Genomic DNA, 144,179 nt, shown 5'->3' on the forward strand with positions numbered 1-144,179 from the left:
ATTTTTCTTCTGTCTGCTGGGATGCTTTTAGGGCCAGTGTGCTTACTTTGACTGTGAGATAACCACACCATACATTTCTACAGGCATGAGTGATCATGTTGAAGCACTTGTATATTTATCTGCCCTCCCCCATGGCTCTTATATAAAAGAGAGGTTACATTTTGGGAGTTTATATAGGCTAGCTAACTTTTATGTAAACAAAAATCTTAATGGAAGAGGGCATCTGTGTAGAAATGAGGAGTGCCAGATGAATGAATGGGGGTTATTCACCCTCTGGATGTTGAGATCATGCTGTGCTAAATTTGACTTCTTATTTAAAGCAGTGACTTCTTATTTAAAGCAGAACTTCAAAGCAGTGACACTGAAGAACAGGAGGGCTTTAGCTATTGTGAAGAAGGCAAACTTCCCCTGTCTGGCTGCAAACAGATGGGATGATGTGGGACCACTACATGGGAAGTGCAGCAAGGAGCACAGCATTCCTCAGCCAAGGAGCACACCACTTTCCTGAGGCATACAATACCAGACACAGTCAGTCCCATGCCAGATTAACTCAGATTTGGCTGAGATTAATTTGCAGTACTCTTGTTATTTTTTCTTCTGTTTTGGAACATAATGAGATCTCTTGATGCTTGTGCTCCAAGACCCTGAACTCTCAACACCTTGTGCCCTTCTCAACGCAAGCAGCAGCACAGTCCTGCTCTTCTTCCTTTCCTCCCAAAAATGCACCACTTTCATCTGATCACAGGGTCCAGATAGGTCCCTGTTTGTGGAACAGGGCAACATCAGTAAATGATAATGTTTCCACACCTCTTACAGTGGTGGAGCTGTGGTTGTTTGACCCCTGCATAGAGCAGCACCATCCCTGACCCAGGCGGGTACCTGACCTGCAATACAGCTGCAAGTCTTTTTGGGGATGGGAGGCTGCATTTTGTTTGGTAAGAGCTCCTGGAGAGGACTGTACAAAATGTTCAGATCAAAACTTCCAGCAATGAAAAGCCACCCAGGTTTGGTTGTCATTAGTGGCCTGATGAAGTTTGCCAGGAGTATCTGCATGCCGCTAGGCTGCTGAACAGCTACATTTCAAGAGAAACTGCTCTGATTTATAGCTTGGTGTCAGTAGCACATTGCAGTCCAACAGCTGTGGACTGGCAGGGAAATGGATAAGACAACTTGGTATTGGTATGTCTTACATGTGAAATCTTCAAGTCAACAGGAAAGCATTTTAATGATCTGTCCTCTCAGTAATCTCAGATGTGAAAACCTGTGACTGTCTGGGCACTTACAGGTGACACCTGTGTAGACAAAACAATAAATTTTTGGCTAATCTATTTTACTGTGTACCACACCTCATACAGACACAACACTATGATACTTATGCACTGTGTTGAGCAGGATTGCTGTGTCTTTTGGTAACAATATGCACTATTGCCCCGGGCCCATAGTACAGAAGAGTATTTGATTTAGCTTGTGTGAGATAAATCCTGTCAATGGGAGGGACAGTGCCGATTTGGAAACATACCCTGACTCAGCAAGACTTGCACAAATATTTTTCTTGGACAGTTACCATGCAGTCAAGTAGCTGCTACTACTACATATTTGCCCTTTTATGCCAATCCATACAATGGATTATCTGTTAGCAAGAAATTTTTAAAAATAACCTGAGATAAAATGTTAAATTAAATTCCTATACATGAAATAAAAGTATCTCTGTCTACAATAAAAAATATGCACAGTTCATTCTTTTGGAACTCTGAGATCCTCTTTGCCTTCACTGGCAATTCTAACTTTACTCAGAGATTAGTGGGGCTGATCATTATTCACTGCTTCTGCCAACACTGAAATGAAGGGGCTTCCAATGAACTTCAAAACATGGATGCAAAAAGTCATACACAGGGCACACTTATATGCCCATGAGCCTACAGATGCCAAAGTATGAATACATTTAAAGAAAAAGAAAACAAAACAGATTACAAAAAATCATATGGGAGAAGCCTGTTAATTTGCATTGCATTTGATGTTTTCAGTGCTTTACAATGCTGTTTTCTAGAGCATTTTGGAGCAACAAAGAGCAAAAAACCTACTTTATTGATGTCAGTATGATCTGAAGTGGTGCTTTTCTTAAACTATGTGCTGGCAACAGCTGGAGTCATGATACCAAATATCTGTCCTTCTGATACCTGGTTTACTGCTCCTATTCTAAGATTCCTTTGCAGAAGGGCCTGGCTTGTATCTGGGCTCAGATCACAGGTGTCTCCTACCTGAAGGATAATTTGTTGGTCTGGCCTTGGCATTCGCATGTAACTGGTCAAAAAAATGTAAACTTTTTAATTTCTTGTACTGTGTTTTAGTTTCTCTTGGATAATGCTTATAACACCTTCTGAACCAAAACCTGAGCATCCTTCAATGGGCAATTGCCCTGTGTGCACCCGCTGGGCTAAATGAATCAGAACAAACTCCTAGTGAAACCCAAAGTATTGCTACCCACTGTCTGTGTCAATGACTTTTGGTCATGTTTCTAGCTGACAAAGATGCAACAGTATTAAACATTGAAGGGAAATAACTGAAAGGCATAACGAAAAATAGACTACATGATACAGAGTAAAAAGCTGAGCTCATCTGCAGAGGAAGCTTCTAGGGACAGACGCCCCTGCAGCTGCGCACGGTACCTACACTTCAGCTGGAAAACCCAACCCTGTGATCCCACTGTGGCAGATGGGATTGCACACAGACATTTTCCAAAATCAAACACCTGTGTTTGGAGCCCTTGTCTCTGAGCAAGCCATAGGGAAATATGTGCTGACAGGTGGATGCACACTCCACTGGATTCTGAAGTCTGTCTGTGTCCCTAAGGCAAATTTGCACTGAACTGATTTGGTCACACACATCACAGGATCATGTGATAGTCGTCCTGCAGATTTGGCAATGCCATAACTTGTAAAACACTAGCACAGTACCAGCAGCAGTACTTCTTAGCAAGTGCTTTTTCCATCTAGTCACTAGCAGCCCTCAGTCCTCAGCTTTAAATGATTGCAGCCAAATGAAGTTCTTTCACTTCCAAACCCTGAAACCATTGACCTAAGCAGCTGGCTGCCTTGTGTCTCCTGGGGCAGTCTTTTTCCAAAGAAACCCGTGATTCATCTGCAGATGGCTCCCTGAATCAGCAGGCAGCTCCACCCACAGCCAAAAAACTGACAACCCCAGTGTTTGCTGCCACAGCAAGGATGTGAACTCAAGTCTGGCATGGATCTCTCTACATTTTCAGAAACTTCTTGCTGTTGGTTTCAGTCTCAATGCTTGGCTGGGTGGTAGGGAGGAGAAAGACTTGTGGGACACATTGTTCACTGTGGTGGGAATTTGTGTTGCAAAGACACTGTGATACTGCAGGACAACATCCACAAGGCAACAGAGGATGGGTGTGACTACTTTTGGGATGGCTTTTCTGTCCTTCTGAGGAACACAATTTGTCCTAGCCAAGCAGCAGCAAGTGTGTTGATGCTGTTACCAAGTAACAGACATGGTGGGATACAGTAGGGATCATTTCATGATCTGCTCCATTTCCTGGGGAAGGAAAAGTGGGGCAGAAGTATGGGACTCATCTTTCATTCTCCCCTACATTGTTAGTGCACCTTGCTGGCCCTTGAAGTTGAACTTCCCATGATTTTGGCAGTATCAGGAGAAATTGGCTTGCTCAGAACATGCTTGAAAATGCCAGCCTCGCTGTTGACAGCAAAGTTTTTGTAATATCAACAGTTATGCAAGATGAAGATTTATAACACCTATGCTGCTGAAAATACAAACATAACACAGTTTTTTTGAGCTGATGCAAATTCATGCTAGAATTATATAAGAATGACCTGTACTTGACCTCCTCTGGCAGTTTCCCACATGCAATTAGAAATCTTACTGGTGACAAATTTATGATTGGATCCAAACAGTTTAGCAAATCCCAGATATAGAAATTTCTGGTAAGCTGAGACTCCAAATAGCTTGATGCTGCCTTAGGCACATCTTCCAGATATACAATTTTGGTGGCAGACAGACAAGGAAAATTTCCACTCTCCCTCTTTCCTCTTTCCCCTTGCTTCAGAGGTACTTTCATAAAGAAGAACCTTCTGATAGCCCCTGTCTGTCTGACTTAATAGGTTACAGCAAGCTCTGTGGAAGTGCCCTTCTTATGAGGTTTGTCTTTTTTAAAAATTAAATGCATGTTTCAATAAGGCCAAAATGTGGGAGTTTGCCACCTACAGCAGTACAACTTCATGCTGTGAGTCTCCCAAGTCAAAATGACAGGAGGGCACTGGAAGTCCCCTGATTCTTAACTCTTGCAACACAGTGTTGATCAATGCTGCAGAGGGAGAGCATGTGGGAAAAACGAAAAGACATAAAACACCTTGCTAGGTTCCTTCGTGGTTATCTAAACCTGCATGGTGGGAAGGGGAATGCTGTAACTTGTGGCTCCAATCAGAAAAACCAACAACCCCAGGGCCTAGTTGAAAGCAAGACCAAGGGTAGCCAGAGGTGTGGTGCCAGCCCCATGGGAGACACAGAGACAAGAGGTGCTGGGGCCATTGAGGTCACAGAATCATCAAGGTTGGAAAAGACCTCTAAGATCATTGAGTCCCCCTTATTTTAGTCTAGGTTTTACCTACATTCCTGAACAAGCAAATGGGTGGCCTTGGAGTCATGGTGAATTGCTCAGCAATGTTCAGTGAAGCATACTTTTGTCTAGAAATCATTTTCCTAATTCGGTCCAAACAAAGGCATCAAATGTACACCAACAGTAGCATAATGGAAATTTTGTGAGACCTACCACATCCAACTCATTATTTGAGGCTCATACAAAATGAGATAGTCAGCCCATTGGTGAGCAAGGAGAGACTCTCTGCTCCTATTGTGAATGGATTGAGACCAAAATAGTAATTAATCCCTATTGTGTATTTTGTATGAGCTTCTGAGAGCTGCTGTGAAGTCAATAGGTGAGAATACTTAAGCAAGCCTGCCTTAAGGGTGTGTGCAGTTTATCCCTTTCTGATCACAGAAGTTCAGTATTTGACAGGGGCTTGCCTTATAAACATCTACTAGGAACCAAAAACTTGCTGCCAAACAGGATAGTTCCCTAAAACAGGCTCAGCCATGTTCTTCACCCTGCTTTGGGTAAAGTACAGACAAAAATATGTTATGTATCATTACAACTGTTACATTTGGCATAATAGGGTCCAATCCAGCTTTCACTGAAGACAGTTGAACAATTCCCATTGACCTCAATTAGGAGACGGCTACAATTCATGGCCAACCGCAGATAAGTTAAACACAAATCTGAACATTCCCAAAGCAATAAGGAGTGCTTCAATGGCTGTTTTTCCCTGGTGTTGACATCCCTGGGGGTTCAAGAAGACAAATGTACCTGAAACTTTCTTTGAGAATTTATTTTTCAAAAAAACCCAGTTCCTCAGAAAGCCCTTTCATGGGCTCCTTTTCCCAGCACAGAACATAACTCCTTCAAGAAAGATACTTTATAAACCAGTTAAACTGAAACTGCTAAAACATTATTTGGGAAACTGAGGCAGAGGGTGAAGATACCCATTCATTTCTTTCATTCTAACATATATCACTTTAATGGCTGTTCCCTGACTTTGACAAAGCAGCAACGAATTTCTGCAGTTGTTCTGGGTCACAAAGCATTAATGGAAAATAGTACTGCTGCAGAGTTGGAAATGGCTTGGATCACACAGGCTTCATCATCACTAACAGTGGTCCTGGCTGGGTACCTTTGTGCTGTCTCTGTTTCAGTGATAGTTATGTAAAGGAAAGAGAAGAGCTGCAGGAATCAACTCTCATAGTGATTGCCCAAAATATTCACAGTCCTGACTAATGGAGACCTTCCTTCTGTCCTCCTTTCTGATCCTGAGAAAACAGGGCAGTAACTCACATGACTCTTCAAGTCAGGCTGCTTTACTCTCCTCCCTCTCAAGAAACCAGCAAATTGAGGACAAGATAAGGATAAGCATTGCACTCAGTAGCATTGGGGTTTGTAGAGGCTGAGACATGAGTAGTGAGTAGTTCTTGGGTGCCTAAAAAGCTATGGGTTGCATCTTCATCAAATGGAAACACAAAAAGTTAGAAACTCGTGGATGGAAACAAACGCTCAAATAAAAATCACCTGCAGTCTTCTATCTAAACCGAATTAAGAAATTTCAAGAAGAAGTAAGTTTCTCCCTCCAAAAAAAAAACCCAAGAAGAGCTGTAACTGCTGAGTTCTCTGGCTTGTGCTGTGGTGTGGAGGAGGGTTACACAAAAGCGAGCTATACAGATGTAAAGAGTAAAGGGCTGAGAAAGTGACAACAGGTTTGTGGAGTCCAGATGCTTTGTAGGAGGTGTGTGTCTATGTTTTAGGGGATGCTGAACTGCCAAGATATGATGCACACTCAAATCACACCCACAGAATATGCTGCCATAATGGAGACAACAGCACAGAATATTTTTTGGGGGAGGAGAAGGAAATCAGAAAATCTTTTGACTTTCTTGAAGGCAGAGAGACCTTCTTGAAGGAAGAGAGACCTGGAGAAATTAGAGGTTTGGGCAACCACCAACCATATGAAGTTCAACAGGGGACAGTGCCACTTTCTGCATCTGTGATGGGGCAACCGTGGATGTTCAGACAGAACAGGGAATGAGAGGCTGGAGAACAGTGTTCCCGAAAGAGACCTGGGGATCCTGGTCAATGGCCAGCTGAACAGGAGCCAGCAGTGCCCTGGCAGCCAGGAGGGCCCCTGGGAGCATCAGGCACAGCATCACAGCCGGGCAAGGGAGGGGATTGTCCTGCTCTGCTCTGCACTGGGGCAGCCTCACCTCGAGTGCTGGGGGCAGTTCTGGTGCCACAACACAAAAAAGACATTGAGCTGTTAGAGAGTGTCCAGAGGAGGGTAACAAGGCTGGTGCAGGGCCTTGGGGTGAAGCCGTGTGAGGAGTGGCTGAGGTCCCTTGGTCTGTTCAGCCTGGAGAAGAGGAGACTGAGGGGAGACCTCACTGCAGCTACAGCTTCCTCATGAAGGGAAGAGGAGGGGCAGACACTGATCTCTGCTCTGTGGTGACAGTGACAGGACCTGAGGGAGTGGCCTGTGAGAGAAGGTTTGGGTTGGATATTAGAAAAAAATTTTTTCCTTAGAGGAAGGTTGGGCACTGGAACAGGCTCCCCAGGGAAGTGGTCACAGTGGTGTTTGGACAATGCACTTGGTACATTGTGTGAATCTTGGGTGCAGGTGCTGGGCCAGGGGTTGGGCTTGATGATCCTTGGGAATCCCTTCCAAATCAGCATTCCGTGAAAAGCAAAAGTCATGAGGAAGAGCTGGCTGAAGGTCATTTAATAGTTCCTTCAGTTCAGTTCTCCTTGCAAGCCCTGTGAGGGACATAAAACTAACTCTTGGCTAGCTGGTATCTCTTCCAGAAGGTGAAAAAAAGGGTTTACAGCTTTTGTTTCTTGCTTTGTTTCTGGATGACAGTTCTCTTTTCCTGCACATTTCGAGTGTCTTTGTGTGTGCTCTCAAACTTGTGGCAAAGTCTGCCAACTCAAGCAGTCTCAGGCCACACACAGCATCTATGGACTCTTAGAAACAACAGCCGTTGCATTTCAGGGCAGGGAATTCACTCATAAATATTTACAAGGCTGTCAGTTACAGAACTCTTAACAAGACAGCTCTGATCAGAAGGAGCTGGAGATGGGCTTCAGCATGCCTGACTAATGTAGTCTGGTAGTTACGCAGCAAAATAATTTTTGAGCACAAGGAAAATAGAGTTTTCCTCCCCCTGCCTCACAAACAAAGTAAGAGCATGCACTGCAGGATGGCTGCAAAATCCAGTACTGCTCAAAACATGGCCCTTGAGGCTGTATTTTTTAATCCATAAGTAAGTATACCTTTTTTTTTTTTTTTTTTTTTTTTTTTTTAGAGAGACTAAATAACTTCTCCCCATAATCTCATATGTTGTTAGAAACCAAGCCTGAATACACCAACTTGATCATGACCTAGAGTCCCAGTTTACACAGTCCTGGCCCCACTCAAACCAGTGCCTACAGGAGAGAGCTAAACATCAAACGTCACCCTAGTGTCCTGACCCACTGTCCCGCTTCCTACTGAGAAGACACAGCCATGTCTAGGGTCTCCTGCAAGAATACATGCTGCTCTCACCCTTCTCAAGGCAGTGAGGTCCAGGGACGTACCAGCAAGATTCTTCTGCCTGTGGAGGGGGGCTTGGTCCTAGCCTTCCTTGGAGCTTCTGCAGCAGGACCACATCTGCAGGCACTAAATCAAACCTCTGAATGTTATGCTGGGATTTGCCAAAACAGAAATTCTCTGTGCAAACTGGGAGCCATCCTTGTCTGAAGGAACCAATTGGCACTCTTGAAAGACAGGCCCTTGGAAAATGCAATGTCTTCCTAAAATAGGTTTTTTTTTAAGGGATCAGGGATTTTTTAGTAGTAGTATAGTGTTGATAAATAGAAAGTTCTTGGTGTTTGGGTGTTTTTTAGACTAGTGTATTGCTTTTTTAAACTGACCAGAGTAAAAGAGCCGAAGGCTTAGCACAATGTTTTGAAGAACAGTACACCATCAGGGGATAGAAAGGAAAAGATGAGCCATAGTGGATAGGTGTGAGACTGTAGCAAGTGAGGAAATGAGAGGGTTGACATAGATGATAATTTTTTTCCTGATCCAAATGACATGAGACAGAAACAGAACCCAAATGGTGTGGGAGTATTGGGCAGATTGCCTGCAGCAAGCTCAGCAACAGAGATTGAACTTGGAGCTTCTAGTTTGGTGAGAAGTCCACAGCTTTGTGAGACAAGGAAAACCCTGAAGCCCATGTATAATGCACAGAATGAATGTATATTGCTCCATTTTCGGTTATTTATCTTCTGCTTCTTCCTTCTCTTCTGCTTCTTCTTTTTGGCTCAGTGGCATCGGCTTAGGTCCTGTTCTAAGTGGCACAATTTGGGGCAATGCTCTGAGTGCATCCCTGGAGCACAGTAGGCTATCATGCTGTAGCAATGGTATTCACCAATTAAGAGATCTCACTGACACTCTCCAAACCTCGAGCTGCTTCCTTGTTATTCCTCCCCTTCTCCCTCCTTCTACAGGTGGCTGGAATTGAGAACTGGAGGCACAAAAGGTAAAGGTCATAGGCTGAGATAAGAACAATTTACTGGAAACAGCAATGAGGTAGGAAAATAAACCACAATGGGAACAATACTAATTATAGAGGGTGCAAGAAAGAGGCAAATGATTCACAGGGAAACCTCTCAGCGATACCCAACCATTCCCTGCACCACACTATGCCAACCTGGCAGGGACCCCTTCTCCCGGGAACAGAGCCCCAAACCCTCTTGCCTGGCAATGACATGAAGCAGTAGAGAATAATCTCCAGATCCTATCCATGACTTCTCTTGGCTATTGCAAAAGTCCTGTCCTGGCTGAAAATAGGATAAAAGCTCTATCCACATTGATTTAACTTAGGGATTAGGTCTTAAAGGCAATTTTTTTTGGAGAGAGCCTCCCTCTTATTTTGTGTTATTCCAGCATTCAGCTTCATGTATCTGTGACTCCATTGAAGTCTGGGAACAGGAGTCAAGAAGAATGGCATGAGAGCAGCAGCATCTTGGCATATTTTATCCACTAGGCACTCAGTAAAGTAATCATTTGTCTTAACCCATGGCTCATGTTCAAGGAGTTTTTTGGCGAGGACTTCTGCACATCATTGGATCTTTGTGGAAAGATTCTCAAATTCCACACTTTTTGCTGGTTGGTTGGGCTCTCAACTCTCTTTGTGGTCACATGAAAAGGTGGGAAAAGATGCAATTTTGCTAATTTTTCCATGGCTCTTGCAAGGCACAGAAATTCAAGGTGTTGGACGTCTTTTAAAGTGTACCAGTAAGGAAAGGACCATGCCAGTAGAAGCTGAGTCCTGCTTAATTTTTTCTGCCACCTCCACTCCAGGGAATTTTTCAAACCTCACTACACTTCCTACCTCAAAACTGTTGTGAGAGAACAACACACACATTTTTTTTCACTGTTGACCACATGACACACTCTGATGTCCAGCAAGATGAAACAAGATGATAGACAGGCCAGGTGTTTCCAGAGCCTTTCATGAAACAGGAATGGACAGCCTATTGCATGAAAGGCTCTGGAATACAAAATCTCAGATTTGCCAAAGACGAATAGTGTACATGATGCTGTCCATGCTGTCTACCCCTGAGGCTACTCACAAAAAGCATGGCACTGGCAGCTCTGTTATCCTACCAGCTGCTGCAGGGCCAATTCATAACACAGCTGAAGTAATGGCACGCGGTTTCCTGTCGCCCATGGTATCAAAGCCTCCACCCTGGATGTGAGTCCTGAGAGCATGACAGTCTGCACCTCCACTGAAATCTTCAGTTTCAAAGCTGTGTGCACACTGTGCATACTCTGATCTTGTGGTAAATTATAGAGGCTACTCACGACTGTTCCATGTGTGGTCAGGAGGTTCCATGAAGGTGCTGAATAATGAAACTGACTCCAGCATGGTCTTTTCACATTCTCTTGATTTGCCTTACACTATAAAACACAAATGGTGGGGTGCTGAGACCAAAATTTGAGAAGAGATTTGGAGATAAATTTATAAGTGGAACAAATAATGGAAAATTTTTATGATTAAAAAAATCCCTGAAATATTTTGCAAAAATCAACACCACAGCATGAAAGGATTCACAAGAGTGCTACTCCTTCTTTGGTGAGGAGCAGAAGAAAAAAGTACCTCCAGTTTTGGTGGGACTCAGTCTTCTGAAATAGAGATATAGTCATTGTAGGGTTTTTTTCTGAGTAGAGATCAGGTTTTTATCCAGGGTTTACTTCATTTGCAGGATTCTTGCAGTGGCAGAGAAATATAAAACCATACATGTAAATGATAAAACTAGATGTCTGAGGAAAAGCCACAGTGAATGCAACAGATATTTTCCAAAAATAAGAAGGATCTGGAAGCAAGATAGGCACTTGCTTCAAGACACAGAAATAATTTCTCTAAATGCTTTTCTGACAGGCTGCAAAATGCGCATAACTCAATGAGTTGATTCTGCCTTTATATTATACTTTAAAATATCACCTTTTCCTTATCACTGGCCTCAATTCTACTCCTTTCTTCTACTCAGCAAAACAAATAAATGCATGTTTAATTCCAACCATGTGCTCAGATTCTTTGCTGGAGCAGTACAGACCTTTCCTCATAGTAGAACCTGACCTTTGCAGGGGCTGCTGTGGCACCCCAGTACTTTGGAAAACTTACCCCACAGGCTTTTGCAGAGCTAGGAATTTGCTCAATTACCCCATGGGAATCTCTGTGTGTGAGGGGTCAAGCTCTTCTCTATATAGAAAATGGGAACTGAAATGAGGCTCTCTGCCCATTTGGTTCCCGAACACTCCCAGGAAGCTTTTTTGTATTGTTTTTGTGTATCCTTTGCCAGATCTTCTTCTTTTCCCTCAGCAAAGCTGTAGGTCCATGAACCTCTGGGTGATACTACATCCCTGGACTTTGCAAATGCTTCCTTGCCCAGTTATCAGGAGGAGGAATGTAAAACTTTTACAGGAAACAGCAAGTGTCAGGTGTTGCAATATATATTCTATTTGAGGCTGTATTGGTAACAGGTTACTTTTTATTAAAGGACTTAAGAAAGAATGGGTAGAGATATGAGAGAGATATGGGTCCTTAGAGGACAACCTGTTGTCATTCAAGCCTTATGTCTTCATTCTGTGACAGTAATGTGCACTGAATCAGAAGTAACAGAACAACAAAAAAACCCCAGAATAAACTGGTCTTCGGCCAGTGCTTTTCTCCTAATTAATACTACAGAATGCAGAGACATTGTAGGATTCTTTTCAGAAATATGTCTCCAAAAGCCTGTGCTGAATTTCTGAAATGTTTTCATTACAGGTGTGTGTATGTAATTTTTAAAGTCTCCCCCTTTGCTAGCAGGCAAAACTCAGGAGGATACATGTGCCCTGCCTTTTATTCACATGTACCTTGTCAAATTCCTTCCAATTCCTTTTATTCAGTGAAGATGCCACATATATTTCTGGCTGAGGTCCTGCTACAGGTGGGAGAGAAACTCTCCCCCAAAGATGTGATCTTCCTGCATTATTCAGTGCAAAAAAAAAAAAAAAAGCCTTTCCCTGTCTAGGGCGTAAAGCACTGGAGCTCCAGCAGTCAGCATTGTGGGAAGAAAAAGGTATTCCAGTCCTTGTTCAGCAGATCCCATCTGTGGCCAAGTGGTGGCTGTCATGCAAGAGAAGGGTCACAGCCCCTGTGACATTACATGCCTCAAACAATGGGGCAATGTCCTTTGAGCAGAGGAAGTACATCTCCCAGAGGGGAGCACATACTGTGTTTCATGTCACAGAAGATGGAAGCTGTGACAGAGCTTTGGTTGTGGAGGTGCTCTGTTTGCAGCTCTGGATGCCCTCTGTTCCTCAGCTCCCTAGCCAAGGGAGACTTATGAATAAACAATTAAACAATATTGTTGGTGGGAATTTTCCAGGAGTTCCATAAAACACTGTGGTCACTTGAAAACCAAACAAGGCCCCGTCCCTGGCAGGAGGTGTTCAGAACTTTGGAGGACTGAACTTGAGCTGAGCCAAAATAAATCCCAAGGGACAACAATAAGTCAGCAACATCCATTCCAAAGAAGAGTTTCCTTCAGATTATCCACTCCTGTATTGTTAGTGCTTTAGTGTCAGGGTCCTAAAGAAAACATTCTCTGAGATCAGAGGTCAGAAAAGATTCTACAAAAGTAGTAGGCATCTCTTCACCTCTCACAGTGTTCTGGACCACACACTACTGCAAGTTATGGGCATGCCTCCAAAGAGAGGAGAGGAGAGGAAACTTTGGCAATGCTGCTAGCTACAAACTTCAAACCTTTGCTGCAATTACCAAAAAAAAAAAAAAAAAAAAAAAAAAAAAAAAAAAAAAAAAAGGGTAGCAAATACCCCCTCTGCAAGCTGTAGAGAGTGCCCCAAGCCAGTACTGTAGGAAAGCTCTCTGCTCTTCCATTGCAAATTCCCTCATTATGAGGGCAAAGACCGTCTGTCCAAAAACAAGTCTGCAAAGGTACAAGTTTTGTCAGGGAGACTTCTATCTGGCACTGCAGGCTACCACAGAGGTGCCATTGATTCAGGAAAGTGCAAAAAAGTCAGTTGAAAAGCACAGATAGGGCCTTTTAAGGCAGCTTGCGAAACCTGGCCATTCAGTTCTCTTCAGGCTATGGGGGACCTGAGTGATCGGAGATTAATCGGGGTAGGGCAAAAAGCGGGTGAAAAAGTAACACGAAGTAACCTCCCCATCTAGTTTCAAAGGCAAGCATCCCAGTTTATTCTATTTCAGATAACAAATTCTGCAAATGCTGGTTTTAAGTCAGAGTATGGACATATGCTCTGAACCTTTCTGTAGCTGATAGGAATATGCTGGAAAAATTGTAGAGGAGGGACAAGAAAAAATGCCATAAAGGCACTGTTTTAAACTATAAATATCTTCTAATGCAGTGCCACAACTTTTGGATTTTTGAGTCTAGGGTTATTGCTAAGCATTGGTACCAAGGCAATACACTTGTTCGTGGGTTTTCAAACAATATGCGACAAGTATTGTCTTAGTTTCTCAGAGGTTGTGCTCCCCATCAAACCTCTGATATAACCAGAGACGTAGCTCCACACCATATGGCTTTAATGTTGTGTTTCACACTACTGATTTTTGATGTCTCTATGTATTCCTTCAGTTGACCTCATGGTTTGAGTACACTGTTACACAATAATTCATTGCACATGAAGAACTATGTCAAAACAGCCATGCAAGACATCCATATGAAATTACAAAATGCTGAAGAAAGAGGCTGCCAAAGATCCAAATAAAAAGAGGTGATATAACTACTTTGTGACAGAACAGAAAAAAACACTTATGCATGCATTTATTTTCTTATCAGATGATTAAGTGAATCAGAAATTATATTAAGTTAATGTTAAAATTTAATACCATTTGAAAAGATGTAACAAGGTCATGTGCTCAAAGGCAACTTGAATTGCTGGATTTACATAGCATGATTGTGTTAAAATGAAACAAAAGTAAAAATCAAGAAGTATGAAATAAGTCCTTAGGGTTACTGCAGAAAACACTGAAAGGCTGAAACTTTGATCATTCCAGAATGACACAGAAATGAGTGTGCTTGATCTCGGATATGGGTCATTTTCGGTTTTATGCAAGCTAGGAATTTCACAGAGACCTACTGTTTCAGTTTATTTCATTCCATCAATTAAAAAAATATAATAAAAAAGAAACTGACTATTTTTTGGCCTAAATGTAATGAAGATCTGGAGATGTTGAAAATGTGGGTGCAGTGCCAGAAGGGTCCTTATTTCAGCAAAAGGGGCTGGTGAAGACCTGACTTTAAGGCCTTTGGGCCCAAACCTGTTGCCAATTAGAATGAAAGTGTTTAATATTTGTAAAGTGCAAACAGATTACTTCACGGCAGAAGAGCCAAGAAGGCGAAAAATAACAGGATAAGGTCTTGGTGAAAGTGGAAAATGGCTGAAAGTCTGTGTGCACTCATTAAATTAATATCTTCTTTTTTTCTTCTCTGCCTCTTTACTATGGCCAAAATAATTCAATGGTCCAACTAACAAGTAGATTCCTGCTATCTTGCAATGACAAAACCCACAGACATCTTTATCCAGATGGTCTGACTTAAAAGATAAGCCAACCAGGGACAGTTTTTGAAGACTGTGTTGCAAAATAATCAAATTAATATATTAAACACCTTGAGAAAATTCAGAATTGGCAAATTTCACACAGGTACTCACCATATGTTTTCAAAGGCAAAAAAAAAAAAGTACACATCTTCCTTGATTAAATCCAGCAGCTTTATTGCCACCTGTCTGCATTGCACCAAGTCAGCATGGGAATGAGTCACAGCCACTCTTTTACTCCCTTTGCTTTGCACTGTGGTTCTCCTGCACAATGCAAAAATGAAACAAGAGAAGAGTGAAATTCAGAGATAAAAGTCCAGAGAGGCAACATATTGAAAATACATGGAACAAAAAAATTCTGAAAGAGTAAATAGCAGGGTTGTCTTGTTCCACTGGGCACTGGAACATGGTAAATAACTCAGGATTTCTATGATTTTATTGCAAGCAGATAACAGGCAAGGGCTGGATCATTTATCCTGGGCAGTCTGCTTCTTCCTGCTTTTTTAGACTTTTTTTTTTTTTTTTTTTTTTTTTTTTTTTTTTTTGTAAAAAGCTTCCTCCTCTTGCTTTTTGCTGGTGTAATTCAGTTTCTGACAGCAAGAGGAAACATGCTAGCACATGGCATTTAACCAGGGTGCAAGCTAGATCTCCACCCAAAAGATTTAGAAAGTAGCTTGTTGGCAAAATACCAGCTTTCTCAAAACATAAATCACACTAAGCTGCCTCATTTTCCTGCTGATGTCAATGGAGCAGCATCTATGGGGAAAGGAGATAAGGAAGAAGGCACTACTATTGCTGAGTTCTCTAAGCCCTGAAATACTATACTAAGAAAAATTTACCTGACGAATACCAGAAAAACCCAAATGAAACCCAAACAGCAAAATCCAGCATGTTGTCCTGTATCCCCATGATTTCTAGGTGCCGATCCATTAAAAGCTCATGAAGACTATAGGGTGGTATGTGACCAGTTGGGGCTGTGGGAAGTGGCAGGGACAATGTGAAGCCACCATGCCAGAGGCTCATTTTTCAAGGTCTCTGTGTACAGATGGCCCACCTGTGGATCACGAGTGACACACAGTGGAGGGGTCTGTGAGCAGAGAGGGGATGCAGCTTTAAAAAAAGCAGAAAAGTATGCAAAACTAGAGAAAAACCATGTTGTGTAGGATCTTTCCACAGCCATGCATCCACATAGTGCTCCTGGGCTTTCATAAGGGGACTGTAAATAAAGGAGAAGGAAACAGAAAGGGAAGAAAACCCAATGCTTTTCTCAAAAGAAATTTTATCTGAGAAAAAAAGATAAGTATCCGAGTGAAAAAGATAGTAAAACAGGCACTCCTCTCTTTACCCTACAGCTAAACAGAAGGCGAGTTGGAGGAAAAACTTCCCTTTCATGCTCCCCTAAGAGCACCAAGCACACATCTTCTTCCAAGTTTCAGCCCTTGTGACCAACCTTTGCGATTAACCTCTCCCTCTCCAAAGCGTGTCTCTGAAGGTCCTCCCTTGCCAGCTGTGTCCTTAGTACTCCGTTGTGATAATTCAAGATGTTTAGTCCTTAAAACCTCCTCCCAGCTGTACAGAGGAAAAAGTGGAAACTAGTTTACCTCAAACACCTCTTCATGAGGTTTCTACAGAATATTTTCTAATAATCTGAATGGGTGTGCAGAAGATCTGACTTTCTAATTGTGTGATGGGGTTTTTCCTAGCTTTGTGAGCCAAGCTATTAAAACTACCTTGTTGCCATCTTTTATGCTCTTTCCTTCTGTTAAAGCAAACAGATGGTTTTTACTTTACTGCAGAACAGTGAGGACAAGGCAGGGTAAGTTTAACAAGTTAGTCAGACTACAGATACAATTTTCCAGGGTCAGGGCAGGTGGTTTTGTCATCTAGAGGAGTGTATTATCTGCTGTTCCTACGTGCCTGGCAGGCACAGGGCCTCACCCATCCTGGCTCTGACTTCTGCATTGCAACTATCTGAAAACATCTCATACTTACTATCTCTCCATGAATCTGCAGACATTTTTCTTCTTCTGAAAAGAATAAAATGAAATGAAATGAAAAAAAATTCCTCTTTGAGAATAACAGGGGGTGTGAGATCTATTCTGCCTTCTTTAATCAGTGTAAGTTGTACTTGCAGAACATCTTTGAAATCAGCGAGTCATGTCATCAGTTCCAGTGAAGTAGAGGCAGTGACTATTTGTTGCAAAACAGGTACTTTTGTAAAGGAAGAAGGATTAGAAATTAAACATAGTTTTCATGAAGGCTCTTATGAAAATGGCTTAAAAAAGTTTATTAATAGGTGCTTAATAGATTGCCTTAGTGACTGGTAATCAGTTCTTAAGGAGTCCAAAGGGCAGTGAGTTTCCTGTAGCCTTTACTTATTTCAGAGTTACTTGAAATCCTTCATGACGCACATTAAATATGAAACATTTGAAATCTTCATTAACCTATTATAAATCTTTCCCAAGATTTATAATAATAAATAATAATTTCCATCCAAGTTAGAACTGCTCTGCAGTGCATGATGCCCTTCCTGTCTGGTGGGTGGATATTTAGAGTCCTGTAGAATAGATCCATGCTACCATGTTCTTCAGGATAAAACTTTAGGTTTCAGAAACTGAAGAGTGACTTTCATGGCACTGTGCTGATTAATAGGAATTGTGGTTGTAGTTCTGTAGCAGTTTTCCATTAAAAGTAATGGGAGTTATTACCAAACCTGCTAATGATTTCCTACAGTTTTAATTTCAAGGCATGTGACTGTAAGGAGAGATGTGGTATGAGGTAATTTTATTTTTTCTCTTCTTTAGAGTCGCTTTGGGAATAATTTTTCATCTTTGCATATGTTTGTACCACTGCAACGTGATAAAATTCCCATACCAGTTCTTTGCTCAGAAAATTTATTTCTTACTAACAGGACTCTGTGACTAGCCAAAAATTCATCCCAGGACAGTTTCATGGAAAACAGTTGCCAGCTCAAAGAATTTTGATTCATTAACCAGACTGCTGATAGGAACTGGGCTGGGAATAGTCTTGAATGAGTTGTATGAAGTAATCCTCAGACTTTCCCTGTGATTTGAACAGACTCTGTGTGCATGCAGCCACTCATCTTCTGCCTGTGACTACAGGAGTGACCCCATACCTGCAACAGGGACAAGCTGGGACTCCTTGCACAAGTCACAGTTAACTGTTCTTTCAGTCCCACTAAAATCACTACAATTGGTGGTCACAGATCAATGGGTCTAATAAATGGGAAGATATTTATATTGCCATTATGCAGCTATTTTTATTCCTGCTGCAGCATCTTTGAAGGAGTCTACAGCTACAGAAAAGGAACACTAATGCAACACAAAAGGGAGAAATTCTAATACATACAAAAAAAGGGAACAAAGTACTGTGAAAAAAGGGGAAAAAATGGCCAGGAAATGCAAACCTGTCCTGTATCTTTCCAAAATCATGTTAATTACTCCCCAAAGTCCTGACTTTGTTTTCTCCAGCAAGATTATTTCATGTTGTGGAATCCAGAGAGCATCAGAAAATATCTTGCCTAATTCATATCTTCACCGATCCAAAAGACAGTTTTATAATTGAATCAGTCCTTGGAGGAGTAACTGTCTATTTGTTCGAAAGCATTTTAAAGGGCTTAGCAACAGAGTGAGACAAAATCTCACATGTGACACTCCACACCACCAAGTATGCCGTTTATGAGTTTAGCATGCCATTTCTCTGAGAGCACAAACATTCTCTTGCTTTAACATGCAAGGATAGGCAGAAAAGAGCCTCCCAGATACTTCTTTCTGTAGGGTGGGCTCATTTGGGATAAAAAGCAGTATAATTTTGCAATGATCATTGCATGTGTAAAATGCCAAACCTTTTATTTCTTCCTGCTGGAACAAATCCTTAAAACATGTCCTTTGACCCTAACTTAAGGGGTCTAAATTTGCTGCAAAAATCTTGATGGTATCCAAGGGCTCTCTGTAAAGTCAGGACTTTATGGTGCTAGGTGATCCAGAAGCATTCAGGAAATAGAATAATTTTGTCTTATATTTATGAAAACATGCAACAGATGGGGGAAACAAGAGGTCAGGGAGAGAGAGAGGAGAGAGAAAGGTAGCTATATCAGCATGTTTTCATACAGACAAGTGCAGCTAATTTGTTGAGAGCTGTCATTGGAAGACCACCTTCTGGAGCTGTGTTTCTTCCTAGATTGTATAAATGGCTTTTGCTCCTATAGCACTTGGACACAAAGAAGCACTGGGATTGAATATTCCTGAAGAATTATGCTTGGGACAGCCAGAGCTACAGATGAAAGGTTTTTTCATGAGACTAAGAGTTGAGGGCAAACCAGAGAGATGTGTACCTTTAATGAATGTTCTGAAAGACAGAAAAATTGAGTTCATCTTCATGTCCTGCTCTTGCACAGGGTATGACCCAGAAATAGAAGAAATTTTCTAATGGAAAGTAACCTGAAGGAGCTGTGGACAAAGCAAGTAATCAACACGGAGTAGAACTGACTGTCAGAGCATCACTGACTCAGGAAGCACTTGGAAGAAGAGGATCATGATCAAAGAAAAATGAAGAGATGGAGAGGTGAAGAGGGAAGAGTTCTGGTATGTGGCAACAGAGCTGAAGCAATCAACATCCCAGCTGATAGAAAATGAGAAATTCTCCTTTGTTTTTAAGGAAGACAGTTTGCTTCTGCAGTGGTCAAACTAAGTTTTAGCAGTCTGGAGTTATTACAGGCAGTCAGATTTTTCCAGACCACCTCTAGATTTTTATAGGAGAAAGGTCACTTAATAACACCCTTTCTTGCAAGAATCCATCCCACAAGAATTTCCATTAATCCCTTGGCCATCACATTGCTGAAATATGTATTTTCCAGCTGCAGGAAAAGACATGTCAATGTGAGCAGCCCCAAGCACTGGGATAGTTTTTCACAGCACATCTCACATGGCTATAGTCCTTTGCACAGTTTCTTCAGGAGCACATGTTTTGACTCACTTTAAGATAATTTAGAAGACAGACTAGATGATTAATCTGCTTGTTCTGGATGCAGAGCTAAGGTATGCAATGTCAATGGAGTTCCATATTCCCATTTCACCACAGAAAGATGACAGCTACAGATGAAGAGATCCTCCTGTGCCAGCCCACAAAGTTTGATCTGTTTCTCCCAAGGCCCACAGTCATCCTGTGGGCTAGCATCAATACAGATGTTCTGTAAAGTGCTTTGAGACCCTCTGGCATGCAAGGACTTCTTGGTGGAAGATGGTGACATTTTCTACTCATGGCATCAATGTTTCTTTTTTCCTCTCAGGTGCCTGCCTGCCTTTCTCTCTCTCAGGTCTGCTGGTAGCTCAGATTTCAGTTGAGTTCACAAGCATTTTCTGGTGTTTGGGTTGTGTCAGCATATGAGTTAAAAGCTATTTGCATCCTATAGTTGATGAATGATGGGTCAACTCTAAACAAACAAATTCTTTGTACTGGTTTTGCTGTTTTCCTCACCTGTTTGTGGCATTGTAGCACCAATTTCAGAAACAGGGTAGTGCCAAATCTTGTGGAAAAAGACACCTCTGAAATCATGAGGAAGTTGTTTTAAACAACTACATGAAAGAGACATTTTCCTGGGTGAAAACTGTGTGCACTGGATTGGAATATCCAAAGCAGTAGTTCTCAGATTGCTTTGTAGTGACACGGCTGCCTGGATTAGAGAGAAATCCTCCATTTATGCAGGCTGTGCTTTCAGTTTCCATTTCCTCTTTATGGGTCCCATACTTCCTTTTTCCAAAAATTTCTTCCTTCCTGCTGTTAACACTTCTCCATACTGTGAATGTTGTCATGACATCCCTTTGTCATCATTCAGCTAAGTTCTCTCCTTACCACAACAACTACAAGTGCTCATTCACAAAATAATAGGAAATGAAGTCAGCAATCCTGACATGTCTGTGCTAATGTGTATTGGATCATTTCTGGAAAGACCTTCAGCAGCCTGTCCTCATTCAACTGCATTATTTCTGTTTACTCTGTCAGAGTTTGCTGTCTTGTACTTCAGACTTTGCTGAAGGCAAGTCATTACAGAGCAGCTCTGGCCCCCCAGCCCTTCTGCTGCATCTGGAGATGGGAGAGGCACATTCTGGGATTTGCAAGGGCTGGTGATGTACTGGAACCAGCCTTCTAACTCCCAAAAATAATTCTTGGAGGCCAGATATTCTAGGTATTTTCTAAAGATGGCCCATCTTTATGCCTGAAACTGTGGGCATTCTTCTGATGATTAAGGTCATTGTTTTGGCCAATAAAGCATAAGCCAAAAGTATTTTTCAGCCAGTCTACTATACATTCCCTAAGCTTTTCTCTGTCCACACCACCCCATGACCTCTAATTATAATAAACATCACAACACTGTGAGGATTTTCACATGAGCGAGTGAGTTGCCCCTCAGCAGATGTACAAACTTTGGAAATGCCTTCTGAGAACAGCTCACTACATGGCATACTGAGAGGAAGAAGGAACATATATGACAAACACTGCACCTGTATTTCTGCTCATTCTTCCTTTCAGTTTACTATTGGATGCCAAATTATTTGCTGAAAAATGAATGCCTTACAGAAAATCACTGTATACTAGTGCAAAATTTATTGTAGGTGGCTATTTGACTATGTAGCAGATAAAAACAGAGAATATCAAACTAAATGGTAAATAATGTTATTCTCAGGTATTTTTTAGATTTCTAGAAGAACAGTGGTTAGACAAACACTTTTGAAAAACTGAAAAGTAAATACATTTCTATAGTCAGGTTCAAATTACAAGGTTTTAAATGTCTACAATATATAAAAACAACTACAGGAAAAGCAGGTTGTTCCACTTACTCTAAAACCCACCTTTGATAATACTGGCAGTGCCTCTGTCTCTCGCCAAGGGTGCCATTGTGTTACTGGGTCTCCAAACGCATGTTTGCTTCCCCAAATAAGAGAATGTACCAGGTAACAGGCATTATCCCCGCTGGATGTTGATCACTACCTGATTTCAGAGCTCCACTTTTTTTGACAACCACTCCTGACTGAAAATTCTCCAAAATATGTCTGCTATGAACAGCCCACAATTTGTAGCGGCAGTTTTGTAGGAGATTGTGAGGTAGGGTGGAAATGTTTCTCTGAAACACATTTGCACTGTTGGTTTAAGATTCTCATTGGTTGTGAAAAAGTTAGCAATAATTCCATCTAAAATAATGGGGAAAGGTTTTCTTTGGAAATCACAGCCATTGCATTGGTATTATTTCAAATTACAAACTTCATCTTCATCCTTGAAAAAACCCCAAAATATTATGAGGATAATGATTAGGACAGTAGCAATTCTGGGATCTGGGCCAACACTCACCCAACTACTATGAGTGACCCACAGTCATGCTTGCGCCTTCTACAACTTGCTGTCACACTCAGAGTCTTAATACCAGTCCTTGGTATAGGGAAACTTTGTCCTTGTCCTGCATATTGGTATGGACTTTGGCCTTTGTTTTTATTTTCATGAGTTTTCAGAGATTATGTCAAAGACAGGTACAAGTTATACCTACATAAAAAGTGTAGAAGACAGTGCCTAGGTTTTCATCCTGGTCTTAGAAACATACACCTGGATTTGATTTTCTGATTGCAATAGGATCATCCAGCATTTCCAGAGAAATGAGACAAGACCATGACTGTTTGGGAGATAGTAGCAGCACTTCCTATATTTCATCTCACGAGGTTCTGTAAACAGCTTAAAAGATCTATTTTAGTAGGAATTTAAACCTGTGACAATTGATTTTTCCAGGGTATGCCATCTGCAAAACTGTGCAAACAAGTTAATGATCTTATTGCAGAAGTAGTTCCCACCTGTGCATTGAACATTGCAGCAAATTTGATGGAGAATTAATAAAAAGGAATACTATTTTTCTTCCTAAAATGTGCCCGAAGGGCACTTGTTTTACCTAACAGACAAATGTGCTTATAAAGTAGACATGAATGGTTGGTGTTGTGCATTCCAGTTAAACCCCTGGTGTGGTGCCATCTTTCCTGCTTCCTGGGAGATGTTCAAGGGCTGAGTGGCTACTGACATCCTGAGCATCCTCAACATCCCATACAAACACTTGGTGCTGGGCAATATGGGAAACTCTGTGCAGGCTTCAGCTCTTGCAGCCATTGGTGAAATTCCTGCTTCCTTCCACGGCAGGGATATTCCCACACAAAAGTCCCTGAAGTCAGCAAGACTTTCATTGCATCACCTTTAGTGTCCTGGGAGAAGATAGCAGACCTCTAAACTCAATGATCTTGCAAAAAAAATTAAATGAGAAGGCTTTCATGTGCCATGAGACCACGAGAATTTCAGACTTTCAGTTATGCTAGAAGTAAATCCCTTCCAATAGCACCAACCTTTCTGTCTTGGATGCCTCATTCACATTCAGTTATGTTTACACTTGTAGGGGAAAATCCTTTCTGCCTTTTGGTCTGTCTCTACAGAGAGACATAAACACCCTGTCCTTATTTTTAGCTTATTTTGGGCAACTGTACTGCCTTCCTTCTGAACTTAATAGTTACAACAAAATTCAGCAAGAGACTGTCAGGTTGATTGTTTCGGCAAAACATAGCTTTGGCCATGGCCTTAGTTCTGCTGTGGGAAGCAAGGAACATCTTTCCAGCCATTACAAAGGGAAGGAAAGAAATAAGTCCAACTGAACTAAACACAACAGGAAACTGGGGCTGGCAGCTGGATGGCTTGGCCTCCATCCCGCAAAGAGTGTGGTGGAAATCAGTCCTAAGTCTCAAGTGAGCTTATAGCTGGCACACAAGGGGTCAGTTTGACACGGTCATCAGAGCCCTTCTTTTCCCTTTGCAGCTTAGGATTTATGAATGGAAATTCTTGGGTGCCCCTGAAGAATCACCACCCTTGAAAGGACCATAATCCAGGGGAGAAAAGCAGGGAAAATTCAGGTCATGTTTTTTTCATAGAGTGTTGTGGATTCATGCTCCCATCCAGCAGCCATCGCACCCGCTAGTGAGTTTGATGCTGTAGGCTCCAGCCAAGATCCTCCATAATGGATCTCTTGTTAACTACGTCTGCTCTAACAGATGCTGCTCTGTGCTTTAGTCATATTTTGGAGCTGAATGTCTCTGCTCCCTGTTTTTCAAGCAAAGCCCGATCCTTTATTTGTCTCCTTCCAAGCACCACAGGTTCCCCTTCAACACCACTCCACAGGCCTACATGCATGGGCACATTGATTTTCCATAATCCTCCTCAGCAGCTGTAAGGGGTTTGTTTAAATGACAAACCTGCTGACTAACTCAACCCTTCCAGGTTTTCAGGAAACACAGCCATTTCCTGATGGACTCTACTTCAGCATCCTACTTTTCAGCAAGTCCTTTGATGGCTTCCTCATTTCCAGGCCTGCAGAAAATCAAGCTTAGCAGCCCATTCGTTTCCTGTCTGTGGTTCAGCAAAGCTTTGGAAAAGGACTTTTTCACCTTTACATTTAATATTTTTTTTTTGTACAATTTCCCAGTAATTTATAATCTCTGAACATATATTTTGCTTTCTTCCTTCATTATTACTTCTTGGTGTCCAACTGCATTCTTATGTAATTCCCTCTTTCTTGTCCAAACTCTCCTCCAAGAATGAGGTAAAAAGATTACCAATCAGCTCACTCCCAGTTGACAGTGAGTCAGCGGGGTGACAGAGCTGTTTAACAGAGTGACTCGAGTCCTGATGTAGAAATGGCCTCATCTGCTGTTGGAAATGTTTTCCTATGAACACATTCATTTATTGCTCTAGGTTCTGCAAAAACACATTACAAAGAGGTATTTCCTGTACTGTAGAACTCATGGTGGAAAGGGAGCAGAGGGCATAAACCTAATACCCCTCACTGAAATGTAAAAAATACTGAGGGCTAATTGCCTAGTTGTATATAACATGTGGCAGAGCCAGGCATAATTTCTGTGTTCGGATTCTTGGCACAATATTTTATTCATCTGGCTGTATTTCCTCTTTCTTTTGAGTATTCCTTGCATGTGTTGGCTTTGTTGGCTTTGTCCTGGGTCTCTGGATTAGAGGTAGTCCAGAAGGGAAGGCACAGGGTGGCACAGTGTCTGGACTGCTGCATCATATCATGTGGTAGCCTTGTGCTTCGGCACTGAGCCCCAGGAGAGAGGCAAGCACTGGGACTACAGCCACAGCCCTCCTCAGCACAGTGCTCCACTGCTGTCTGTGGGGGCAAATCCAGCCACAAATGGGCTGGACGTGATTAGGGAAGTAGGAGGAGGGGGAGCAGGCAGAAGCCCACCCAGACTGGTGGCAGGATTGCAAAGGCTCAGGAGCTTTATTGATGGACAATTCTTTGATGAATGACTGGATGTGCTTTGTTTTTCACTGTATGCTTGACTTGCAGACAGTGTTAACTAATGAAATTATGAGGTTTCTTACTAAAATCACATGTATGTCACTGCTAGTTCATAGCAAACAACATGGCTTCATTGTAAATTTATACACTGTGTAATTTTTTTTTTCACTCTTAATGGAAAACACACTGTTTTGTTTGGACCATCTCCAGGCGTTTCAGTTATGGAGTTACTCACTGAAGGTGAAGCATGTGGGAGGTTGCTTTAAGCAACATTACTAGTAAAGCCACTTACTCTGAATATTGGCTGCTCTTTTACTTTATTTGGATGAAGAGCAATATTTTCAAAAGTGTCTGAGCTACTTAGGAGTCCATGGCTTACACCAGAAAAATTTCACTGGCACATGTTGGACTGAATGTGATTTTTTCCTTCAATGCTTATACCTTCAGATAGAAATACAAGACACTGGAACAAAGGTGCCTTTTACTAGTGCAGTTTCTTTTAGTTCCTGAACCAGATTAATCTGGACTGGCACAAGAAATAGGAGACTAACACAGATACCTTGACACAAACTGAATTGTATCTCTCCTATCAAACTCAGTAAAATGAATGCAGCCACCTTTGTGCATATTTAAGGCACTTGTGAAGAAAATGGTTTTTGAATTTTTAAGAGCCAAATTACTCTAATAAAACTTGATGCTTCTTCAGATATGCAAATGCTTTTTGAAAATGTTAGCCTTGCAAGTAAAAGAATGGAACGCAGAGATTAAGGAAAAAAGAATGCCATAAAAATGTCCCTTTATACCACTGTTCATTAGAGCATGAGTAGAAAAAGCAAGAACTTGACTTTTGCAGAGATGACTTAGAAGTTTTTTTCTTTCACCACTGTCTGGTGCTCACTAATTAATATTTAACTAATATTAATTAATTAATTACTAGATAATTAATAAGATGTCTACCTTGGCAGTTACTGTGCTGCAAGAAACTTTTAAAATGCTACTCAAATGCTAGACAGAAAAAAAAAATCCCACACTGTGCTTCTATGCGCAGGATACACTCATCCTGCTGGCAGTACCTGCTGTGTGATGGATTCTGCTGCTGCAGTGCAAGCCAGAATTGCCCACTGTTCGTATTTTCAAACCCATATATGTTATTTTGTTGGAGCTTGTCCTGGAGGGGCAGGCCAGATATTGGCCACACAGCCACACAACAGTGGGCCTCAAGAAATAAGAAGCCACAACTGGTGACATCCAGGCAGCTTATGGTGAGGAGCACAGGACTCACAAAGGACTCTGAGACCAATTGGGGGTGGCCATGTGGATCAATGATTGGCCAGAAAGCCTCTAGAATATTCAATGAGAGACTATATGTATATGTGTGTGTTTATAGATAGATAGATAGATAGATAGATAGATAGATAGATAGATAGATAGATATGTGTGTGTGTGTGAGTGTGTGTCAGACCCACTTCAGGTTCTTCTGAAGCAGCCTCTTTATGTTTTGTTTTGCACCCTTGTTTGTGTCCTTTAATTTATTTAATAAATATCTTCAGTTTTGGCACTTCAGTTGTACCCATCCCTTCCCTGTTGCCTGTGCCATGTGACCACACCATTTTCGAGCTCCCAGAACCTGAGAGTTTCCCCGCATGCCCTGCAGACCCCTCAGGGTGTTGTTGCCAGCCATTCCAGCCATGCCAGCCCATCTCCAGCTGTTTCCTGGTAGCCGGGTCAGAGAGATCACTGGTGGTTGGATGCGTGCCGCAACACTATTTGGCCTGTCCTTTTTGGCTGAGTTACAGCCAAAGCACATTTTAAGGACAGTGCAGAGGTTCCCATCCTGAGTTCACTGTGGAGCACTCTGATGCCTCCTTCTTCTCAAGCTTCATCCCAGACAAAATTTATATCCTTTCTCTCTGGGCCAGGTCTTGAATTCTTACAATCCATTTTATGGGTTCATTGTAACCATATAGTCCTTTAATCCAAATTTAGTGGTGTTCTGCTGTATCTCCACAGAGATTCCACCTCTTTGTAAAGTGCTAGAGGCAGACAAGAGGGTAGTCCAGCTTGTCTCCATTTCATATAAGTCCTTCCAAACATTTTTTGCTATGTCCCTCTTGCAACCTGGCCCTGTGGCTCACTTGCGGCTGCCTCTCCTGGCTGGGCTGGTCTGGCACAGCTGCTCACCTGCGCTGACTTCACAGCTCAGAGAGACAAGTGACCCCCCTGCACAGCCTGTTTGGTCCCTGCTGCCCTCTACACCATGCAGCCATGGCAGGAGGGAGAACAAAACCTCCTGACTGCTCCCCCTTCCCTGAGCTCAGAGGGTGCAGGTCATGTACAGAAGCTGACAGAAGTTTTCAAGGCAGCAGTTTTCAAGTAATCTTCCTACAACAGCTAGGTTAGACATGGTTTGTTCGAAAAAGGAAGTTGTCATCCATGGATTGCCATTAAAAAAAGAAAAAAGTAGTTTCTCCCTTTAGTATTGTTCTTTGTGCTTTCCCAGGATTTTGGAACTCTTGCTTATCTTACTTAGATTCAAGGTATGTTCTTGCCTACAAAAACAAAACAAGACAAAACAAACCAAACAAAAAAACAAACAAAAAACCCAAAAAACAACAACAACAACAACAACAACAACAACAACAAAACCCACCAAAACCAATGTTGCCCACTGTTTTCCAGTTTTCTGCACAGAAGTAAAAAAATAGAAATAAAAAAAATATACCCTCCCAGTTTTTCCTGAAAGTTTTCCAATCCTGCAAGTTTTCACAGAGCTTGGCTAAACAAAATCATTGCCTGTGTCATGATTGTGTTTTATGTGTGCCCTTAGAAGAAGTCATTAAACACGTCTGGTGTTCTCAGACCAAAGGAGACATCAAAACACTGAGTGTGCATATGACCAGCTGTCAAGTAAAGAGGTCTGACAGTCAAGGTCCCACAGTTCCCACTCTCCTGTGCACTCTCTCTCTGGTAGATCAGAATGCCTCGTGCTTTTAAGCATGTGGACTGAAAATTAGGTTTTCCACTTAATAGAATATATGCAGGCTTCTTCAGGAGCACAAATAGGAGCGTGCATATGTCTGAACAGCAGGAAAAAGGACAGATGATCTGAAGACTGAACAGCAGCTCACCTCTAAGCATGTTTGTGCAAAGATGTAGGAATGATGTTTCAAAAATAAAAGAAAGGTCAGTCACCTTTTTCAAACCCTTAACCCAGTCCAGCTCAGGAAAGTCTGTTTTCCTAATGAGTCTCTTTAAGAAACACCATACGGGCAGCCAGCTTGCCTGAAGAAAATTGCATTATCTGTAGAGACATATATATGATACTGACATTTTCCCTGACACAAGAATTTCTAAACAAAATAATTGTCACTTGTTAGCATATATTTGTGGCTCAAAATCAGACCTCACTGTGATCAGACAGGAGAGGGGTCTGGAAGGCAGTAGCAGCTGGACTCGCTCAAATCAGGCACATTTTTGAGTAACTCCCTTGAACTAAGGAGTGTTTACATATTTTGAAAAGCAGGATTGCAAAGAGACACTTGAGGACAAGAAGAATGTACAGACTTAAAAATCTGTGGCAGAATAAGCAGGAAGATATCATGAACTCTGGAAAAACAGAGAAATGGAGAAACCCCAACCTATATCAGTGATCCTTGAAGCATCCTTCAATCTTTTGAGTGGTAAAACACTATTTATATAAAAACAGTTTAATTTTCTGCTCAGTGTGGGTGGTAAATGGGAAGGCTTCTCCTTGTTTCAGTTGGCCTTTTGATCTCTTAATAAATTAGACACACCTAAAACAACAAAATTTTTCATCAGAAACAAAAAAAGTAATGCCATGGAAGGGGCATTATTCTTTCCTTTTGAACAAAAGCAACACCCAAGAATTCTTTCCTGAACTTGCTAGAAAGCCTTTGAAAGGGTTATAAACAAAATTCTGCACAGAAGGTAGGGGAGTATCTTCTGCATTGTCTCTTCCTTCTCATAATTTTTCACTTCCTTTTTCTCTATATATTGCATTTATTTATTTCCCATTGAATCATATAATGGCTTTGATTATAAAAGATCTTTAAGACCATTGACTATAACCATTAACCTATCACTGTCAGGCCCGGCAGCAATCCATGTTCCTAAGTGCCACATCTATGCAACTTTTAAAAATCTCCAAGGATAGTGACACCCTTCAGACATCATAAATAAAGATATTAAACCAAACTTGCTCCAGAACTGGGCCCTGGGGAATGCCACTTGTGACAGCCTGTCTACTGACTTTAACTCCATTTCCACTTTGTCCTCCAGGGAATTACAAAAGAATGGTGATGTAAAACACCTGTCTGCCACCTTGAAGCTTGCCACAGAGATGATTTAGGCTTTTTGGAGGAGGCACAGAACAAGGCAACACAAATGAGGAGCTGGAAGGATTCTGAGGGGTGGGCAAGAATGTTCAACAAGAGTTGGGCATGCAAGAACTAGAGGAGGGAGTAGCAGATCTGTAACCATGTGAAGTCCAAGCAGCTAAGGGGAGAAAGGCTTTGATTAACAGGAAAAAGGCTGACTTGCATTTGCTCCTGCTGGGTCCAGCTCATGAGAGGCAGTCCTGCCAACCCAGACACACCTATTCTGAAGGGCACAAAGCAGGAAGGGGGTGTTGGCCCAGGTGATGCAGGGAAGTGCACTGCAGGCTCTGGGCACTGTGATCTCAAATGTGCTGGCGCTCTGCTCTCAGAGCTCCAGCTCTACGCGTCTCCTACTGTGCACTGAGGCTGAGAGCTGCAGCACTGCACGTGTTGTGTATTTAATGTTAACAGATCGCCATATAAACAGTCTGGCTTTCCCAGCAAATGGTGATCCAGGGCTCAAGCAGAAAATCCCAGAGGTATTGCAGTGCATTTTCATGAGACGTGATTTATTTTGCAATTGTATGTTTTGGCTTTCTGCTCATTATGTAATCAAGCTGTATGGGGCTGCTTTACATTGCACATGCCATGCCACGGAAAGCCCAGCACCAAGGCGTTAGCCATGAATCACCAGGATCTGGGGAGATGAAAAAACTTGAACTCTTCTCATTTTTTATTTTTGTACTTAATGCTTAGAGTGATTAGAAACACCAACTTCTTTTTCTGTCGTTTTGCTGAAGCAGACACTTGGCTCCCATCAGTGTGTAAGTGATTGGCTTCTTTAACAAAAGGCAGGAGGCTAATGAACCCTTTACATAAGTCCTCTTTTCTTCAAACTGTGAAATAGGATTTAGCAGAAATAAAGAGTCATAAAGACTTATACTCAAACAGCACTGAAAGTATAATTTTATTTCACTTCTGCCCTCTTCCTATGGCTATGCAGGTCTATGTGTGGACACATCCATTTCCATACATAAGCCAACCAGATTTGGCTTAGTTAACCTTCTGTGGTTAAATCAAAACTGGGGACACATTGTAGAAGAAACATGTCCATGTGCAAAAAAAGGGAAAGGAAGGTGAAGAGCAAAAGGAAAAGGAAGAAAGCAGAGGGAGGAAGGAAGGAATAGGAAGAAGGAAAAGAAGCAGTAAGCTTGTTTTCTCTGTGCAGGAAATGTTTTCTCTATAGCAACAAGATGAGGTCTGAGGTTAAATAGTGCAAATGTGGACTTCAAAGAAAGAAAGGTGGGCATATAAGAATCACAGAGTGGATTAAGTGATTTACTAGAAATAACCTGACCCTTTGCTGCCCCTGTGTTTTAGCCCTATGCTATCTCCCAGAAGAGACAAGCCTGTGCCTGGATACAGTTTTTGATTAATTCCCCTTCACATTCAAAAATACCAGCTCTCCCGAAAAAGGGTATTTCTTTCACACTCCATATTACACATGCCAAATACTTTATTGTACTAGATACAACCTCTAAACATTTACAGTAAGTGCACTTAGTAACAAAATTGTTTGCCAAAGCTCATTGGCTCTCTCAATACTTTTGAATTACAAACACGGCTTTATTTAAACAGGAAAAATTAACAGATTCCTGAGTCTCCCACATACACTTCTGGTTATCAGAATTTTATCACAGGCAACAGGGAACATTTCATGGAGGCTCTTGTTAAAATGCTGGCAGCTATCAGTGTGTTGGATTTCCACGTACCGCAGAAGACAGCAGCATAGTTTAATATCCTTGTGCTCTGTGTTTTTCTTGTGGCTTTTAAAGTTTGTTTTGTGAGGTTTTTGTTGTAATTGTTTTGGTTTGGTTTGGCTGTTTTGTTTGTTTTCTTTAAATATCAACCTCTTTTTTATCTTCTTGATAGATTTAAAAAAGAGGAGCTAGGTCAATAGCTTCTTAGAAAATCCTCTAAGAGAGGAAAATGGAAGGAAAGATAAGGGCACATTTTCTTGAGGAGCTGTGGCTGGGCAGGTGTGGATGTCAGTAAAGCTAACTCTCTATTGGAAGTGGCCTTTCCAATCAAATGGAAAAGCCAAGCAATTTGTCTGAACAAATGAGACTGCAGTTGCAAATCCCCTCCTTACAGACACCAGTGTATAGCACAGGCTGATGCCTCACAGCAAGAACCGGTTTGAAAGGACACGACAGCTACACTTGCAATAACAGGAAAGCCCTTAACAGGACCAGAAAAAGGAAAAGCCTATATTTCCCTCTGCAGCAAGTGGAAAAAATTAGCCAGTTTACTACTGACCTTTGCCAGCTACATCCAGTTTCGAAGTCAGAAGAGACCCAGAACAATGACAGGGACACCAGGAACGGGGTCACGCCTCCGTATGGGGTGGGGACAATGCCCTAGAGAAACGCCTTTGCCCACTCTGCTTTGCATCACCTTGATTCACACAGACTGAAAAACAGACTGGGGTGCTTGCATCAAAGCCTCTCCATTTGGTGGTGTTCTTTTTAATCCCACCTGGTAAAACCAATCTGCATGGTGGACTTTTATTTCTTTCACAGAAAAATCTGCATGTTTTTTGTCTGTGGATACCCACTGCAGACAGGTCTGGCTGCAGCAGTGTCACAGACAGAAGCCCTAGATGGCTTTACAGTAATTAAGTAAGGTATCTGGTAGTTAAGTATGGTATCTGGTAGCATACTTCTGCAGCAACAAAAAAGTCAGAAAAAGCTACAAAACCTGCTTCAGAAGCAGAGCCCACATGGGTTTCCCTTGACACACTGCTCCTGGGACCCAGACTGGCCATGGTTAAACCCCTGCCCACCACACTACTACAGACCAAAAGATAGTCCATGGAATGACCTGAAAAGCTTAATTTCAGTGCAATCCTATACTGGGACAAATTTATGTTGATATTCAGAAGTTAGCAGAGGAAGGAGAACTAAAACACTGGATATAAGACACGTCCATTCCTCTTAGACATCCAAGTTACCCAGGCTTAGTTTGCCCCATGAAGATAGCAGGCCTGCCCTTTCCTTTTCACCAAGTGGCTACTCCGAGCCTTTGTTGCCTGATTGTTTAAATGCTGCTACAGCTGTGACTATTTGGCAAAGGCAGAGTTAAAAAAACCCAATATGGCAACTATTAAAAAAAAATCCATTACTGGTTCACTACGGACAGAGAGGTATGCTTAATTTTAGGAATCAGTGAAAAAGCTTTTCTTTGGTCTGCCCTCTCTTCTATCTGCCCAGCTCTAAGTATCTCAGTCAGAAGCCAGCCTGAAGCTACCAAGGGATCCCAGAAAACTCAAAACAAACAAACAAAAAAAAAGGTGCTGACAAGAAAATCAATGTGTCAAACATACATAGAATATATTTTCAATTTTTATTAAAAAATTATTTTTCTGACCAATGGGTTGCCCAGCTGCTGTATACATCACAGCAAAAGGGAATTAAAATACAAAGGCCATCTTTTTAGTTAGTTTTCAGATTTATACTGCCACTGAAAATACAATGAAAATACATTTCCCTTGATCTGCAAATGATATTCCTTTTAACACACAACTTCCCACCACTACAATTCTGACACAAACACCATTACATTTGAACTTCAAGAGGATTTACTTGGACCAGAAGCAATCAGCAACAAAAGAATTTTAATGACTGTGGGAGGATCGTTGGTATTTTAAGAAGTCTCCTAAAACCTTTTGAAGAATTTGAGATAAGTAAAAATAAGTGGGGCAATCTTTTTCCCTAAGTACTTTGCACCATGTTTTCACATAGCAGAAGTGAGTTCTACAATGGCACAATGAGGCTGGAAAATCTGAATAGAAGAGCAAAACTTAAAAAAATTCTGAGATGACAACAAATGGCTGGGAATCATTCTAAGGAACACAGCAAATGAATCCTATTCCAGGCTCTGGTTTTTATTCTCTTTGCTCACTGGAGCTTTAATTTCATTAGCTTGCAAAGAACTACTCAATTCACAGATCAGATTTCTTAAGGATATAGGAACAACATGTCAACAACACAAAACACTAATTAAATTGCCATACAGCAGCCATATGCTCAGTGAATTCCTCTACCAGAATTGTACAAGCAATGTTCCTTCTGCTGCATTTGATCTGAAACATTGCACTTCACCTTTTAGAAGAAAAGCCACCTGTTGCCAGACAGGATTGCTCCTGGATTAATATACCTGACAACTCAAATTTAACTGCTGCTAAGAGTTCAAAAGGTTCACCTTCTTGAACTGTCGAGTGCCTCCTTGGGTTGAACTATGTACCTGGACAGCAACTACCTTCTGTCACAATCACAGTGATGACAGAAAGCCTCCTTGGGCATCTGTCTTCACAAGAGGCCTTTGGACCCACCCATGTTCAAACAGCCACACCAATCCTGTTCTCAAGTTATTCACCCCTGGCTTCTCAAAACCCACCAGACTTCCAGCAGGTTAAACTAGGGTGAATGATTTGTTGTTGTTTTGTAATATCATCCTCCACCCTATCCAGATGAGATTCAATAAAAGCATGCAAATAGCAGTGAAAAGAACACTTGGAAAGCTAAAAAAACCCAGACCCTAGACTAAAGTGTCTACGATCTTCTACTTTTCTGGGGATGTTAGGGATAAGAAAAATTGTTCTTGCTGGATCCAAGGAAGAAATATACTCCAAGAACTCTTGAGAAAAAGAAATTATTTTTCACTCAGATATCCTTGTCTTTGGAGGCAGTCTTACCCTCTCCTTTCTTCTGCTTACCTTCACTAGTTCAAGTATCAAGCAGGCACTAAGGAAAAAATATGAGTGGATTAGCAAGCAGATGCTTTGAAATAAAAAGGTTCATACAGCCTATTCTTCTGTTTCTCACTACAGTTCTGTGAATAAAACCAAATTAACCTGTACATTCACTTGCTGTCAAAGACAGTCAGAAGAAAGACTGGTTTTGTTCAAAGCAAGGGGATGTATTCAAAACCTTGGTCAACTGGCAAACAATGTAATGTCCACCTTCTACTCCACCTTCCATAGTGTCCACACAAAACTAGCTTGACAGTTCAGGTGGATTTCAGTTTGACTGAAAGCAGTGTCATAACTCCCACTTCATTCAGTGGAGGCAGGATTAGTTTACTTGTTTCTCTTCCCTCTCTCAGGAAGGAACTGCCTATTCCAAGCAATTTTCTGCTTGGAAGGATAAAATCCAAGCATCTCCTCAAAGCAAGAGATGCTGAAAACACTGTATTTTGCTGAGCTGACCCTCCATCCTCCATTTTTTCCCTGCCCAAATGGGAGAATATAATCCCTTAAGTTACATTCCAGTATGGTACAATGAAGGATATATATCTCTGGATTTTTTGTTTTGTTTTGCAGGGTTATTTTTTTTGTGAGTGTGGGGTTTTTTTCTTGATTTTTTTTTGTTTTTCCCCTTTTTTTTGTCTTGTTTGTTTTTTTCTTTTTGTTATAGAGACAAATTATGACAAGAACAGTGCCAGGAATTTACTGTTGATATATTTTACATTGTTAGGAGAACACAGAGTTTCCTGGAAAGACGTCCCAAGTTTTTTATCAGCAAGGTCCCACCTTTGCTCAGTTACCTCTCTTGATGAGTTTTGTTTACTCTCAGTGATTCTTGGTAACTGATATTCACATGAGTGACATTTCTCTTCAAAACAGTCTCATATGAAAAACCCACCTGTTAGCTTAGGTATTTATAAAAGTGTACATGTGTGGCTCTGTAATATGGTCCAGTCATTTGCAATGGATTAAAGTGTCGACTTCACAAAATAAAATTGTGCCTTGGCTCTTAGTAGCCCACTGCTTTTGAAATGAAGGAGGCATCATTTGAATGGTACCCTACAAATACTTCTCAGTGCAAAAATGCAGAAAGTGTTTTGTTTTCAATTACCAGAAAGGTTCCATAAAAACATACCTTTTCTTTTTCGCCATTAGAAATGCTTTTTGCCACGAACAAGAAAAGCATTCCAAGAATATGCCATAAATACAATTTTTGCAATCTACCAACCTGACTGTAGCCCTTTAAGAGCCTTAGGGATGTGTCCTACTTTAAGAACTTATCCATAAAAAACTTGGTACCCTTCACATGTTACAAATTTCATACTGTACTTCAAAGAAGAACCTTATATACATTGTGACTAAAGTACTGTTTATTTCATAATCTAAACAAACACTGGAATACAGTCTATGCTTTTCTACTTTCCGGCAGACTTTACAAAGAGCTTTTTTTTTTTTTTTCATAATTAAAACAATCTGCATACACACAGAACATGCATTCTCTAACACCAGTAATGAAGGTAAGAAGAGTCAGTTTCCCTCATCTTCCTGTTGCCTGTGTTAGAAAAAAAAAACAACTTTTCTTTTTACTGTAGTTATGACAGTGTGGCTAAGGATACAAAGACTAGAGCACAGTTTTACTCCCTGCACAGAAAATGTTCATCACAAGCATGCTGATGGTGATACATATTACATGTCTATTAAATGATAGGCATAGTTTTATCCCCTTTACTCCCTTTTTAAAAATACTAAGTGGCTACATGTAAATGCAGTGAAGCAGGTATAAGCTTAATTAATCAGAGTTGATTCAGACTGGCACCAAGATGCAGCAAAGTCCAACAAAGTCTCAGCAAGGCTTTCTGTGGGTTATTGATGGCCTCTTCTGCAAAGCAACTACTTTCTACTTTTTCAAAGCAGAAATCAAAGGCTCTGCAGCATGGCCAGTCCTGTGGACAGGGCAGTCTGCGCTGGTACGTCAGGCCGCCGGAAAAGATGCACTTGTAGTCCATTAGTGTTTGAGAAAACGTGAGTGGGTTACCTTCCCCGGGGCCACGCGCCTGCCCCGCCCGAGCACCGCCCGCTGCTCTTTGTCGGTGAGGCGGCTGGCGGTGGCTTCACACCACGGAGTGGTCATTGCTGTGGACGCCAGCCAGGATGGTGTGGTTGAGGGAGGAGGCTGACCGGTCCGAGCCTTCGGTGGGGCCGTTGGTGCTCTCGCTGCGCTGGCAGCACAGGATCTGCTTGAACGTCGCACTCATTTCCTTGTCCCGGTAGGAGTAGATGATGGGGTTCATGGCAGAGTTGAACTCTGCCAGGAGAAGGAAGAATTTTTCATAGGCCAGGACATTGCACTGGGGACAGCAAACATCGAGGAGCAGCAAGACTAGTCCTGGGGTCCAGCAGATTATGAAAGCACCTAGAAAGAGAAAGAATGGAAAAAATAAAAAGTCTACAAATATGCACCATTACTTGTCAAAATACCACAAGAACCATCCAGACAGAAGCAGCAATGGTTAATTTTCTCTTTCAGGAGCATTGTTCCCACACTCTCTTTTCACTGACCCGATGAGAGGGATGCCATTCAAAGATCTGTAAATGGTTATGGGCAGCACATCAAAAGAGCAAGGCACACCCCCAAGCCCCAGCCCCAGCCCCCCACCATCTGAAACTCTGCTTGGCAAATATATTTACATTTAAAGTTGATAATGAGGAACATTTTTTCCCTTCAGCTAGAGACCTCTGACTAATCAATCTCTTGATCAGAAGAAACAATACTGCAATTTACTTCTCAAACTAATAATAACAAAGAAAACCTTTCTGTGAATGCTGTGACTGAAGCATCAGTAATAGAAAAAGAGCGGTGCAGGCAGCAATTCTCAAGAAAAAGAAAGCCTGGGTCTTGTTAACCCATTTCAGCCCCATTATGTAATGGAAAGTCCTAAACACACATCCTTCTTGCACTGAAATGTCGTCTTTCAACGGATCTACTTCTTTTCTTAGGGCTCTATTCAATCAAAATTCAGAGGCTCATCAGGCTTCAATAGTGTCAAAGCCACGGAGTCTAACACCGACTAAAATGCTTCCCCCCTTCTTTCTCTGTTTTCCAAAGCTCTGAGGAGAACAAAGCCCAGAACAAAATTCAGAGCTCAATGCAGAAATTAAATCAAATGCTTTGTACTTTATTGGGAGTACTGAATCAAAGGAAGATTGTAACTCTTTGCAGGAGTTACAGGAGGTTAGAGAGGCTTTAAATATAAGCTCTGCTGGGGAAACCCTTACACACCAATCATGTCAGAACAAAGACAGGGCTCCTGAGATTTTCCAGACTGCTTTACTGAGGTGGAAGCCACTGTCTTATCATCACTGAGCAGTATTAGCATGGGCAGCAGCAATAAGGACTTCCCAGCATTACGCTGAGAGCGCTGTTTTCAAACTGGTTCTCCTGTCACTGTGGTATTTATTTGTTTACGTACTGCTCCTGTTTTTAACACAGTGATGGTCTCTTGCAGTACTGGCACTGAAGTCAGTTTCCACACCAGGCAGACTTTGCCATGCCTGCCAAGAAGATACCAGCAATTTCCAGCTTGGGCAGTGACAACTGTAAGCTGTGCAGTTTGGACAGCAAACCCACCTAGATCAAATACAAGGAGATTTTCCAAAGGAGTCTGCAAGCCTGCAATATACGCCAGGTGACAGACAAAGGTTAGCAACCAGGAAACCACACACAGAGGCTTTTTACGCACCAAAAAGCATCTCTAAACTGAATTTGCTTGCAGCTAATGGTGCCACTCAATGCCTATCGCTTTGCCGACCAAGAAAGCTCGCCAATGGAAAGAAGCTGGAGGGTGAATTGCCAGCTGCCAGGCTAAAGCATCAAGATCTTTCACCAAATGACACTGTTAGGGTCTTGGCAGCAATTTGACAGCGTAGGGATGAAACTCTACCACGCTGTGGTGGCATTGAACATATGAACCCACTTCATAGCGTTTGTCTTTTTGTAGCTCTTTTGGATTCCAGCAGTCCTAGAACAGAGTACTTGAAACCCATGCAAAGGACTACAGGCTTTTGTCCCTTCCTTGTACCTGTTGCCATAAGAGTAGAAAACTGTATCTCTTTATTTGCATTATTATCCATGCTAATAGAACGTGCCCCCTACACAGAAAACTCTGCTGAGCTGCTTTTTTGCAGAAACAAAGTCATCAAATTCAACCACTCACTGTTGAAATTGTGCATGTTGTGTTCAGCCTCCTAGCTAGTAAGACAGCAATGGACTTTGTTCTAGCTTAAGCATCTACTTTCTTCACTGTAGGCTGCCTTGGGAGAACAACATCAGAGATGGGAACACTGCAAGTCATGGGATCTACAGTGAAGGACAAAAGACAATGACAGCATCCTCACCAGGCCTGTAGCAGAAAAGTCCATTGTGGAAACAATGGAGCTAGCAGGAAAGCTCTCATAGCATTGTTCAAAGTTGCAATTGAAGGCGTCCAATTTCCCAATTTTTTTTTTAATCTGTTGCTAGGGAACAACAGAACATTCTGTTGGCATAATTTTTGATATGTTAGAAACAGCAACAAAAAGCTCTGTAGTGGGGCAAATTGGAATTTGCTCCTGAGAAAGCCCCATAGTCATACAGAAAAATCCACATGCAGCTCACTGCACTGAACAGTTGTCTCAGATGGAGTTCCTGAGCTTTTTGGGCTCCTCAGTATCTCAGACGGGTTCTGATAACCTGTGTGCTGAGGCTTGATTGGCTGCACTCAAGAAAAAGTGGACTGTGGTTGAGCAACCAACTAATTGCTCTGTAGCTCAAGCTATACTGAAAAATCATAAAAACAAAAGTTGCGTTCCCACCCAGCTCTGGAAGGAAGTCACCATTGTGCAAGTTGTCACCCTTCTGCTCCTAGCAAAACATCCCCCCACGCTATTGGCTCTGGCAGCTTATTGAGTGCTTGTAAATGGTGACAAAAAATGCCTCAGGTTTGCTCACTTTTTATTTAACTGTTGGTAAACTGGAAAATACTGAGAAGCATCACTCATGGCAAGGATGTGTTTGAGTTAGGCACAGAGGAAAATGTAAATGTCAGGCTCTTAATACTTCAGATTTAGGAAACTTCATAGGCTAAACATGGAATTCTTTTTTTGCAAGGAAAACAAGGCTGAATTTTTTTTCCTCTTAGAATATTTGCTGAACTAAGCTGGAAGTGAGATTAAATTCTTCCCCTCCCAGAAGTCTGTTGTGAATTGACTTCACCAATAATGAAGATCTAAAAATACCACATTTAATAAACCAGAGACATCCAAAAGCTTCCTGCTGCCATATACTGGAAAGCCTTAAGCATACACCAAAATATTGATGTTTTTCTGCTCAGAATCAGAACTGAAAGTAGTCTAAAGTACAGTGTTATTAATTTCCAGGTGCATCTTAACATTTTACAAACCTGGTCAAACCTAAATTACAATGACATACAAAGCAGATCTGTTGCATTTAGTGACTTGAACCTTTGTGGATATGCCATACCATAGTCATACCATGGCATAGGAGATCCCAATGTACTTGAAAAAAAGTGCAGACTTTACGTCTTTGGGTGGCTAAAAGAGCACTGTTCCCTGGACAGAGAGCACCTTGGGATATTACCCCTAGCCCTGGCAGCTCTTCAAAGGCGATGGCATTGCAAGAGGCTAAATGAGCTCTTCAGCTGCAGCAGAAGGAACATTTCCATGGAGCAGGGCCAAGGTCTGTCCTGAGGCTCAGGCCACAGAGGGCTGGGTGAAGAAGAAATGCCAATCAGGCTGAAAGTCCATCAGAGGTGAATGGCTAGCCATTAGACAGGAAAACTTGAGGAAACCAGAGAAATAGTACATCTTAAAAGATTGAAGGGTCCCTACAGACTGAGAAGCATGTCTTACAGCAGGAATGAGTTACAAAAAAGCATTTATGACCTAATCTAATTTTCTGCTGAGGTGTGATACCTCTCATCCTAGTAAGAAAACAAACTCTGACTCCTTGTGCATTGTCTGTCTTGCAGAGCTGTGGTAGAAGTCCACGGGAGGCTTTCCAAAGTCTGATATGACTGCATCTCATCTGTCTTGAACCCTCGTCCGTGCATCAGTGCAGATTATGTTTCCATGGTAGCTGGATGTTGGAAACCCTTGGGTAAGTGAGCCAAGGCCTCACAGCAAGCTTTGATTGCAAGAGAAACTAATGTAGGCAGTAGGCATATGAAACCAGCCATGATAAATCACACAAAAATCAGTGAGTGCAAGAACAAAAGAGAAAACAACTCCAAAACCCAGCACCAGAAAAGAAATAAGCTACACAAGAATAAACACTGATGAGCTAGTCACTCATTACTAGGATACCAGACTGGATGGCTGCTCATGAAACTTCTTGTGTTAGCAGGCAAAGTGTTTCCTAAGCAGCACTCTTTCTTCTTTCTTTTTTTTGTCTTTTGCTTTGGAGAGCCTATGTCTGTGTTTATTCTGTGAACATTTGTTTTCCTCTAACTCAAAAGAGCAAAATAAAAGAAGCACTTCTGCTTCTGCCAAGTCATACACTGCTGTCCTTCAGAGGCTCCAGAAGGATGTAGCTCTAGTCAATGCACACCTATTCTGAAACACTCTTCTCTGCCTTAGCCACACTGTGTCCCTTTCATGTGCTCTCTTCTATTCATCTTGTGTGTTAACCCTGATATCTGGCATGGGTTCACACTCACCCTGCAAATTCCTCAGTCTGCGCGGAGAGGGAAAATATTGAAAGGGCCTCTTTTAGGGAGTGAGAGAAGGAAAAAAAAAAATCTCAATGTATTTCCAGTTTTTTAAAGATTACAGGAATGGGATAAGGAACTAGCATATCAAAGACAGAAAAGATCCATTCCAGCTGAACTGCAGGAACATTTATAATCTGCTGCTGTTGCCCTCCTACTCTTGTCCATCTGCTGTCGTCTCCAAATCCCCTCCTGCCCTCAGAGTGGTATTTGTGACAGGCAGCTGCAGCCCCTCTTCCTCTGGGACAACAGCGACTGAGAGAGAGAAAAGGACATTGAACATCACTGCTATCACTGTTATCACAGCTACCAACAGGGAGAAGAGTCCTGCACTTGGTGCAGGCTGAAAGCAATGCTCTGGGAGAATTTAATTAACAAAACCATAGCCAAAAGGGGCTGCAGAAGTGCCTGGCATTTTCCACATTCTGACGTAATCCCACCCTCATCAGGGAAAGCCACTTGCTATGCTTGCTGAGGTGCAAGCTCATCAGCTGCAACACAACTGCATTTCTTCATGTCCTAGCCATCTGTAAACTGTATCAATAGTCCTCCTTATCACACTGAGCATTATCTTGTGCATAGCATGAACAGAGATAAGTACTGCAAGCAAGAGTGCCTATTTACAGCTATGTATTGTTTTCCCCTGACACAAACATGACAGCATGAAATCTAAAATGAATGAATGATTATAGATGCCAAAGATCATGAAGTGCATTTACCATGCTGTAAACACACAGAGTGTAGGAGCGATTCCTCTAATTCTAGTCTGACCTAATTTTTCCCAATTTTGACACAACACTATCACAATATATGCTAATACTTCTTCATGGATGAAAATATTGTTGTTGGTTTTTTGCATTTTCTGCTGGAAATAATTAACATAGGGGTAATGTTTGCTTTGACCCATGGAATTGTCATGTGAAGAAATAAAATGTGACTACCACATTTGGATCAGATGAATAGATTTAAATAATTGTGTGCTAAACTTGACAAATTCTGGAGAACTTTATATATGAAAGGCTTGCCTCTCCATTCACAGACTCAAAAAAATTTGAGGAAGATGACAGTGAAGGAAAGTCCTTGAAAAATACTCCAGGTGGGGGAGAGCTGCCTACAGTGTACAGGTAAGAAGGGCCATGTTGAAAAAGGTGCTATCAAAACAGCTTCATTTATTCAAGGTGTCTTTATTTAAGGAAGCTGTATGAATTCTGCAAGAGTGAGAGATTCATAGCACACTCCTGCAGTTTTTGGTTGATTGTAAAATGCTTCTCTGACATGTCTCTGGGAGATTTTAATACTATGGATGCCTTTGTGTTTCAAGACAAACATTCATCTGGTGAGGCTGTGTGAAAGAAAGAGGAAATATCTCCAGTAAGAAAGAGGGGATAGCAGTGTAAAACAGGAAATGAGAAACAATGCAAATGTAAAAAAACTCTACATTAATATTCATGAAACACTATCTTACATATAATTCTCTAAGATGATTTGAAGCAATAGGATGTGAGCACATAAGAGAGAATACACAACTAGAGAGCTTATGAAAGGAGCTGGGTGATACAAGCCACCAGCTTGTCTTTCATAACACTATATATGCCCCATCCCTAAGGATCCATGTTCTAGTCTCACGGGAGCTGAGCAGCTCTAAATGTGCAAGTTATAGATAAAACCCTATTCTAAACTTTATTAAATATTTTAACTCTGCATGAATTCCATAACTGTCAAGTTTGGGAGATTTTTCAGTCTACTGTACCTACGGTTTGTAAATGGATTTTAGAATAAACTGGTATGCTAGTATTGCATCAGATCCCTGATTTCCTACCTTTTCCACAGCTACATGCACATGCACAATTCAACCTCTTGCTGAATCTTGTTTTGGGAATTTTAGCTAGCAAGTTTAGTCAGACTTCATACAAAATAATGGCTGGATTTCATAGAAATAGAGAAATCATGTCTTGCTCAAAAATGTGTTTCCTCTTCTCAGCAGAAATTCAGAATGTGTCTGCTTCAAACATCTCTCTTCACCTTTGAAGGTGCACAGAATTTTTTGGTGTTTAAGGCAAGGCTATCTTTGTCAACAAACCATCCCTTCTCTGAGGAATCCATCTGCTTCCATCTTTACACATTTGTCTTGTTTAAAACATGTTAATGACTTAACAGCTTAAATGACTTAATGAAAGCAGCCTTGGGGCTCTGCTTATGCTCTGTCTAGGCTGGGAGGAGCAGCAAGCCTTGATCCCAAAGAAGTCCTGTGTATGTTAGCATCACCTCTTTCTGGGCTTTAATATTTAGTATTTCATGTGTGTCGGCTCATCCATTCAATCCTCATCACCTTCTTTTATTTCAGAAAAAATAAAGTAAAAACTCTTTATAGGGGCACACACCATCTTGACTACCAATGATACTTCTGCTGGCACCTAGACTCCTTTGCTACAGGCTGGCCTCTGCTCTACCTGCTCTCTTCCAGTACTCACATCACCACACTGGCCCCATTGAAAAACACACAAAGTTCTTGGTGAAATCTTTAAGTCAAAGCCTTTATTTTAAACCAGACACACTTTGGCACCTATACCTGCTACACAAAGGGTCAACTGAAGAAACAATGGTGTTACACAGGGAGCTGACAACAACCATTAGCCAATAATTTCGTTGTCATCACTAGCTGCATGACCACCATCTCTGAGCAGCATGGAGACACGCAGACATAAAATCCCGTGGTCAGTAGGGCTGCATCCACAGTGATCATACCTTCCCTTATCTCAGGGTGAGCCAACACCTTTCATCTTCTCTTCCTGCTTCCCTTTGCAAATCCAGACCAGAGGTGAAGAGCAGGTTTCCCCTCAGCCAGACTCCCAAGTGGCAGGTGTGGGACTTTGCAAATCCAGACCAGAGGTGGTGAAGAGCAGGTTTCCCCTCAGCCAGACTCCCAAGTGGCAGGTGTGGGAATCTTTGTGAGCTCGTTCTCTGCAGCACCTTGTGCTTACTGTCCCGAGTGCTTACTGGCACGTGCTGGAGGCAGGGTATGCTGACACTCAGACTCCTGGCTTTCCTTCTGGAGATCCTATCTGCTGCATGTCTTCCCACCTGGACACCACCAGGTGGTCCTTCCACAGAGCCTGGAACCAAATGTGGGTGTTTCAAATACCACAGGGTCTCCAAGCACTTTTGTATCCCTGTAGCATCTAAAGCTTTGACAGTATGAAATAGCAAAAAGAAAAGACTGGAGAGGACCAATAACAAAATAAAACTAACTGAAGAGAAAATGAAATTGGGCAGTAGCAAGCCACCAGAAGTGATCTGCTTATTTCATGGGTACTTGTCAAACTCTAGCCCAGGTTAACACTCGATGTAATTCCCCACCTGATACTTGCAGTCTTGCAAATGGGTGTACTGGTTTTTGGCCAGCTTATCCAGCTGCCCTCAAGTATTCCACAGCTGACATCTGTGAAGGAGAACTCCAGTGCTAATGCAAATGGCGGAGACCAGGAGGGTTTCTCAATTGACATCAGCAAATCAAAGGTGTTTGAATAGTCCTCTTTTACAACATACTTGTAATAGTTTTAAAGAGCAACTTGCAAAGAGGAATGTGCAACACACATTCCAAAAATAAAAGCAAAAGCTTAATCCCATTGCAATTTATCTGTATCCATTTGAATCCCTCAAAACAAGAAAAATGGAATTTGCTCGTGATCTAGTAACTGCAGGAGAGAAATGCTGCACTGCCCCTCTTCAAAGGGAGAAACTCAGGCTTTTATCTAAAGAAAGCATTTTAGACAAAAACAGGAAGTCATTAAATGCCAATGGTCAGCATTTTGACTGATTTCTAAATTCATAAAGATATGTGAAGCTCATCTGAATAAAAGCTTGGCTGTTGCCAAAGAAATCTGATTATTTATCTCTGTGTAAAGACAAACAGTAGTCCTTGTGGAGTTTCTCTGTTGCCAAAAAAACCAACACACAGAAGAAATTTCAGTGTCTTTTTCAATTTTCTGGTGTTCTAGACTAGTCTTTATGCTCTAACTTGAAAACAAATACTCCTACAGTCCCAAATCAGTGCTGGTAGCTTGGCTGGAAAATGAACATGTAAGCCCAGCTGATAAGAGGCTCCTGGTACTGGTCTCCCTGGGTCGCAGGACAAATAAAAGCAGGCAAGAGATGTCTTGGGGAAAACTAGAAGCAAGAATTAGAATCCAGAAAAGCTTGGGTTGGAAGGGACCTTAAACATCTAGTTCTAACCCCCACCATGAGAAGGGATGCTACCCATTTCATCAGGTTGCTCAGAGCCCTGTCCATGAACACTTTCAGTGATGGGACAGCCACAGCTTCTCTGGGCAAACGTTCCAGTGCCTCATCACCCTCATAGTAAATAATTTCCTCCTAATTTCTAACCTTTATCTTCTCCTTTTCCACGTAAAGCCATTCCCACTTGTTCTATCACCCCATGCCCTTGTAAAAAGTCCCACTTCAGTGCTCTTGAAGGCCCCTTTCGGTACTGAGAGCTGCTATAAGTTCTTCCCAGAGCCATTTCTTCTTCAGGCTGAACAAGCCCAATGCTCTCAGCCTCTGCTCCAGCCCTCTGATCATCTTGGACCTTCTCTGAACCTGCTCTAATGGGTCCAAAAAACAACCTCTACATCATACCTGGCAACCTGTTTACATCCCCTAGTCCAAACTCAGGATTCTCTTCAGGGGCCCTGACTGCTTATAGGAATGAGTTGGGACTTCAGGTGGGGGACAGACCTCTCCCTGAACAGCAAGACGACCCTGTCTGAAGGGTCTGGGTGAGGCTTTCACATCCCACATGTGAGGCAGCTGGGGGTCACCAGGTCTGCTGAAACATGAAAATGCTTCTGCAGAAGTGAAGGCTCACTGCAAGAGGTCATGTGAGGCAAGGGCAGGACAGCTGGCACCCTACAGGGATTGCAGACTGGACTCTGCCTGCTTCTGCTTGGGTGTTTCACCACTTTTTTAGCAGCTGCAGTTTCCAATCACAGAAAAATAATTCACGGCCATGGTTGAAAAAGCCCTGTTGTGCCCACTTTTTCTACAGAAATCCATAGAGCTTCTGTGGTACTCTGCTACACAGTCAGAATGCTATGCTCAAACAATACAGCTTTTTAGGAGATACCAAACAACTTTGCTATGTGAGATTGTTTAATTGTATTTTCCTTTGTTGTTAAGGACATTAAGTGATACTGGTATTATGTTTGGATAAGCTCCAGTTGCAACACAAGATTCCAAATGAAGCCTGTCTGGATGCAATTTAATATATAAAGGACTGCCTTGATTCTTACATAAGATTAAACTAATAATATTAGAAAAAAAAAATTTGCCTCTGTCGCTTCCCTTAATAGGAATAAGACTTGTTTTATTTAACACACTACTACCAGACTCTGAGTAGGAGAAAGTGTTAGCAAGTGTTACCAGCTCTACCCCAACTGCGAAAAAAACCTGTGTGTGCTTTTAATTTGTATAGCCATACTAACATTTATCTGATTATAGCTATCTGGTTAAGCTGTGATAAACATCCTTTGAGGGAACTGCATTAGGATCAGTCACACAAAGTGATTTTAAGAAACAGAATCCATGCTGACAGCTGTGTCTCGCTGAGAAAACGAAGAGCACAAGCTCCAAGTGAAGTGGGCAACAGGGTAAGTCCTTAAGGATAAGGCAATGCCCCTCTAGGATAAATCTGCTCAGAAAAATCTGCTTGCCTTTGGACAAATTAGAAAAGCCTTTCTAGTCCTCACCTGAATATAACAAAGCAAACTACTGCCTTAAAGCAAAAGCAGCCTTGGACAGACTGCACATGAATGGCACCATTACCTGAGTTGCCTGCACACCTCACCACCCAAACAGTGTTAAGGTAACTCAGACATTATTTAGGCTATCAGACCATCAGGGAGGCACCTACAAATGGCACTGCTAAAAGAGACAGGAGCAGACAGATGTGGTATTGCACATCACAGGAGAAGCACCGAGTAAAGAACCACCCGCCTTTTGATTGTGGTAAGTATATACTTACTGATTATCAAAAGGGTAAATTCTAGGTTTTGGCACTTAATTATACACATACCTATTAAAAATTATCTAGATGAGGCTGGTATCTGGGGCAGAAAATATGGGTTTTGTTCTGCATTTGCACACTGTGGAGATGAGACATTGTTTAAAGGGATGCAGCTACCTTTTGGCTGTCACAGATTTCTCTGGATTCCCCATTAGGATGCTTGCTGTCTTGCTGCCTATAATTTCAGTGTGGTAACAACAGTATTTTCCATTCTACAAAGGAGAAATTCAGTGAACAGGACTGGAAATGCTTCACTGCTGCTGATGGATTCCAGGGGCAGCTATTTGTAATTTTTTTTTTAAAATAATTTATCATATCAGAATCTAGATTGATTTAAAATTTTCAGACAAACACAGAAATGAGCTCTAATAAAACCTAGCCTCTCTTTCAAGTCATATCATCAAGAATCACATTGCCATGCATTATCTGGGGGGAAAAAGGTGTATCTTCAGCTATCTCTTTCTCTCAGCAGAACATACTGTGTAAAACCCTGGGTATGTAACTACTCCCTCATGACTACAAATGAGGGCATCCCAAGTCTCATCCACTTGGAGGATTAGTCACTAAAACTGCTCCTAAGTTAGACAAGTGATGTGTCTTCTCCCTATGACTTCTCCCTATGGCTAAGCTTTCCCAAAATCACTGCATTTATTGGAGAAGGGAGCTTGATTCGACTTACAGAACAGATCCTTATGTTTCCATTCCCTTACAGGAACAGTCTTCTACCTTTGGCAGTCTGCTCTCCTCTTCTAAATTTAACCTCTGCTAACAAAAGTATGGCACATAAAGCACCCAAGAGTAGCGCTTGGACTATGTTAGCACCACATCCTTGGTTGCTTGGCTTATAAGATTGCCATATAAATAGCCTCCGAAACCACAAAAAAGCACACTATCATGTTTTTTTGAAGGTTACTCAGTCTGCGTATTTCCAAGGATGTGACTCCTTTGACCTCTGGCAGAGAGTTTGCTCCAGTGTCCCTGTAAAAGACTGTAGGTTTTGGCTATATATAACAAGGGACAACAATGAAGCCTAAAAAAAAGGTGCTAAGTCTCTTAACTTTCAGTTCCCTTACTCCCACCCTCTCATGAAAGAGAAATTGAATAGCAACAGAAAACTGAAATAACTGCCTGTGCCGAAAATGGGCTGACTCCCAGCCACCTTCATCTCTTTCAGGGGTGTTCATGAGAAGTGCCAGACAAAGGTCGTTTAGAGCCAGTCCCTATCTACCAGCAAGGAAAGCAGAGGTGTTAACACTGGTGCTTTCTCTGCAGCATGCCTTGCTTGCTGCCTGGCTTTGTCCTGGGTTTTCTGCTGCTGGGCATGTGCAGGAGCTCCCACTGAACTCTTGGCCTCTCTAATGAGCCTGTCAAAGACAACAATCATTCTCTTCTGTCACCTGTCTTCAGCGCAAGGGCAATGCCAACTTGTTTCTCACAATGACACAGAGAAGAGATGCTGCTGCCAGGGCAGAGCTCATGGCTGTGCTCACACAGGGGTTGCTCCCCATGGATCTGCCAGTGAACGTGCTGCTTCTACAGGGTAAGCACTTCAAAACATTTCCCTTTTAAGCACTCTCTGTTTGCAATGAACTTCAGTCCTCAAGTGATGAGGGATTTATATGCCATCCAAAGTAAAATCTTTGCCAGCTAATAATTAAGCAATCTAGGATTTTTCAAAACAGAAAAGACAGTTTAAACAACTCTTTAAGATGCAGACCAAGCTGATCTAGTAAAAAAGCAGATCACCATTATGTACAGCAGGGTAGAACTCTACTTTTAAATAACCACTAATAACAGTTCCATCAGATGTGGCAGATAATGACATACAATGCAGATCACACCATGGCTGCCAGAGACAGAAAATACTTGTGAAAGCATTTGCTTCACACTTGGAATGCCTGAGACTTCGTGCAGACAGTGATGAAGCATCCAGAAAGCAAGCCTAATATGTTCTGTCTCATCTGATGGCCCTTATAGCTGTCTAATCCCCTCTGGCTGATCCTGCGCCATCTCCAGGCATGTCTGTGGAGCATGCTGCCCTGACCCCTCCGTGTGAACAGGCTCTAGGTGCAGGGCTGGGATGTCGGCTCCAAGGGAGAGGACAGCATACAAGCAGGGAGTCAGCCATCAAAGACACTCTAACTCCGCTGATTCCCACAAGCAATTGCAAAAACAAACAACTGCAATCGCTACAGCTGCATTGAAAACTAGCCTCTGAAAGGAAAACAAAAGATTCCTCCACACTCTGTGGAAACCCACAAGTTTTGGCAAAGTTATCAGTCCTCAAAAGAAGGTCTTAGTATGCATAAGCTATCTACTGTACTGTGTCCTGCTTTAAACAAGAGAGTTGATGCAGGATTGTGAAATAGAAAACTAAACTAGCACACATCAGTTTTTGTTGTCTGATGGAAGAGGAAGCAAAGGACCAAGACTGCTACCAAACCACAAAGACCATTTCCACTTGCATTACATTCAGCAGCTGCACGTTTGCAGCCCACCTAAGGGGCTGAGGAAGCAGTAAACTGACAGAGTAGCAGAAGGGGTGAAACAGGATCAAAAGGATTTTGAGAGGATCAAAAAAAAGACACCTCCTCAAATCCCCGCTCCCAGCTTTTGTATTGCTCCATGTTAAAAAAAAAAATGCACCACACCAAGTGCTCCCAGCTTTTGTATTGCTCTATGTTAAAAAAAAAAAAAGCACCACACCAAGCAGAAAGGCTGTGCCCAGCAGCACTGCCCACTATTACCAGGACATGCCCAGGAGGTAGAACGTGGGGACATATGTTTTATGCAATGCTAATCAATCAAAACATTTCCACTAAGTACTCCTCATTCAACCCCCCCCCCCCCAAAACAGTACCTGTTGGATCACTCTTAGTTTTAACTCATGTTGATGTTTTAGCTCATCATTGCCCACAGTAGTTCAAGTCAGATTATTTTGGGATAGACATGCTGATATATGAATCCGAAAGACTTCTCCAGGATTGTGGTTTTTTATTTTGTTTTAGCAGATACTTGTAGGCTTGCGCCTAAAGTAAACAGGAAACTGCATGAGATAAAATGAGACCTTCCAGGCAAAAAGGCTGAGGAATTTTTGGGTTTTAAAAAAATAGATAAAGAAGCAATTAGTACATTGTAAGAAAATAGCTTGCAAAATCGTTCTACTCAGCAAATTAATTGCTTCTAAGAAGTACCTCTGCTGTTCTAAATGAAATACAAAGCTTTTTTCTATTTTCAGAAAAGATTAAAACTCTCCTAACTACTCAGCAATGCACTGAAGGGCACCACTCAGAGATGACTTTATTTTCTTTTAAAACATTTTAACAATGGAATATTCAAGCAACACTGAGGTGAACTCCAACACAGAAGCAATGTGTAGGGAAGATGCATAAATAAAAAGCCCTGAGGCAAACTCAGATCAGCTTTTGCTGGACTTCATTTGAAGTTCCTGATGATACTTGCTGGCTTCTCCTAATTTTTCTACAGAGCTCAGAGCTGCGGCCACACCAAAGTCAGGCTAGATAAATGAGGGACAAATGCAAGGCAGAGGGGCCATTTCAGTGCTGTAGGAAAAGCCCACGCTTCCAACTCCTTCTTTGAAACTTTATAGCCTGGAGATTGATCACAGCTGTGCCTTAAATAAAAAGAAGCTAAACCAACCACCACTGCAAACTTTCTGTCTGCTGGGCTGTAACTGTTCTGCAAGCTACAGAGGGAGCAAAGGAGCTGAGATTTCTGCTCCTGTCCCTGGTGTTTTCTAGGAGAGACAAGCAGCAAGGGATGACTCCACTTATTTGCCCATCAAAATAATGAGCATTCAGTTTCCTTAGGCATCCAGTGACACCACAAGCATTTTACCATCATTGGTGCTCTTGCTGTTGTGTGCTATCCAAACCCTGATATTGTAATTGTGCTCAATTATCTATGAGCATAAGAATATGTAGTTATTAAAAGACTGACCTACTGCAGATTTTTTGATTTCATAATATTTCCAGTACATATTTTTCTGAAAACAAGCACTCACTAATTATATTTTGTGTTGTCTGTCCTCTTGTCTTTAATTGCATTTATTAGAGAAGGCTCATTCAAGTTTCACCACCTTGAATTCCTTTAAGAATGCAGCATCAGTGGCTGAGCTACAGGTGCCAGGCAAGTAACATGGTCTGTGCAGGACAGTTTTCACTCCCTGCTACTTTAACCCACTTTTTATGGAGTTCACATGCGAAGCTGGCTGTGTTGGGATGCCACGTGAGTCTCTTGGGTTGGTGAGTTCTGTGCTCCACTGCACAAGATATCATCCTGGTTACAATCCAGCCACCCTTCCCCCTTATTGACATGGCTTTCACGTGAACTTTGCTCTCCTTCCACCTGACCCATGGCTGGAGAAGCTTGCACCAGTACCTGAACCTTGGGGTTTTGTAAAACCCGAGGTGTGTGCACCTGGGGAAGGGAATGAGTGAATATGGGGAGAAGCAGTATTGCTGGACCCCTCTTACCCTCCCCAAACAGGAGAGTTTTGTTCCAGTAAGTTATGAACAGTGTTAGTGTCTCAGATGGTACTGGATCTCGTATTTTCTCTGTGGGCCAGGGGAGCTCCCTACAGATTAAAACTGCAACTGTTAAAATCCACCTTTTTGATGTTGACTGGCTTTGATGTGTTCCATGTTTGTGCAATTATGGCAGCATGTTACTGCAGACACAGCTATATGCTTCATTCATATAAGAAACAGACCAAAAAAAACCAACAGAAAAGGCACCTGTAACTGATCCACAGCCTGGATGTTCTTCACCTCTTATTCTGCACGACAAACTAATTCCCATACCCATAAGAGTTACTTTGTGCAGGAGTTCAGGACTGATGGGAGAGGGCTGAATGCAGAGATCTCCCAAGGTTCAGTTGTAGCTGTAAAACACTGCTGCTAGCTGTGAAGTCTGAGCTTGCATGTTGCTGCAATGCAAGCTTTTCTCAGTGGGAAATTCACATGTTCACAGTAGATGATGCAGTGCACAGGCAAGAGCAAACTCACCAATAAGTAAAGAAATGAGCTGGTTTGCTGATTGCAGTAGACATTGTCAGGAGGCTTTGATCTCACTGATAATCAGTGAGGTGACCATATACAGGGGTCACCATATGAGCACTGTCCATAAGCACAGGGAAAGGGAGAGGCAGAGGTAGCAATGCCTGCAAGAGCATTGCATATCATTGCAACGGATAATCATAAAAGTTTATGGATGAAACAAAAACTCAACCTTTTACAGAGAAATGTTGTGTTGAGATGTGTCAGCCAGGTGGAAAGAGACAAACCCAAGAGTTATTTTACAGCAGAAGAGAGCCATTTGTTACTTGCCAACTCTCCATCTTTATCTATCTTCATCCCTAGCTGTCCTTTCTCAATGTATCCAGGCATGGTCAATGGGCTGTACATATCTCCTCACCCAAAGGAACACCTATTGGGTCAGACTCAGCTATACTAAGTGTTATACTAAGGGGAAATTCAGAAAGCTAGCTTATGTTGTCATCACACTTCTAGCACATATACTCATCTCTAAATTTAGTGCATTTTTTGTCAGCTGTATTATTTGTATTTCAAGTATTCAAGCATGCTTTCACAGAGAGTGTATTGATTATGAGCAATCCAAGAAGAACTGCATCTCTGCTGCTCATGAAATGACACTACTTTGTACCTGGTCATGAGTGCTATTGAATGCCATCAGACCTTTTTGTTCTGGCTGTGGGGGTTCACTGGGCATGACTAGGCTTACAGTGCATTGCACTGTATTGTTCAACCTGTGAGTCTGTAATAGGACTTATTGCTTATTGGACATTGCTGGATTTAGAGTGCTGCATTGACTCTGCATTTCTGTTACTTAATGTGGAATTGTCTATGACCCAGACCCCAAACCCAGCCGCCACCACCCCTTTGACATCTCAGGACCAGCTGGAATATAAGGGCGTTTATTTCCCTGTTAAATTTCTTTACTCTGCATGTGTCAGAAAGATTTGCCTTACTCTTAATGTGACAGCACCACAGAGGTGCCTTTATCAGCTCTTGAATGCTCTGAACTCTAAGCAAGTCCTGGAGCCAGAAGATACTGCCATGAAGAGGGCAGCTGTGGTCACAGCAATAAGGGGTTTCCTGGAAAACCCTCATACCAAGGACACAAACTGCAATATGCTTATGCACCCTTTAATCAAAAAAAGGGTGAAAATATTCTAACACAAGTCCTCCATCTAAATTAAAGAACAATTAATACATAAATTGAGCTACTGAATCTGAAATACTGAAATATTTCCAAATATTTCTCTTACTGATAGCTCTCATGTTGGTTCGTCAAGTTTCCAAACATACTGCTAGCCTAATAACCATTTTCACAAGTCTTAAAAAAGCTGGCAATGTGCTTGGTGTTTCCAAAAACTTTGTGTTTCATTTTTCCGAGGTGTGAGAAATAGAGGTGTTTAGACAACAAAAAAATACATTACCCATCTTACAAGTAGGTTGACTTCTCTCGTTTTTTTGAAAGTGGTCAGTATGTGCCACAGAAGTGGAGGATATTGTTTCAAGATGTGGCAACTAACATCTCTTACTATCACAGATGTCAGCACACACAGAAGCTCTACTATAATATACTGCTGCAAAATGCTGCCTTCAAAATTGCATACATGCAGATATTTAGGCAATTCTATCAGGGTACTAAAGCCTGTGCACTGTACTAACACTACTTCCTATTGAAAAATATCCAATTTAAGTCTTTACAACAGTATCAGAAGCTTTCTGCTTGGGCTGGCATTTTTACTTGTGCTTTCTGCTTTCTTACATACATCTGAGGAAACGCTCAGTGAAACTGCTGCATGTGTAAGACATTTATCTCTTCTGTTTGAAAGTAATTGCAGCAAAAAGAGGCAGAGTGTAAATTTCAAATGAAAAGGATGTCAAGCTTCTCTAATAAAGGCAAGTATGATATTTTCTTGTTATTTTGGGGAAAATCTGCACTCAACAGTGCAATATGCCATGAAGACATCCATAAGAGATGCTTTGCAAGATTCCCTGTACTGTAGGAGTCAAGAGTAGTTCTTGGTAGCCTGTGGATGCAGGACACCACTCTGCAAACTTTGGGGAGAAAGGTGAATTGTTTTAAAGTGAAGTGTATAAGGTACAAAGCTTATGTGGTCAAGGTTTTAATGTATTTCATCACTGTTTTCAAGGTCAAGGCCAGGTTTGAAATCTGGTTCATGTCCCTGCTAAGATTTCAACAGTACTTGTGGAGAAATCTGAATGTTTATACAGACAAATGCTTCAGCCAGCTCTCTCAGCTCATTTTAAATGCAGGAGATTTTGGAATTTGAGGCACTGTTGTAGGCACTGCATTCTAGAAAATTTATGCATCTCTGGGTGTACATCCCTCCCAATGGTAAATACTCAGACAGGTGCAATTTCCTTATAATCAAACCTTAATCGACCATTATTTCTGTGCAATCTACTTTTTGAATTACTGATGATCCCTGGACTTGGGAACTGGAAGTATAAAAAAACTAAAAAAAAAAAAAAAGGTATTTTTTTGATGTTGAGTTTCCCAGGGCTCTGATGAGAGGTTATAGTCCTGGAAAGTCATATATCCTCTTTAACCAGAGGATGTGTCTCAGCCCTGGTTGGTTTCTCTGAGCTCCTGCGGATGCAGAGGAAGCTAGCCAAGGAAAAAACCCCAACCTCTAGACCCCCAGAATCTCAGCAGCAATAGTAAATTGACCTGTGCCTGGCCAGTGGTCAAAGACAGCAGGCTCTTTTGCATCCTGGTGCCCCCCTTTCTTGGATTAGCACAGTCAGGGAAGCTGGGAAGCAAATGGCTCCCTACCTAGCAGGCAAAGTACTCAATACTCCTCCTGCTGAGGTACTTCTCTCCTACAGTCAGAGAGATAAATCAATCAGAGGCCTAAATGGTGAACTGGCAGGGTAAAAATGGAACAGATGGGCCTGCCATTTCACAACCTGGTTCCAATAATTCAGAACAAAACCATTTGTTCTTTCTTCTAAGAGTAAATCTCTGTATACAGGATATTTTTGCCTATGGTAGTGGTTTGCAGGAAGGTGGCTACAATTTCTTTTCTGGAAATAGGCCTGGAATTGCTTTTCTATGCCATGCCACAAGCCAGGACAGTCTGGCAGTCCAATCCAGCTCAGAGACATGTGAGATAGGGCACCAGTACTCCAGGACAGGGTGGTCTCTACTGTGAAGGCCCCAGAACATCCTCTGATAGCTCAGGCTCCCACAAATTACTCTGGCAGTGAAGAGGTGCTGCTCCTGTCTGCCAGCCAAACAGAGGAGAGGCAAAGCAAAGAAATAAAGAGTGGAGAGGTGGGAACAGAGGGAAATGAGAGGCAGGTGGGTGAAGAAAAAAAAATTAAATAAAAGGAAAATCTCATGGGAAACAGCATCAATCAGTACTGTGTTCTCTGGAATGTGCTCAAAAGCCAGTATTTCTGGAGTGCATATGGCTTTATCCACACCTCTCACCCTCCTTGTTGGGGCCAGGCCAGTGTACCTGAATGCCTTCTGCTTTATAACAGGACTACACATAGTGAGTACAGCACTAAGGTATTTGATGGGTGAATTGGCTGAAAGTTCTTCTAAAGAATGCTACATTACTTATTTCAAGCTAAGTACTTTGTTTGCTTACTTAAATTGATCCCTCCTCCCCATAGAGTGAACCAAGCCAAGCTTTTCTGCTGGAAAGACAGAAACCCACACAACACATTTTGTGCAGAACTCTGGCTAAATAGGCAAGGATCAGATGCAGATCACCCTCAATGAAGGCCCATTTTCAGTCCCCATGGTTTACAGGGGCATTACAGTCTATTAACCAATATGTATTCATTTTACCTTTTCTTTGTGTGTGTGTGACAGCAACAGGAAAGAAGTTAAGCTACAACTGATATTACTCTCTGATATTACTCTCTCCTTGCTGAAGGAGGGTAAATACAACATGCAACTGGAAGGTGAGGTGTGCTCACAAGGCTGAGTATCAGACAGCAAGCAGGCTGCCAGCAATGATCCCTGGGCACCCAGCACCCTTATGCCCCCCAACATGGCATCTATCCATTTTCAATTTTAGTCTACAGAAAAAGTAGCAACCATTCTACAAAATCACAATAGTTTTACACAATATTTTTTTTACTCTCTGTATAGTGAGCTTTTGCTTAGAAAACTAATCTATAAATTACTCCTTGTACTTTTCTAGAAAAGTAAAACATGAGCACCTTAAAGCAACTTAAAACAAGGGAAGATGGGAATTATCAATGCCATATGTCAGAACAAGTTCTTTCTAAGGTTATATCAATACCAGAAGATGTGAAACAGTTCCCTTAAAACTGCTTTTAGAAGAACAAGAAAGGTACTGAATCCAGGAGAGCTTGGCAGCTTTTCCTCCTTTTAACAGCTAAATCCCCTCCCTTTTCTTCAGGAGACGACTTCTTTAATGAAGGAAGATATTTCAAAAATCTTAACTGTTCTCACATATCTATGGTTATATTAACAAACTTGTAATCAGATACCAAGTACTTTATTAACACAGAAAGACCCAGGCAGATAGCTCTTACTCAAACACAAAAAAATGCAACAGAATTACTCTCTCACTCCCCTCAAACATGTCTCAACCTTTTTTCTTTATAGTAACCTCATAGGCTTTTAACACCAACATCAAGGAATTAATTACTTCAACCTCTGCAACACACAAGAGGCTACCCCCCTAACAGCAGCATGGCAGATATGTCTGGGGCAGTTTTACAGACCAAGCTCTCACTTTCCCAGTTGAAAAACTTTACATCACCCTACCCACAAACTTCAAAGCACTCATCCCTGTTCCAATTCCTCCCATTTGCTAGTGGGTTTGGAAATCAAGGATTTTCACTTAGAGCAATTCCCTTTGCTGCTGGTACGTCACTAAGTAGCACAGTGGGATGGAGAGCACCCAAGCATGCAAATTAAACACCTCAGATTTACAAATGATGTTATAGCTTCCAAAGTCTCATGACCTTCCGTACGAGCTCTGAGCCCTTGCTGTTCTCTAGACATTGATGGGAGAGGATGTGTGTCCAGCAGTGGACCTGTCATGCTACACAAGCAGCCTACATGGACATAATATCAGCATTCCTCCACATAGATACAGGAAAATGAACTACAGAGACATTTTCTTATGCTGAGAAAAGTGCAAGTGTGACACAAAGTTTTCCCAAACAAGAACTACAGAAAGGATGGGGATCTTCTGCTGCAATTGCTGCTTCCAGCTTTAAAAAAGGGTATCACAGGTGTAAGTGTTTGAGAGAAACTTAAGGTGGACCAGCTGGGGAAAAAAAAATGGAAGGAAAAAACTGTGTAAGAGAGAAACTTAAGGTGGACCAGCTGGGGAAAAAAAAATGGAAGGAAAAAACCCCCTAAAAATATATTTGAATGAAAAAAAGTAAAAGTAGTCCTTCAATGAGCTCAGTGACAGCATCCCTATGAGTATGAAACATGAAAATAGGAAGTTACTCTGCTGCCACCAGAAGAACTCAGAATCATGTCTTCCTTCCACATTCACGTCCTAAATACATTTATTTCAAAAAATGCAGAAACTAAGCCTTTTTGATGATTATTTTTATGCTGAGGCTAGAAGGACAGAACCATGGCTGCTGTCTGAAAGCTATCAATCACTGCTGACCATTTCCCACTGCACTGACTGTTTGCTGTGCCTCAAATGTCTCAGCAAGTTTTGCCACCAGCAGTAACTCTGTGATTTGATGTTAAGAGCCATAGTTTCATTGAAACTATAAAGGCAAAAATAATTTGATATTAAAAATTGGCTTTCTTCTGTTTTCATGGATTATCCCAGAAAAAACAAGCCCAGAATACTTAATCATACTGCTCATGTGCAATGAAGCAATGTAGAAGGAGGACCACTGCTTCTCTTGCACAAAACAGTCTGTTGTTGTCAATGCTTTCTTTCCACTGGTGGAAACAAACAAGAGTTCAGTGCCTCATTGAATGCAGTTTTACAATGAGACCAGTTAACAGCTTGCATTTTTGTTCACTTAATTTCTGAAGCTGAGGTCCAGCTGTAAATTTGACTTAGCACTTGGGTGGTGTTTGCTGAAACACAGAAAAGAAAAATGGTATCACAAAGGTGAAAACAGAAGCCAGTGGGTGGACATGGACCTTACCCCATACCTCCAGACTGCAAATGCTTTCCTTTAGGAATTGCCAAAGTTGTATCAGTTTTAGCTGAGGCGGCAAGTAATATAATCTGGAAAGTCAGTGAAAAAAATAAGCAAAACATTTAGAAGCAAATTCTCCATGCAACTATGTGCTTTCTAGAGGACAAAAATGTTATGTTGTGAGTAGCCATTTTTAAAAAGCACTATTGTGTCTCTTCTAAAGAAAGGATGGGTTCCCATCTTCTCTTCAAAAAATTCAAAATCCAAAATTTTCAGATTTTGAGAGATCAGCAGGACTTGGTCATATGCTGGCATTTCACTGTAAGCCTTCTTGCACATGCTGATTTTCAAAATTTCTTCTTGGTAACAATTTCTCCCCTGGGTATTCAGCAAAGTTTACCAAGGCCTCTATTTTAGAGAAAATGTCGCACAAAACATGCCCATCTGCATTGTTTTGGAGAAGCCCAGGTTGATAATTACTTACTCGTGGATGTAGCACTACTAAATGGAGTCTGATCTCAGAGCAAGATAGGCTGCCAATTAATTTTGATTTGGTGTGGATTTTCAGTAAGTGAATATCACCCCTTAATCAGCATTTTATTTTACCTGGATCCAAGTGAAAATCTTGGATTCTACTTTTCAAGATCAAGATGTGTTTTCCAAATCCTGTTATTAAATTAAAGGAAAATAAAAATAAATTCCCAGGGCCTGTTGAGAAATATACCTACTTTTGCCATTGGAATTAATTTTTAGAAGCTTCTTGGAAAAGGTCAAAACCTATGCAAGCAAGAAGAATTAGCTTTTTCTTTATAATTTTTTAAAAATCAAAACGTGATGTGTAAGAACTACTTAAGGTTTACCCCTTTCTGGTCATTCCTGGGTCTGGAAAAATGAAGAGAACTTTCATCTGCCCTTTAAATTTATTTTTTCCCTGAAAAGGTAATAAATTATACTGAAGTCAGGGGAAAGACTTTTATTAAACAAGGCCTCATTTTCATCATACTTAAAGGAATGTATTTACTAGAGACATTTTTCCCTCTCAAGAATAAAATAAAATAAAACCACATTCCTGTCTTGGGAAATGATGGAAGGTCCTCAAAGTGCGTTTTCAAAGGATTCTGAATGAAAACAAATAATTCTGATTCTTAACTGAAGGGGAAAAGAAGAAGAAAACTTCTAAATGGATTCCCCAGTGCGAAGCATTGAATGCTGTAGGGATACCTGGAATACTTTAGAGAAAAGACAGTTACCTGGGATGTATCAGCATTAACTGTGGATACAATAACATTAACTGAGTGAGTGAAAAAATTAAGCAAAATATTTAGAATGAGACATTCTGCAAATCCAGCCATAGTCTGGGTTCAGAGAGAGTTGCCTACATACAAGGCATCAGTAATTTCTGCTTCATCAAGTGGAGCCTGCATGGGCTTGTTTTGGAAATGAAAGCTACTTATGGAGTTTATCACACAAAAAAACTGACCACACTCTAATTTCCAGATCCTGTGCTTCCTTATTATTTTTCCTTTCAGCATTCTCACCAGCCAACCAGGAACAGGAAGAGATTTGGTTTGGGACTACTAGAAAAAATTCAAGAAGTTCCACCAGAATTCATTTGCCGGACTATAGATGACAATAAAAATGATCAGTGACTGAGACTTTGAGACAGAGCACACATAGTACTGCTTCTACCAGCAGCATGAAATATATCAAGCAATCAAGAAAAATCCTACAAAGGGTGCTAAATTTAAAACACACTACAACCATTGCATGATTACATACATACTGTACATAGATCCTTGGCAAGTTTTCACACCTCCAGTATTTTAACTGGAAAAAGAAAACCTGACTGATTTTCATCAATTCTTTGTGAAAATTTGTCTTCCTGTTAGAAAACAGTGCTAGACCTGTCTAATATAGTAATCAAGCTGTGTTTATCAAGAAAATAGAATACAGATATTTACATTTACACACATAAAAATATTATTACACTTGTTATGAATCACTGACTAAAAGTTAAAGTTCTTGTTATTAAATCAGAATGATTTCACAATTAAACCTTTTAACAAATATATGCAATAACACAAAAACTTTTATTCCCCTTCATCTACTGCTAAGCTGTAAGTACACAGTTACTTAAATCAATACTAAAATGTCATTAAGGTGCACAGGGGAAATAGAAAAATACAACAACAAACCCAAAAGATAATACATAATTCACAATAAGTGGAAATGGCAAGGCCTGCAAACCACTGACTGCCTAAACTGCATGCTTTTTCCCACAAGGAGGCTTTTGAGCAGCAATCAGAACTACTCAAGGCTGAGAGAGGGAGAAGAGGGAGAAGAAGGAGAAGAGGGAAAAGAGGGAGAAGAGGGAGAAGAGGGAGAAGAGGGAGAAGAGGGAGAAGAGGGAGAAGAGGGAGAAGAGGGGGAAATCCAAGTCATCCAAAATCCAGTAGGATAGATAAGGTGTGCTATAAATAATAATTTTAATCAATATTTCACTTTTTCGTGCAAATATTTGATGTGTCCAGCAGTGGACCTGTCATGGTCAAATATTTGATGATACAGCTTGGGTACTGATGCACACTGCATCTCTGAAAGCATTTGTTACAAACATTTGCTCTCCATATTATGAAACAGATTTTATCCTTTAAACTTATGAGCTCTCCATTTAGGCTACAGTCATCAGCAACAATTTCCCAGTTTACTTGACTGTAGGGTTAAATTCACAGTTTATGCACATTTAAAATGCACTGATCTAAAAACACTGGGACTGCACATAACTGCAATCCGTGTGCTAGAACAGAAAGTCATTGATGCTCAGACATGTATTGCCTGCACCAACTACAGAGTTTATTGCCCTGTTTTTCTGTCAGGATTAAATTAATACACAAGTGATATTTCTATGACCTGGGGGTCAGGCAGGGTTGGTGACTCTGAACTGGCCCCCTGTGCAGACCACAGGGTAACACAGTATTTACGGCTTCACACTGCACCACTTCCAGACAAGAAGCTGTGAAAAATGCTGCTCTCATCTGAACTCCAGCATGATGTTACTGCCCAGCATAACTCTCTATGGAAAATGTAATAATTACAAGGAAAAACACCTGATTGGATGCTGCTCTTCTCCCCATAAGGCCAGTGCTACCTGGTGGAAGGACATCTCCAAGCTAAGACAACATTCTCAATTTCAGTCATGTTAGGACTGAATACTCCTGAAAAGCTCATCCCTCCCAACAGCAGCAGGACTCCTCAAGGAGGAGGTAAATAGGTGAAGTTTTCTTCTTACAGTAACTGGGCTCAGAGTTAAACCCTAGCTTCTCCAAAAGATCATCTTATAAGCTGCACTGTGCTAAGAGGGCTGATGCTTCCTTTGGCCCACAGGAATAATGTTCCATGAGTAGGGAAGCTCTGTCAAAGTTTGAGCGATACCATAACCAAGCTTTGTCTAGACATGATCATCTCCATCTCAGTCCAGGATCATAGCCTTGGTAGCTGATGAAATGTATTTCTTACTGTTTAAGCCTTAAGACCAACAAAGATAAACCATTCCAGTTAATTATTTGACGCTGCATGAGGGATATAGAAATAAAGACATGCCTCTGTCAAGACACCACGTGCTGTCAGTCAGGTTGCAGCATTATTTCATAGTCTTTCTATATTCTACTGATAATCAAGTGCTTTTACTTCATGAGAAGAAAAACGGAGTGAAGATGCAGACTGGATGTCGAAACAACCATTCAGAAAAATTAAAGTTACCAATAATGTACTTTATTTGCTTCAACGGTGTAGCTACAGCATATGTGAACACTCATGTGCATTAACAGTTTTTTGCTGTTTTCCAACCCCATTTGGAACCTAGATGTGAAAGAAAAGCTACAAAAGTTCAAAAATAAGTCTCATGCAATTCATAACTGCTGCAGAGAGGGCAGGAAAAAAGCCGCTGCTGAACAATTCTACCCTTCCAGATGTTTATACTGAACTTCCAGATGTTTTTCTTACATTTATTTCTTCATTATAATAAGTAAAGGACTGTCTTCAAATACTGTGAGAGTCCTTTAAATCAAAATTTATACAAACTCAGAGTTTATACAAAAAGAACCTTTTTATCTGTGCCCACATTAGTGTCCCAATATTACAGAGTAAACCACATTCCTTGCAAACAAAATGGATGATTCTACAGGCAGGAAAGTCCTAAGTGTCTTTTTACTTTCCAGGAACATAAAGGGTAAACAATTTTGAATTCATTGTTTGGTCTCCCTACATCCTGAGGGCTAGCTGTGGTTCTTGGCTCAACAGGCATGCCTAATTTTGGCCAAACAACATTGAGAACTCACCCAACATAGAAGGCTAATCATCAGGATTAGTCAAATACAAATAAGAAGGGTTGTTGATATCGTGCTTATTTGAAATTCAGTTATAAATCCTCAGTATCACAATCTCACAGTCTAAATTCTAAATAGAGAGTAATGCCCAAAGATGCATGTGGAGGTATATGGCAGAGTTATCCACACTGTAAAAACAAGAGGTGACAAACTAGGATAAATATTTAATCAGCATTTAGGCAGGAGAAATACAGGCTAACTTTTCAACAGAAACATTCTAAGAGAGTACTTCTCTAGAAATGCAGGTATACACCTGAAAATACCTGAAAGACCCTAGCCTTTCATGACTGATTCCAGGCCAAGGAAATCCAGGCCAGAGCTAGTTTATCCAGGCCTCTGAAATCCTTAATTTGTTGCTTTCACTACTTCTTAAAACAATAGTTAGATATTGTCATCCATTTTTGGGCCAAACCTATGACTGGCCCAGACAAATGCTTTCAGAGTCTAACTATGATCCCCAGCAGAAAAACAGTTTAGCTTTGTTTTTAAATGTAACATGAGAAAAAGTGGAGAACAGAAGAGGGGATGCAGTTTCAGCTGATGCATCTGCTCAGTTTCTGCCTGTTCCTTGATTGCTCATTTAAAGGGAACACATGGTGGTGTTCACTGAGCAAAGTGTCACTGAGCTGCAAGCCAAACCAGACATGTTTTTATGACTATGTGCAGTACACAGATCAGTTCTTCCTTAGTTCCAATGCAAAGGAAAGGCATGGTTTAGAGAGAGAGCTTTATGTTCCTTGTTACTTTTGAAAGATTTCAAAAGCAGCCTTGTTAAAAGAAAAAAGAGCTCAGCTATGAAATCACTTCCTTCTGTTTAAACTATTTTACTCAAAGAAAAAAACAAGAGGGCATGAAAAAAAAAAATCTGTTCTCTGCTTTTGACTTGTTCCTAGGATTCAGCATCCCACCCGCTCTGTGGGATGACGCAGTGTGCCAGATCCCGACCGCTCCAGTCAGTGCGTCAAGCAGCCATAGCCCTCCCCACACAATCACCCTCTTGTCAGAGACAGCTGGCACCCTCCCTGCACATGCTGACAGCATCACCGCCTGGAGGACTGCACCCCTTTGGGGCAGCTCTTCTCCTCTTGGAGCAAGGCAGCAAGGCATGGGGAGGGCAGGCCGTGTTAGGCAGCTAACAAACAAGAAGCTCTTGTGTTATTCCCTCCCCCTCCTGCCCCCAAACACAGCGAGAATACAGACAGGGGAAAAGATGCTCTTCTGCCTGCAGCAAGAGCAACATGGCTTTGCCTGGGAGTACAGCCAGCAGGACAACTCCAGGACACCCGTTTATGGAAGTTTAAAAGTCAAATGAACAGTTCACTGCTGCCCAATTCACAATGGGGTTACTTACGGCTGAGCAGCATTTTAACAAAGATTCTAAAATGAGGAATGGTTTGCCTCCCTCTGCCAATGCTCACAGGTTTACCCAGAGCCCCAGTTCTGTTTTCCTTTCAATCCCAGGCACCCTCCCTCTCCTCTAAAATGAATTGTCTTCTCCTGTGTAAAGCAGGCTGACACAAACCAACTCCCTTCCCCACTCAACTGTGGGGAAGAAGGGAGAGTCATCTTCAGAATAAACTACTCTCCTTCACAGCTTCACTTCCTGCAAAAAGTCGGTTTCTGCCTCAAACCAATGTATTGAGCAATGTATTATTACCCTGATCTGCACCATTAAGAAAGGCAGGGGTTCTTCTCCTCCATGTTTTTGAGGTTCACTGATGCAGAAAAAGCCAGATAACTTGAGATAAATGATCAGCAAATTGCTCCATGCAGACTGACACACTCACCTTTTCTGCCCTTCCCTAAGCTCCAGTAGATAAACTTGAAGCACTACCTTTTCAAGAAGGCACACAGGAAGTGTGACCCTTGAAATTAAATCTTCTGCTTAAGAAAACTTTAAGCCAGACTTACAATTAGACTGCAAACAGTGATAGTGCACCACCACACCTGCCTGATCAACATGCTGACCACACTCTTTGCTTGAGAGATACCTGCTGATATCCAAGATATCAGTTGCCCAGAAGTGCTTTGAAGTGATGCTTAGCTTTTCTTCTTTAGAACCACAAAACAATCCTCCCCTGAAGTGCAAGTTCAGCAATATGGGATGAAACTCCCCAGATGATGGCAACTAATGAAAATTTCTCATGGTGTACATAGCAGTCTGGTAACATCTTGATGTACAAATATTTAACTCCCTCAAAGTCTCTGCACTTACCCCAAAGCCTAATTCTTGACTTCAGTCTATTCTTTATTTATTTATATCTTAAATTAAAAGAATTTACACAACAAACCCACAGCTGTTTCCCAACCATTTTTATCTTGCAACTGTGCATCCCAGGTGGTAAGGAGGTGAAAGCACTGCTGCTTCTTTACACTACAGGCCTACGAGTGACCTCTGCGAGCTTTCCTCTAGAAACCAAATTGCTTAGAAAAAAAACCAAACTGAACCAAAACCCAAACCCTTTGCAAAATAATACCAAGACGGGAGCTGCAAAAATGATAAAGAGTGTCACAACCTATGAGCGCTTTTGTTTCCTTTGAACAGATTTAATAAAATAATAAGTTATTGTTTTCTGTAAATGGTATTTTATGCAGATTAGAAGAGATACTTAAGTACAATGTGTGCAAAACACCGAATGAAGTGCAGCAGTAACAAGAAATAAAATCCTTTCTGAATTTTGAAGAAAGCTTCAACATGTGCCACTTGCAGTCCTGAAAAATCTCACCTTTATGGGGAATCAGACGTATTACTGAACTACATCTGCAGCTAAACTGAATTCATCCTCAGTTTAGCTAATGCTCCTTAACCCCTGGAGTTGTTTCACTCTTTCTAGAATAATACCTGAAAAAAATATGCTTACTGGGGAGAAAAAGGGGTCACTTTACATTCTTTGTACACCACGACTGTTGTGGCCACAGTGAGTGGCCTGTATATCTTCCCTATGACCTCTTCTCACAGGAGACTGATCCTTCTTGCTGCATACACATACCTCTAGAACCATACATGCTTGGGATTACCTGACATTTGCTATTTATTCAGTGACTGTTGATTGCTACAACTCCACATTGCATTGGTAGAAGTGCCTACTATTTTTCATACACTTTTTTTAGTAGCTGTTTTTGGGGTCTTTTGCCTTTTTTTTTTTGTAAAGTTTGAGCCAGTCTTTCACCTCATTGGAAATACTGTATGAACAATAATGTCTTCAGGAAGGAAAACAGAGAACCATTTCCTAAAAGAGGACTGCAAAACCCAAATTTTCTTGGAATTCTTAACCTCATCTTGCCTTCTGCCATGATAATCATGGAGATGGGAAAGGACAGATTTTTGAAGCACCAGGAGGTCAGGAGAGGTTTCACCAATCACTAGAGTATCCATTGGAAATCTCATACAAGTTCTTTCCCTGAAGAGAAGAGCAGGACATGGAGGAATGTATCTTATCAATGGTTTAACAGGTTAGTTAACTGCACAATTCATATTCTGGTCAAAAAGCAAATCACTAGGTCAGAGTACAACACGTAAATTCTTAAACTAAAAAGTGAGTTGACACAGTAACTCACACCAAATCTCTGCTACCATTCTGGTATGTTTGTGATTAAAGCTCAAGTCACAGCATAAACCTATGGGAACCATAATGTCAAGGAGAGAAATGGGGCTAAGTTTTGGGCTTTGTGGACTGCATAACAATTGCATTTATGAACTGTTAGGGCAACTATCTGATGCAACAGGGTAGTGGGGTAGTGGGAGACCCGTGTACTGTACTGGAAGACCTAATAGGTGAGAACACATATTGGGACAAAGAGACAACCTGTACCATGCTTGCTGCCTTCAGCTCACTATCATCTGCAGGAACAAAGAACAGAAAAACAGCAAAGAAGATCAACAGAGAACGGTACTCAGCCTTTAGGCTGTGCTTCTGCATAAGGAAACTGGGAACCCCAGACAAAACCCAAGTAAAACTATTCACAAAATTACAATAACCTCCTGAATCCAAAATGTGCTGTGGTATTTCCTTCATGCCAAGCACTGAAGCCTACGCACCTCCTGAGCAGTGTGCTGAAGCACACCAGTATCTCACATGCTACTTTCCTGTATTAGCAAATGCACCAAACACTATAGGACTGGGTACATGCAGTTCTGCTTAACACACAATCTTTTTGTGAATAGCCTGACTGTAGCTCCTGACTGTTCTCCATATAATGGAATTTCACATGAATACACACAACACCTTTCAGGTGACAAAAAGGAGACAACAGGTACTTCAGTGGAACACTGAGCCTTCTCTGTACTATTTTAAGTTTGAATCCATTTGACATCTTCAAAGGCAAAAGGACAAACATTATATAACAGGTTTCTACAAAAGATTTTAAACACGTGTTGCTGCAAAAAACCACCACATTACATCTGGATTTTCACTGTTTCATGTTACAGGGCTAAGAGACCAAGTCACATCAACTTCCATAAATAAGCTTGACAGTCCCTGTGTTGCTGCAAAAAAATGCCACATTACATCTGGATTTTCACTGGTTTCATGTTACAGGGCTAAGAGACCAAGTCACATCAACTTCCATAAATAAGCTTGACAGTCCCAGTGGTCTACTCAGAGCACCCAGTGGTGAACTCTGGGTGCTCTTATTGTCTGCATCTCCTCCAGTGTCTTCCACATTCTGCTGACCCCCAGGAGCTGACCACGCATTACTGAAATCACCTGATAAGAAACAGAGCAGGAAGAACAGGGTGGGCAAAGTAAGCACTTACCAAGCACAATGACCACAGTCTTCAGGAGGCTCATCATGGTGTCCCGATTCCTGCGGGGTCCAGAACTGTGCCTGGACATTCTCATAGTCCTTTGGCGAACGTACCCAAAGATGTGAGCATACAGGACCACCATGACCACAAAAGTGACCAGGTTGAAAATAGCCCAGAAGACCAGGTAGGAGTCACTATACAGCGGTGCCATGTTGGAGCAGTGGGTGATATCACAAATACAGTTCCATCCGACACTCGGTATGGCACCCATGACGATGGCCATAGTCCAGATAACAACAATGACAACGACCACTCGGCGGTTGCTCATCCGAGTGTGCAGCTGCATTCGAAAAACCGTAATGTGCCGCTCAATAGCAATGGCCAACAAATTGGCTACAGAGGCTGTCAGACTGGTATCAATGAGACCCTGACGGAGAAGCCAGGTGCTTACAGTCAGTCTTCTAGTGTTGGGTCCTGTGTTGAACATTAAGTAAAAGTAGGCCAGCCCTGCAAAAAAGTCCGCAGCAGCTAAGTTGGCCATTAAGTAATAAATAGGAAAGTGGAATCGGCGATTCACATAAATAGCCACCATAACCAAGAGGTTGGCCAGCATTATGAAGATGCAGACGGTAATCCCCAGTCCCATTACAAGCTTGCTGACAGTGTTCCATTCAGTGGCTAGATATTTTCCACTTCGGTTATAAAAGAAGGCAATGGTTTCATTGTAGTAGCACTGTGGTTCACTCATGGCTGTAGACTGAAAGAAGAGAGAAAAAAAAAGATTGAGAAAAAGAACCCAGAATGACATCAGAACTGAAAACATATGATTGCCTTCATGGCTAAGACATACACAAAGAGCGGGAAGGGGGACAGGAAAGGAACACACTTCAGAACAAATTTATTGTTTCAGACCAAGTGGCATTCCACAACTCACAAACAATTGCTCTGGGGAATCTAGTAACGGCAACCAGATTAGAAACCACCAGAAATGGCTCCATCTGCTCTGGGAGCCAGCATGATTTCTGATGTTGTTGTAAATTGCATAGAAAACAAGCTTTTGGCCAAACAGATCTGCTGAGAGATTCAGTTAAAGGCATGCAATTCATAATTAAGAAAAATTAACTCTGCTAGACACGTTATTTATGTTATCAGTGCACAGAACTGTTGTTTGACTGTAGCGGAAGAATAGTTCATCAAAGAGGAGGAAAAGTGTGTTACATTTCCAAGTAGGTTTTAACTCATTCCATTTTCCGTCATGGGTATTCCTTCTTGTCGTGTCTTAAAATGTGGGAAGACCACCCTAAATAAAGATTGTCAGTATGTTCTGAGACCGTGAAGTACAAGGGATAACGTATGTCCATAAAAAGTTCATGCCTTTATGAACAATAAAGAAAGCATGACATAGCATTTCTATGAGCACCAGCCACATTTCTAGAAATGGTTTGAAATACACAATGCTTTTAAATATAACTCATCAGAACTGACTTATTCCAGTTTGAAATAGGAGTGAGCCAAGAAATAAGCCAAATATTGCTTTTCTTAACTAGTGTTAAAAGCATCCAACCTTATTTCCTGCATTAACTATTGTTGTGGCTATGCCAGAGAACACATGATTAATTTTTTTTTGCAGAGTACTCCGCTGAGAACAGCTAGGGGGGTAACAAACCAGCCCATATTCTACTAAACTGTGGAAGTTTTGGATACAACTGTTGGCTTATAAGAAAATGCCTAATGAGTTTCCTTTTTAAGTTCCATGCAATTACTTAAGGTGCAATTCCCAAAAGGCAAACCTTAAGAAAATAAACCCCTCTGAATAACATCCTGGTTCTTTGTTTAGCATGGGTAAACAACAAAGATGTAAAAATCATAATTTAAAAAAAAAAAATCAAACCAATAAACACATGTCAAAAAGTCTCTTTCTATATAAGATCTGCCTTTGCCTCTCTGTTTTTATTGCTCTGGAACTCTATCAACTAAACATGAATTTTTACAAAAACAGGACCAGTTTTAGCAATGCAGGTAAGAAGCCCAATCAAGAAATAGATCAAAAACACTAAAAGGTGGTAATTTCTTCCCATTAAAACATACAAAGTTAACCATAGATTTTGGACAGCTCCAGTTGCTCTGCAGGAAGTGCTACAGCTAACCTAACCTTCTTGTGGAAAACAAAAACATACAGAATTGGGAAACAGAATTCATAACTTGACTCAAGTGAAAATAGTACCTGATAAAGATCTCCTTAGAATTACTCAAAACTGTTTCTGTTTCTTTTCATTTCTACATTTGTCAATGCAATTAAGCCAATTCCAATAAAGCAGTATACAAAACTTTCCACCTATACCCCAAATGGACTACATGGCATTTAAATTTATGTTAAAGAAAAACATCTTTTAAGAAAGATTTTACCTCCAGCCTAAACATTGACCAGAAACATTTGCAGTCCCAGGATAATAAAAAAGCTAGAATAAATAGTATTTCTCAGCCCAGTGAGTATAATACTTTTATTGCTCCTCTAGGATACATCAACCCTTGGGTTTGAAGCCTTTTAGCCTTAATTATTTAAGAAATTTTGGAAGTTCTCATGTAGGATCAGTTGCATATAAAAAAAAATTATTATCAAGGATGTTTAACAAAAGGAGACCTAGCTTCAAGACATCTGGCTTTAATTCTTTGGTTAAAGACCTTGTAGTAATAACAGGTCAAGTATAAGAACCCTTGAGGGAGAGAGGAAGTCATATGCATGAATTAGTGGCCCTAATAAAAGCTTGCCAACATCTGCATTAATTATGTAATGCACAGGATTTTTAGTCTCTGTAGGAATATCTGGATGCAGGACCTAGTGCATACTTGTGATCTTGAATAAATTCTCTTTGCCTGTGTATTTCTCACTGTTTTTTTCTTTCAGATGTCTGCTGCCCACATGTAATGAATGATTCCTGCTCCACTGTTGCTTCTATGGAAAGAGGCCTGCTACACCTGAAAAAACATATATTTTTAATTGAGAAATTTAAAATGTGGCTGGTATTATGCTTTTACTTTCTTTTTCCTTCTTTTTTCCTTTGTAGTTTTGTTTTGCATGTAGGCTTAAAATGTGAATTATTCCATGACTGTGCAATGCTCTCCCCAAACTTTTAATTTGAAATCTGAAACAAAACATGACAAAAAATATGACTTAATCATGAAATGCCAAGGCAAGGTGGAATGTACATACACACATACGGCTATGTAAAATGCTACAGAGCCTGACTTGTTCAATTTAAAACTATGACAGCACTTGAGCGATCTCAGAGAAGTTAGCATGAGGCCTTCTTGTTCTGAAGGCAGAAAACCAAAATATTATGTTCATGTAAGGAATTTTGGAGAAGTTTTGTTTCTAAGGCATTCTAATCTAAAACCTGGGACCTCCTGTAAAAGTAATCTTTTCATGCCCTGTGTGCCCCACGCCCCCTCCCAAGGGAAAGAAGAGAAGAAGATGAGACAGTTTGCTGGCAAAAATTCCAACAGGGGACTTCCAGATGATCAGCTTTCTCAGATGCCACTTAAAGGAAGGTTTTGACCTCCCGGGTCACAAACATAAAAATCCCAAGGCATCACTTTTAGCTGTGATGCTGACTGGAAAGGCTCAAGTAGGAGAGAAATGCACTCTATCTCTCAGTACTCAAAGTGTTAACATACCACAAAAGCATATGCAAGCAAGCAGACCCCATCCCCTCTCCTGCCCCTGCAGGAAAAGGGGCAGGGACGTTTATATTTTAATTTCCTGAAGTTTCACTCAGTGTGTTTCACTGCCTGTGTAAGCCAGATGTGTGGTGCCCAGAGATTTACCTCATCCATTCAGTGTATCTCAACAGAAGTTTAAAACAAACTGAGCTGCAAATTGCCCATGTTAACTAAACCTCTAGGACAAATCTGTGTGGAAGAAGTAAACATTGAGCTGTAAACCAACAAGACAGATAAAGAAAAATGGAGTAAAAGCAGATTAAAAGCAAAGTCTCCTCTTGCCACATGAAGGTGACCCAATACACATTTGTCCCAAATCAACAAAGAAGAAAATCACAAGTACATGGAATTCAATCTCTTAATCCCATGAGACATAGTTATAACTATGGCCCAGCGCACACAAACCAGGAAATTTGGCTCCAGGACTTAATAAATAAAACTCACTCTTCAGCAATTAGTCATTCAATTCACCTTGACGCTGGCCTTTTCAGGCACTATTTGCCTGGTTGTCTCCTCTCCTCTGGTTATATGGGATCACACCACACTGCTGCCAGTGGGAGCACTGGGAAGAAGAGCCCATGTAATCTTTCCCATGTTTTGTGCCTGATTCATCTTGCTTCTGCGCCACCTCTGCATCACACCCTGAAGAACAGGATGAGGATTTAGATCCACAGCAGCTTGACCACTGGATGTCCTTGGGAGAGCAGCGCATTACTACCTGCCCCTCCTGGGGCAGAGACAGCATTAAACACACTGTCTGTCTGGAGCAGAAGGTGATAGGGGATCTTTGAATCCTGCCAGCTCCATGGTGAGTGACAGCTCACCCGGTGAGGGCTGCTCACCTGGTAAGGACTGTGTATAGAGAGATGCTTGGGGTGGAAAACAAACATCAAAAAGTCTTCAAATACCATTGACTGCCTAAATGAAGCATTAATTAGCACGAGGTGCCTGAGGGGAAGATGATCAGTTTACAAACCCCTCTGCAATCTCATAGTTTGGAGAGTTCCTTGATCCACGAAATAAAAAAAGGCAGGTCACTCTCTCCCCACCCCAGTACCCATGGGTGCACCTATTTCTTGTCGAGAGAAGCACAGCAGAACATTCTTTGAATATTAAGGTCTGACTTTTACAGCACTTTTCAAACTTGTAAGTCACAATGAAAGAATCCATATCCAGGAAATCTCTTAAAGATATCTTAACCCTAGACTCTCCACACTCTGCTCCTCTCTTTTTTGTGTTTTGCTGAATTAACCTCCACATGCCACTGTTTTCTTACCCAGAACACAGAGGAGACGAAAATAAATTCATTTTTCTAATATTGTTGTGGTAAACTAAGACTACAAAACCATAAAAAACTCTCTTATGTCTTTACATTTAGAGCAGCAGTGAATGGAAATTAGTACCACTGCTTTCAGCTTGCGTATATATCTTAAAGTTTACCAACATACTGGAAGGGGTCAAGCTGAAAAACTTCAGGGAACTGCCAACTTCAAAATCCCCAAAGAAGGGTATAAATTAAGAATATCTTTAAAATAAGGATAAGCAAGTAAGTATAGGCATAATTGAATCAATATGTAAATACTTCATCAACCCACAACTGCTAAGCATGGGGTTTATGAAAGTAAAGTTGTAACAGATGAGGAAAAAAAATCCAATTTGCAAACACAGTTGTCCATTACCTAATGAAAAACATAGATTACTTTTCAAACTGCAGAACATGAAAGAAAAGCTTTAAAATAAAGCAGAAAAGATGTGCTTCCTTCAAAGATAAAAGTAGAAGTAAAAAAAAAGGTCATGAAGTCACAAGGGTCCTGATTCATTATAGCCTTATGAACAGATATGTTTTTCATCTGCACAATGGAAGTAGAAAACCCTATCACCAACACAGAATGGCTCCTCCTCTTCAGAATTGCATCTCCCAAAGTAACCATTCCACAGACTTAAAAATCTCTGTATAATAAGATGGGGTGGTTCTGTCACAGCAGGTTACTTCATTTCACTGGATTCATTCTGGCCTTCACAAAGGTGACAAGACAGAAGGAAATTAGTCTCTCTGCAAGGGGATCACTTTAATGCTATTAAAACATCCTGAAGCATAAAGTTACTTAAGGATCATATGGCAACAGCTGGTGCATCCAATAATTTGTAGGATGATTTTGTAGCAGACTACATTACTACAGAGTCTCAGAACTGACAAATGTCCCAACTACTACAAATTGAACTGAGAATTTCTCTGTATCCTACAGTTCATACCTGAAAATGCAGCTCAGCATCTTAGGCACTCAGTGTATTAAAGAGACCCAGCCACCAGCAACAGTGAGAAAACAGGCAGCGTTACTCTTAGAAGGTATAATTCACAACTGACACAGATCCCATTGATTAACTATGATTATGATCTCCACAGATTGGCTATAAAACCAGCGAGGTTGTTGACCTTCCAAAATTCTGCAAGTGAAAGGAGATTTAAGAAATTCAGAGCTAGAATTAATTAACAGAAGAATTGGAAAAGACAGAGTGACCTCATCTATCCACAACTTAGCCAACAATTCACACGCTGTTGTATTGCTGCTCCTTTTCCACTGATCCAACGTTTTCAGATGAGCTGTGTCCCTCATAAGTACTATATAAATGTTCATAGGGAAGTTTTCCAGTAGAGGAAGAAATGAAGACTGTTTGAATCAGGGCACAGTTCTACATCATCACACCCTCACTTATATTCCTAGAATGGTTTATATATGTTGATTACTAAGGATTTTTTTTTTCTCTGCTACCCCATATCTGTCTTCCCAGCTCAAAGGGAGATCCCCACTGTAACGTGGAGACAGTGCAAAAAAAAAAGTAATTGGCTGTGGTGCAGGTAGAGCACATTGAGCCCAAATTGGGTATTTAAGCCTAAGTGTTCCAAAGTACAGAAAGGGCTTCTGCAAAGCTATTAAAACTTATTTTCTTTGGGGTACCTTTCATGACAAGCTGAGCTTCACAAAAACTAGCCAAACATGGGCACAGGCTCAACACTTTGTGGCTTTGTGGGAGAAACGGGAACACAATTATATTCCATCATCTCATTTAGTGACTGAAATATTCCACCTCTTATGCCTTCAGAAAATGTCTTTGCCATGATGCTGATTGGGCTGCTTCACTTTCTTGCCCAGCTCACTCCCAGCTGCCCAGTGCAAATGGCTGTGTGTCCCTGAATGCTGCTGTGAGGATGAGGTTTGCAGGACAGACCTTTATCGAAGACCCCCACCTTGGGAGGGGTTTTCTGGACAGAGGTGCAGCACACAGAGTCCTGTCTGTGCACTTCCACTTCCAGAGTGGAAGCAGTCAGAGGGGAAAAAGAATCTGCACAATAACATCCCAAATGAGTTTTCATGCATAAATTATTCCATGATTTACAACGTGCATCCTTTAAGCCCAGTTAGTAAACCAAGATGGGAGTTAATTACTGGCTAGAGCAGCTCAAAGATAGCAATTTTATGCAGAAGAAACGCTGTGGGATACACTAGGGCTGCTTCCACCTCCAGGGCACACCTCCCATAGATCCTCACCAAGCAAAAAGTGAGCACTTGGGAGAGTTTAACCTACAAGCAAAATGTAAAGCAAATTTCATTTTGAGACTGAAAATAGAGATTTACAGACAGAAATAAGAAGACTATTCTGTATTTACAACACAGTAAAGTACAACAAGCACCTTTATTTAATGAAATACATGTTAGACAATTTGGGTTTCTTTTGCTTTGATATATTGAGAGATTTGTGAAATATATAAACAGAATACAGAAAAATCTTTGTCTCAGAGCTTTACAAACAATTGGGTCTCTGTAACTAACCTGTTCACACTTTACTGAGTTGCCTTTAAGGCAGCATCGGTCTACTTTAACCAAAACGGAGATGAATTTTGAACCTCCAGTAACCTCATCTAGTAAAATATTATTTTAAAAAAGTGTACTGGTATTTTAGTTTCCCCTGTGATGTCTGTAACTGGATGGATATACTTCTAATCACAAATTGTTTTTTCCAGCCTCACCATTTCCTTTTGTTCTGTTTGCTCTATTTACCACCACAAGAGGTCTGTTTTGGTAACAAGGCTAATTTGTTTATTCAGCTCAAGGGGGACAAAAAAAATCCACACACTTGTTGATTGCAGAAACTTGGGCACCAAATCCAAAATGCAAATTTTGTGCTTCATTGAGGAAAGGAGTGACAACAGCTGTGCCAGCTCAAAGCAGCCTGTACTCAAGAATATTATGAGAAGGATAACCATTCTGTGGCAATGACAGCTTAAATCTCTTCCATTCCAATTCAAACAAAATGAGGAGAAAATAGAGATGTATTCAATGGCACAGAGTAGGAGAAGTGGTTTTTGGCTCTGACCATGAAAGGCCATCCTAATGGAAACTGCTCTGGATTTCTCTTTGGAACAGCTGCAAGGCAGTTATTTAAAAGTACTTATTTGCTTCGAGTGTTTGGCTGGTAGGATCCACTGCTAGCAAAAGCAAAGAGAGAATGATGAATTTTTGTTGTTTTCTTGTTTTAAGCATTTCTGAGGCACTGTTGGAAGCCCCTGGTTCATTAAGTAACTTGAGCTCCAATCATTACTTCTTCAAAGCTTTTAATGCAGAATTCATCTCATGCCATTCACAAAGAGAGAAAATACTAATTACTTCAGAGAATACTTTCATCAGTATGTGTTGTGATGTTTCTTTTTTTTGCAAACAGCAAAGCCCTCTGGGATGCTAAATGCTTCTTACAGAATTATTTAACTTGGTTTAAAGCATCATCAGACTAGTCAGGTTTCTGTGAAGTCATTTTACTTATCCATATTTGAGATATGAAGCCATAACATGTATACAAAGTATCTCCAAATTAAAAATCACAAATTTCTCTTACATTTTATTTCTCTCTCTTTAAGACCAGAATAGCTTATATAATCATAAGTCACTAGATTGTGATTTATTGTGATTAATTTGAGATAATTTATGCTTTACAATGAAATCCTGTGGCAAAAAGCTCAAAGCATATTTGGGAATTTTTTGTTTCATTGACTTCTTTGACATTTGTGAATGCTATCCCCTAGATATTTTCTGTTTCAGATCACAGCTATGGACAGGTAAACTACCTTAAAACTTTACTTATCCTTCATCTTTACACATGACCAGGATGCCTCTGCTCTTACTCACCACTTCTTCTATCTGGTAACAAGATACTTGGGGGTGGAAAAGAAGAGGGAAGATGTGAATAAATTAGTGTGGTGGGAGGGTATGAAGAAACACAACCGTGGAAATGCATTGCTTCAACAGAGTGTTGTAGAGCAGCACCAGAAGCAGGCCCTATGTTGACACACTAGCCATAAGAATATTTAAGGCAGTATTACCAATTTCACATCTGGTACCCAGAAGTGACTTTCAAAACTTTTTCAAAATGTGAGCCTTTTGTTACCTGACTCAGAGGACAAGTCTTGGGAAAATGCCATTTGCCACTAAATTAACAGGAACTTCTCTTATTGTGGTGCCATAATGAGCAGCTGTGAGATTTTAAGATGGAAGCAAAAACCTATCAGAAGGAGCTCTGGTTAAAAAAAAGTTCCTGCTGAGGTCTCTGAGATTCTCTTCCAGGGGAAATAAGCTTGTTTTCCTGGTGAAGTTCAAGGACTGATGATAAGCAGAGGAGTATTTATTACTGCAATGTGTAAAGATGTATGCATATACATGTATAGGTATGCAAAATAAGTAGTATTTACTTCCGAGTCTAAGTTGACTAAATGTGAAGGAAGCCAACTATGCTGGCAATGCCAAAGCAAAGTTTAAAGATAAGGATTAAAAAAATAAAGAAAATTAGAAGTAAAGTCACAAAACTCTTCTTTTGCAACTAAGATGCCGTCTAGCTCATGCAAAAGGCATGCAAGGTTATTTCCAAGTTTAAAAAAATCCTTCCTTAAAACATGAGTCCCTAAATTACTTCTGCAGCACTCCATGGCACCTCCTCAATTTCAAAAACCAAAATAATGTCCTCTGGGGGTGGGGGGAAAAAAAATTTTATTCGACTTTGTTTTCTAAACTGTATCCAAAAATTCATTACAAACATGAAAGGCAAAAGCTGTCCATGCAGTGCAAGTATGAAAAGTACTTTACTTCAATATTTAATCTAGTAATTGTCTCTTTACATACATATTTCACTATGTCCTTGTCTGTTAAAAAGGTCTTCCTTACTCTCAGAAACATATAGATGGCTCCCAGCAGATTGTCTGGAGATGTTTGAAGACTTTTATACATGATTGAAGACTTTTATAAACTGTCATATCCTCAATGATTTACTGAAATCTGTGGGAATTCATGTAATCATTTAAGTCTTCATGTACAGATACCAATTTTGAGCCTACTTTTGCAACATGAAGATGAGAAAATGGTATTTTTTCTATCACAATCTCCTACACTGAGAGACCAGTCTTTCCTCTGCTTCTTGTTGTCATTTATTTTTGGCTCCCAAGTCAAATCTCATTGAAGCAGTTTCTAAAACTTGAGCATGGAGAGAGACCTCTATATTACTAATCAATGACCACAATCACCTATTTATTTCTAGTCTTTGGCCTAGTGATCTAAGGCCAGGCAGAATTTATTCAGTGAAAACTCTCTGTAGGCCCAGGATACCTGCATTTATAGAATACAATAGAAAAGTGACCATGCTGATCATCAAGTCCCTTACAAGTGATAGCTTTTCTTCTACCCATTCTCACACTACAGCTGCTCTTACTGTCCTTTTGAGAAGGCATTTGTCCTGCACAACAATCCTGAGATGCATGCAAATATGAAACATGCTGCAGTTGAGCAAACTAGATGAGTGAAATCTCCTTGGAATAGAGGGTGGTGGATGAGTTTCCAAAATGGTGACGGCTGGCAAATTGACTACATTGGATGACTGTCACAAACAACAGCTACATACTCACCATTATAGAGGCAACAACTGTCTGGCTGTAAGCATGCCCTGTAAACCATTTCCACACCTTGGAATGCCATCTCAGGCCTTGAGAGACACATTTTGTAGCAACATGGTGGACCAGAGGGAATTGAATCAGACAATGGGACTCATTTTCAAAATAACCTCAGAAAGTCTCGGGCAGAGAAACACAGCATTGAATGGATATATCACATCCCTTATTGCCCATGACCCTCTGGGAAGATTCAGAGCTATAATAGACTGCTGAAGACCATATTAAGACCATTAGGTAAACAGGGCATGGAAGCACTGGGATGAAAATTTAGCAGAAGCCATTTGGCTGGTAAATACTAGGGGATCTGCTGACTGCCTTCACCCTAGCCAAACAAAATCCCTTCACACTGTGGGAGGAGATACGGTCCCTGCAACACACAGGGAGTGGCTGGGGAAGTCAGCGTGGGTTTCTCCACCCACTAAGATGAATCAATTTGTGGGATTGTCTTTGCCCAAGGATCTAGATGTACTTGGTGGGTAATGACTTGGTGGGTAATGTGGAAGGATGGGGAGACATGGTGTGTGCCTCAAGGAGATTTAATCCTGGTGGAAAAAACATTCTGTGGTGTAAATTTTATGTTGCAGGAAGTAAAGAAGCAGGAGTGACATTAACTGATGAAGAATGAATTTTGTGAGGAGCAAGGAGAATGCAATGACAACCTAGGCCAGGCTGGTGTTGGTGCTCAGTGATCAAGTATATCATTGGTTCCTGTCCTGACCACTCATCCGATGGACTGGAGATCTGGAGGGATGAAGGAAGCCTATGAAACAGGAAAATAATAATAGCTATCTGTCAAAGAGCAGGGGACAGTAGTTAATTAAAACATATGTTTGGTACAGACATGGTTTAAAGATGTAGTTTAAGGTGTGTGTGTGGGTAAGAAGGGGCTCCAGTAATAAAAAATAAATACAAAGAAACAGTCAGAAGATACATTATTTATGTGGGATCTGAGTGTGACATAAGTGGTATGGAATAAGGGGTGGTGATTACAATGGGTCTGGCTGAGCAGGAGCTCATTTCCCCTTAACAGCTCCCACAGGGCTGCTGACTTTGCACTGATAATTGGAAAGGCGCTGATAACACACCGGTGTTCTGGCTGTTGCTGAGCAGCACTGGTACAGCACCAGCGCTGCCTCTCCAACATTCCTCCCTCCATCCAGGGGGCGGGGGGTGGGAAAGATCCTGGGAGGGGACACAGCCAGGCCAGCTGACCCAAACTGACCAAAGCCATATCCCGTGGCATATGATGTCAGTTCAGATATAAAAGCTACAAATAGTACTATAATACAGCAGTGTCATGTCTCAAAGTATAACAACACTCTTAGTAAGTGAAGAGTGTCTTTAATACAGTAATTCTAGAAAACTCCCCCAATTACTCAAAATGAGAGAGAGAGGAGAAAAAGTTAGGATTCAATGAGGAAATGAAAAAGAGGTTGAATCAGTTCACCTGCTAGAATTTTACTGTGGTGTACTCACCTCAATCACCTCAGGTTGGGACATCATGGATGATGGCACCAAATCGGTGGGGATATCCATGGTAGCTCAAAATGCCCTTGCTGCTCTCCTTGTGCCGTTCCTCTGCACCAGCAAGCTTTTGGTAGGAATACAGAAGCCCTTCCTCAGACTCTAGTCATACTGATATTTACTCCTACCGGGAAAGAAAAAAAACCTGTTGAGAATAAGAAGGGAACTGGGTAACCAGTCAACACCCAAGATCCTGGGCTGCTGCAAAACTAGTCTGGGTTTGTACAGCCCCACTTGCTGACATGACCACTCACAACAGATTTGCAGGAGAAGTCTCAAAAGGTATACTGGAATTTGATCCAGAACAGGAAAAAAATTCACTTGACAACACAAACTAGACTCACACAAACTGAAATCAGCAAGAAGGCTAATGCACAGACTGCTTTTCTTTTGCAAGGAAATGTGGTTACCTACAGAACATTGGAACTATGTTGAGTTTTTCCCCCCCACAACAAAAGGAAAAATAAAATCTCCACAAAAGAGTACTCATAGAAAATGAGTACTGGAATTGCTGGAATTCAGGATACATTTATTCCCTCAGTTCAGTGATCACATGAAATTTCTTTGTTAGAAAAACAGCTTACACATTGTGACTTAAAAATATGACAGCCTTTTTTTCCAGGTAGTCACAGATTTGCAGTACATGAACATACCAAACTGTAAAATTTGCTCAGCTGATTCAACAGAAGGAAGTTATCTCCATAGCTATCATGTTTATTAAGGTCAGTCTAGCTTCCATATGTATGTTATTTTCTTTTTCTACTCCTGTGTGCAAAGAAAACACACTAACAAAGAGGTGGAGGGGGAAACGCCTGTAAATGTCCACGATAAAAATTCCATTTAAAAATTCTAGACTAAGACAACTGCTGGCTTTTTCTCTTAGTGAGACCAGACATATACAACACAACCCACAAATTAGTCACCACAGAAAGGATTTTGGAGAGACACATATTGCTGTCTTCATCTGTCACTTCCTATTCTGCAAGTCATGGCAGAAATCTACTCAGGCAAAGTGTAATCAACATCCAATAAACATATCAAAAATTACTCCAAACTTCTGTGGTATTTTTCAAACTGAGGACATGCTATAGTTACACAGACAATGCCAGTAACTTTCCTGGCCATAAGTTCATTTTTTCAAAGGCAACACTTACCAAGCCAAGAAAGAACAGATAAGTGCTGTAGGAAAGTTATGCTCCACATGCTTTTCTGATTCAGTTATGTCTTTGTTTTTGGTCTTGTTAATTTAAACTCAGCCTTTGCACGCCACCGTGGAAATTATTCCTCCTTCTTAAAAAGCATCATCTTGAAATGCCTGCTTCACATTTCAACACATCCCCACATGCCTTACGTCACATGTAGCTGTCTCATCTTCCAAGCTCTACGATCACTTTTTCCATCTTTATATAGCTTTCCATTGACCCCTATTCTTTCCTACTCAGTTCTGGCTAGTAACCTTTCATTCTTTCCACTCCGTGCTCCAAATTTCTTCTCATTTTCTACCCTCCCCTATACTCATGGGGAGGGTAGAAAATGGAGCTGCAGCATCTTTCCACGATAGTCTTCACAAAGTAAAAGAACAAACACAACCTTCAGGCTCCCTGTTTTCTTTAAAAAATGAGAGTTGAACTAATTTTCTGAAATGCACTAATTTTCTGTGGATAGATGAGGGAAACCGATAGCATCAGCTTGGAATTCTGACTTAGAAGCTTCTGCAACTTGACAGTGATCTTCAGTAAAGCTCTATCAACAGCCTGAAATCCTCAACCAACATATCTCATCAGTGTCTTGTGAACTGTTGCAACTGTAACTTAAATATGATCTCAGAAGACATTTTTTCTGTTCTTCTCATGGCATGCTTAAAAGCAGCAGTTTCAGTGCACCTACTTTACAACAGTCATTGTTAGTTTATTTTAAAATCTTTTCTCTTAATTCTGAAATACTGCCACTTTTGGATAATGAAGGTGGGGAAAAAAAATTACAGTTAAAGCTGACTTTAGAGAATACTGTCTGAACCAAAACCAAAGGTATGCTTAAAATCCTGTCTGTCAAACAAAAAGGAGAGAAAACAAACATTTTTGCTACCAAACATCTTAAAGAAAAAAAAAGTGAAAAACCAAGAAAAAAAATCTGAAGTCTGTTCAGCTCATAGTGTAAAGTACTAATTGATCCCAAATGGATAGGTCCTGTAAACTCATCAAAGAAAATAAAACATTTGAACACCATGTAAAAAAGGTGAGAAAGTAAGAAAAAGATCTCACACAAATGTCACACTTCAGGACGTCGCATCTGAATTTTTGCCATCTGAAAGTATTCATTTGGCATCACTTGCCTCTGGCAGCCTTCACTGAACAATCCTGCTTGCAATTAATTCATTCAGCTCACAAATAAATGCATTACTCCACCATGGCAGCCTTACCAGTCACAAAGAAAAACTAATACCATCCAGGGAAAAGCAACAGCAACGACTTGTCCTGCCTAGCATTTCATTTTACTCCTTGTTAAAGTGATAGGTAGCAGTTAAAGTGTTAGGTAGCACTACAGGTGTTTTTCTGCTGTCTCAAGTTGAGATAAGACCAATTTACTGGAAACAGCAATGAGATAAGAATAAAAACAGTAACAGCAACAATATTAATAACATAAGTATACATACAGAAGGTGATGTACATGCAGGAGTGCTCAAAGATGAACCCGGTGCCATGCTTCCCCTATGATGATGAGCCATGCACAGACCCTCTATGCCTATATTTTTCCTCCTGACTGCAAGCCCCTCCTGTTTCATGCAAGCAAAATTCCCTTACTACCAGCCCCCTGTGGTGACCTTTGGGGCATAGACCTAGGCATGTCCACAGGGCTCCAGGCTCTGACCCCTCCCAGCTACTGTGAGAAAATTATCTCTGTCCTGGTCAAAAAAACAAGCACTATCCACCCCTTATTCTATGCCATCTACATCACACCCCAATCCTACACCTTCCAACTTTACACACATACATATCCAGATACACTCAAACACAGGCATCATTTCCATAGTCAGTGCCTGTCCCTCCAAGATGTCTGTTGTGTTCATTTAGTCCATGACTGTGGGCTCTATGAGGAGCTCATGACTGTATCTGGAGCATCCATACTCATTGTCCTTGGTAGTTATGGCATACATATAGTGGCAGCGCCATTCAGCAACCAACTTTACAGACTCTTCTCACCCAAAAAGCAAATCCTTTTGAGGTACACACCACGTTTCCCCATCCCTCTGCATTATCCGAGTGCACTCAATCCTTGAACAAAAACAATCCCATGGATGGGTTTGCCTTTTCTTGAGGAAGCACTAGTCCAAATTGTCTTCCCTTCCACATTTCTCATATCCACCAGAGCAACTTCATCCCCTTCCACAGTACGTGGAGGTTTGGATTGGGCAGGGCCAGCTCAAATAGTAGAGCCTCTAATACAAGAGTCTCTAGTGTTAACTAACCAGGTGGCCTTTGCTAAATGTAGATGCCAATGTTTGAAGGTCCCACTACCCATTGCTTTCAATATGGTTTTTGGCAGTCCATTGCACTGCTCAATTTTCACAGAGACTGGTGCATGATAGGGAGGGACTATGATAAACCTACTCAATCCCATGCTCTCTGTGCCAGGTGCCTAGTTTTGAAATTACTCCTGTTGTCAGACTCAGTTCTCTGGGGTGTACTATAACTCCAAAGGACTTACTTTTCCAGGCCCAAGGTGGTGTTCTGGGCAGTGGTGTGAGGCACAGGGTAGTAGGCCTCCAGCCATCCAGTGGTGGCTTCCACCATGGTCAGCACGTAGCGCTTGCCTTGGCGTGTCTGGGTAGTGTGATGTAGTCAATCTGCCAGGCCTCCCTGTACTTGTACTTGGACCACCGCCCACCGTACTACAGGGGCTTCACCCTCTTGGCCTGCTTGATCTCAGCACATGTCTCACAGTCATGGATAACTTGGGAGATACTGCCATGGTTAGATCCACCCCTAGATCACAAGCTCAACTGTGTGCTGCATCTCTTCTCTGATGATCAGAAGTATTATGGGCCCACTGAGCCTGAAGTAATTCTTATTGCCAGTCCAGATCTACCTGAGACGCTTCAGCCTTGGCAGTTCATCCACTTGTCTGTTGTGTTGCAAGTTCTTCAGAAGCCTGACTCTTGGGTACATGAGTCTACAGCACACACTTTTACAGCAACTCCTCTACCCAGGCAGAGATGTCTTGCCACAATTCAGAAGCCCAGATGTGTTTCCCTCTGTGCTGCCAGCTGTCTTTTTTCCATCCTTCCAGCTGTCCCCACAGAGCATTTGCCACCATCCATGAGTCAATGTGGAGATAGAGCACTGGCCACTTCTCTCATTCAGTGATATCCAAAGCCAGCTGGACACCTTCAAGCTCTGCAACTTGACTTGATCCAGCTTTTCCATCAACAGCTTCGCAGCTTGCTATACAGGACTCCACAGACCAGATTTCATTTTTGACATATCCATAAGATATGGCACAAAATATCAATGAAGAGAGAACATAACTTCCCATTTTCAGGTAACTGATAATATGGTAAGATCTCCTCAGTACGTTACCACTACCTTCTCTCCTCCTCTGTTTCTGATGATAATCTGAAATTTTTGCTTTTGTACCAGTCCATGATTACTTCTGGTGATTTGGATTTCCTGTTTGATCTTACTGTATGATCAAGCGCAACCAACTTATTCCACATGGCATCAGTGGCATGAAGTCTGGAAGGGACTTTCACTTTAAATATCCAGTCCAGTACTGGGCAGCCAGGGTGCCAGGAGGACCTATACTTTGGTGCCAATCACTTCTGAAGCACATGATCTCCTTCATGAGCTTCAAAAGCAGATATGCTTTTTCAGCCAGGGTGTAAGATACCTTGGAGCCTTTGTATGACTGACTTCAGAACTCCATGGGTTGTCCTTGAGTCTCTCCAGGTACTTCTTGTGAGAGATTCCAGGAAGGTCCATTCTCCCTGGCTGCAATGTAGAGCACACTTTTCACATCCTGTCTCATCTTGACTGGCCCAAGGGCTACTGCATGAACAATCTGTTGTTTAGTTCGTCCAATAAATTGTCCGAAATTTTTTCCATGTCACCTGATAGAGAGGGCTTACAATCTGACTCTACTCTGGAATATGGATCCTCAAAAAAATCAAATTAGTAAGAAAGTTTGTGCTTCCTTCTTGCTGGCTAGTGGGGACATAGCTTCTATTTAATCAGCATACCTGATTTTGTCCACTGGAAACTGACAAAGTCCATCTTGTTATTTTACTCCTAAAAACTGAATTTCCTGGGCAGATCCCTTAAGCTTACTTCACCAAAAGCCAAAGTATAAGGACAAGCCAAACTAATTTCATTTGTTTTGAGGAATATATTTAATGCAGGTAGCTCAGTGTGTGCAGGTTGCAAGCTGAGCTACCCTGCATTTAGTGTATTCCTCAGTGGAAGTTGTTGTGATCTTTACAATTTCCTCCTAATTGTGCCCTCTCTCTGTTCCACAGGGTTTTGTGTATGCAGGATAACCCTCTGCACTCTGTTCAGTACTTAAAAGAGCTGCAAGAAGGTAATAGTTGTGATTCAGTATTGGGCAAAAGAAGCAGAAAAGAAATAAAAGAGGAGATTTCCAGACAGATTGTGCAGCCCATCGTTGTACATTTGCCCTAGTTCTTCTGAACAACAGTGAGCAATTTTTTTCCATTTAATGAGACTCCCTACCATCTCCCCATCAAATTTCTGATGTCTAAGCAAAGAGATTACCATTTCTCTTGCCTCAGCAGATGCACTAACAGTTTGGAAGCTAGCACAAATTTAACGGTCCCAGTCAAACTTTGCTGATAGGTTGTGTTTCAATACACACATTTTACAGCGCAAATTCCACACATTGGTTGGTATCAGCCTGGCTCTATAACCTGACACCCCTCTCCAGAAGGCAGGATAAAGAAAGCCATCACATCCACTATCTATTACCATGGCAATAAGTACTGAAATAGATCTAGTACATGGCATTGATTAAACATGTTCGATAGTGGTGATGGCACTCATCAGCATGCCTTCCGACCAACTACTGTCTTAGGTTACAATGTAAGATGCAACAAAAAGTATATATTCTATCACCATTTTCATATGCTGTTAAAACCAGGTGGGACAGTGCTCTTTATCTCTTCAATGGCTCATCCCTGATAGCTCTCTCTGAGGGATATTTTCTGCCAATGGGCCATCAAGGTCTCACTGCACGACTCATAAAATTACATCATCCCATTGTGAGATGCTCCGCACAGGGGGAGGAACTAAGCATTCCTACCTGGACATAATCTGAGGCATGAAAAACCAGAGAATCTACCACTGGACTCCCAGAGTTCAAGAGCTCCACAACCACCACTGGAGAAGGACCAGACTTTACTACAGGATCACCACTTCAACAGAACCACATCCACCATTTAACTGGACCGCTATCACCACCCTGACCAACAGGGTGTGAGGTTGTATTCTGACTCTGTCAGTTTAGGCCAGTGTTTTCTGCCTTTATTTCAATTTTCCTATTAATTTGTAGTTCTGACTTGGAATCTCCCAGTGGTTCGCTATCAAACTGGTACAACTACCAACAAAATGCACAAGTTACACCTTTTCTTACAGCACGTTCAACACCTCCATGTCCTAGTGAAGACCAGTTCTACACATATGTCCACCCCCAAAGCCTTCCTGTCTGCTGTTTCTAATCACTGGCCAGACTGCTTGGATAAACTACAGAGCTATATCTTCTCACCCATTTGGAAGCTCTTCATAAGAATGAATAAATTCACTGTGAAAACGGACTTGTGAAGTATTGCTGAGGGGTTGTGGAAGACTGGAAGGGGAGTGCCAAAAATAAGGGACAAGCTCACCATGTTTCCTGTGCTGGCTGCACCATAAACCCCCCTAGAAACAGTCCCTGCCAGTAAAGCCAGACATTTCTTGAGTCTAACTTCACTATCTAGAAAAAAATAGAATGGAATTTGCTAACATATGAAAAGGTTTAGACACAACAATAGGAAATCTCTACCTTGCAAACACTGAAATAAAAACAAAACCAAAACCAATAGCAAAACACACCTGACTGCCATTTCCCATTATCAAAAGTGGGATACTTTTGGTATTAGTTACAAAAAGTTACAAAATTAACAAAAGTTACAATAAGCCCTAAGAAATTGGCCAGATTTTTAAGTTTAAGACTAAAGATCAACAACAGACTGAAGGCACAACAAAACTGAGCTTATTTGTTCACTTCTGCAGAAGAAACTGAGATACTCACAGGAAACCAGGTGAATTTTTCATGCTGCTGTTGGATTAGCATGCTACATAGGGGCAAAAACTCTCATATATGGACCAAAGACAGGCAATAACTACACAGAATAAAATATGCTTATATAAACCATACCTCATCCCCAAAACACAGTGCATATATTTACCCAAACTACAACTGGAGTTTATATCTAGAAACATTTTTCCATCAAATCCCTTTCTCTGTGGAGGAATCCCCTAGGGGCCTACTAATTTGTTCACAGTTGTCAATAGTTAATTCACGTTGACATTTAATGTAAATTCCTTGCAGATATTGTTTAAGAGATCAGAATTTCTCTCACGGTCTGAGAACATGAATCCAACAGCATAAATTTCTACCCAGGCTGCCTCTGCTTACAGAACTTCTGCTGTTGATGAAGCATTGCACTGTTTGAGCATAAACATACCCAGAGCAATTATTAAAAATTATCATTTTGTAACCTGTCACAATAAATACACAACACAGAAACTGGCTAAACAAAATATCATTGAGGCTTTAAAAGGAGGTGAGGACATGGAAAGAGACATGCAACAAGAATAATGTAGTGTTTTTAATGTTTCACTGTCATCAAAAAACCCAAAAAAAAAAAGGTGTGTGGGTTTTTTATGTTTTTTCTTTTTCTTTTTTTTTTGGTTTGGTTTTTTGTGTATGAGTGTGCATCATTGAGGCTTAAAAAGGAGGGGAGGACACGGAAAGAGACGTGCAACAAGAATAATGTAGTGTTTTGAATGTTTCACTGTCATCAAAAAAACCCAAAAAAAAAGGTGCGTGGGTTTTTTATGTTTTGTTTTTTCTTTTTTTTTTTTTTTTTTTTTTTTGTTTGTTTGGTTTTTTGTGGAAAAAAAAATGTTTTTGTGGGATTTTTTTTTCTTTATTTTCAGCAATCTGAGCACTCAGGACTTTGACAACCAGAAAAACAGGACAAAAAACTCTCCCAATTACAGATCAAACCTAATCACTGAACATGTCAAAACAGGTAATGCCTATACCACTGCTGCCCCTTCAGAATAACAGTGTCCTAAACAATTGTCCTGGAAGTGATTCAGTGATACAACAGAGTCAGGGATTTTATTAGGGTTCCATGTTATGTTCCACTTAAGTAATACATTTTATTATGGTTCCATGCTATGGTCCCATATAGGTAATATGTTTACTTTCGTGTTGGTATGACGCCTGCTTTGATTGCAACTTGTCCGCCAAAGCATACATTAAGCTTAATATTAAGTGCAATCACCTCTTTAGCCATGAACAGCATTAAAAGCAGGACAGCAGTGGGTTTAGCTCTCTATGAGCTTGCAGATTGCTTTACTGAAACAGTAACAGCTGGCCAGAGCACTCAGCTTTTATTTAAGCAAATCAAAACAAAATAACAGACAACACCTTGGAAAATTTAACTTCAAGACGCCCAGGTACCTGAAAAGCATCCGACAAAAAACCCCAAACCAAAACAAACATGAGAGCTCACTTAAAGTCAAACTAAAATGCAGAAGTCCAAAGTGTATTACTAATCAGAAAAAAAGAAACTCGTGTTTCCTATCTTCCTTTCTGCCTTCCACCAAATCACACCTGTACACCTCAAAGACTTTTAGACTTTTTAAAAGCTGCTGCAGGGATGTTTGTAACATCCTGGGGCTAAAAGAGATTTCCAGTTTCCATTATCTCAGTCTTTACTTTCAAAATACAGTTCTTAGCTTTTCTTAGGTAAGGAAAAAGATTAAGAATTCAGTAGTGATTTGAGGCTAGAAATTTATTTCTATACAAATTTTAAAAACTGCCCTTAGATTCAGTAGGACTCTTCCATAACACAAGGTTCCACAGAGGATCTCAAATCTAATCCATTTGCATTCACAGTGCACTCTGTGCTTCAAGCAAGAAAAAAATAATTACGTCATTCAAACCTTTTTGAATAGAAACTCTGTGGCTAATCTGGGGAAGATCATTGTTCTGGCCTCAATAACACAAGTACTACAAGACTGCTGCTAAGGCTTCCCATGACAGAACAGAGCCTGCAAGTTCAGCAAAGGTGCCCCAGGCAGAGCCTCCTTAACCAAGCTAAATAGTTTCACAAACTCTGCAGAGGGAGTGTGGTGTGAACTGTCCTCTTTCCCCACTGTAAGATTAGGGAGATGATCTGTCACCTTAATAATTTATCCCACACTGAATTAATTTACAACAATAAAATAGTACCATCATGCAGTTGTACTCCCTCAGAGAAATCATCTGCTGTCACAAAGAACATGGTTCAGCAAAGATACCTTTGCAGTGACCCCACCAGGGCAAGGTTAGAGAGCCTGCCCACAACCCCAAAATAAAAGCAGAAGAGCAATCTGAATGTATAAAAGGACAGAAAACTCTCTTCACAGATTTTCAATGAAAATGGCCAAACAAACCAGTAGACAGTACAACAACCTCAAGCCTTTACCTTGCAGGGTAATCTTTTCCATATGCCACTCTAATTTGCTTCATACTCCTTCTGAAGATAACAAAATCAGACTGACCACAGTCACGACAGGGGTTCCACCAAAGGGCAGACAGCTCAAGAGTCTGTAATTAAACTATAGGTCTACCTTTCTCCTTTATGTGCTCTGAGGTCCCGCCCCAGAAAGGACGTCCAGATGATCTTAAGTGAGTAGATTATTCCCAAAATTACAAGCTGTTATTCTTTCAGAAATTGTTTTTGTCTTGGAATCGTGTATTTTGTTATTTTGGGCTTTTTGGAGGGAAAAGAAAATGCCATATTTTATTAAGTGACAGAAAGCATACTTTGAAAGGACAAACCCATAGGCATTGTAATATGTGTAGTTATGAACACATTCACCCTAAATCCTGTCAGTTATGATACAAACTGGAGTCACATAGGCAGCAGGCTAATCCACCAAGTTTCTCTGCATACTGATGAAGAGAAATTTACCAAAATAAAAGAGACACACTCCTAATTTTCTATTAACATCTTAACTTTTTTTTTGCTAGTACTGTCATGACTGTGCTCTCAAAAACTGAATCATACTCCTTTTCCTTGCTAAACACAGAATACCTTTTCCTCTGCTACAGATTGAGGCACTTAATCTCATTTGCAGTCAGACAAGACTTTCACTTATTTTATGTAGTTGTCCTTTTCCAGAATCCTTTCCGTACTTCCCTGACCTAGGTCAGTTTGCACCATCCTGTGCAATTCTCTCACTTGCTAAACCTCCTTTCCTGATTATTTCCATATTGTATCTATTCCACACCCGTCTCTTGGGGAGCATTTTGTTGCTGTTTTTTAAACCCAGAATGATACCTCATCTTGAAGCCTCGTACTTTTCTGAAAAGCGGAACTTTGTCTGAAAACTCAAAAAAAGTTCTGCATGGCTTCCTCAGTTTTCCCATTTTTCTGCAGTTTGCCCTTTAAAGCCAACACATCAGTCTGCCTCCCCATTACTATCCAGCACCTTTAGAATTATTTCAGTCATTATCTATCTTCTCCTAATGACTTCCATAAGTGTTTGCTTGTTAGGAATTGCTTAGAGATGATCGTTACTTGCTACTCATTAAGGCTGGAGAACCTCTTCCCATCCTCTGGGGGAAAAGAGTGAGCATCTGCCTTAATGCAAGGGATGCTGGCTGGTAGATGCATGTCTCTTGGGAAGCATTAGGAGCTTCTTCAACACAATGAACAGGTCAGTGTAAAAATAATCCCACCAAACACACAGACACACAAAAATTGCTTTAAAATATCTCGGTTAGCCAAGCACCATCTTCAAGAAACAACGGCAGCAGCAGCTCCACAATGGTTTTTTTTTTTTTTAATTGGTAAATACTGGAACAGAAAGATATCCCTGAAAGTGAATTTTTAATTTTTGCATGTCAAGTAAAAGTGACTTAAAGAACTAAGAAGATTCCATAGTAATAATTAATGCAATCATATGATTTCAACATTATCTCACTACTTTAAACTTCCAGAATTACAAGAAAATAAAGAAGAAAAATACAGTTAGACACCAACTCCAGGAGAATAATGCCAGTGTGCTTAGGCTTACGAAAACAAGTCACTATAATATGGATGATCTCTCATCGCACAACCACAGTGAAGCTGCTGTCATGTGACTGTATTTTAAAATATACACTTTCATCATACTGACATCTATAGTACCAAATACTCCTAAAAGAAGTAATTTCAAAACAGTTTCTGAAACTCTTTTGAAATTGTTTATTTCTACTGACAGACATGAAATTTGAACTAGTTAAAGAAGAGGCAGAAAAGTTCAAAGTAACCATAGATAGTATCATCATTTAACATACATTATTAACTGTTGCCAGCACTGTGTGCACATGTGTATATAAAAGAAAGTATGGTGCATGCTTTTGTCCTCTTCTGTTATTAAAAAGAAAAAAAAAAAGAGAGAGAAAAAGACCAAGAAGCTGCACATTAAAATTATACTAAACACTGGAATTGCAAGGGTAGTGGATAGAATTTAGCTCCAAATACATTCTTATTATTATTTTGCTTATTAATTAATATAATGAAATAAGATCACAGTGGGCAAGGGCTTTTGTATCAACTTTATTAATGACATAGCTGCAGAGACAGAGTGCACCCCCAGCAAATTTGCAGATAGATGCCATCCAGAGGGACCCAGAAAAGTCTGAGAAGTGGGACCATGGGAATCTCATGAGGTTTAAAAAGACCATGTTCAAGGTGTTGCACCTGGGTCAGGACACTCCCAGTACCAGCAAAACCTGGGGGATGAACGGATGGAGTGCAGCCCTGTGAGCAGGACTGGGGGATGCTGGTGGATGAAAGGCTGGACATGACCCAGCCATGAGCACTCACAGCCCAGAAAGCCAAACGAGTCCTGGGCTGCATCCAGAGCAGCGTGGGCAGCAGGGGAGGGAGAGGATTCTGCTCCACCTGGAACCCTGCATTCAGCTCTGGGGTGCCAGCACAGGAAGGACATGGACCTGATAGATTGTGTCCTGAGGAGGCACCAAGATGTTGAGATGGATGGAGCACCTCTCCTATAGGAAAAGGCTGAGGGAATTGGGATTGCTCCAAGGGTCCCTTCCAAGCCATTATATGATTATGATTCTAGCTACATCAGAAATCAGGATGTTTTACTCCAAACTAACACTCCTCAGCAGAAAAAGCACAAGAACTTAATCTTCTAAACAACTTACAAAAAGAATTTAATATTTGTTTCCAAGAAGAAATAACAAATCCAACACTTCCATGGATCAGAAACAGAGACTCCATTTGTAAACTCCACCTTTTGTTTTAAACTCAGAAAAGTAGTAGTAGGCTGGCACTCTTCTGAAACAAGTTTGTATTTAAACATTCAGGCAAATATCCTTTTGCTAGATAAAAAAACCCATCTGGATGATAACAAAATGTCACAATTCTCTAAGCAGCTTTGAGGGGGGCCAGCCTTAAAATGAATACTTCCTTTTTACCCCACATCCACAAAACAGATGTTCAATCTTCAGGCAGGATAAACCACCACAAAATACAATAATCTGGAAATGCTGAAGCCAAGGAAGTTCACAATTAAGCATGCCAAACCCCAAATCCCAAATTACAAAGGCACCACCTCAATATAGATCTACATGTGCCACAACCAATGATAAAATAAATTAAACTCCTGTTTGTGTATCTGAAATAGAAATTTGCCAACTATTCTCTCCACTCATTAAGGACTGTAAGGCAATAGCTGAACATGGTTCAGGCCCCCACCAATGCAGACACAGGAACTATTTATCAACCCCTCAAACCAGAAATAACAGTCCTGATCCTTCAGAAACATTTATGCAACATCTGCATTGGTTCAACTGACTGTTCTCCAGACACTTTCTGCTGGGCTGTATTTTGCAAAGTTAACCTGAATGAAGTTTGAAAGAACTTAGAATTAACAATAAGAAAGAATTATCTTAATGACAGGATTTAATTCCCTATTCTCATGTCACTGCTCTTTCCCAAGACCACAAACAAACTTATCTGATGGACAGCAGTGACCCAGAAATAAGATCTTACCTTTGATCTTGTTAAAATGGAGGGGGAGCAAACCCAGTAGCTCAAGACAACAAAAATCCTGATGTTGACAAATGAAAGGGAATTACTTCTTGTCTATCATGCCAGTATCTGGTGTCTCAGAACAATTCACCCAGAATTTGTGAATCCCTGCCGTAAAATTTGGGCTGGTTACTAATTTCTTGGCATAGGTCGACAGGGCTTCCTAGTACTCAACAGTCTGCATCATAGTCCCTGCTGTCTACAGTATGCCAACTCAACTGGTTGGACTTTTTGTGGAATAGTTTTTATGGATGATCAAGAAGTAACACACTTTGCAAACTACCCTGGGAGCAGCAGCAAGCTCTGCCAGGGATGCTTCGTAGAGAACTGCAGCAGAGTACTGGGTTTTGGCCTTGGGTAGATTATGTTGATCATTATATGAATTTAAGATTTGTAATCACAAAGCACAACTGAAATATGCCCTGAAAGGAAAAATATGAAGAAAACACCAAGACTTCATCACCTTTCCCTCTGACCCTTCCCCTTTCAATTATCAATTGAAGTTTAAAGCAACTTAGGCCACTGGCTATCTGAACAAGCAGGTAAATACAGAAGATTAGCTCACAGCTTGACTAATTCACTTTAAGAATTGACTTGGATTAACTCTGAGCTGTGTTTAGCAGGCAGGCTCTTAGTGCATGCAAGAGGTCACATGAATTAAGTAGGCTGTTGTAAATTCAGACCATACTTCAGTGATTATTCAGCTTCTCTGACTAGGTCCTCAATATAAACAATGCCCAACAGAAACAGCAAATATTCATTCAGAATACTTGGGAGATGCCACAAATTCAAGTGAAAACAGAAATCCAGGGGGCAGAATGGAGTTGATTTAAAAACAGAACAAACCCAAAAAAATCCTGTCCTCTAACATATATGATGACAGAAAGGTTAGTGTCCAAGCACCATCTAGTCTGTCTCATAATTTTTTAGATAAACTCCTTTTGCAGCTCTTTTAAAGAGCAAGAAAGGCAAAAAACACCAATTCTACTGGACAAAAGCACAACTGAATATCAATGGATTATTCTTAAAGAAAAAAGAAAATAAGAACTAACTAGTAATTTGCCTCCAGGTCTTCCATTGGAACTGGGTGCACATTAGCATGGGTACAAACTTTAAAGACATACACACTTCAAAGCCTCCTTCAGACAGTTTTGTAACAAAAGCATAAGCCATAAAGCATTACTTGGGAACCACTAAGACTTTTTTTGTGACCACACAAATAAACTAAGAAGTTCAAGGGATCCAGGCCACAAAAGGAGAACGTACTGAAATCCACCCACAAACCAGACTTTTTAGGCATCCCACAATTGCACACACCAGCTGTGTCCATGACACCAAAGCCTGAGGCCCATGCACAGCTTCTCTCATCCCTGACACAGCCCACTTAGGCATGCTGGGTCTGATTTTCAGCCTCCCACTACTGAGTGGCCTCTCTTAGGTCAGCCAACCTTATACGTTCCTCTCAGGAGATCCCACCTGGACTGCTGCATCCAGCTCTGGATCTCTGAACAAAAGAAAGAGCGAACAAAGGCAGAGAGGGCCACAGAAATTATCAGAAGACTGAAGCAGCTCTCTTATGAAGACATGCTGAGAGAGTGGGGTTGCTCAGCCTGGAGAAGTCAAGGTTCTGGGAAAGTGCCTTATAGCACCTTCCAGTACCTAAAGAGGGCTTATAAAAAAAGCTGGAAAGAGTCAAGTGTATGTAGTGATAGGACAGAGGGTAATTGACCCAGAAAGAGGGTATATATCAATTAATATTAGGAATAAATTATTTAGTGTGAGAGCAATGAGACACAGGAATAGGGTGCCCAGAGAAGCTGTGGATACCTCAATCCCTGGAGTTGTTCAAGGTTATGCGGCACAGCACTTTGAGCAACCTGGTCTAGTGGAAACTGCTCCTATCTGTGGCAGGGACTTGGGACCTAGCTGATCCTTAAGACCCCTTCCAACCCAAATCCTTCTATAATTCTATATAAAAATGCACTATGGCATGCTGGCAGAATGGACAGTGTTTTGGAGTAACCCAATGCCTACTACTTGGTCAGCTGCTGCCTTCAGTCTTGCAGCAGCCTTGTTCCAAGGCCACTCCACTTAACCCAGTGGGCAACACTGCCAGGCAGCAAGGAAGAGTAAAGCACCATAACTTACCAAATCCTCAAAATTTCCCACTACAGCAATACTGGCACCCCCCTCTTGTGGAGACACAGCTTATGTGTCACACATAAGATGACACTTACAGGGTCTTGGGAAGAAAGTTAAGCAAACCACAAGAGGAACAGTCAGAAGCATATACAGAGCACAGAAAGACTTTTGGTGCAATTGCAGGAGGCAGATGCATGGTAAGTGCACATTTGGGTTTTCTACCAACTAAGAAATGTCACCTCATCTTGGGAGCTCCAAGAAGTCAGTATTTTCTCCCCCTCCTTTCTCACATGAAGCACGAAGGAGCAGGGTGTGGCTTCTTTGCCAAAGCTGTCGCTGCACTTTTGTGCCAGTCTTATGTGGGAAGAAGTAACTGTTTTCACACAAAAATTATACCAAAGATCTCCACATAGATCCCCTCCTAATATTCACAGCATATAGAACTGAAAAAGCTGTAAACAAGTCTCTCAAACAGAACTTGGTCATTAAAATCTGTGCAACTGATGGCAAGAAACTCTGTGGAAGAGACATTGGGAATAGGAATATGCAGGATCATGGCATAAGCCTTTGCTCAGGCATATTATTTTTAAGGCATTTATGTTTTCTGAAATCATGTAATTCCCTCCTGTCATCAGATTGTCATCAGCTTGCACATCTCCCCCTGAATTTTTTTCCTCTAGGCTGAATCTCCTAGGATTCTTTTGCATGTGCAACTTAAGCAATCCAAGGCAGGAAACAGAAGCACACTGTACTTCTTGGAGAAGCAGGCATTAACCTATGCTGTTCCTATCAACTGTTTGCAAAACCGAATAATTCTAAAGACCCATTTTTAGTCCATTCATTAATACCAGGATTGTTCTGATTTTAGTAATGCCCTGAAGTCTCAGTCAGTTTCCAGTCCCACTAGCATGGGCTTTTGAAATAGGACACTGTAACTACTGTAAACAAGAAGATAAAATACTAGGGGAGCAAACACTAATGCAAAAAAGTCTTCTTTTGTTTGCAAGCCTTCTGTACAGGGAAATACATTGCTCTGAGGTAAAGTTTTCAGTAGTTCCATCAAAATATTTAGGAGGAGCAAAGTCCTGATATGCTTCCTAGATGCATTAGGACAGCTCTCTAAGCCCTGTGCAGAAACCATGCCCAGGGCAGCTCAAAGGTACCTGGCTCATTTCCACAGAACTGCTCTCCATGTATGACACATTTTTGGGAGGGACAGAAAGGAAGAGGAAAGACAGAAAGACCAGTAAACTCGACAGACATTTATAACTTCCAAGTACAAGTCACACTCAAGATGATACTCCTTGAATGCTGGGTACCTATCCACACATTCATTTCTCTGAAGTTGTTTGTCCCACAGAAGTATCTCAGGAAAACAATTTGTGAATTCCATTTCCTTGGCAACAGGAATGAAGGGGCAATGACCTATTGATACACTGGACTTGTGTCTGCAGGAATGTAACAACAAACAGGGAGACAAGTGGGTAGAAATGGCTGAAAATCCCAATGAATTCTTCACTTCCCAATGAATTCTTCAGGCTTTGCTCCTCAACCAAATCTAATGCTTACATGGATGGTTAACATGGGCTCAAACATAACTCCTAGTACATCCCAGTGTCACTGTGGCATACAGGACATCATACTCTTACTAGCTGGGTCGTTCATCCCAACAGGACAGAAATTCCTGGAGACATTCTCAGATGGACACAGGAAACATTCAGTTATTCTCCTGTACTAATAATTTGCCAATACAACATACAAAACTTTAGCAGGGCTATGAACACATTTGCAAAGACACCTTCCAAGTGCAATAGTCACTGACACACAACACAGTAGTAATATAGACCTTGCTGCACTTCACTCTCCTTTGGGATTGACAAGCTTATCAGTCAGAACTTATGCTTCTGTATCTAACATTGCCCTACCAATTTCACAAATGCTTTTTACTTCAATAATTAGTTTTATATATTCAAAGTCATCATGCAACTACAGAAATGTGCCACGAAGTTTACTCCTATAAGCACAACCTTAGGCAAGGTAGCCAAATTTCCCCTTTATATCCTACATTATAGCTTCCCTACCACATGAAACAATTTCCACTGCAACTCATAAGAAGACTGCACATATCTTGTAAAACTACTGATCCAGTCTCTACATACAATCACTGAAAACACACCTGTCACAAAAGGCATTGAAACAACTAAATTATGCACAAAAGTGCACAATTGTGCACTTATATGAGCAGGAGTATCAGTGAAAGAGCTCAGGAATGTCCGGCTAGAACATCAGGCGGACATACACACTGCCATCCTTTGCTACTTCATATTTGGTTACAAGTAACTGAGAAAATGGTTAGTAACACAACCATGAAACCTTGAAAGTTCCAGGACCCAAGCAGTGACACCACTGTTGCAGTAAGAGATTGTAAAAAAACACAGTAACCACAAGAAAACAGATCCCACCAAGAGAGTCAGCGAGCACCTAACATAGGCACACAGACCAAAAAAATACTGACCACAATAGCGACCACCACAGGCCCTCCCAGGGCAAGGCAACATCTAGGGACAAGGTGACCTTTTCCTGACACTTCCATTGGCTTGAGGTACTAACCTGCAGTCCTCCCCTAAGGTCTCCTGCCACCAGCCATCCGGCTGACAATTGGACAACTCTGACAATTTGCTTCTCCTTGATCCAAAGCAGCAGGAAGGTAGGGGTGCTCACCACTCACTGGCCTTCTGTGCTGTGAGCTGAAGGGACAGCGACTGTGGCACTGGCGGCACCCCCAGAGCCTTCCACCCCTCCTTCAGCCTTTCCACCTCACTTGACACCAGCAAAGCTGATTCAGACTTGAGCAGCAAACAAAATTGAGGTTTTTTTCCTGCAAAAACACCCGGGCTGCAGACTCCCACATCCTGGCTGGGGAAGGCATGCTGTCCTTCACAAATTGCAGCTATGCAATGCCACCCCAGTTCCCTTGCTCTGTCACCAGCAGCAGCTCAAAGCTTCAGGACATTGTTTGGCAAATCTGACAACCACAACAGGTCAAAAGCAGACTGTCCTATCAAGGACTAAACATTTAGTGAAATCCAGCAGCTACAGACCCTTTATCAAAAACCCTTCACCGTAGACAAAACAACACTTGCCACGCTTGAAAGCTATGTAGCTATGAAAACTTCAGAGTTTATCAGTCTATCAGTCTTTCTCCTTTCCTACACCAACCTGAAGTACTACCACCTCAAAAACAGGTGTGACCTGTACAGCATCTCTCTTCTCTGCCTGTATTCCAGTAAGTCTTTGCTAGAGCTCACATTCAGCTCATTGCTATTAAACAATCACCCATTTACTCAAAGAAGATATAAATTTCTCTATGCTGTAAACATTCAATACTCATCCAATGTTTATTGCTGTAGCTAACTTCTTCTTAATAAAAAATGGATACTACTTTAGCTATATTTTTCCACCCAGGGTGAAAACAACGATCCTCAAATGGCAAAAGTTCTTCTAAGGAAAGCTTCTGCTCCCATAAAAAATGTACCAGCACCATTTCATATTAGCCACACACACCCTGAAAAGATGGGGAAGAGGGAGGGAAAGGGGCTTGCAATGAAAAACAGTATGCATTTCCTTTGCCAGGTTTTTACCCCTCTTACAATCTCCAGCATTCTGTACAGAAAGATCTTGCCTTTGATGTCAATCCAATGCTTTCAGGCTTGCTCCTGCAAGCACTGCAATATGCAATACATTTTCTAGCTGGCAAAGAAATGGATGTACTGTATTAAGTGCCTGTGAAATCCATCCTACTCCAAAGGTCACTGTGGCATGCAAATTCCTACAGAAAAGACAGTATGGTCTGTAATATGGCAACATGAGGCCTACACTGAACTGAGAATTATCATACATGACTATCAAAGTCATAGACATTTTTTTCCAGCAGTTTCAAAAATCCACTTCATAAGGTGTCTGCCTCTTAGTCACAGTCAGAAGCAAAACCAGAAAGATAATATTGGTCTCTCATATTTATCATCTTTGCATTTTTAGAAAGAAAATGAGAGGACCTCTGAATTTTATCTAGAGTATATGACATGGAAGCCAAAAAAAAAAGAAAAAAAAAAGGCAGTTCCAATGCCTTTCAAGTTAAAGAAATCTAAATTAAAGGTAATCTAGTTAGCACAAAAGTCTACATACAGTTTTCTGCAATACACTGTCTGTAGTCCCAAAATATGTTTCCTTCTAAAAGAGATCCAGCTTCCCCACTTTTGAAGCTGAAGGCATTTCTTGTGCCACTGATCCACACTGCCTACCATCATTTCAGCAGCAGACCACATTGGAATCTATGAGCGGGAAACAGTAAGGCACAATGCTTTGCTCCTGTTTCCCCAGCAGCCAGGCCATTATCCATCACAAAGTCTACCAGCACAAATCTTCAAGACACTTGGAAAGCAAAACACTCTGCACACACCCCCAGCCAGAACCCTGTCCAGGCTACTTATCCTGGGAGTGGCTTGAGGAGGAGGGATGTGGTTCCCCCTCTCCGGCTGTGCTGCTGGCAGGGGCAGGCATGTCTTACCCAGACTCCTTGAACCACAGCAGCCCCGCAAGTCTGGCTGTTTTTGCTTGCCAGAAACAAAGGGAGAAAATTCTCTTTCTTTTTAAGAAGAAATACATCTTTACTTCTGGGGTAAAGGCACCAATGGTCTCCCCTTTATGTGCAGTAACCTAACTGCCTACAGTATCTGGGTCAAGAAGGACCCAGATCCAGGAGGAAATCATGAAAAAAACATGATCCACAAACTATTCCAGTCTGGACACTTTGCATGAAGCCAAGTTAGGCTATAGCTCTTCTGTAGAGAAATACAATGCCTTAACAACCACAAAGTTGTTTGTCAAGAGCTTATAAGAGAAATGCCATGGTCATGGAGTTGCCATGTGTGTCTCCATCTCGCATATACTACCCAACCCAGCACAAAGGCTCTTTTCTTTTCTGGCACTCAGTGATGCCCAAATAGAAACAGCATTTCAACAGAGACACCAGTCATTAAAAAATGAAAACTAATCCTAGAGTGCAACCTTCACTCAAACAATTACCAAGATTTTGCAAGCCAGGTGTGCTGTTAATCAGCTTGGGAGTGTGGAAAGTGTGTCAGGCAGTCAAGAAACACCAATGGAGGAGAGAAGGAGTACACAAAGATAGGCACTTCTCAGAATTCTCCCCTACTTTCAACAAAAACCAAACCAAGGTACCAGACATTCAGATGTTCACTGTCATATATACCAGTACATCAATGGAAGTGCAAGAATGCACAGGCAATGCTTCCACATGTTTTAAAGAAACTAAGCTTGAAATGTAAATGAAGAAAACCAAAAGTCAGGTTTCCTGACATGTAAGTAGAACAGCAGCTCTCATTTCCTTGACAGAACTTTCTTCTGCCCAGGGAATAATTTTGTATTTTTGTCAAAGCAACCCATCAGCCTTGCCCCTGATCCAAAGTCATTCAGTGCCAAAACAGATTTTGCCATTAACATTTATGGGCCATGGATGAAGCCTTAAGCTTCTGCTTTGGCTATGAAGAAAAACAGATGGGGGGAAAACAAGAAGTGTGTAAGTTCACCCCTAATGCATCACTGCTGAGGAGTGCCACATCTCTACAGTATCACCTCGTGACTCCTGAAAAAGTCAAAAACACATCAGATGCTAGATAACCCTGCCAGCTGAAGCCATTACTGCCTCAAGTCCCTTATGATCAAGCACTTCTGGAGAGCAGCGTTCTCCTTTCAAATTATCAAAACTCCTAAGGCAACAAATGAGGACCATACCTAAACTGAAATAAATCTTAAAGAAAAGGAAATGGAAAGATGGAAAAAGAAAAGACATTTTATTTTCTCAAAAGTTGGTTTTCCTTTTACCCTACAAAACTGATAGAAAAAATAACACAGCCCATTGTGAAAGATGAAGCAGTGAAATGCATGACATATAAAGAGCTAATCCAGTAACTGAAGGTGTTGGAGGGATCACATATTGATTGCTCTATTCTTCTTTCAGTGAAACAGTTGTATGCATTTTTCCCTGGCATTATGTGTAGCAGGAACTCTGTAAATACCCCATTTAGATGAATTTAAGCTGAATTTAAGTGTTCCTTAAATTACATGCACTTTTGTTTCTGAAAGGGAGGAAATTGCACTTACGTAGCAAATTCTAATTTTGTGAGGGAAACAACAGTGAAAAGGACAACTGCCACACAGTACTGGTTACCACTCTCAAATTCTTCCTCATATTCTTGGGCATTAGCAAGACCCTAAGTGACAGCCTGTGAGGAGTTCCCCACTCAGCCCTGATGGCAAAAGAGCTGCATTCAATTATCTCTGCATCCATATGATAAAAAAAGCCAGATACACAGCAACAGTACTCAGTAAGTGCTGGCAGGTCACCACCTAGAGGTGCTCAAAGCCAGCTCTTCTGACATCTGGAGAAGGCAGCTCACCTCTGACAGTGCCCAAACTGCTCGTTATTCAAAGGGAAGACAGTGGTGGTCTCCTAAAGGAATAAAGTGCTCAGAAGAATTACTTGCCTTTGATTTAAACCTCTGAATAAGAGACAAAGCAAGCTCAATATGGATAGGCCACTGGGAAACAACTAACTATCCATGAACATGTTATTAAGGGCTCATCACAGTGATATCAAAGTGAATCACATGTAAGTACAAAGCAGAGCAAAACACTTTCTTCAACAACCTCTCCTGGATTTCCCTAATAGTTTAACTGTGTGACACTATAAAACCAAGTTGAAGACAAATTTTTATTTTTTCCCATTTTTAAGCAGGGAAGGAATTATATTTCAGTTACAATCTTCCAGAGCTACTGATGAAAACCACATGACCATAAAGTATTTTTGCTCAGAGTGATAAGATTGTCTGTTACATGTGGAGTTCACATATTAAAGCTGGGTACGCAGTGCAGCATTACTTTAATTTTGCATTTTCCATGTGTTTCGTCTCAAAAGCTGTTTAACCTTTTGACCCTCAATATTTGTTTTGAAGAGCAAAGGAAGAGAAAGCAGACACCAGCCAATGTTTTCCTCTCTTCAACCAGCACCACTACTGCTAAGTTCTCAGAACAAGCTTTATAGCAGCCAAGGGTCTAACTACTGCAATCTGTAACAGGGAGTGATAAAGACAGCAGCACACTGATCATGCAGCAGTGCTTCTCAGTATTCCTAAGTAACATTCCCTTGGTTATTTGATGTACAAAAAGGAAAACAACCACCATTCATGAACAACTGCACAGCATGAGACAGCATCAATCTATTCTGGAGCAAAACAGCATTTAATTTTGTGTGGTTAATATTTAATAAAAACAACAGTAAAACACAGGCCTATCAAGTTGCTTGGTAAGTCCGAGCCCATATCAGTTAAGGGAAAACATGCGGCACGCCTATAGCCAGTAATAGCAAGCTGCAGGGCAGAGCCTCACTTAGCCTGTGCACACAGAGTATTGCTTCAGTCCGCTGCTGAAATTGCCAGAAATATTATTTTATACTGCAGTGTATCCCATCCGCACACAAGAGTAACAGGCTGCACGGCACACAGCCCTGGCCGCCAAATTGAAACATGACTCCCAGACCTGAAAGTGATTCATTTTAGACCAAATGGTACAACACAGCAAACCTGAACTAGCATGCAAAAACTTTCTTTGAAAAGATAAGAGTTGCAGCAGTTCTTAGCAGTAAAAAGATTGCAGCTACCCCAATGCCCCGATGCTTTGAGAACACAAGTTGCTGACAGGGTCTCCCCCAAGTTATTTTGCCTTGAAACTTCAAAAAAACCCCAACCGAACAAAAAACCAACCAAACAAGCAAACAACAATTAAGAAAACGACACACAGAAAACCAACCCAAACTTGGAGCAAATAAGGATGAAAAAAAAAAAAAAAAGAAGAAGAAAGGGGGAGATTTAGGCAGCTTCTAACATTCACAGACAACTGAAATCTGTGAAGGTGTGAGTTTGTTTCACAGAGATATCCCCAAGAAAATTAAATTTAGACATTCCAACATATTTTTGTGATAATGAAAACTTTGCACATATTTCCATAGGAAGCAGTTTTCTGGTATCGTTCCCACTGTGGAGCTATTTTAAAAGAACATAGGAAAAGAAGTGAGAGGAAGAAACTTGGTCCCTCTGGTTCCACCTCTTGTCTTCTCACTTCAGTTTGCTAACGGCTTTTGTCCTCTAGCTTCCCTCCTGCTCCCCCCCGCTCCCGGTCTTTCTCGAATAAATCACACCCTTGTGCTTGTCATTCATCTTCTCCCTATCCTTTACCTTTGTAAACATCATGGGTACACCGACAGTGCTCCCATCGGACTTGAGCACGCTCTTCGTCCGAAGGACTGAGAAAGTCAGGAGAGAGAGGTGGCAACCATTTTTTATCTGGGACATTTTCCACTGCCTTAATTTGGTATAAATAACTCCAAAGTGAATTCGGGGTGGAAGGGGTGACGAAAGGCGGGGAGGGGTGGGGAAGGAAAAAAGAAAAATATGAGGTCAAACCCTAAGTAAGTCCTGTTAGCGTTCCTTAATCAAACAAGTGCCCATCACTTATTCTAGGCCAGCCCCGGAGACCTTAGTCCAGCAGGAATAGCAGCCTGACCCGAGCCCATCCCGAAGGAGCCCTTCGCCGGAGAGGACCCGACAGTCGCGCCGCCCGGCGCAGCACTGCGCGCCGCGGGACTCAGACCAGGTTCGGAAACACGAGAGAAGCAGCCAAAGAGAGGAGGCGACGAGCGCCGTGGGCACGGAGCCCTCGGGGAATGGGGAGCAGGCACCTTTTGGCGGGCGAGAATGGTGGGACCCCCCCGCCCCGCTCCGCCCCCGGCCCGGCGCGCTGCGCTTACCTGCGGGGGCTGCGCGGGCGCGGCTGGACGGAGCGCGGCGCCGCCGCGCCCCCGCTCCGCCTGCGCGGCTCCGCCGGGCGGGCCCAGGTGTAGCGCCCCGCCCGCCCGCGGCCGCGCTCCCCGCCGCGGAGGCTGCCGCGGAGGCTGCCGCGGGTGAAACTTTGTGTTTCTGGAACAGCCACAGTTCTCCTGTGAAACTTTCGAATCTCCTGCCGATGTCGGCAAGAGGCTTTTGGGAGCCCCAGTCACAGGTACAGTTTACAAGTTCGCCGAGCCCTCATCCTTGGAAAGGCACGGGGTTGCACAACAGATAGTTTTCCACATTAGAATAAATATTTTATTATACAAAACCAGGTTCAAATTGTTTCTTCTTCCCCACCCCCTGCCTTCCATAAGTTTTTAGTGTGAAATAGTCAGATTTCATTGGATTTCAGGAGCACCTAGAAGCCACTTTTGCATGTACTTGCATCAAGTGAAAAGATGTATGTTGCACAACACTTGGAGTTCAGTAGCTGAAATGGCTAAGCATTTCTATCTACAATCAGTAGTAAGATTTCTGAGGAGGTTACCTACAGCTATACAAGCCATCAGTGCCTCCAGCAGCACAAAAGCCTATTATGAAGCACGAAGACCACTTAAAGCACTCGTATTTCTCAAGGACCCAAAAAGCAGTAGAGACAATTTTCAAGTATGATGTTTGCTTGTATGGCAACAACACTGTCTGCTACTGGCAATATCTGCTGCACCACAGGTATGGTTATTAACAAAGGTATGGTATCAGTGGGAGCAGGTCTCTTGCTGTCATGGCTGGTGAGATGCTTTCTCTTTAGGAAGTTGTCAACACACAAACCTTGTTTTTGTATTCAGCACTGTAATTTTGCTCTGAGCCTAGACCAACATGCTGAAAAGTTTTGTTAAGTACTCAGCAGGCTGTTAACTTTGGAAAGTGCTGGTTTTCATCTCCTACCTGTTCCAAGCAAGCTACCAAGTGTTTGCAAGAGGTGACCAAAAAGCATGTTCTGTTACAAGCTCTACTAGGTGGTTTAGCATCCACACACCACTTATGGTGACAGGTTTTAGTAGTTTGCTCACCTATGCACAGGCCACATCCGGGCTGGACAACTGCAGTCTTGAAACAATATGCTCAAACTGCGTGTGTCCTCTCCTGATGATAGGAATGGGATGATATACATGAGTCACTGATTAGAGAGCAAGTCTTCAAAATGCAGAATTGACTATTCCAGTCTTGTGGCAGTATATCTGCTGCAGCTTCAGTATAAACCAGATTTCACTCATCTTTTTGGACAAACTGCCTGTACATGCCTACAAAATCTGTCCTGTCCTCACCCAGTTCCCAGATACCACTATAAGAACCAAGATGAACTTGAATGCAATCAAATCTTCAAGCAAAGGGTGATCTGACAAGATTTACATCTCTGTGGGTAGAGACCTACAACCTCAGGCATGCAGGAGTCTTCTTCAGTAGGACAGTGCTTGCTGCTAAGAGCTACTACATCTGCAAATTGGAAATCACCACTGCTTAGCATCCCTATGGTTACTCTGCAGCAACTCCAGCTACTGACCCCTGAAGGAAAATAGCAGAAAATAGCATCCTGAGCTCATGGGAAAATGAGCATAAGATGGAATTATATGAAGGTACAATGATCGCAAACATTTTAAAGAAAACTGTTTTTGAGTCCAGTTTCAGCTAACTGATATAGTTAAAGCAGCAATGTTTTTTCAGTTCTTATGTTTTCTGTTAGTGACTTCAGGCATGCTTGCTCAGCCCTGAAACATTGACTTGTCATTTATTCAAGGATAATGTCATTAATTCTCAGTCAGCCACTCTTGCTCTAAATAGAAAATATAGGGAATATTCAGTAAATCTTACAAACAGGCAAATATTGAAGGTCCAGGGAAGATCACATGGTCTGATGTTTAATGAATGTAACTGCTATGAGACTTGGCTGTGGTGCTCTGTGGTCTGAGACGTGTTTATGTAATTACACACAGATGTACTGAATTGCATTAGATAGGGAAGTAGTTTTCACATCCTTCAGTGTGGAAAAACTTTTGTTTCCAGAACAAACCATGTAAGTTCCATGTGCTCAATTTAGTGAATTGATTCAAATCATAAGTATGCTTAACATGTGCAGACACTGATATACTTATATTTCATTCTCAGCATTCATAAAGTTTCAACTGAGTGGCAGCAAGATTAGTCATACAAACCCAGAAAAGTTAAACATCTAATTCCTCTTTGGTCTGGGCCTGGAAAGTACCTCTGGTGTTTTTAATTTAAAAAAAAATTCTGGGAATTTACACTTAAGATGTCTCTTCACTCTGTCACTTCTCTATGCAGCATACTCTGGTGTGGGTAGCAATGGATAATTTCATTTTGGATTGGAAATGTGTTGAAATTTTCAGTGCAATGGATGCTTTGAATGAAACATTTGATGAGATCACTACTAATTCCTGGGGGAAAAAATGGCATGCTTCAGATCTATCTGAGATAGGAATAATTAGAGACCTTGAACAGCATATTCACTTTTTATTGATCAGTTTTTATTTCGTAGAGTCCCACCATTTGTGAAAGTCCCAGATTGCTAAAACATGTGTACAATACAAAGAACAGCTCCAACAATTCACAAAGAATAAAGCACTCTCTGGAGTCTGACTTTTTGCTCATTTGTTACGTACATACTCTCTGAAGCTCAGTGCTCATATGTTGGGGATCTCTGTTCAGAACAGGGTGCAGAGGAAATAACATTATCTACAGTTAGAAAACTGAGCAAATAACATTACCTACAGTTACAAAACATGCTGTTTTTCAGAGAAACTTCAGACACATCAGAAATCTCACAGAAAGAAAGCATCCCTATCCATAAAGCTATGTTATTTTTGTTCTGTGGCAGTGCTTCTGCCTTGGTTCAGTCTCCTCGGGGCTCCTGCTATGATGCAACTGCAGTGCATGAGGTTCTGTGAGCCACAAACTCCTCTAAAAACTCCAAGTTCTCAAGGCAAAAGAGCAGCTTTTTCCATGGAACTCGGTCTCTCCCTGGTTCAGCCTCCTATTATCTGGATCTGAGGATATCCTATTCCTTCTGAAAAGTAGCAGATTGCTTAAAAGTGAATGTGATCATAGTGCTCCTGGAAGACAAGCTTTGGCTCTTTGTGGCTTTCTGCCCATGCCCAGCCCCTAACAGCAGGATTGTAAGGCCAGGATTGAAGGAAAAATGGGTGTCCATAGGTGCCTGAGCATGCTGAGGATTAGGAATATATCCACAAAAGCAGAGGAGGTGGTTGATTGTCACAGCCTTTATGGCAAAATGTATCTGATCAGGCTGTTTAGACAATGCCAGCACCAGAAATAAGAGCAGTGGCTGTCCAAGTGAGCAGGGCTCAGGGCTCTTCGTGAAAGAAGGTTTGCGTTTGTTCTGGCACTTGCAACATCCATGTTGTCTTGAGATGACTGGACTAGGGTTTGCAAGATGCTTCAGGTAGTTACCACTGAAGATGAAAAGGAGTTCAGTGCATTAGTGACTAATCCAGAAACAACTCATACAGAACCATAAACCTCTGTGTTATTGTTAACAGTCTTATGGATCACATGCCACGAGATGCATCAAAGAGAGCTGATGGCTGTGTGAAGCATATGGGGTTTGTCTGGAGCGTGCATGGGGGCAAAAGGTTGCCAGGAGGCTCCTGGATGGGAGGCCAGGAAGCTGTTGGTTGTGGCTTCACTGTGGAGAGGGAGGCGAGACAGTGAGGAGGAGCTACATTTTTGTGGTAAGCACAGGCTCAGGGATAGCTGCAGGTTCCATGGAGGGAAGGTGTGGGGAGAGGCTGGGCAAGCATCTCCCATGGGAAGCATTGAACACTCCCAAGTGTCCTTCAGCTCTGTGGAACACCTGCATTGGAGCCTGGGGCTGGGTCACCACTGCTGTTTCATGGAAGCTCTGTGTTCATGCTGCCCAAACACTGCTACTCATTCAGCCTTCTGTTTCGCAGGTTGTTGTAAAACCTTTATTTGTAGGGTGTTAAGGGATGACTAGATAGTGAATGTTCTGATTTGTCTTTTCATCAAGCACAAGGCTCTGATCTGCCATAAAATTACTGAAAACCCCCTTCTAATGAGGGGGAAATGAGGATGCAGGGAAAACAATGAAAGCTTTACCTCCAGAAAGTGCAGTGGCAGCTGCTGGGTCCATCGCTTCAGCACCCGCCCCTTTGGCTCTAACTGCAACGTCCAATGAACATAAAATCCTACTCCAACAGCAATCCTTAATCAATCGACAGCATCTAAAATCCATAATTTATCCTATCTGTGTCCTTTCATTTTGAACTGGATGATATTTTTACACCAATAAATTGAGTGCCATGCCTCTGTACTGTATATAGCTTTGTACATCAGTTTGGTCTGGTTAAATGCCAGGTCTTACATGGAGCTCCTGGAATGAATCCAGCAAAGGACAACAAAGAGGCTGGAACATCTCTCTTGCAAGGAAATAATGAGGGAGCTGGGCCTGTTCAGCCTCAAGAACAGACAGCTGAGAGGGGACCTCTTTACCATCTATAAATATCTGAAGGGACGGTGCCAAGAGGAGGGAGCCAGGCTCTTCTTGGTGGTGCCAGTGGTGCCAAGCAGTAGGACAAGAGGCAATGTACAGAAACTGATGCTCAGGAATTTCCACCTGAATATGAAGAAGAATTTCTTTTCTCTGTAGGTGAGTGAGAACTGGAGCAAGCTGCTGAGAGAAGTTGTGGACTCTCCCTCACTGGAGATATTCTAGAAGCATCTGGAGACAATCCCGTACTATGTGGTCTGGGATGACCCTCCTTGAGCAGAGAGGTTGCACCACATCACCTGCTGTGATCCTTTCCAATCTTACTCATTCTGGGATTCTGTGGGCTTTGGAAAGCTGCTGGAGCTATAATTTGAAATAGTAAATAATGCCAAGTGAAAAACTCAGCACTACATTAGAATTTTTCCTTCAAGAGACAGTATTTCTTACTAGGTCTTAATGTTTTTATTTTTACTGAAATAATAATTGACCCCTTCTTTCCCTTCTTTTCTAGAGCTTCAGCAGCAGAAGTCACTAAAAGTTTTCCAAGAGGTGCCATGTGCACAATGGGATGAGCAACACACACACAAACCCAAAGGGGAAATAGTGCGGGACTGAAGATTTAACTGACCAAAACTGAACAAAATCCCCCAAAATCCAGCCTTTCCAAAACACAGGATAGGACCTGTAATACTAGCTGAGCAATAAAGAATTTGGATATATTTAGTTAATGAAAGCTCTTGCTGGAAGGTAAGATTGGGTCATTTATGTCTGCACAATAGCAGCCCTAGTGTAGAACATATGAATACCAGATGGCTGGAACGGTTCCATTAATGAACTGATGCATTCATTGTTCTGAATTTGATTTTGTAGCTTTTTACTTATAATGATTTGATTGCACCACCATTAAAAATCTTCAATAACCTCAGAATTCCTCAGAATGCAAAAGAGGAGATGCCTCTGTCCCCACTTTCCACTGACCTGCAGGTCTGCAACACCTCTGTCAGTCAAGCTGATGAATACATTTCATGCTGTTTTCTTAGTTCTTCGATTTAAATAATATATGCAGGATCCATGCACAATATATTATTTCTTCTTCTAAGGCACAGGAAAATGCATTCCAGGTGACACTCCATTATAGTCAATGGGGTTATCCTGTGATGGATATGTAGAACAAAAGAAAATCATAGCTGTAGGTATGTAGGGAAAAATTCCTTCCAGATATATGCAAATACAGGAACAATGTCAGGCACTAGGAGACACACTTTTCCTCCAGAGCAGATGCCTCCTTTATTAAGTATAATTTCTAGTGCAATAATCTTTCTGGTCTCCAAGCTTAATTAATGAACAGTCTAGGAACCCTCTTTATGTGTATGTTTCCACAGGCAGTTTAATTTTTCTGGCTCACACAGTTCCTCTGTTTTCCCTCTGCTTCAATACTCTACTCCAACATAGGCTCTATCTTCATTGTGGCTCTGCAGACACTTTTTGTCACAAAAAGGCCTGGTGTAGTTAGTTGACAAACATATGTCTATCCTTTGTGGCTCATCACTGATCCTCATGTCTGAACAGACCTAAAGGGAATAAGAAAAAAAAAATCTAGAATATTAGAATAGTATTAGCAGTGAGTAAAGGATTTCCATCAGAGCAGGGCTTTTGCTATACACCTGTCTTCGAGAAGCTGGAAAGACTCCAGTCCCTAGTGTCAGGAGTGACCCCAGTCTCTTATTTCATATTTTACTTCCATTTCAATCCATTTGAGGTTGCACTTATTAAGAAAGCTAAAATTAGAGTAAAATAAATAAATGAAACCCAAAAAACAATGACTACAAACAGAGGGGAAAAAATAGAAGTAGATAACTGTGGATGCAGACTGCTCACAAGACCCTTGGAGGCAAGTTCTTCTCTTCCCTGGGGCTCCTCTGCCTCCTTTTTCTCCTAGCTACTTCTCCTAGCTCCTCTGCCTCCTCCTAGCTACTTCAAACCCCTGATGGTGTTGGTAGAGATAAGTTATCTCTGATACTGCTTTTTGGGGCAGGGCCACACCAAGAAAGAAGCAGAGGTCAGGTGGCAGGGGGAAATTCTCATGCCAACCCTCCTTAGCAGGCAGGAGAGGGCATGGATATCAGATGGCAGATATCATGAAGGCAGGAGACATGGATATCAGATAACAGAGCTGGAAGCCCATTTTTGAAGGCACTCCATTTTTCTAAGAAGAACATCCCAGGTTTTTCCTCAGATGCTCTGTGAGGTTTGCTTCTCCTGAACTTCAGCATCATGTCTCAGGGACACTAAAGGACAGGAAATTATCTCCAGCTGTAAGAATGGTATTCACACCATATTATTACTTGTTACACAGACACTGTTAGGATTATCTATCACCCATCCTGTAGGTGTTGGGCACACAAGAAAGCTGCAGGAGACCCTTCCATGTCTTTCTGGAATAGGGGGAGAGGACACTCTGGGGCACTCCGGATGGAAAGAGATGTGTAGGTTTGGATTCAGTTCCCCACCTACAGAGAGTAAGCTAGGATGATCAAGACATCTGAGAGCTTTTCTCAGCTCCCCAGCAGCAAAGCCCATGTAATCCAGCTGCTGCACCCTTAGGAGTGCTCTGGTGGCTGGCTGCCACAGCACTGCTTTCCCAATCATGCTGATGCTGTGCACTCGGTGAAATGCCCCTGCTCTGCCTCACCAGCACAGAGGAAAACCTTGGGATCATTCCAGCCTTGTTAGTTAATAATTGAAGGCCTAGTTGCCTGCTACTCCCTTTGCCATTTAGGGCTGAATTGCTGCTTGTGTTTACAATCCCACACATAGTATTTGCAGCATTTGTTTGCAATTGTTCTTGTAGTTCCTTTGTGTTTCTTTCACCGGGCAGGCAGAGTATGGGCTTCAATGGAAAACAAGTAGAAAGCCATTTGTTTAATGCCAGCAAACTAGGGAGACATAGTCTCTGACCTCATCAACTAAAGCCACTTTAAACCTGATGGAAGTCTAAGCCCATATTTTCAAAAGATGAGCACACCTTTCTTGGTGGCATATCTATTTTTTTGATCAGCTGCCAGATTTTGGCTGGCTTGGACTGTGATTTCCCAAGATTTCTAGATGCCCAGCTCTCCATTGAATAGGAAAAAGGTGTTCAAAGTGCATGGTAATTTCCATAGTAACTCTTCGGAGACATACTTGCCCTGATGGTGACCTCCTCAGCACTGGGAGAAACAAAAACTAGCTCCAGCTCTGTGCCATAAAACAAACCTGGGGCCCCATCAGATTTTGGTTTTTAATTTTTCCCTTCAGGGGCCTCTCAAGCAGCACAGAACAGAGTCACCCAGGAGGGACAGAGAGGAGTCTCAGGAGGGCATACAGCCTGTGCAGGACCCTGTACTGGGGCAGCGAAGTCAGGAACAAGAAAAGCAAAAGTAAAGGGACAGAAACCAAGCCCCTGTGTCATCACCCACATGTCAGAAAGTGCACAGTGCAACGAAGGGAGTATAAAGGGAGGAGGAGAGATGTCAGGCACAAAGCTGAGATGTTTCTCTATGTGTTTGTTTATTTGTTTTATTTCTCAGTACACAGTTGGTAATTAGCAGCTTGTTAATTGGCAATAGAATATATTGGTTGAAATTTCCTGTCACGGAACTGGGGTTTTCAGACCATGACAGAAATAAGCTGTTTGGTAGGCAGAAGAATACTGGGTGCTGATACCTATAGTTTTGTTTCTGGTAGCAATGGCTATCAGGTTGTTCAGGATTAGTAATATTTGAATTAAAGTCCTTGCTCTACCATGGCTTAAGATCTTCAAGCCAAGAGCATGTATATATTTTTATGGAAAACACGCTTTATCAGTCATCAATTTTGCACATAAAGGATGAGTAGCCAAGGCAACCTCTGTGGCAGCTATTACACTCGTGGTCAGACTTAATTACTTTTCCCTGAGCCTTCAAGTGCAGAAGTATGTAATATATTGAGTGAAAAGGGCCAGCTTGATTGTGCATCAGTCTGAACAAGAAACATCCTGACTTCCAGAAAGTAATAACTGTGTCAAAATGGAAGGGAAAAAGGTGTGCTGCATTACAGGAACGAGGCACTGACCTCTACAGAGGTTAACAGGCAACGTACCCAGTGGAGATTTTTTGTTCATTAGGAGGAAACATGAGAGTATAATCAGAAACAGGCCATGCTGTATGGTTTTACCCACTACTACTATTCAACAGAGTAGAATAGACGAAGGTATTCACTAGTTTTGGGATTGAATTAATGACCAGAAAGTTAACAGTCAGTGATTAAAATTGACATTAATTTTTTTCCCCATAGGAATCAGGAGATAAACTTGTAATTGATATTTGGGCTTAACATCAGCAGAATAACGGTAATTTTTATGAAGATGATTTTAAAAATTATTTTATAATTAATGAACAACATGCACCATTTGAATGATCGTTAAGTGGATGCGCCAATCAAATGCAATAGGAAATCTTTAATATACCACCTGAGACTGAGCCCTTCAAATTGTTCTGGAACCTGTCCACAGAAGATCCTGGGCCAAAATTCAGTGTCCAGATCATAAGCTGCGCATGAAGTTTGAAAACAAAGAGATTTTCTTTCTTTGAGGTAAGTGTACGTGTCCTGTGAAGGTTAATGGGAACTGCAGAAGCATTTGCCATACAGGGAAGTGTATTAAAACCCCGCACTATTAAATTGCTCAACCATAAATTTGGTCTTTATCAGTTACAGAGATATATTGAAATTTGAGTTTTCCTTTCTCAGCAAAAACTCTCAAAAAAAGTTGCAAAATATTGAGGTTGAACGGGAGAAATAGGTCAGGGTGCAAGCTTGTTTGTCTCTATATACTGGGAGCCTTACCACTGAACTGCACACACTTGTGGCCACTTTCTTAAGCTATGTAACACTGAGGCTTCACAAATCTGCCCTCTTCAGACTGTTGTCTGTTGAACTTGTTCTAGCTGGGAAGAACTTAAGCCATGGATTGTCCCAATCTCTTGGTCAAAGAAATTATTCCTGACTCAGGTGGAGTAAGGCTTGAATCATTGGAAACAGCAATATCACTGTGCCTCTTTCCATTTGACTGGCATCTATTGGACAAGGTTCATAGCCTGAAAAAGAAATAAGCAGACAAAAAGCAGAAATAATTCTTTTTTTCAGAAAACATCCCCCAGGTACCATTTTGAGTCACATCATCGCAGAAATGCATCTCACTTTCTGACACATAGTAAAAAATACATGTATTTGAAAATTACAGTGACAAAAAATAAGGTTTCCCCTTTGTGTGACTGCAAAAAATCTATCTTTTTTTCTTTAAGGAGTGTTTGAGGACTATGAGCAGCTGGAAGCCTCAAGTGAAATCCACTTCTCTGGGCTCTTCCCAGACAAGGGTGAACACTGTTGCATGGTAGTGAATCTTCTTGCAACTCAGATAAGGTGAACTTATGTGATCCTGTAAGCACTGAATAAGAGAACCTATTGTGTGAGAAATTGGAAAAATCCTGATGTAAAATAATTAAAAAAAATATTTATGAGAGTACTGGCATTGTGTACATTCTATAAATTTTAAATAACAATCTGTACAATGTACTATGTAAGGCTTTTGAGTACCATGGTTTATTACACCTTCCTGAACTTTGTGAGGATAGCTTTTAAATTTGTTGCATTAAAGAATATATTCTCAGGCAAACTGTTCTGGACCTGATTATTGTCTCTTTCCTTTTTGAATTGTGACCCATTCTTTGTGCCTAGCATGATTCAGCCAAATTTTTACCTACTGCAGTAACTGAAAGTTTACATTTTTTGGAGAGGTAGTACCTAATAATAAGAAGACCATGAAGTCATTCACACAGCCACATGCATAACTTGTGTGAACTCCAGAAATCAGTAACTACCACAAAGTACAGAGGTCGTAGAGGCAATGATGAGTTAATGTTTGGAGTCAAAATCAAGTACTCAGTGTCAGTAAAGGGCCAATATAATTTAAGGGACTTTTATATGAGAGTGTCCACACCACTGTCTGCATGCCTAGGTAGCTTGGCCTGTGACTCCCATTAATACCTGAAAGGAGCGTGACAGAACAATATCCCTCATATTCAAAATGGGAATACAGCCTTGTATTTTAGCACATTCACAGGAAGCCTGAAGCTATGTGCTCCTTGTGACTCAGGACTGGTTGTTTCCAGATGCTCTTTTGGCCAGTCATTCAAGCGAGGACTTCGCACAGTGCTGCTCCTCAAATTGCAAACCTCCTCACACTGCCCATTCAGCAGAACAAATACCCGTGCTCTCTGGGATGAAGCCTGAGAATAAAAGCCAGCAGGACTTCCCTGTTCTGCTCCCTACTGAGTCAGGAGCTTGGGCTTTCTTATGCCAAAAATTTATTGGCTTTACATTGCTGGAAGTACAAAATACTCTGAGTACAGGAAATAGGTTATCTCTCATAGTAAGTATGCTGCCTGTGCAGAGCAGGAAAAACTCCTTTCAGCATCCTTGGCATGATGAGAACATACCTGTCTGTGTCTGTACCACCCCATTCTAGTTTCCACTCTTCCTCCAAGAGTCTACCAAGAACGGTGAATCTGCTTCTCTTCTACCTACATATGGATTTTATCTGGAGGAAGATTATCTTCAGGTGGATAGTGAATGGTTGCCTGTAAAAAATGTATCTGTTTCCTAGAAAGTCACCATCCTTAGAAACTCTCATCCACATGGAGTAGTGGAGGTTAGGCTGGAGGAAGGAGAAGGGGGGAGAAGGGTGGGATGTGCAGCTCTGGGACCCATCTGTGAGCTGGGCACCTGCTGCAGTCCTGAACAGCTCCCAGGACTTCTGGAGCATGCCAGGGTCAGAGGTTTCAAGAAGAGAGTCCCTCAGAATAGGGAATGAAAAGGGGAGCCTTGAAAACTGAAATTAGTAATTCCAGTCAAAAAATACATATTCTCATTTCAAATGTTCCATTTAAATACATCTATGCAAAACTTGGTCAAAGTAACACTAGGAATTTGTAAACTCTTTGAGGCAGAAACCAGGCTTTGACAGACTCTAGAAGAGGGAAACATCAGCTTTAAGTGGAACCCACAAGTACTATGGTTTAAAGCAAACAACAAAAATGCAGCTGGTGCAGGGCCACTCCATACATCTTTAGCTGTTGTAAGCATGTGACTCCTGGCATGGAGTTTTAAATAACATAAAAGATACATTGGCATAGAGTATCCTGACTACTACTGACCACATCTAGCTACACACTCTCACTGACACAGACATTGTGCTGGTCTCAGTCTGTGCTGCACACTTCCAGCTCTGTGCAAACTGCTATAATGACAAATAGACATGAACTGGAGCTCCTTGATGACATGGCAGCCACCAGAGTGCCTTGCTCTGCCAGCTGGCAGTGGAAATGTCAGGCCTGACTCTCAGCAATGCAGAACACGTGTGGTGCAGGGCCACAGAAAATGGGGGAAAAATAGAGGCCTCCATGACAAGAGGCAGCCAGTCTCCAAGAGCAAAACAAATCCTGTGGTGGGATTTTAAAATTATCATGTCACAGCTTGGATCCACTCTGTAGAAGCTCCACCCACCACTGTGCAATGGCAGACTTGGTGGCTCACAGGTGGCAGAACTGTAAAAAGCCAGGAAACCATCAAATAAACACAGCTGTGACCCATAAAGTTCACTTCCACCATGCAGCAAATCTGAAAGGAGGCTAACTCTGAACATTCCTCCTCCTCTGGTCCATGAAGCACTTGACATATGGATCGTTTGGTGCTGGGGATAACACCAAAGATGTAAACCTGGCTATCAAACCCTCTTCTAACTCCACCACTGCCAGTGTGCTGCTGCCATTAAGGAAAACTGTGTTAAGGAGATGCCTTTTGTTGAATCACATGGAGTGAAAATACTGGGTATAGAGCAGAAATGTTGGAAGGCTCTGTAGTGTTCTGAGATTCCAAAGAAAAAACTTACCAAAAAGCAAGAAAACTGAACTTGGCAAAACCAAATGTATGGCATAATAATAATAATAATAATAATAATAATAAAAATAATAATTATAAAATGCCTTTTGTCTTCAATATTATCCCATGGGTTTAATTGTTTCCTTTTGCAAACAACATGTTCCGGAGAAGAGTCAAAATTTGCCTTTCGTCCAAGAATTGTGGTGCTGTCCAGCCATCTATATGCTACAGGAATGTGGGGGCAAAACAGATCACTTGTGCTTTTTAAAAAAAAAAGTTTAGACCATACCTGAAGACCTTACCTAGGATGACTGTTTTAAAAGCAAGTATATTTCTCTTTCATTTTTGTTAAAACTGGAGTCATTGGTGATGCCATAAATCTCTCCTGCCAGCAGTAAAAGACTTGCTTTGCCCTATAGGCAGGACTGATTTTAGATTTCATGTAAAGATTAAGATTTGATCAATACATATTTTGTGTATCTGAACATTTTAGTGAGAAGAGGAAGGCCGCCTTTCAAAAACTGAGGTAACTGCTGGAAGCAGAAATGTACATGCCAAAGGACACACATTCCTCCTTATCATTTGAGTCTCTTCCTTTCAAAGCAAACTGATCTCCTTTGTCTGTGTCTACTTCAAATTGCCAGTCACTTTACTATGAAAGAGACTTCTAAGCTAGGTCTAATAAACACCTCTGTCATACTGAATATCTCTTGTAATACAAGTCCTCCAGTGTTGTTTACAGACAATACCACCTTCTTGTGTCTTTGAGAGGTGTGCTCTGACAGAAGAAACCAGAACTGACCTTGGTAGAAGCGATCATTTATCAGTAGGAGTGGGAGAGCCAAAGCTACAAACATGTAAACCATAGCAGTGTTAAAAGGCTTGTGTCTGTGTTGAAAACAACAAAAACCCAAACCCAAATCTACCAAGAATTACACATCTCTGCTCTTTTGTTTAATCTTAGACTGCGTAGCCCTTGTGTGGTGCTGTTAGTGAGGAAGAGATTATATGAAAACTCCTGTGAGTCATGGCTACAAAAGCGCTTGTTTCTTGCCCACCTGCTTGCTTACCCTTCACTACATCTTAGTCCTTTGCTGGTGGATCTGGAAACTCTTTCTGCTGCAGCAGCATCTCTCCTGCCTCTGAGGCTCCACGCAAGGGGATCAGGACTGTATTGCACCAGGTATGAACAGATATTCATACTTTCTAAAGCTTTCAGTCTAAATAAGCAGAGAGCAGGAGACAGGGAAGAGGTGTGTTGTCCATTAAGGAATGAGGGATATAGAGATTTGCTCAAAGCTGTCCATGTAGTTGCTGTCAGAGCTAGCGGTTGAAAACTTGGGGAACTCCCAAGTGACAGAAAGAAGAAACTAGACTTGTCCAATTTTTGCCCAGCTCTGATTAAAAGAAATGAAAATATACTTTAAAAATAAACTCAAAGATTTTTATGATTGATATGTATCAAAATATACACCAATAAAACCCCTCCTTTCTCAAATGCAGATTCTGTGTACAGACACACATGAAGAAGAAGTCAGAGTTAAAGTGGGTGAAGTTTGGTTTACTCATCTGAAACTGTGCCTGTTTACATATGGCTGAATTAGAGGTATTATGTCTTTGACAACGTACTTCATTAATATTTTTGTACAAATGCATCTACACCACAATCTCCAATGGCTGTCTATTACCCTGTTTTTCACTTGTTTAAACTTTTCACCTTCCTGCTGAGTTCCTAATGGAACAGTTTCCTAATGCTCTGGTTCTGGAGTAATGTTTTTGGTTTGGTTTTTTTTTAAGGTTTCTGAAGATTGCCCAGCACTTCGAGTAAAAGCTTTAGTAATAAATATATAACACTGGGACTGATCCCTTTGCCCTTCCTTATTCTGAGGTTCCTCTTTTGATTTCAAGAGCAGAATCAGCTGAGCAAGACGCCACGCAGCACAAATAACATTGGCAGGAAGACCCACAAAGCAGAAACAGAACTCCTGTCCTTCAGCCAGAAGGCATTATAATTTCTATGACGAAGAAGATCATGTTGCACTTTTGTTCCTACAGTCACAGTAAGAGGAACAGTCAGTTCTCAGAAATACATGATTTTATTTTAAGGAGTGTTGCATGGTAGAGAGAGCTGAGCTTACACTGCAGCTAGGCTCCTGCAAAGAAAATTCAGATCATGGAAAATGCAGAGTAGGTGCATTAATATAAGGCAGAACATGTACTGGAAAAAAAAAAGACAGTGCTGCAAGAAGCTCCTTCCTTCCTGAGGAGTGGATTGAGAGAAAGGGCATACTGGAAGAATAATTTACATTATCGAGATACAGCAGACATCAAGCTGTAGGTGGAACAACTGGATATCAGTCTGTGAGGAAGAACTGGAGAAACAGAGTGATGTGGAGATCTTCTCAGGAAAGAAAAAAACCACAATGAAAACTCTTGCAAAGCTCACTGGAAAACTCCAGGTGGGGGAAGTGAGGGACATGAGGAAGCAGACAGAGCAGGCAAGTGCAAAGCAAAAGAAGTAAGTGAAGAACTAATGATTGAAGCAGAAACTGCAGTGAAGTGGGTAAACGCAGAGCCTTCTCCCACGTGACAATCTGCAAAAGAAGAAATGGGTGCAAAGAAGCAAAGGTGCGAAGCATCCTCAGATTTGGGTAGAACAACACATTAAAAAACAATAAAAGACATGGGACTTCCAGTTAGTTCCACCTTAATACAGTTTCCAAAGAAATGTGGGAACTTAGCCAAGATATCATTAATATCACTCTAATAGAAATGTCAGCAATACAAGCTGCATTGAGAATATGAAAAACAACAGAGCAGCACTAATGCTAAGGATATGTGACATCCACAACTTAAAAGAAACTATGGCAGAGATCAGCAGTGATGCCTGAGGAAAAAAGAGATCCCCCCAGCATCCTGAAAACACAAAATTATTGTCAAAATGCTCCAAACTGGGATTGCAAGAGCCATGATGTCTAGAAACAAGTCATGAACTGTATCTAATCTGAAAAGTTTTCTGCAAATGCTGCACTCCATGAAGTAAAAGGAGCAATAGATGGAAAGTTTTGTGAATAGTTTGGATATAGGCTAGCCCTGTACAGACTAGATACATCCACTTAGCCCACTTTAGATATATGCAAAACAAATCACTGGCTTTCAAAGCTTCCAAAATAGCTTGAGGAAATCTTTGTTATTGGCTTTTTTGGTCCTAGAGAAGCTTGCCTGCTGTGATTCATAACAATAAGGAAGAGAAAAGTCAAGTGCTGCTGACAAAGAGTAAACAGTGATTTAGCATAAACACCCCTTAAAAATGTGGCTGTTTTTCCTTTTCATTGATATTAGGATTTGTCATGGATGGACAGTGTCAGTGTGCAGTAACAATACCAATCCTGGAAGTATGGAAACTGCCTCTACATTTTTGACAGCACAAATGTCCCTAGGTACAACTCATTGCCACTGTGTCACAGCGCCCAGCTTCTCAGGAGTGGTCATAAAAGAAGGGCTAGATCATAGAATCGTTAAGGTGGGAAAAGACCTCTAAAATAATCTCTGTAAAGGTAGAACCACCATCTTGTTCACCACTAAACCATGTCCTCAAGCACAATTACTACACATTTTTTAAACTTTTCCAGGAATGGTGACTTCACCATTTTCCTGGGCAACCTCTTCCTTGCAACTCTTTCAGTGAAGAAATTTTTCCTAACATCCATTCTAAATGTGGTGCAACTTGAAGCCATTTCCTCTTACACTGTCACTTGTTACCTGGGAGAAGAGACCAACCCTCACCTGGTGGCATGCCCCATTCAGTGGTTGTAGAGGGTGATAAGGTCTCATTCAAGCATCTTTTTCTCCAAGTTAAACAGCCACAGCTCCCTCAGCCGCTTCTCATCAGACCTATGCTCCAGACCCTTTCCAATCTTCATTGCTCTTCTCTGGACACACTTCAGCACCTCAGTGTCTTTCCAGCAGTGAGGGCCCAAAACTGGTGACAGGACTTAAGGTGTGATCTCACCAGTGTCAGTTACAGAGGGACAGTCACTGCCTTGATCCTGCTGGCCACACAATTGCTGGTACAGGCCAGGATGCCACTGGCCTTCTTGGCCACCTGGGTGCACGCTGGGTCAGGTTCAGCTGGATGCTGACCAGCAGCCCCATGTCCTTCTCTGCTGGAGCCACTTTCCAGCCACTCTGTCCCCAGCCTGTAGCACTGTAGGGGTTGTTGTGACCCAAGAGCTAGACTTGGCACTCGGCCTTGCTGAACTAATTCATTCAGCTGGTCTCAGCAGCCTGTGTTTGCATGGCTTTCCAGAGTGCATGCACTCTACATAGATGTTTCTTTGGTAGGATATATGCAAAACTAACCACTCTAAAATTTCCAGTGTTTCTGGTCACGTGATGAAAGGCAAATATTATGCCATGGCTGTGACCTGTGATCATACCTTTTTCATCCACTCAGCATCTAGTAGTTCCTTGAAGGAGTGGATCATCATGCATCCTCAAGTTGCCTGGGCTACACATGTTCAGAGCTAAGTTCCTGAATGCTTTCAAGGGCCTCTGGGACAAGCTAAAGGGCAGAGAGTCATCAGAATCACACATGCAAGCTACTTCATAAGATCCTCTTCTTATCTATGCACCTGATAATAGGCTGATATATTTATCTTGTGGCAGCAGCACACATCAAGTTGCTATCACTGTGGGGAGTCCTGTAACCCCTCCTTATTCACATGACAGACTCATTTTCTGGTTATAAAATAGTATCAGATCCAAGTAAGACTTAAATTGCAGCTCTTGGTAGTTGACTGTTGTCTGCATTCCTCTGCCAGAACCAATGGAAGTGTGCTTATTCCCCTGGAGGACACTTCCTGATTTCTTTGCCACAAATCACTGACAGGTGAGCTGCTATAACTTCATGATGGCTCTTAAGGCTGTCCTCCACTGACTTTTAGCCAGCTACAGAGCACAGACATGGCTCTGTAGCCAGGTTATAGAGCACTCTTCTCTTAGATGCAGTTCTTTTGCATCCATACTACTGCTTTTCCCATGCATTTTGCAATGTGGCATTTCTGAGCAGTTTTTTTGTAAATTCACAGAACAGGTGACCATATATAGGATGTGATGGTCAGTTTCTCATATTCATTTTGTGATCACTTCTGTGCACCATGTCAGCTAACTCCTTATTAACGCACTGGTATTTGTAACGAGGTCCATAGTTTTGGAGAAAAGTTATCTCAGCCCTTCTGCTGGTGCTGGTTAACACTGGAGGTATAAGTCAGCAGCAGGTTGAAATTCTTGCGGAGTTTGCAGGGTTTGACTCAAGGAAGTGAGAATTCACTGCCTCCTCTGATATGGAGAGGAAACATTTACAGATTCTCCCAGCAGAGTCTTCAAAGGGTGAGGCAGGAAAACATGTGGTGAACATGTGGATTTCAGTGGGAGGTGGTTCTGCTTGATGGATATTTTTCCTCTGTCAGCTTGTAATACAGACAGCAGACCCTGAGGGAAAAATGGGGTCACACCTAGGACTGAAAGCTCTGCTTGTGCTGAAGCAATAGGCAGAGCTGCCATTGCAAGCATTTGTAGTTCCAACACTTAAACACTGCCAAACCAGTGATTTGCCTTAGTGGAACAAACATGGAATTGCAAGGAAAGGTGAGCACATTCTGTAATGGATGTTTCCTCAGCCTTAAATCTTTTCATTTTGTGGAAGCTTGTCAGCAGAGGGAGAAAGAAGGGCAACTCCTCCTGCTTTGCTTCACTGCTTCACCAACTAATTATCACTTATATGTTGCACTTGTATAACTGACAATCCCAAAATTAATTAAATCCTTCCAATCCTTAGAACTCCAGTTGGGTTGCTGTATTTTACCATTGTATTTAGTCAGTCAGTAGCGGAAGGAAATTCTTGTTTAGAGCAGAAAATTGTCTGAATTTCTCAGCCTCTGCTTGTATCTTCCAGAACCCAGATTCTTAAAAGAAAATGTCCTTATGGTTTGAAAACAGAAGTAATATAAAGAAGCCTTCTGCTTTTTCTTTGTTCAAATAACACCACAAGAGCCTCCTCTTTGTCACTCATGACCCTGTGCTGCCTATAATGTGTACACAGGGTAATTTCATGTCTCTGGCTCATCTCATGAAGAAACAAGGCTTCCTTTCTGCCTTGATCTTCAGCCCAAAGAGCCAAGCTCTGCATATTGCCTGCATGCAGAACTGTTTCTGCTGCACTGGCATGACCTCAGCAGCTTCTGCACAACAGATTTGCAAGGAAGCTTTGCGCCACCAATGAGTAGAAAGAGGATTCCAAGACACTAGGAAAATGTGAAAACGACTCATGTGCCTTAGCAATCTTAGCAATACTTTCTTTAGTTGATCAAAAACTGGGAAGGTTAGGAAGAGGCTGCTAGTTGTTAGCACAAAGAAGTTTTTCACTCAGTGGAATGCTGTATGTCCTTTATTTCATATGTAATTTTCCTCCAGCAAAGAAGACAGAAGACATTTTTTTTCCCCTTCTTTCATCAGCTAAGATGGTTAGTATCTGAAGAGCACAGGCATCAGTCAAATTTTTTTCCATATTCTCAGAACCAATAAGATGAAAACAAGCCCAAAATCTTTCATGCACAAAGAAGTTAGAAGTCTGTTTCTCTAGATATTGTTTGTCTCAATGATACAGCCACTTTGGTATTAATTTGATTGATTTAATGAGCAAAGTAACAAATCACAACATCACAGAATATGTTGGAATATATTCCAATATGAGTTGGAAGGGACCCACAAGGATCATCAGGTCCAACCCTTAGCCCTGCACAGCACCACCCCTAAGAATAACAGCATGTTCCTTAGAGCACCTACCAACAAAGTAGAAAAAATAATTGAATGCAGCTCCTTCACATTACCCTGGGTGGCTTGTGCTTAGTGCTGGATAGAATGAGAGCCAATGAAAAAAAAAATAATTTTGACACTAAAGCATCCTGACGTGAGTCTAAGTTCAGATCAGGAACACAGCAGGGAGGAATGGAGATGACCTTCTTTCATGTTCCAGAGCAAAGTCACATTCCAAGCAAGGAAAGGATGGGATAATCTCCGGATTAGAGATTCCTCAGTAAAGGATGTGATGCTGTTCAGGAACTGTGATAGTCCAATAATTTGCACCTGGTCAGCAAAGTTTTTGATATACTAGGAAAAGAAGTCATGCTTCCAAGTGGAACACAGGACAAAGACTCTTACCACAGGAAAGGGTCATGGGTAAGAGTGAGCTGTATGCCTTCAGCATGACTTATGAGCAGGTCAGAGGTAACAAGTGGAACAAATCACAGTTCCACAAATACTTTTCATGCCATTTAATGTCCTGCTGCTTCATCATTCCATGAAGACACGGAGCAATTGCAAACATGTGAATGCAGCAAGTTCCATCTGACTTCAGCAGTGACTTGCATAGGCTCTGGAGTAATCTGCAGCCTCAATACAATTGAGTTGTGTTCGGAAAAGCAGTTAAATACCCAGACGCCCAACAGAATCTCTTAGTCTGTGCAATTGGGCTAGGACAAAACAATCCTTCCTTATTGGGCTTTTCTATAAGACTAATTTGTCTGGAAGCAAAAATTGCTCCTGTCTAATGGAAACAATTCCCTTCTCTATCTTCATATCCCCGTCTTAAAGTTACTCAAAAGATAAAGAAAACTGTAGGAGAATTCCAGAATTTCATCATGGGAAGTTTCTGAGTAAATTTAGTTTCTTCCTGTCAGAAGTCCAAATCCTTCTAGCTTCCTGTGTCCTCTTTATCCAATATTAATTTAAAGTCTTGCCCAGTCTGAAGTACCTTAGACTTGCAGCCTATATCTGAGAAACACTTTAGAGAAAGAGTGCTGAGAAAACTGTTATTATGGAAATAACAACTTCACCAATACTCACAATCCACAATTGAGCAGCTTCATGACTAATATATTCTAGACTATATCTATGCTTATGCTTCCCATTTAGCCCTAAATCTCATAGAAGGAGTTCCAGTCACATGGGATGCTTTTATGAAGAAAAAAAAAAGAAAAAAAAAGGTAATAGTTTTTTTAGAAAATAAAAATAAGTTCCATACAAATTCTTTTCCCTCTGTGTACAGCACAAACCTTTTCAGCAGAAATAGCTTCTACAGCAACAAACCCCTTTTGGAGTTGTCTGGACTCAAGTGGGTACTAGATGCAAACTGTAAGGGTGACTGCATAAAATTGGATATACAGAGCTTCCATTCTAATCCCTATGTGGGAGTTTTTCCTCAGTATGAGAAAAAAAAACTCTGAAGATCTGATCCACATTTCCCACCTTAAGAGGAGAATAAACAACACTAACAAAAAATTTATATTTTGCTTAATAAACCCATTAGTTATATAATAAGGATCAGCTTCAGTTGAGAAAGAGTTAAAATTTTTGCTTTTGCTATGAGAGAAAAAAAATGAGCTTCAGGAATAAGAAAAACCTGTGCTTTTAACCTGCTGTGTCACATGGCAAAGAACATAATTGTTTGCAGAGTTATTGAGCGTATGTAAATCCTGGTGCAACAGAGCTTCCACGTCTCAGCTAAATATAAATATAAGGTAACCTTTTGAAGTCACAGATTGACAGAGAACAAACTAAGAGCAGTTTGCTCTGCAATTGCATACAGACACATCATAGCCATCCTAATCATGTTTGCTTTGGAGTCAGAAGACAGCATCAGGAAACATGAAGCAAACAGTAGATCCAGCCCTTTGGGGAATTTTGCCATTTTTTTTGATGATGAAGCTGTGTACCTTTTTCTGCTACAGAGGATGTACTTCACCAATAGCTAGTTTTGTCTCCTCATTGAGATAGACATCTCCATCCATCTGACTGCAGTACTGCTTTAAGGCCTAGAGAGGTGGTGTGGGGAGTTCTTTACAGGGAGTACATAGTGTGCCCATTTGGTGCTCCACAGTAATCCATGGGCATAATTCATATGTCCCAGTTATGTTTTAAAAAGAGAGTTTTATCACTTTGTGAGTTTTTACTTTCCTGGATTTCTCATGACAAACAGCTCGTTCCCAGACATAAATTCATTATATTGGAAACTGCTACAGCTTAACTTTTGTGGCTTTCTTAGATCTTCTTCATTTTATATACCTCAAATAGAAGTGCACATTTAAACCTGTGATACTAAAAACCAATTTACTCTGAATGTGCTTTGAGGACTGGTCAACAAAAGGAGTTTGGCATAGTTTTCTTTATAGATCACTTATATATCTCAGCCCAAACTTTTAACCTATGGTTCTGGTTTCCCATAATATTTTTACTATTGTAATTCTGATTGTTCTTTAATGTACCTGAACTAACAGTAGACATAGACTAAGACATAACATAGTGATGACTAATGAAATTTGTATTTCTGTCTTTTGGAAGCAGAAATCTACTGTCATGGATTTACTGCTTGCTCCTTATTGCTGCCATTGTTCTTTAAATATCACTCTAGTAAATTACAAATAAATCTTAAGCTAAGTTTTGCATGAATTGAAGTGGTATCCTGTAGAATGAATCTACCTCTTCTACTTGAAGGATTGTCTTCAGGGAAATCCTGGACATGAGTACAGACTGGGACAAGAATTCATTGAGAGCAGCCTGGCTGAGAAGCACTTGGAGATTCTTGTGAGTGAGGGGCTGGACATGACCCAGCCATGAGCACTCACAGCCCAGAAAGCCAAATGTGTCCTGGGCTGCATTCAAAGCAGCGTGGGCAGCAGGGGAGGAAGGGGATTCTCTTCCACCTGGAACCCTGCATCCAGCTCTGGGGTGCCAGCACAGGAAGGACATGGACCTGATAGATTGTTCCACCTAGAACCCTGCATCCAGCTCTGGGGTGCCAGCACAGGAAGGACATGGACCTGATAGATTGTGTCCTGAGGAGGCCACCAAGGTGAGTAAAGAGATGGAGGACCTCTGCTATGAGGAGAGGCTCAGAAAGTCAGCCTGGAGATGAGAAGGCTCCAGGAAGACCTTCTAGCACTTCCAGTATTTAAAGGGGGCTATAAAACACAGGGAGAGGGGCTTTTACAAGGGCAGAGAGTGTTAGGACAGGGCAGAATACAATGAATATATGAATGAATATCCCCTTGCTTCAGCTTCACTGAATATAACCTTTGTCTTAACCCTTGCCTGATTGATGAACAGAAGACTGAGAAGTTTCTCAGAGACTAGAAAAGAAATCTACAGTCCTAAATTTTTTGTTCAGTGGTGTGGGAACATATCTGCTTTTGTCAGGGATGTTCCAGAGCACCTCCCTATGCACTATAGATCCAGACAGACTGATATTTATCAATTTGCCCCAATCCCTTTTCAAAACTTTTCTGTTGTTTTCATATGAGTAACCTTTCCATTTTTCAAATGCCATGTTTTCCTTTTGAAAGATTTTAAACTCTTACAGACTGTGAACGATGAACGGTTTATTTTCATTTATTTTCTTTTGGAGCAGTGGTATAGAGTTTACTTTGGCTTCTAACTCTCCATTTTTTAAAAGCTCCCTGTCTGATTGTAAGCTTCTTTTCTCCCTTCCCTTCCCTTCCCTTCCTTCCCTTCCCTTCCCGGAACTTCCCGGAACTTCCCGGAACTTCCCGGAACTTCCCGGAACTTCCCGGAACTTCCCGGAACTTCCCGGAACTTCCCGGAACTTCCCGGAACTTCCCGGAACTTCCCGGAACTTCCCGGAACTTCCCGGAACTTCCCGGAACTTCCCGGAACTTCCCGGAACTTCCCGGAACTTCCCGGAACTTCCCGGAACTTCCCGGAACTTCCCGGAACTTCCCGGAACTTCCCGGAACTTCCCGGAACTTCCCGGAACTTCCCGGAACTTCCCGGAACTTCCCGGAACTTCCCGGAACTTCCCGGAACTTCCCGGAACTTCCCGGAACTTCCCGGAACTTCCCGGAACTTCCCGGAACTTCCCGGAACTTCCCGGAACTTCCCGGAACTTCCCGGAACTTCCCGGAACTTCCCGGAACTTCCCGGAACTTCCCGGAACTTCCCGGAACTTCCCGGAACTTCCCGGAACTTCCCGGAACTTCCCGGAACTTCCCGGAACTTCCCGGAACTTCCCGGAACTTCCCGGAACTTCCCGGAACTTCCCGGAACTTCCCGGAACTTCCCGGAACTTCCCGGAACTTCCCGGAACTTCCCGGAACTTCCCGGAACTTCCCGGAACTTCCCGGAACTTCCCGGAACTTCCCGGAACTTCCCGGAACTTCCCGGAACTTCCCGGAACTTCCCGGAACTTCCCGGAACTTCCCGGAACTTCCCGGAACTTCCCTTCCCTTCTTTTCTCCTTATTTTCCTTTTTTTTTCTCCTTCTTTTCTCCTTTTCTTCTTCTTTTCTTTGCCTTGCCTTTTCTTGCTTTGTTTTTTCTTGCCTTTTCTGGTTTAAATATTACTATTTGCTTTATAGTTTGCTTCATTTTCTACAGTTCCTCTCTTAAGATGATGCAGCTTTGTACCACATTTATTTGGTATGCTCCCTTTTTCTGTAAACTTAATGCTCGATCTTTCAGATGCAGTTCTTTTTCTAGTTCCCAATTTTGTTATTGTAAGACCTAAGATCTAGTTCTATGAAGTCTATTGACTGGCATGCTGAGTGCTTATTCCTGAACTGTCTTCCTAAATTTATGCTTGCTCTAGAGACAGAGATACAAAATGTTTAATTTTTCATTGTGAATCTAACATCTGCTCTCCTAAACTTAATGTGGATCTGCTTTGCAATGGCACGATAAATTTTGCTCTACAGCCCTGACCTTCACCACTTGCAAATTAATCTTAATTCCAGCCATAATTTAAGCAGTGACACCTTCATTATTTCACTGATAAACCTAATTTTGGTCGTCCCAGAAATACTCTATGGTTAATTTCAAAAGAATTGATTTTGAAACATCTTTACTGGAAAAGATAATTGGAGAACAGAACAGAATGATTACAGTTATTGAATACTAATATTTAATAAAAAAATAGCCAGGAAATGTAATTTTATATACAAAAGGAATTGAAACTTAGTAATTAAATTCCTAGAAACTTCAAAATATGAAGAAAGATGACTATTCTATTTACCATTGAATCTTTTTCTTTTTCTGAAGGGAAGCAGGGGCCTCAGTGTACCTATTGGGGAGAAGTTCAGCAGGCAGTGAACCTAAGGTTAGAGGAACATTTTTCCAGATGAGAGGAGGTTTTTCAATGTCTAATCACTCTTATTACTGATTTGTGTAGTCATAAGTGACTGTATTTATTTAGTTCCTCCTTTTTTTATCCCCTAGGAAGATTCTGTCTGTGTTTACCCCACTTTTTGGTTTGTGCTTATCCTCACCAATACAGTTTTGTTCTGTGGTCAGTCGAGTAGTTGAGCAGCTCTTCTTTTTGCTCTGTCACCAAGTCTCAGCCTACTGGGTGCTATCTATGCACCCTGTGGAAAAATAATTGCCATTTTCTCCCTAAGAAACCTCATTGACACAGTGCTCAGTACATCTGAGATCTCTTATCTAACTGAAGTCCAATTCTCACTGTACAGCTTCTACTTCACTAAGCTGTAAATATATTGTTTATTTATAAACAGTGCTCTTGTGTAGATAATACATACAGGTTTTCCTTCTTAATATCTTCAGGAATTACTGTGTCCAAAACTACACTGGGATTTACTGCCACCCCCTTGCTTTGACCCAGCCCTGCCATACTTTTGTGGCATTGTTGTCATGGGTGAGGGCTGTTCCTGGTCTCTTTGTGCTTCCACTGTTCAGCACGTGAGTATCTGGTGAGTTTATTTTCCTACACTCTTATGAGACCCTGCACTGCTATGTTGACTCCTGAGTTACTTTTCAATGGTTATAATGGAGATTTTTGCCAGTGCAAGTAATTGTTCTCTGTGTGCTTCCTGTCTTGGACAATTAAATTCCTTTGAATGGCATTCAGGGATAGCCATCAGAAGGGACTCTGCAAGCTTTGTGATCAGGCACAGAGGAAGCAACATCCAAAAGAAACTTCTCCTCATAATTTTGTTGTTCTTTACCCAGTACTTTCCTCTGGCAATCCACCATTAAATACTGCAGGACCCTGCAGGACCCAGGGAACCACGACCCGAGTGCTGCAAAGATATTCTCTGGATATCTTGATGATTGTGCCTTCATTTCAGGATGTCTTTTGTATGGGAGGGCTGTGGCTAAAGTTGACAGTTTTGAGTGGTGAAAGGCAAAAGTGACTTTGTCTTTGGGTTTTTAGCAGTGGTCGGTGTTCATGTAATAAAGCAATTTAACAATTGAGACAGAACATTGTCTTCACTGAAGCATTACCAATATGGCAAATAGAACACTGTGTTGAGTCAACCTCAGTTATCTTTTCCTGTTTGATATTCCACACGGATGGGCTCAGGGAGGCAGCTACCTGCTTGGTGCTGTGCTTTGCCAAATAATCCTTTGGAAGAACACAAGCTAACCCTGACACTCTGTTGACTTTTCCAGCAGGACTTCAGGAAGGTAAATTTGACTAATTGTTAAGTGAAAGTAACTGAGTACTTCCAGGAAGCAAATTCTCTGCTATCACTTGGGCACTTGTTGCCTGCTGAATGGGGTTACTGGGAGTGGCCTGGGACTCCCCAGCTCTGCTGGACAAAGTCACAGCATTTCTGGGAACAAAAGTGTGCTTCTGAATACACACCAGTGTGCACAAGGCAGCACATTCACTATAGTTCAACAAAATAAAAGCATAACCAAACTTTCCACAGGGATCCTCCCACTGGGTTACAACTCTGAGTTAAGACGTGACATCACATGCCAAAGAGAATGTGGCTGCTTTGTTCCCTGCTTGTACAGACAGATATGGCACTAGACACTGCCTGTATCTAGGTAAGTTGCAGCCATTCATTATTTATCCCTCTCAGTCTCTAGAAGGTAAGATTTCCCTTAGGATTTTAAACTTAGCTGACCTGTCTGAAGCACTGTGACCTGTCTCACTGCAGGGCCTGAGTGCTTTTATGCCTGTAATGCCACTCAGCTCACATCCCTGCATGCACTGGAGCAGCACAACCACCCCTCTTGCACCAGAAAAAGTGGGAATGTTGGATGGTAAGATCCCTGCCAGACAAGTCCACAAAGTAGGTGAGTGCCTTGCTCCTGTACAGTCTTCATGTCGTCCTCTCTAGGTACTGCATGCAGACTCAGGACCTCCTCATACAACAGAAAGCAGTGACCAATACCATCAGGTCAAGTTTTACTGCAGTGGCCAGACTTGGGTGTGGGGTGGCATTTTGCTGAAAAAGAATCAAAGGGTTGATAGAGAGTTCTTTTACATCCCTTTCCAGGGACAAGGAGTAAAAGAAGGATAAGGAAAGACAGAACAGTGTGCTGGCAAGTCTAGTTTGGGGGATCTAAAAGGAGATCTTTGCAATTCAAGACCAATAAAATCCTCTTATCCCTTGTTTGCTTGCATTTTTTTGCAGAATGGTGGACAACTGAGAAGATGTATGAGCCACACGTCCTCCTAATGTGTTCTTTTTCTGCCCTCACAGTTTCAAGATATTCTTCGTAATAAAATTTAAGGACAATTAAATGTCTTTACAAAAAGCAAGATATCAGCCAGAGGCAAAATTCCCTAGTATCCAGCTCTAGTGTAAGCTTTCAGACTGGGCCTTGTCTTCTCCCTGAAGCTCTGGGTTTCTCCAGTGTCAGATTAAAAAAAAAAAAAAAAAAAAAAAAAAATCAAACAACAAACCACCATTTTTTAAAAAAGAGTGTTTAGTTCCTATCAAGAAAGCCATATCATATTTACACTGTCGGATGAATCAGCCATGACTGAAAAACCAGAAAGTCCTACAGTAAGGGAGCTGACCAGTCCTTTCAACATGTTATTTAAAAATGGTATTTAGTATTTATTGGTTTTGTAGATTTCAGCTACATAGACAAAACACAGCCAGTTAAAAAAAAATAAAACAAAAAATTCTGAAAAATGTCTCATGGGACTTAGATGCTTTCCCTTCTGTGCCTTAATTTAGGCTAACAGGACTAATTCACAAAGCATAAGGCATCCTTTCTGCTCTGGACACCAGGAGGTACACCAATGACAAACTGTCCCTGGGGGTTTTCTAGACCTCCAGACACTCTTCTGTAGCTGTTCTGCTAAAGCAATAAGACTAATTTGTTCCAAATTGGATTTTCTTAATGCTACTGACTTACTTTCTGCTTCTATTCTGTCATTACTGTACTCAGAAACCTTCAGGGTTGCACTAGTAGGGCCACCTTCCTCAAGACAGCCTATCATTTCTTTGGCCACATGAAACATGAATATTATTTTAACTGTCTCCTTCAGTATAATCATGATGTTCCAATTCCATAACAATCCTAAAAGAACACCTGCTAAAAAAATTATAATTAAACAAACAAACACACAAACAAGCAAGAAACAAACCAAACAAAATTATTAGAGGGGGAATAAAACCTACGTTTTTTTTTGTTTTTTTTTTTTTTTTTAAACCCTTGTGGATGCCTAGTTCAGCATTTATCTTCCACTGGCTGTACAATGGAGAGGCACAAATGTAGTCAGACAGGAAAAAATACAAGACATCGCATGTGTTAAGCATGAAACCCATCTGTGGTTGTTTTTGTCTATTCCATCAGGTGTTTTTGTACATCCTATATTGTGGCATTGGGTGTGGGGGGTTATGCTCTGGGGTACTTCAATGAACTGGTCTGCAGAGCTGTTCTGTCTATTTATACTCTTGTAAATATCTCTCTGAAATGGTGCAGAGCTAGCTAAAATTAAAATCATATGTCTTTCCAGTTGTAGCCAGTCAATGAGGATAGAGGCATTCCTGTATCCCATTAGAGGATCCCTGTGGTATTTCAGACATCTTGAGGTTGCTGTCATCAGGTCTGTCCCTACTAAAAATCACTGCAGCCCTGCAAAAAGCTCACCCTTACAACTGTCATTACTGCCATGCTAATTGCCTGAGGAGATAGGCACTCTCTTGCTCCTACACCATGGAACAAAGGCGGCTCCCTTGCAAATAACCTCTGATGGAAGGCTCCCAGAGCCTGGCAGGCACTCATGTTCGAGTGGAGGATCCAGTCCTCTGTTCAGAGTAAAGCCTAAAGGGTGAAATACATCAGAAGGGGCAGAGAAGCAAGAGGAGAAGTCAGCAGAGCTCCTGTGGTTTTGGACAGACCAGTTTAGCTCTGCGCAGAATATTAAGCACATAAAACTTCATATATTAACAGTCAGGCAGGAAGGAAGGAAGGAAGGAAGGAAGGAAGGAAGGAAGGAAGGAAGGAAGGAAGGCTTGGAGACAGGAGGAGATAGAGACACATGTCATACAAGTCCCTCCGGCACTATTCCATGAAATTGGCAAATATTCTCAGACTCTATAAGGCATTTCAAGTTTTCAAATGTAATAGCATCATTTGGTAAATCACCTGCCATCTCATTAGCTTACTGTCACTGGAGTACAAAAATGGCTTTCATTTGTAAAATGATGTATGACCAAGCAATTGCTCATGGTTATTACATGGCCACAGTGCACTTCCCACACACAGAGCTGCACTGCAGCTTGAGTCTTTGCACCACAAAAGGAAGTCTTGTGTATCTGAGACATCAACAGCTCAGCTCACGTTAGGTATCAGTTCCTCTGCCAGTGAGGCTTCTGTGGCCTTTAATATCAGGGCAGAGATGTTTTCAGCTGCAGCCTTGGACCCTTGCTCTCCACTGTGCAGACCAGCAGGCTAAACCAGGTGAGCCACTGTGGGCAAAGTGTTCTTCCACACTCACCTCTGCCTAGTTTTCTTGGTAAAATTGGAGGATGCAGTCACTGACATCTATAAGCCACTGATAAGGGTGGAGGGTGTGTGGTGTGAGCGAGCAGTGACTTCTCTGCCTCTCTTTCCAAACAGCAGCTGCCTGCAGAAACACATCTGCAAACTATTTCAGAAGAGGCAGTTCTCAGCTTGAACACCACTGCCAATCAACCTTGTCTAAGATTTTACCCACAATAACAGAACTCTCTCCCATTTTTCCTTCTAAAATGTCTCGTTGAATCACAGTTCTCTGTTTACAAGTGAGGATTGTGACTGCTGTTTTGATACACAGTGATTAGCTGCATGCAAATAAGAAAAAAACTGTTGTAAAATATAAAGAAGTAAGAATTTTTATTGAAGGGTGTTTTATTCCTCATTTTAACTGAGGAACACAGTTTATATTCTAGAACAGAAAAATGTTCATTTCTCTTCTTATTTTAGGCACATTTTAGGGTATTTTTTCTTTTCCTTCCTGTTTGAAGACCTTTTCTTACCTCAGCCTATGAAGGTATTCAGCTATTGGTTTTCTTCATTAGCCACCATTACCACAGGTAAAGAGATCCAGTTACGAATTTCACCAAATCAATATTGCAAAGCAAAGGCATAGGTTAATCTTTCATCTCATATTTTGCCAAGCCTAAACAAGAGAGTGCTCTTGTGAAATGAGGCCTGCAAGACTGAGATCAGAGAGAAGGTAAAACCAAGAGCGACAGTGACTCTAGATTATACAAAATATTAAGGATAACAACCAAACATTTAGAAAATTATGATAATTTTTAGACATCTAATTTACTTACAGACTCGGGATTTTTTTGAGGGGATACAAGTTATGTGTATTTTTGTGTGTATTTTTTAAGGAGATCATAGAAGAAATGTTTTTCAGAGAACAGGGTGAGAGAATTTGCTGACTTGTGAGGATCTTGGGCCTCTCTGAGGTCATCAGTAGTCCTCAGAAGCAGAATTGACACCTTCTGTGGGGCTATTTTATTTTTCTCAGGCAAGGGTGACAGGGTCACCACCGGTAGGTGAGAGATGAAAGCAAAGATATATGGGGAATGGATCTCATGGGAAAAGGAGAGGAAAAAGAATGGCTTTCAAATACAGGTCATTCCCAATCTGGAGTTTCTCACGTATGTATTTTAACTCTGCTTTCTAGAAGTATAGTTTGCAAGAAAAAGGCTTGGGCCCCTGTAGCACTTGCTTTGCACAGACACTATATTTGAAATGTAACTCCATCTTTGTTTTCTGACTTGTTAGGATCTAGATGCTACAAGTACCATACTCCTGAAAGGAGGCATTGAACAGTATGCTATACAGACCATATAATAGAATTATGTCTAAGAACTTAAAAATACATTACTTGTAAAAAGTGCTGAAAAAAAAAAAAAAGGTTTTTCACTTCTCTGGAAATAAAGAACTCTACAGATGAGAGAAGCCTGGATGACAGGAATCAAGTTCAAACTGCAATATGCTCAAAAGCTGGTGATGTTTGGATGAAGAACTTTTCATTAGAGCACTGCTACTGCAGTGAATACTGAATTTAGCACCACATGCAACACCAAACTCTCTCAAATCTCCTTCGGATGCAAAACTTTGGGTTGGGCACATCTCTGCTGAGCATCTCTGGCAAAACCTGACAATATCAAATTTGTGCCTGGTGAACTATTTTTGAAATGTAACTCCCTCTTTGTGTCTCCCAAATTTGTGCCTTGATTTCTGCCATCTACTGGGAGTGAATCCAGAGGCACTTACACAGTGACAGCAAACTGGAAATGTCATTGGTGATAGAAAAATATCTCCTTGCACACACACATGGGTGATGCCACTTATTTAATGCTTTTGTGACAGCTGAACAGTTTCACCCATTAAACTGCTACTTTGGATGATGATACAGGAACTGAAATAGCTGTGTAATCATAGGTCCAAAGCACTTTTGCAAATGCAGTGAGGATTTTAAGATCATGGGTGAAGAATAAAAAATCCCGAAAGATCACATTATGTATTTTTTCCATTCAGTAGTGCAGTGCAAATTTGTTTCTTTGGGCCCTAAATAAGTGGTGTGACAGTCACACATGGGTCTCAGAAGCAAATACCTAGCCTTTCCTGCTGCACTGGCATTCAGGGGACAGCTATCATGGGCTTACCAGTGACTGACAGATTAATTCTAAGTTATGACTGTCATTTTATCGCTGTATTGGCTTGTTGGTATGCTCTGCTTGAGAACGGAAGAAAGTGTCTTGTTGGAGAGCTCTAGGAAAAAAGGCAAGTAAACATGTTCAGGAAAAAGTAACTGTGAGAATATAGATGAAATTATGAATGACACTGTAAAGTTAAATATGAATGAATGGAGCTATTACAAAGAGGAAAAAAAAAAACTTGGACAAGAAAGCATTGTATGGTGCAATATGTTCTCATAGTATAGTCAACTCAAGTGAGAATCTCAGTCCCTTTCAAGATTTCACTGATAACCCCTTCTCTTTGACTATTAAAGGGTTTTGCATTGCAGTGAATTTAATTAAAGACTAGTAGCTGTAACTTCTGGTGCTTTCTCCCTCTTTTCTGCATGTTTTGTCTACATAGAATGCTGGGCCAGTGTTGCTTGGCGGGTATTTATATCTAAACAATTAAATCAATACAGAACCCCTGTAAATAAGAATGGAGAATCTCTTACTTCTAAACTTTCTAGTTCTCCTTTCACTACTTGGAATAGCCCAAAAAAGGCAGATGGGGCAAAACCTTGCTTATATTCTGCTATTTTTCTTTTATTTTCTTTTTGTGCCATTTCTATCCATCAGCCTAAGGAAGCATCATATACTGAGCAAGACTGTGGCATTCAAGAACAAGTACTCACTGCAAGGAAGTGTTCCCAATGTAAGGAGCTGCTGAAAGAACAAAGAGCTGTCATGCATTTTCCTATTAACTTCTAATGAACATTATGAGTGTTTACATATAGGAGGATGTGTCCTAATAAGCATGTAGTATGCTGCCAAACAGAAGAAAATAGCAGAGGTTTTCATTTGAAAGTTTGAGTTAGTATTTTTTGGGCTTTATGGAACTTTAGGGATTTCCTGTTAATAACCATGTCCCGCCTTGAACAAGATACAGGTTTTCCCCATTTTATTAGCCTGCCTTTCATTCTTTGTGGCTCCTCAGACTTCTTTCTACCAGCCTTTGCAGATGTGAATTCTCTTGCAAGAACGGTGGAGAATTTCAAAGCAATTAGGAGGTGTGTGGTTAACCTTCGAGAATCTTCACAACTGGTGTCACTTAACATTACTCTAAACAGCTTCAGGGTAATTAAGCCGGTACTTCTGTTTTTCTGGTTTTGCTTCTGCTGCTTGTAAGTTTAAAATCTTAATTGGAAGCTTTGTGTTTTCTGAGCTGCAGCAGCACACACATTCAAGCTAGTTTACGTGAATGAATAAAGGGGCTGAGAAGTAGGCAGGGAAGCTGCTGAGATGGCTTGTGGAAAAACTTCAGGCCCAACAGAAACCCACAGCATACTTTCCGAAAGCAAAACCCCAATAAAACCTCACTGGATTCGTGGTCTGATTTAATTTCTTCCCCTCCGAGCTCCGTGGAGGCAGGGAGCTGGTGACTCAGCGCGTCGCTGCTCCGTGGCGGCGAGGAGCCGGCTCTGAGTCACGCTCCCAGCTCCTTCGCAGCACCGAGCTGCGCCTCAGGAGGAGCCTTGTGCCTCTCAGCTCCGCTTCAACTGTGTGCTCTCATCACTGAGCTGTGTCAAATGCCTTCTACGAGCTGCAATTTTTACCCTGTTCCCAGGGAGGGAGGGAGGTGGCTGCATTACTGCACCCAGCCTTTGCCAGCTCTAGTGAGTGCAAATGAGGGGTCAGCCACAGTTTGTGTGAAACACCAGGGTGTTTCTCTCTGTCCCCCATTTTAGGCCAAGGAGGGCGTGCGCACATTTCACAGCCCTGTGCCCAAACCTTTCGTCAGCAGCCAACCCCCTTCTCACCAAACTGCTGAGCATTTCTAGTTCATGCTCCCCACGCTTCAGCTGCTGCTCCGCGAGTCCAGCATTGACACGACTGTCAGCTTAACCCTGAAGAGGAGACACTGCCTTGTTTGACTTCAGCTTATTTCACTTTATCTAGAACAAGCACTGCCCCTGCCAGTTTTCTTTTTTCTTTTTTTTTCCTCTCTCCACTCTTCACCTCATCCCAAAAAGGACTTAAGGAGAATTAATTTCCAGCTGTGCATGAAAAGAAAGAGAAAAAAGAGCAGAACAATTCACAGTGCAGCCAAATTTCAATTGAAAGATGACATTGCCTTTATTGAGCTGTCAATACAGATAACATGCTGCTCTTTTATGAAGGAATAAAGAAAGAGAAAGCATAACTCTATCAAAATGAGTAAAGATATCTGCAATATAATGAATTTAACAACATTTCACATTATAGTATAGAGAATGCTTAGCCTAGGATCCAGGAGATAAAAGGGCTGAAGCAGGAGGAAATTGCCTCCACTTCTGAAAAGACCACTACATTGCTAATAGACTCCTGGGCAAAAGATTCTTTATTGCACTGGGCTTAGAGGAAGTCCAGTCTTAAGAAGATGGGACTCAGACAGTGACTCAGGAGACAGCAGTGTCAGAAAAGGGAGCTAGTGGAAAGGTGTATCCTGCTCATCAACAAGATGTGAGGCAACATTGTAGAAAACTGCTGTGCACTTACAGCTGTAATTTTGCCATGAATAAACGTACAGCCTAATTCATTCTGATTTACACTGAGCTCTGCCTGACCTAAAGCATTCCTTTTCCAAGTTTTAAACCATGAAAATTCAGAGTACAGCTAGCCTTCATTTAATAAGAAATACCTCAACCAGGTATTTCTCTCTACTCCTTTTTTAGGATCTACTCTAGCACGGAGGGTTCTTGGCTCAGGATTTACATGCCAAGGAATTTACTGTCATTCAGAGCTCAGATTCCTAGCCTGTGGTTCAAGGTAATATGCAGGACTTGGAGTGATATAATTTCAGCCAAACCTTTCCTTCCTGTCACTAAACTGGGACCATCATTCCTCACCTCTTTACTGCTCTCAGTCTGTTCTACATGCTTTGTTGGTACCTCTGTCCTGCTCGGGTACAGGGACATCTCTGTAACACTGACGTGAGAAAGCATCATTGTTTTTAATGTCGAGGTCAGCATGCAGGGGCAGACAGGCCCCAAAGGCCATGGCTTGACTGAGCACGTGGCAGCCAGTGCATGGCTGTGCCACACTGGCTCTGAGGCCACCCTGCCTTTGGGCATGAATCCCTCCTACCTGTGCGGGCAGATCTGTGTCTCTGCTTCCAAACAAACTTCCTTTCTGTAAGACAGCCCAGTTGCCAGAAAACCACACGTGGCCGTGGCTGAAATACCAAGAGTGTGATTCTGTCTCAGGGATTTGCTGCCTTCACGCTGCGCTCCAGCTGTGCTTTCATGGCAGATGACATCAGCAGAACTCCTCAAGACCAGCACATAATACTCTCAAAGCAAAGCAGAAACTAATTAATTCCAAGTATTCCCTTAATCTCATAACACAGTTTGTATATGCCTTTACTTTTACACATGCAGGAATCAAGCCTTCTTCTTTCTCCTCATCCTAAGTGGTCTTGAAGTAACTAACATTAAATAAACATGCAATGTTGTATGTATTCCCTACAGACTGCATGACGTTTTTGCAATGTGGGTCTCATTAAGATCAAATGGGCAAAGGGAATAGCAAACCTGGCATTGAGTAATAAAACAACCTTGACAGTCCTTGTGTAAACCTAAACTTTTAGAGAAATTTACCACCAAATTCAACATTTCAAAAAGTGTCCTTTATTTTCACATGTGCAACTACATCACTTCATCAATTCGCATCCTGAGTATCTCACACTGAATACAAACTAATAGGGGCACCTAAAAATCAGGAAATATCAGTTTCATCTCAGTCCTGCAGCTTTTTTTCGTCAAAACTATACAGAGCTGGTAAGAAATATTTTCAGAAAATTCAGCAATTCCTAGATCACATAATAAAAAAGAATCCCCACCAAGATTACATCTCTTTTAGGGCTTGTTTCAGATCCAAATCCATGAAGAAAAGTTAAATATCTGACAAAGGTTTAATATCTGTTTTGACACAGTAGTAAATGGATTTGGTTATATTGATGTAAATTCACCAGAATAACTCTGTGGTGCTGTGATCCAAAGCTGACTTCCCATCATCACAAATGGTAAGTTTTGCACCTTTTCTTGAGTACTCTACACAGCCCTGAGCCCATCTTTGCTCATGAAGTTTTTTCTTGAGCTTCACAGACTATGCATTGCTGCTGCCATTGTAGCCTTCATAATGATATACAGCAGTGAGCAAAAGTGGTTAATAAATTTACTCCAAAATCAAATTGAAAATTAAAAGAAAAAGAACTATTTTACATTATTACTGGGGTTTTTTTCCTGTGTTTTTTTTCTGTCAAACTGAGTTGTATTTCTCTTGTTTGTCCTCCATCTCATGCAGCTGTTTGCTTGAGGCTACACTGAATGAATGAACATGAATGAAGCCCCAGGAAATGCATTCTTACAAGGTTTCCACTGTTCATGGAGGCAAAAAAAAGCTTAAAAATGTGAATAAAGCAATTGCTGCAGGGCTAGCAACTGTAAAATAAAGAGAAGGGAAGTCACTACATAGTACCAAAAGTTGTTGAGGGTGTTTTCTTCTAATCTAGCTGTCCTGAGCCTTTTTTTCAGGATTTTGTGAAGTTTTGGAATGACGTCTGCTGCTGCAGGTTGGATAGAGTGAAAGGACAGTTGAAAGATCTGGGGAGACCAAAGGAACACATCACCTGGCATCTGCTTTGCTTGCCTCCTAGTGTCCCTGACTGCAGCCACTCAATTAAGAGGGTCTTTGCATGAGGCTGCTGATTCCCTTCCAGTGCAGAAACGGCTGGAGGGGCACTCATCCACATGAGCCTCTGTTAAGGATTGGGAGGTGTGTGCTCCTGGCCTGTTGCACAATTTAATTAGTAATGGGGTAAAATTGGGGTAACCATCAGCACTTGGGACCATGGTGGGAGTGTTGGTGGTGTTGGACTGACATCATGCTGACACCACAAGGGTAACATGCCTTGATGGCAGTGACTTTTGCAAGAAAAAGTATGTGATTGACAGCCTCAGCATCCAGCACTGGTCTGCAGTAATGAGGCATAGCTTCTTGAAACTCTTGCAACTCTTGAATTCTTAGGAGGATTTGGTTTTATTGGCTTTTTTTATTCCTAGTTTTTCCATGATGGGCAACATAATTTGCCAAAGACTTGTTCCATTTCCACCTCCAGTTGTGTGTACTCCCAGGCTGGGACATTCTTTTGGTCAGAGTGCCAAAAATGTCTTTGCTTGAGTAGGAAATTGAGTACAGGGGAGTCTGATCCCACAACAAACGCAACCTCAGGAGCACCAAAGTCTTCTGTGGGATGTAGTGCAGAAAGCCTCTCTCCTTTGCACTGGATTTACAAATACCCACGTAAAAAACCACTTTCAGATGTTTTACCTACAAGACACAGCCCAAAGTCACATCTGTCATACACAGGTAGGTGGTGTAGCACCTGTTGGCTTTGTAGCATCTGTTGGCTCATGATCCTGCCCTGAAGACAACCACCACCCCCTTATCCATTTATGAAATGTTGCCTCCAAGAGGGTGATAAGCAGGACAAGTGGATCTGGAAATGACCTCTCTGCTGGTCACAAGGAAGCAACAGGAATGTCTAAACATCTGACATACATAACACCACAAAGCATAGCAGGGATTCAAGTGAGTAATAATATGGAAAATATATTAAATATTTCTGGGGTCTTAGGGTACAGCGGATGCCTGTCTGGGTTTAATACAATTTAAGGGGAAGACACTCCAAAATGAGTTAGCACCCCTTTTATTTTTAACCATTCCCATTTTTACCAAAAAGGAGCGACTGTTGCAATGACAAAAACTCCCACTTCCCCCAAACAACAGGGAACAAGGATCAAACAAAAATGTCAGAACTCAGGACATCCTTCTGGATGCTGTGGATGGCTTGAGCCCCTGGCAGGGGCTTGGAGACCTTGGCAGGAAGCCAAAGACACCTGGGTTTTTGATTTTAACCCATAGAGCAAATTACCAACTTTGAGTGAAGAGTTACAAGTCACATAAGTTTGAGTAGAATGATAGTTAATTTATCACAGGGTAAAAAGTGGAATTTTGGGGCTTTTTAGTATAGGGGTCTAGGGAGTAAGATGGAGGGATTTGGGTGTTGCCATGTCCTTCTTCCTTCTTCTTCTTAGCCTCCATCTTCTGTGTGATGTTGGCACTTTTGGATTGGTTCAGAGTAGAACTAGATTGTCTAACATAGGTGATAAGTATTGGAAAATAATGGTAAATAAAGTGCACGTAGTTCTTAGTATAAAATATTGACACCACTCCAAGGGCAGTGCAGTGTGCCATAACTGACCTGCCAGACCTGAGCGGGTCAGGAAAAGACTGTATTAGATAAGAGAAAATAAACAACCTTGAAAACCAGAGCCAAGGAATTCTGACTCCTTCTTCAACCACTGGGCTGGGAAAAAGAGACTTCCTAACATTCTTGGGGTCATCCTGGTTGCAACAGCTCCAAGACAAAAAGAAAAGCTGGAGTCCAAAACCAGGGAAATGCCGCCTCAGTCTCTCTGCTGGTGACTGTTGCCTGCCAGTCTCTCTGTGGAACTGACAGAGAGGCTCTGGCGTCTGGAAGTCAGGAACAGAACTCGTCCCATGCGCAGTGCCAGCCTCTCTGCCTCTCCCTTGGCCAGCAGTGGTTCCAGAACTGCTGCTGTGCTGCCGGGGAAAGGGAATGGTCCCACCGAGCGCCGAGGGACGGCGGCCTGGCCCCGAACGGCCCCAGCTCCAGGCTGTGGACAGGGATTGTGGAATCTGCCTGAAACAGTTCAGGATTGCGAAGTTCAGCCTCTTGGGCTGCTGTTCGGAGATCTGCCTGAAGCAACCTGCTCGGGAGCCCAGAAGGAGGAAAAACAGGCTTGTGCCTTGCACCATCCCAGCTTCCCAACAAGAATGAAAGATAAAGGCAAGAAAGCTCCAACCTGGGCAACCCTGACCTTAAAAAGGTCCTGGCATTTCCCGAGTGCCACAATTCCCTCTCCAGCTGACAGGTCTTAAGGAGACAGTAACAATTTTTGGCATATGACTTAGCACAGAGACATATGGAATACAATAATATTTTGAATTATCCAGTGCAGTCCCAAATTTGATAAAGTATTCATTGCATTCAAGAGTTCAAGTGCAGAGCTAAGTTATCTCCATGGGTTTATCACACTCCTCCTCTATATTATCTTTTTATTCCAAACCCAATATATATTCCAATATATTATTTTATGAAACTCTTAAACGGTTATTACACACATTGCATTATCTTCCAGGATTGCAAACAAAGCCTAGGTTATGCTGTTTATTTAAATTCAGCTAGGCTTACATCCAGCTCCATGTTTTTTTATGCCTTTTTTTTTTCTTTGCTGATGCTATTGGTTTTAGTTTTCCTTTCCCTGGAATCTTATTATTTTTTTATTAAAAGAAATAGCTTCAATGTATTTTTTTCTGAAATAATGCAGACTATCTAAAGAATGCTAAAGTAGTTATTTTTATTCACTTCCTTCTTAAACTTCCATTGTAACTGGACCATGCTTTAAACCACTTCTGAAGTTCCTGTCTAGTGCTTTCCCTTTTAAATATTTTACACTATTTATTTCATATTTCCTTCCTCAAGTGCTTATCAGGCAGACTTTCAAGTTAGAGGTTGCTGTAAATAAAATGTCTTGGTATTTCTCAAGGGAGGAGAGTGTGTTAGCACTCTTGTTCTGCCCTTGTGCTGGGACACACCTGCAGTACCAGCAAGTGCTGTGGCGGGATGTGTCATAAAGCTGAGACCAGGCTGAAGATTTTTCCTCTCATTAATATACACATACAGTATCAAAATGTTTCTGGCATAGATCATTTAGATACTTGGGCTATCTATAAATGGTTGTATTTGGTTTGATTCACTTTTTGCTTGTATTGCAGATAATATTTGCAGGCCTCTTCTCTTCTGTACTGGAATAATCTTCTGCCTTTTTCATACGTATGAGCTGTTTGGTCCAAGGCATGTGTAGTTTTTGTCTCTCTGTGCAAAACACACCAAGTCAACGGAGTGGTTCTAAAACATTGCAGAATTCATTTACAGAGTGATACCAATATGTGAAGTTTGGCTAAGTAAGAAATGCTTAAGAAAAAAAGCAGAGAAGATACAAAAATACCCCATGTTTGAGCTGCCACAAAATCACAAATGGATGAATACTTTTGCTGAGGTTCAGAATCAGCATCTGAAGTGGATCAAACATAGACCTGTTGTTAGAGACACAGCTCATGCTCTTTTCAAAGCAATGTTGCCGGCATTGCTGTGATGAAAAAACAATTAAATAAACTTGGTGGTTCCTTAACTTTCCTACAGAATCTTTTGCTTGTCTAAAGCTGAGTTTGTGGTGAGTCTCAGAAATTCTGGCTAGGTAAGGGTTGTAAGGCTGAAGTAATTGCTGATTGTAATTTGCTGAAAATGACAAGGATAGAGATTCTTGAAGTTACTAGCACCATTCAGTTACATCGTAATTCCACATGACTGAGTTCTATCTAGAGGTTTCCTGAGATTTCTGAACAAATATCATAACATTAAGGACTCTGATAATATCATATAATTTTAAAGAAATCTGCACACTAGTGGCGCTTCTTCATTAAAACATGGAATGTTTTATCACGTGTAGAGACATAAGGTAAGCTGCTAAAATAAAA

General features: G+C 41.4%; 1 protein-coding gene across 4 annotated transcripts; it reads right to left on the reverse strand.

The window, feature by feature from the left end:
* Positions 1 to 32,946: 32,946 nt before the first annotated feature.
* LPAR1 (lysophosphatidic acid receptor 1) lies at positions 32,947 to 104,077 on the reverse strand. 4 transcript variants are annotated; one of them, XM_039733287.1, is made up of 4 exons: positions 104,031 to 104,077; positions 79,582 to 79,753; positions 67,407 to 68,154; positions 32,947 to 36,664 (listed from the first exon to the last, which is right to left on the reverse strand). In XM_039733287.1, exons 2-4 carry the CDS (start codon positions 79,639 to 79,641, stop codon positions 36,363 to 36,365), a joined length of 1,110 nt encoding a protein of 369 aa, XP_039589221.1. In that variant the 5' UTR covers positions 79,642 to 79,753; positions 104,031 to 104,077; the 3' UTR covers positions 32,947 to 36,362. The 4 variants fall into 4 exon arrangements, with proteins under 4 accessions (XP_039589221.1, XP_039589224.1, XP_039589223.1 ...); XM_039733290.1 differs by having other exon boundaries at positions 36,363 to 36,664; positions 79,582 to 79,774; positions 104,031 to 104,055; XM_039733289.1 differs by lacking the exon at positions 104,031 to 104,077 and adding an exon at positions 103,759 to 103,853 and having other exon boundaries at positions 36,363 to 36,664.
* Positions 104,078 to 144,179: the final 40,102 nt, after the last annotated feature.

This window comes from Passer montanus, unplaced genomic scaffold (assembly GCF_014805655.1).
Source record: "Passer montanus isolate IOZ18808 unplaced genomic scaffold, ASM1480565v1 scaffold85, whole genome shotgun sequence".
NCBI lineage: Eukaryota > Metazoa > Chordata > Aves > Passeriformes > Passeridae > Passer > Passer montanus.

Excerpts from the sequence above, each read along its gene's own strand:
- LPAR1 (XM_039733287.1), bottom strand. The coding sequence starts at position 79,641 with ATGGATATCCCCACCGATTTGGTGCCATCATCCATGATGTCCCAACCT. Across the intron at positions 68,155-79,581 it reads CCCAACCTGAGGTGATTGAG|TCTACAGCCATGAGTGAACC; the intron begins GTGAGTACACCA and ends CTCTTCTTTCAG. Across the intron at positions 36,665-67,406 it reads GACTGTGGTCATTGTGCTTG|GTGCTTTCATAATCTGCTGG; the intron begins GTAAGTGCTTAC and ends TTCTCTTTCTAG.